The sequence below is a fragment of the Spermophilus citellus genome (assembly GCF_964194105.1).
Source record: "Spermophilus citellus genome assembly, chromosome: 5".
Taxonomy (NCBI): Eukaryota; Metazoa; Chordata; class Mammalia; order Rodentia; family Sciuridae; genus Spermophilus; species Spermophilus citellus.
In genome coordinates, this window is record NC_138186.1 from 160,717,053 (window position 1) to 160,861,231 (window position 144,179).

Sequence of the window (144,179 nt, forward strand, 5' to 3'; positions counted from 1 at the left end):
GACCGGGACAGGGCTGCCCGCGAGGGCCGGCACCTGGTTCTATCCCTGGGTCGGAAAGGCCTCCTCGCGGGGTGGGTGGGAATAAATTGCTCTTCTGAGACAAGAACCAAATGAGTTCACAAAACGTGCTGTCTAGTCTTGTGTCTGCTACGTAATTTACTTGGTTTCAAGTGACTTCTCTCAGTTGCTTGTCTATCCTCACTGAGCCATGTTTTTCTTTTAACGCAGTTGTGTGAATTCTGTGTGATGACCACACAACAGCCCTGAGGGACGGTCTCTTGGGTCGGGTGTGCTGCTCCGCAGAAGAGCACTCACTGGCCTCTCCCCAGGTGGCATCCCCAGCACTGCGCACAGGAAGAACTGCCTCTGGCAGCCCGATGCTTATCACTTCCAAAAAATTTACAGATAGGTGCCAAGAATACTGAAGTTTATTGGCAGTTTTTAAAAACACTTATTCACAGGCCACCGGAGAAATAAATACAACCAAGACAGTCCTGGGAATGCAAAGGTTAAATGTTAAATGTTCAATCTGGGATTCCCTGCGACCTGTGTTAACCAGTGTCCCGATGGTGTGTTTTTGGTTTTGAGATAACTTATTTGAAATAGCTTTTCATTTTTCTAAAAAAAAAAAAAAACAAAAAAAAAAACATGAAAACATAAAAAAAAGAAAGAAGAAATGGTAACTCATAGGAGCGTTTAACAAAGTTAAAATATCCTTCAGTCATCTAACCAAAACTGTTAAGTATAATATTCTTTCAAAAAAATTAATTTGGGGGCTGGGGATGTAGCTCACTGGTAGAGCTCTTGGCTAGTGTGCTCAGCGACTGGGCTCATCCTCAGTATTGGGGAAAAAAAGAATATGCATTTTTGCATTGCTTCTCTCTCTTAGCACTACATAAAAAAGGAAGTGAAATGAAAGAATGAAATGATCCTTGACATAATGGAAATAGTTTTGCTACTTAAAAGCTCCAATTATTACAATTCTTTCACTTTGTATGTTCAAGGTCCACTACTTTACAAAATTGTCTTGCTGTAAGATAGTGTTTGAAATCTATTTTATTTTAATGTTGATCCAAGAATAGAATGGGACAGTAGGTCTGTTTATACCCATTAGGAGCAGTTATTTCCTAACTCTAAACTCAACTTTGATTTTTTTTTTTTTTTACTACAGAAATAAATGGCTGGAGTAATTTGAACTCAACATGATAAATCTCTCAGCTGAATTCTCAAAACATGTTATTTCAAGAATATATTTCATTATAACAGGTGCAAAATTCTAATAAGCAATCACCTTATAGAACAATGTAATGAATCCAGCCAGAATTTATTTTTCCTCAGATGCATAAGCAACTTAAGCAACACATGTAAGTGTACCCTTTATTCCTGTAGTGTTATACCAAGGAGGAAACAATAACTTGTCTAAGGATACATTGGTGAATTCTTTATTAATTCAAAAACATTATAAGAAAGTGAAGAAAGTCTAATGCATTTTACAATGGTGTCCATAGGTTTCCACAACATAGTTAAATGAAAACAGCTGTTGTTTGATTTACTTTGAAAATTCAAACATACTTAGTATGAGACTTCTGGATTTTCTTACACTGTTGACATGCTCAAATTCTATTACATGGTAAAAATGTAGCATTTTGGGAAGTCTACTGTTGTACATAGGTAAAATCATGAAGTAGAGTCAAGGAAAGGGGAATAAAAATCCAGAATAATTTAAACTGGAGGAAAAATAATCTTGATTATCTATGCAATTGATGAGTAACTACAGTTATTTTGGCATTGCAAAATAACCAAGTGTGGTGCCTCTTAAGATGTATTCATGCACTTAAAACTTCTTTGTAGTCCACTAATAAATGTTGGTGGAGTCCAAAATATGGATATAAATTACTAAATATAATGAACATGGTAGTAAGAAATTATACACATTCAATATGATAAAGTATATAGAATCAAACACATTAAAATTTTTAGTATTAGTAAAACATCTTAAAATCATATACAAGAAACATTGTATTTATGACAAATAGTTAAAGCTGGGGTGAAAATATCAAGTCTTTTACATTATTTCAATATTGTGTACATTGTTCAGTGGAGGGCATATAGAAAAGCACTAAGCAAAATGATTACCAATTTAAATTACCACTTATTACAATTAATAAGATTAAGATCTTTATTATCCAAAGTGTGTGGAGGCTTAAAATAATTGCACAGGTAGTTCAAGGAAAAAAATTTACTTTCACCTCTATTAAGCAAATATTCAACGTAACACTGTTTTAGTTTTATTCTCCCATTTGATTTTCCAGCTCATTGTATTCATAGCATTTGTCATTAATCCTTTAATGAACCTAGTATTAGTATTGAAAATCTACTCAGAATTTTTTAAAACTCAGTGTAAATGTCCATTAAATTTTCCTCTAGTGTAACCTTATAAAAATTGATTACTTTATAGTGGAGAAGCCTAACAGGCAGTCCCTCATTCAGTTGATCAAGGTCAACATTAACAGCTAAGAGGATCCCAAAGTTTGAGAAATTCTCACAGCAAGAGGAGTCATGACCATGGCATGCACCTTTGATATCCTGTGACAAGAATGGCATGTTTCCTCTGGTATTCCTTCCCCAAATCAAAACTGGAAATGCATCAGACAAATCACAACAGAGGGAGGGTCTACAAAATGCCTGACCAATACTCTTCAAAACTGTCAAGGTCCTTGAAAACATGGAAAGGTATACAGACTCAGCTCAGAGGAGCGGGAGGTGACATGGCAACTAAATGGAATAGGGTATGGTGAATGAGACCCAGGAACAGAAAAAGGCCCTTAGATAAAAAACAAACAAAACACAAGAAATCTAAACATAGACTTAATTAATATTAGTTGATTAATGACCCCCATGGGTGTGAAGTATTTGAGGACAGTTTTTCTTTTTACTATCTGTGCAACTGAAATTTACAGAAATGTAAATATAAAACTATTTCAAAAAAGATTTAATGAAAAGTTTTCTGAAGACATAACTACTCTTACTTTTCACATGTTCATGGTAAAATTGTTAAAGAAAACCATACTACTCTAATATTAAAAAGTCTGTTATGATCAGTCTCTTATTAACTTAGCTTTAGCTCTATCATCCATTTACATATTTGGCAAATGACTTGATATTTATATTATCATTTAGAACATAGCTTTTATTTCCATTATGTATGTGTATGTGTGTATATATATAAACATATATTGTACGTGTATTATATATACACATATATATAACATTGTGTGTATATATGTATATGTATGTGTGTGTATATATACACACACACACACACACACACACATATCTGTGTATATGTGTGACTGAAGAAATTTTTCTAGATTACAGATAAGGTGAGAAATTGTTGAAATTAAAATAGTGGTTTTGAATCATATTATTGAACAAAACAATAGTGTTGTTATAATCTTCCATCTTAAATAAGCTTGGTTATATTTTTCTGGATAATTAATTAGTTAGATTTCCAAAGTATGTTTTGCAAATATTCAAGGTAACACTGTTTTAATTTTAAACAAACAAAAACCCACAGATATTCGTGAAAAGTAGCAATTACTATTGAGCTGAAAAACTTTGATAAAATATTACATGTAACACTATTCTTTTTATTTAATTTTATTTAATCATTGCCAACCTGTAAACTAATATTCTTCACTTGCAGATGAGAAAACAGATTCAGACAGAAAAAATGATTTGCTCACCATCACAGAAGTCAGAAATGTAATTTGAGCCAGGCTTGGTGGCACAAGCCTGTAATCCCAGCAACTCAGGAGGCTGAGGCAGGAGGATCCCAAGTTCAAAGCCAGCCTCAGCAACTTAGTGAGACCCTGTCTCAAAATAAAAAATGAAAAGGGCTGGAGCTATGGCTCAGTGGGTAAGTCCCCTGGGTTCAATTTCTGGTACCCCTCCCCTCCAAAAAGAAATTAACTTGAAATCAAATTTGTTATTCTAAGTTCTCGATCTTTCACACTGTATTCTAAATGTGAATCTGTGGACATACATTTCCATTTGTAAGCATTGTGTATCACATCATCTGAATACAGCAATAAGGGTTAGAGCTTTATGAGAAGGAAATGTATTCAAACCTAGGACAGAAACACAACATAACTATTTAAAAGCTAGAATGTTATGACAATGCATAGGTATAAATCAGCAGCTTTAAAATTCTTAAATTTCTGCCAACAGAAAAGAGAAATATATGATAAATTTTGAGTTTGCATATGTATTAAAAATGCTATATTTGGTTATTTTCTTTAGCACTTAATAACATCCTTTTTCCTTACATAGAGCTTTAGTCATAGTAATCAGATTAGTTGCACACTGAGATATGTTACCAGTTAGGAAGCACTTTGTCTTCCACCCTGGTTTCATTAGTCACAGTCTAGAGCATCTCCTTGAATGAATCTGCAGAGATGTCACTGGGAACTATAGGACTACAGCTGTAAGAACAATAATTTAAAAAAAAATTCTTATAAAGACTGAATAGTCTGATATTTGGAAATAATACTTATCACCCTGTACACTGTTATGTGATGCAAGGATATTGTTCAGTGTTTCAGAGAAGATCTGAAGCAAGTTTTCAGTTATCAGTTTGCAATTGTACCAGGTGAGATGTTACTAAAATTTTTACAGATTACATATTGTTTTCTCGGGAGGACATTATATATTGATCAGAAATTTATAAACTGAAAAAAACACTCTAAGTGTTGATAAAATATACTTTGAAGGTTAGGGTCATAAACTGTCAATGTAAAATAGATGGGCAAGAAAGTTTTCTGGAAATATCTTTACTATATTTCAAAATAACTTACTAATGAATCAAGCTCAAAGGGTTCAAAATACATGTTTGATATGGCTCTATACATAGACATTTTTAAAGTCTTTAAGAAATTTTGATGGTTTTCCAAAAGGCTCTTAATTCCCTATCTTCTGATTGTCTTTGACATTCCTTCCCTTTAGATTTCTTCACTAAAGCCTTTGATAATACGTATTTTTTTTATTAGCTACACATGACATTACAATGATCTTGGCAATTCATACATTTGAATCATTGGGGTATAGATAATATGTATTTATTGAAATTTAAATGGCTAAAATTATGATACTTTTAGTATTTCAAGTTAAAATGTATAGAAAAAATGAATAAACTCAAAATTAAGAATCCGGTATGATTTTAAATAAGTTTAATTGAGTGAAAATGTATATTTATTCCTCCAAAATAAACATTATTTACCTATTTCTGTAGTCCTTTTACAACACTGAGCTATCATGTAAGTATATAATACATACTTTATACTAGGTTCATTAAAGGATACTTATTTATAAACACCCCATGCATCATGACCAACTACCAGAACTGGTCACCCTATGTACATATTTTAAGATTTTTTTTTAAAGGACTACGTTCTGGTCTTGGCATTTGCGTTTCTTAATTTCAGTATCAAAACTGTTTTGCTCTTATTCACATGTGCCCTATAACACTGTCAGAACATCTATGCTAACTCTGAGTAACATAACAATTAGAATAAGGAAGTATCATCCATCCATTATTACTGTGATCTATGTACAAGAGCAATCTCTGAAGAAATCTGGGTCTCCAATTTATCTATATATACATAATCTATATCACGTACTTTTCTTTCCATTCTAGATACACCTGAAGTTAGGCAATTCAGAAAGTGCATTAACATCTTTCTGTGCGCATTAGCAGATTCTAACTGTACACAAAGATCATTTGGCAATCTAAAACACAAAGTGCTCCTTTTAAAGTGCTCATTTTTCCCCAGGGAGGAATTCACTCACTAGGAAAAATCAAACTCTAATAAAGCAAATATTGTGCTCTTGGAATGGTAGCATAGACACCAGTTGAGGGCTTTTTTGTTTATTATAGCTCTGTAACTTAAACAAAAGGAATTATATCATACTTAAAAAATTGATAGAGTTGCAAATACACAGACATATTCTTAGATACTTCAAACATTTTGAAATTAAATGAGAAACCGTCCCATCCCCTGAAAATAGAAGTTTAGCACAGGAATGCTCACGAAGCATGGTTACCAACATCTGATGCATAAATCTGCTCTAGAGTCCTTGTCAACCCAACCTCATTATCAGGTTTCAAAAAGACATACCAAGTTCAAAAATCTGTATTCTACAGACACCCAGGTTAGACATTAGGGCTCTTCATAAGGGCCCGTATCTTTCCCATTTGGTAAAATATTAAACATATTGTCAAACAGACAATTCATCTAATAGTCCAAAGTATCTTATAAAGATAACTTACAACTAGCAGGTCACCATCATATATAGTAACAACAAGAATATAAAGTCTACAATTAAAAGATCAATGCATGCGAGTATCATAGTATATTACATATCTAATCATGTGCACCAGTTTATTGTGCCTCAAACACAGAAACAAGTATGATAGTATACCATATATGTGTACACATCATAGTAGCATAATAAACCCAGTTCCAATCAAGAAAAAAAGTAAATAACTTAGGAACAATAGAACTTCGAAATGGAGGTGATGATGTTTTTAGGTCTTTCTTTACTCTTTAGGAAAAAATATGACTTTTTGTAAACATCTTCATAGCTCTTTTTTCAACACATTACCAAAAACTATTATTAAATAGTAAATATCTAAGTGACATGGATAAACTATGTCTTAACACACAACACTTTCATAAAGAAAACAAGCATTTGTTAAAAGAAATGATTATAAATATTTTCTATCTTGCATTTTAACTATATTTTCATAAATAATGTCTTTAAAAGTGCTGAATATGGTAGGATAGTCAGCAACGCCAGTGTAAACAGAACATTTTGTTTTCTACTCTGCAAATTTTTTTTTAAAATCCCATTTTGTCAAACACTGCAACAGTTAAAATATTTGCATAGGGAATAGATAATAGCCCTTTTAATCATGTCTCCTGAATTCTATATAAATTAGAAAATCATATTCACTTAAAAAAACAATTCTTGAAATGTTTTAAGTTTATGGAAAAAGAAACTTACAATGCTAACCTTTCAAGTAAAATAAATTTAAAAAGAAAACCCCAAACTTGTTTTTTAAAAATATGTTTAATAAATTAAAAAATGAGAGGTAGTTAAAAATGACAAAGAAAACCTATAATTTTAATATCATCCTTAATATAAGGCCAGTGTTCTCAGTGGATATAAATCTTTTTAAAACTTTCATTTTAGGTTACTCGGTATTATAGTCATTCAGTTCAAGATTAAAAAAATAGTCTCCAGGGGATATTAATATTCAAATGTAACACGCTAATATAAATATGACAATGATTATTATTATTATTATTATTATTATCATTTTTGTGCACAATAGGATATTGTTTTCTTGAATGTCAGACGCACATGCCAATGTTGGACAAGAGTTTTGTCTTAAATAGTGTATTTATAAAAAATAATATGGCAGCTAAAATATTTGAGCACGGTACTGCCTTTTCATTATGGATGAGAATTAACAGTTTGATTTTGACATTTTTAAATAAGTCATTCGTAACGATAGTACATGAAAACAGTTAAGGTCTGAAGTAGAGAATTATCTCTTCATAACCCTTATAAAACTTTTCCTAGTATGAACAGCTCTTCACTGGATTTCACTTTCAAGGAACATATGCCACAGGACAGATGCTAGTCATCAAAATGTTTTACAGTGCTACATGTAGGCATTCTTTTATTAAGTACTTTTCTACATATTCCAAAACTAATTATCAAGCTTTTCTTTTTTTCTTGTTGAAGTACATAACTTTACACAGCCATTGTAGAACTGGAGAGCCAGTCTTTAATAAATTAATTACAGTATTGGACATCTTATATATACATAGATTCATTTTCATCTATTACAATTAAAAACAATATCACTCTTTGATTTGTCACTGAGAGAAGATATCTTCAAATTGTTTTGTGCTTTGTTTACTTTTCTTCTTCTTCTTTTTTTTTAACATAGCAAATGCTTCTGTAATGAAAATGCCACATTTTTGGCAGTGAACAATCAGAGGGATCCTCCCCTACGATTTGCCAACAAACATAGATAAATAGCTCTTTTTTTTCATGTACAGAAATATTGGCTTCAAAATTAGTGTACTGAGCACAGTATTATAGCATGTTGAATACCACTGTTACATTTTAAAAATTGCCTTTTTCTGTCTCAGATTATATTAAAAAAATGCAAACCACAGCCATGTTTTGGCAATTATTTCTATAAGACCATATTGCACAAAAGTCTTTAAATACAGATATGTTATGCTATTTGATTAAATAGTACAACAACTACGTGGCAAATGAAGCAGCTTTACTTTGCACATGCAGTCTCTGGAAATACACTAGGAGACTGTTCATAGGACTACGAATACAGTTTGCTTGCAAGTAGGATGGGTGTTGAATAAAACAAACATAATTTGGCAATTCATTGTTTTGTGTGGTATTTTCTCCAAACGTCATCATGGATAACCTTTATAAAAAATGGAGACCAAAGACCGTATGGTGGTATGTTCACAGTAGCCTGAGGAGTGCTATACTGCAGTTCTCCAGGGACTCAATTTCTGTATTATTTAACTATTTTTATTCCCCATCCCAGCCCTCCAAAATTGATGTTTTTTTAAATGAAAATTAAGATTCAGAAGAAGAGCCGGCAGTACTTTCAACAAATGACTTATAGATCTGAGAGTTCAAAAACCTTGGGAAAGAATCTCTGTGCATTAAGGTATATATCTGAAGTTGGGCATCTTCATACATGTGAGGATTAGGATCCAACAGATTTCTATTGATCACCTCTCTAACTCGAGAATCGAGACTGACCTAAAAAGAAAATAGAGCAGATCCATTAAATCATATATTTTTTCAAAAGACCTCAATTAAATAAATGCAGGTTTTTGACATTTCAGACAAACATCAAAGAGTAAATTCAACTATTGAAAATCTTGAGGTCATCTTTTCAAAGGCCACATAACCTTGTATAATTTTCTCCCTCCAATCTTTGATTTAAACAGACAAAAAACAAAAAATTAGTCTTTCTGCCAGAAATCTGGTTCACAAACATCTTGACTAACTTGGATTTATTTTTTCTATGCATTCATTCAGGAGCTATTGAGAGTTTCATTCACCAATGAGGTACCAGAGAATAACCAGAATATAAATTCACTTCCTCCTTTTCTTTAACTGTTGGGGAGTTATTCGATAATAGGGTAAAACTCTATTGGCAGAGAAGAGTTCTCCGATCAAAATTAACATGCATATCAAGGCTGATTCTCAACCGATTCTTATCCCAACAGATCCTATGGCATCACAGTAGGAAAAGAAGAATGTGGAAAAGCAGAGTGAAGCAGAAGCACAGGAGGCATTCTTAATGATGTATCTACTTGGCAAGACCCAGGAAACATCCTTGCATTGCAATGCATCCAAAGATCTCTGTACTCAACATAAAGCAGACAAATTGCTTGAAATGGAATCTTTGAGAAAACTATAAATAGGAACTAAGAATATGTATTAAAATAATCAATGCAGTGTTATTTGAAAAGTGCATAGAAGCCAGGCATGGTGGCACATGCCTGTAATCCCAGCATCTTGGAGGCTGAGATAGGAGGATTTCAAGTTCAAAGCCAGCCTCAGCAACTGCAAGGCACTAAGCAACTCAGTGAGACCGTGTCTCTAAATAAAAAACAAAATAGGGCTGGGGATGTACTTCAATCCCTGGTACCCCCCCCCAAAAAAAGAAAAGTACATAGAAATGATATTCTGTTGTGATATAGCACCCTCCTCCCATTCCAGGCTGATCCACCTGGAACAGGTAAGGACACACTGGGAAGGGAAGAGTGGAAAATAAGTAGCAATGAGGGCATGCTTGGGGAACAGGATTGATGCTCTGTCTTGAATGCCTTGTTTAAGAAACACTCTAAGAGCCCTGACTGATTTCTTCAACTTTACTACAGAGCAAGGAATAGGAAATTGTGACCCATGTTTACTTGTCTAATAATATACACAACATACATATTTATACCTACACAGCCTGTTACAAGCATTTATCAACAGTTTCTTTGGTTCTGGTTTCTTTTCCCATCACTGTCTGGGGCCCAAGACAGTCTCTGGATGAAGCCACTCACATTCCATTGAGTGTTCCCAGATTCCTGAGCTCTACAGATAATGTGGAATTGGGTTGACTGATACACTCCAGGGACAGCTGCTAGGTTTGTCAGGAAAGGGTGATCCAGACTAAATTTCGGTGGTTTAGTTAGACCAATTTATAGATAGAAAAATTATAAGTTTCTGGCTGAACTGTGTATTTTTCTTTGTAGGAAATTCCTTAAAAAATAATGTTATGGAAGTGTATCATTTAGTTTTTCATTTCTGTAGCATTCGAAGTCATCATCAATTACCAAACCATAAAAATAGATAATCCCCCCCACACGCCATTTTCTCATTTCATCTAAAGGTATCTTTTGCATTTCTACTCAGTGGCACAATATTGACATTAGAGTTTAAACTGATTCATTTTATTTTGAAATGGGTTGTTCTGGTAGGGTGAAGTCTTACCAAACACATGCCACTGTTTTTGTAAATGGTGGTTTTATTTTTAAACTTGAGATAACTCTCTGTTTCAATGGAGAAGAACATTTTAGATTAGTGAAATAGAAAAAAATAGGATCATTTACTTCATAAATAATAGCATCATTAAGTTTATATAATAGTCCCTTATCAGTAGCTAGAATCAATAGCTTAAAGTTATCTGAAGACAGAGAAATAAAATAACCTTAATTATTACTTGTTTTGAGTCATTCATTTTCTTTGCAAATTAAAAACTAGTAAAATAGCATAAAGTAGTACAGCTTAACATTTGCCAATCTGTAACAAAAGCGCATTTGTTATTTCTATTTGAAAAATAAAACATTTACCTTAATATCTTGTTTGTTTGAAAGGCTGTCAGTCAAAAGAAGTGTAGAGAAGTCAATAACAAGTTTAAGCCCATGGGAATAACAATCTACAGTCTCATCTTGTGGTGTCTTGTGCTTCAGAATGAGGATCATCTATAATACAAGGCAATGGGGTGGATCCAGGCTTGGGCCTGGGCCACAATCACCCTAGGATCAGGCATCTCTAGATGGCTTGTAAGCCATCTTAACTGGGGTCCACCTCATCATTCGGGGCTGAGGAGTTCCTGGGAAAATCTTATCCCAAGGAGAGATAAAGTTGAGCAGTACAAGAGCTATCTTTAGGCAAGGGAAGTTGTCTTTTTTCTCTGTCTGTATTACAGCAGTAACAGTTTACATACAAATACAGCTACCATGAGATCTGACGCATGAGATCTCTCTGACTCCTGAGAATTTGGGAGCATTTCATTGGCAGCATTTAGCTGCTGGTTTCAACAGTGCTGACCACTGTCAGTTTAGGGAGGTGGCAACTGCAGCTTCACAAAGATGGAAGTGATTTTATGGCAGCCTCTGTGGACTTGGAAATATTCAATCCCACAGGGAGGAGGCTGGAAGAAGAAATGAGAATGGCTTGGAAGCATAGCAAACATAGGAAACTGTCCCGTGGCCATTTCATACACTACTGGAGAGGAAAATTCAATGAGTGCTTAGGTTTCACAAGAGTATACAGGTAAAGTGGGGAGAATGAAGACAGAAATCTTGATAGTGTGGTTTGGGAAGATCTGGGCTAAACATTGGTGTACTCTGGTCAAACTTACTAGATTTCCTATGCATTGAAGGGGATTACTGTGCTAGGTGAATACTTCTGGGAGGGAGCACACATTCTGATCTTACCTTTATTTTGTTTTTTTGTTTGTTTGTTTGTTTTTGTTCTAGTCCTTAAGATATAATGAAAATTTTGACCCCATGGATATGGTTGTCAGAATTGTAGTGAAAATAATTTTCACTGAAAATCTTTTTTTTCCCATAAGACTTTCTTTATGTTGATTTTCTGAATAATTTTTTAATATAACCTGATTAAATACTTCCTCCCATTTTCCATCTTATTTTTAAGAAATTGTTTTATTTAGGATTCTTTTCCAAGTCAAATTCTGATCAATAATTTTGTTTTTTCATTTATAAGCACCTATCAGATTTTACCAGTTAGAACTTTTGCCGCTGGAGATTTTTTCTTAATTTTAACTAAATTTATTTTCCCCACATTAGTTTTAGAACCAAAGATATCTGATTCTCCTATCAATTTTAATAACTCTTGAGCATGTGCACATTACTTATGTATTATTTTATGCTTGTTATTTCTACTGAAAATAATTATAAATTACAAATAAGATGGATGATATGATTGCATCTATTGGAGCATTCTATGAAACAGCTTTACTTTGCACATGCAGTCTCTGGAAATACACTAGGAGACTGTTGATAGGACTACGAATACAGTTTGCTTGCAAGTAGGCAAAGATTATTAGTAAGATTAAATGAAGTGATTGTATTCTTGGGTGGACTCAGATGAGATAGCATATCTTGCTTGTTTTGAGAGTTCCAGCATGTGGTAGGGTGGTTGTTTCTCATTTTTATCTTTTTTTTATCTAAAGTTTTTCTAAAGTTTGGTTTATAAAGTTGGGTTTATACACGTCAGTCATGAAGAAGACACTGCACAATGGAGGAAGGACTCCACATGCTTCAGTAGGAAGAGCTCCTCGGTTGGAGTCACAGGTTCCTGGGCTTGTGTTCTATAGCCACCAGATTCAACTGCAATGTCTCCTGACATCCACTTTTCCTCTCCGAGGACCAGCTTCCTCTGCTGTGAAGTGTTGGCCTCTCTTCTCCTGGCTGAAGGACTTGGTGAGATGTAGATTGTGAAAATGTGTGTGAGACCCTCTTACCAACAGTGAACTTTGAGCCCAATGTCGAGAGATAAGAGGAAATGTAATAATTTATCATAACTATGAGGACAACGTTTTGATCAAACTCAGTCAGTGTCTCTGCTTTTGTGTCAACTGGAGTTTTACCTTCTCAGTTTCTTTTCTGAACACCCCTTTCTAGACTCTATCCTTCGGCCTTGCCCACTCCAACGTTGACCACAACTTTTAGTTACTTATTTCCAACATGTGTTTTCTGTCTTCATAGAATGTGAACTCCATAATGGATAGGCCAGTGTCTGTCTTGTTCACCATTATATACCCAAAACCCAGTCCAGAACCTGGCTCATGGGACTCCAATTATTAAAAATGCATAAAACCTGGTCTTGAAACAATTTGAAGAAATTTCCACCATATTGGCCTCAATAGTTTCATTAAGGAAAAAAGTCATATATATATACACACATGTATATACTTACATGTATAAATAACTATAAATGTAGGCTTTCTCTACGTATAACAAAATGAAACATAACTCAAATTAAGATAAAATAAACTTGAGTGAAGAAAATGTAGTCTAGTCAATAATAAATGCTTCACAACTTAGTTATTATCATTTTATAAATGATTCAAATTTTCATGTTTTTAAAAAATATCTGAGTAAGTAAGGCCAGATCATTTTGTTCCCATGTAAGAAATCAAGTTTGTAGTGCCTATGTTTTATTTTGATTTTTGGTTGTAGGTATTGAACCCAGGGGCACCTAACTACTGAGACACATCCCCAGCCCTTTTAATTATTATTGTTCTTTTATTTTGAGACAGGGTCTTGTTATGTTGTTTAGGGACTTGCTAAGTTGCTAAGGCTGACTGTGAACTTGAGATCCTCTTGCCTGAGCCTTCTAAGCCACTGGGATGTGGTAGGCATGCCCTACCACCCCCAGCATGTAGTGGCTGTCTTAAAAGCTGTGCTAAGATTCGAAGTTCAATCTGAGTAGGAGGACCATATTGATTAGCTCTATCATTTGGTGGGGGAGGTTATGGTTAGTCTCTATGCCCATTTTTATGGTTACTCTTGTAAATAAATGAACTGAATAATGAGGCTCAAAAAAGGTTAAGTGATTTATCCAAGTCACACAATTAGGATGTTTCAGAGCCAGGACTTGAATCCTATGCACCTGGACATTCATCCCATGCTCTGACTACTATATAATCAGGGATCTCCTGGATGTGACATGTGTTCTTACCAAGGAAAACAACATTTGAAGAACAATAATGCAATGTTGTCAGTAATGCGTGGTGCCTGATTAGAGACTGAGAAAAGTTTGCACAGGGTCATCACCAAGCTAAAATAGATTGGAAAGGGCTCTAATTTCCATGATGTTTTGTGAATCAAATCATTGAACATGGCTCAAGAGTAAATATATCCATTCCTTGGCTTAAAATACAGCTTTTCAATAATTATTTTGTATAAATGAAAAGACCTACCTTCATTTTACTTGGTTTTTGAGAGTAAACAATAATCAAATATAATTACTACTAACTTGAGAAGAGAAAAACCAGGTAGCTAAACAAAGGCACTTCATACAATTGTGTAACTTAGATTCTATATCAAAAGTTATTTATAATTTATTCACAAGTCAGCACATAAGTAGCAACATGTTAAAAATGTGAATTCTAACTCTTTCTCTTTTCGCTCTCCATTATATGATATTTTGAGATTTAGGGTAGGTAATGGATCAAATGTGGGTGTTAGGAAAAAATGGAAAAAATAAATATGGCTATTAAATTATATATTAGTCTTTGTGAAAAGTTAAAAAGGTCATGTTCCTGATTAGGAAATACTATCTTAAAGACTTTGTGGTGAAATTCATGTTCAAAATAAAGAAATTAGGCCAAAACATAACTTCATTATTTTAGCAAAAAACGTGAAAACCTAAGTTTATATTTCAATAGTCAGTATCTCTGGTAACTCTCAGCACATCACAAAGAAGAAGTAATTTTGTGAAAATCAAGTATTTTACAAAGCTCCATCAACCAGGACATCTGAGAACGAGGAGCTGTGAGAACAGTACAAGTGCCCCACATAAAAACTAAAGGCCAGGACATGGGGACCATAGAAATAAAGAAATGGTAAGTACTAAATATGGAGAACACATTTTTTTCCTAACAATTTTTAAAAAGTGGAACAATTTTTAAAGCGAACCGTATGTAGTACAAAGTACTGACCTAAGTAATCCAGACAACTATCACTTTTAAGACGACACACGTCACATACTCTGGGGAGAGAAATGGGCTAGATAATCTTCCCAGTGACTCTGTAATTTTGTGTAACTATAGGCAAGGACACAAATGGGGCACAACTGGATCATATGGCTTATTTGCTGTATAATGCAACTTTGAAATACAAATGAGAATAAAATCATTATGCTAATAAGATTCAAGAAGAGTTGATTAGATCCTGAGGTTCTAGACACAACAGAGAACTGAAGAATGTATTTTTTTTGGATGTAGAATTATTCTACTGTTAGAAATACAAAGTGATTTCAGTAATAAATGTAAAAGTTTCCTACTTAGTTTCTATGACTATTTCTATATTAATGCAGGAAATGAAAAATGAATCAATCTTTTGTGCCTCCGATTTAGGAAGTTTTCTCATTTTGTAGAGAGAATACTGCTGGAGTATCTGGAATTCCAGTGACACTTTAACCTAACAGATAAAAATAATTAAAGAATTTAAGTACACTTTATTGGAAGTGAGATAGTTTATGTAGCATTTCCAACTTAGAGATTGGTAAAGTAGATGAAAATGCATTTTTCAGGTCTCAAAGCAGGATTTGGGGGCTGGGGTTGTGGCTCAGTGCTGGAGCACTTACCTAGCATGTGGGAGACACTGGGTTCGATTCTCAGAAGTTTATATAAATAAGTAAATAACATAATCCATCAACAACTAAAAAAAAAAAAAAAAAAACAAAAAGCAGGACTGGGCCATCTCTAGCACTCAATGAAACACTGATGACAACAGCCCAGTCCTAGGGCACAAGAGGGCAGTGTGCAGGCCAAAGGGAACAGAAAGCACCAGGACCAGATATCTAACAGCGCAGGTAAAATCACAGTAGTGTAGTAGAGACAGAAAAGGCAACGGAGGGTAAGGACAAAGAAAGCCTCCCCAGGTCCCTGGGTTCTCTCAGGGCATGAAAGCAACTCTGAAGCTCTGACACCCGGGGGGCGGCTGGCCACACTGTTATCCCAGGGCTTCTAACTTTGTCAGCTGCAGCATTTCTCATGCACAAAATTAAATTAATTTTTTAAAAGTTAAGAGGAGCATGCTATTTGATGGCTGGAGGTGTTTCTTATTGATTAGGTATATCCTGGCAATGGGAAAACAAGCTTGCATTTTCTGTAACAGAATAGAATAAGTCAGATAATTTCTATTTCCCACCCTTGCCCTGAAAATATCAATGGTGATAAGAGCCCATTTTCAGTGCTGAAAAATCCAATCATAAGCATCAACAAATATGTTACTGTTTTTTTTTTTTTGAGCCCTTATGCCAGAAGTTTTCAAACTAGTACATGTATAAAAACAAAGTGCAGATTCCTAGGCTCTGTTTCCAAAACTTCAGATCTAGCATAGTCATGGGTAGGCCTCAAGAATTTGCTTTTTAGACCTGCTTTCATAGGAGTGACCTAGGGAGGATGTTTTGAGAAGCATCACCCTGAGGTAAATTCTTCTTTTCCATTTTACTTTAAGCCACAGCAAGTTGCTTAAACAGGTGTTAGTTCTGAGAAACAAGTAGACTACCACACACGGTTCAGCCAGAGATAAGTGATCAAAGAATAGTGGAGGAACCTGACCTTCAAACAGGGATATTCATGGTTTGGAAGTTCAGTAATCTGCTCAGAGAAGTCTTCTGACCTGTCCACATCGCATGCACTACCCAATTTGGATTGGATTGTGGTTCCTTTTAGGCTCTCCTTGGTCTTGGAGAGCCCACCTCAGTGTTTTCCAGATTTTTACCTCTTTTGGCGATAGTATGGAAATGTAATCTTCATATATCATTCTGGCCTTTTCTTCAATTACATTTTTGTTCTGCTCTTTCTTTAAGTCTTCACAGGCGAGCCAGAAAAGTAGATTCTCTTCACTGTATTCTGTTCGCAGGAACTCTCTGAACAGGTTCCTTCCTGCAGGGGCCTTCATCATCTTGTCGAAATTTTGAGACCAGGACAAGACTTCGTCTGCAGTGGGATTCTGGCTGCAGAGACAGAATGGGACCATTACCAAAAGCAGCCTTGACCTGAGAACACTAGACTGGGTGAAGGAGGGGAGGAGAGGAAGTCTACTCAATTGCTGCCGTCTAGTGGTCAGTATTTTGACATGCAGTTCAGTCTGATCTGGCAAATAACCTGCCAGGTCCAGATGAGTGTTCTCTGGGTCTTGACGAACAATCAGGTAGGCACAATAAGCCGGGAAAGGAGTCAGGTGATGAAATAATAAGGACCTATACACTATATAAAAATGGTCATGATAAATTCCTAATGAAGGGGAGGGGATTGTGACTCAGCCGGTAGAGCGCTTGCCTAGCAAGGGCGGGACCCGGGTTCGATCCTCAGTACATTGTGTTGTGTCCATCTACACCTAAAAAATAAATATTTAAAAATAAATAAATAAATAAATTCCTAATGAAGCTTGAAAATGTTTAAACCCTGACAATAGGTTGCGAGTGGATGGTACTCTGAAGCAAAAAATAGATTTTTTTCTTGACCCCATAATATAGATTTTTTAGCTATAAGGAAGGATTTATTTTTTTTCTCTATCTGCCATTTATTCACTAGTCACTGGATCTCAAATAAGATCATATAGTGTGCACTTGTTATGTTTTTCTAAAATGCCATTGTAAACCAGAGGGATTTTAGGAGGCATTGAGGAGTTTTAGATACCTATGTGCAGATTTTTTCATGACTATGAAGAAACTATCATTCATTGTTCCATCTGCATTTGGTCAAAGAGGTATCTATATTTTATTTTTCTTAACCTTTCTGACCAGGTATTTAAAATAAATCTGTTACTATTCCATAATGTCTGAACTTTCTCCTTGGCTTAGAAATATTAAGTTTTTAAAAGTTTTAAATTACAGTGAAGCATAATTATGAAAAACTCCTCATAAAAGAAAAAAAGAAAACACTTACATGAAGAGTCAACTTGCATTTTGATTTTTATGCCCTAGACATTGCAGTTCAACTTCTCATTTTGGATAAACTTGTCAGAGTCTGTTTATGGAAACAGAACCAGAAGCCAACTGGGTATCCTTCCCAATTGACCAAAGATGTTGGTAATCCAACATCTTTGTGTGTGTGTGAGTGTGTGTGTGTGTGTGTGTGTGTTTACAGTCTTTGCTCATAAAGAAAACAACTTTAAAAATACTCTCAGAAAATGGGAGTTAAATAGGCAGTTTGGGAGGCTAATTCATGCAATAATCTCTACCTCTTTGAAGAGAAAAGATAAACGTAGCTGATGTTCTGGCTGATAACAGAGCTAATAGAAAAACTGACAAAAAGCAATTGCAGTCACAAAACAAGATCTCAATGGACTATGTTAGCATTCACTTCACAAAGTCATAAAGATCACCCTGAAGCAAGACACAATGCTTAGGCACTCAGTAGACGTTAACAGCACAGAAAACAGTGTCCGCCTCACACTCACCACTCCTCTAGAACCTGGATGCTCTCCATTTTTGTGGTGTGTGTGGGTCTTCCTGCCGTCTCCCCTCTTTCTTCATTTCTGACGGTGAGGCTGCAATGTAGCATAACACATTATTTTGTTAAGACTCAATTAAAGAATGAATTTTGCAGGAGAAACATTTCATAAGAGATTTTATTGTCAATTATGTGAGAAGATTTAAAGCATAGAAAAAGAAACAACACTTTTAAATGGTGGGTAAGACTGTGCCGACTGAAAACAAGAGAATAATCTTCAAATAAAGTGAAAAAGCAATTTAGAATAATCCAAAGGGAGAGTGTTACTTATTCTAACCTCACAGTTACATAATTTGGATTACTAAAAAAATCTGAGATATTTATGTGATTATGTGCTTCAATATTTGATATATAGTTTTGTTTTGTTTTTGCAGTACTGGGGATAGAACCCAGGGGTGTTGGCCTTAAACTTTCAGTCCTCCAAAGTTGCTAGAATTACAGGTGTGTACCTTCAAACCTGGCTTAATACATACTTTTATGTAGTAATATATACTTTATATATATTTATGTATATATATATATATATATATATATATATATATATATATATACTTAATATATCCTTTTATATATTTTCTTTAAATGAAAAGTCATTTTGACTTTGGGTTAATTCTATTCAGTTTGTTTTCCATTTATTTTTCCCATAACAGCAAAGAAGATAAAATGTCTCAGAATCTAATACAGATTTTGTTAAATTCACAACATCCTTCCCACAGACCAGGTGTGCTGTCAACCAGTCATCTAAGTTTAAGTTACTGGATTTGTATTTGACTTTGTCTTTGACCTTTCCCCTGATGATCTCAGATGCTCTGAGAGGAGCAGGCCTGCAACTCTGAAGGTTTGGGACAGGAGAGCACTGGGCAGGAGGAATCTCTGTTTCTGAGGTGTAGAGTGGGAATTCTACAGGATTACAGGAGCAGGATAATCCCATTAGCTTTAGTGACCCAAAACAAGAATAAGTATTGTCTGACTCAGATAAACTGCAGCTGATCAGTGCCTGGGGTGGAACACCCAAAGTTCAACGTGTGGACTAGCAATGATGCAGGAGGGTGGGAAGGATAACTCTGGCCTTCTAAAACTTGAGCTCCTGAATTAGCAAACTAAAGCTTCTGTCTAGAAGCTGAGGAGTTTCACTAGAGCCTGTCAAGAGCAAAGCCAGGGCAGATAACACCTCTTTCATTTGTTCCTTCTTTCATGTATTTACTCTGCAAGAGGCAAGGGAAACTTTTTTTTTTTTTTAAGAGCCTTCCATGAGCCCATCATTACTCTCTTGGGAGTAATGTTATTCTGAGTATGAGCAAAGTAAAGTGTAGAGTGGATTGGCAGGTGGGGCAAAAACTCAATATTAAATGTGTGGTATGGCTGGAGTGGGTTGGAACTCTTAACAGCCTGCATTTCTTTTGAGTGCCTACAAACCTCAGTCTTCCATGTTGCTATCCATTTAGGTGACATATGTGTTTCATAAGAGAATCATTAATTTCTCAAAATTATCTGAGTGACAGTGCTTCTCTGGAATTTCAAAGTGGGTTGTTGCGGGAGATAAACCACTGGCAATACTCTCTGAAATTTCTTGCATATATAAAATATGTATATGTGCATATATATATGTGTATATATACACATAATTTTTGGTGAAATCTATAAAGATCTTTTTTTATTTTGTTTTAATTAGTTACACATAAGATCTTTTTTAAATAGGAAAATAATACTCATTCTACCAAGCATTATTGATCTTATATGTGTGGATATACAGACATATTAAGGTGCTGCAAGAAGACTGAAAAAGAGATCTTTCCCTGCTTAGATGGTAAGGTCCTTGAGAGCTTATTTCTGTTGCATTCCCACATGTCCCAGAGAATGTGCCCCACAAAATGTAGGCACGCCCCATGTCATGCAATATCTTTGAAAATTTGTTCTCCGTGTGCCTCTGCTGCAGAGTAACAAATCTGGAATTCACGTGCATGATTCACAAGTTTCCAAAAATGAGTTCTGGCTCTTAAATCTGTTTCTGCAATGTTTACAAACATCCCAAATGCTACCATATTAGAGTGATCGTGATGAAGTACTGGGTTGTGTTTACATCTTGCACTTCCACAGATGGTAAAATTTGGACACACATTTGGACTACAACTGCTTATAACAGATATTCAATAAAGGCTTAACTGCTCCCCATTTGTGCTCTTTCTCCATCTAATGTTGGACCCTGTACAAAGAGGCTAAACTTTAGCAACTGGAAATTTATTCTCTTAATAAACTTCTCTTTAATACCACTCTTCAAAATGGATTTCAGGACTGTAATGTTCAAGCACCACTGGAAATGCCATTTTAAGACAAAGTACAAATGGGAGTTTACAACCCACTTGAATCTAATGTATGAAATATGATATGTCAAGAGCTTTGTAATGTTTTGAACAACCAATAAAAAAAAAGAAAAAAATTTAGGCACTTGCAGGAAAATGGAGAAAACTTGAAAACATTATGTTAAGTGAAATAAGCTAAACTCAGAAAGTCAAGGGTTATATGTTTTCTGTCATAGGTGGAAGTAAAAAAGGAAAAGGGAAATGAAAGGTGAGGGGTATCATGAAAATCAAAGGGAGATCCATAGAGTAGAGGAAAATGGGGGAGGAAAAAAAAAAGACAAAGTACAGAAGATCAACAAGAAACTGGACTGTGTGTCTGCCCTAATACATACAAGTCTGTCACCTGTCCCCATTTTCACTTGGTCCTGATCTAAGGAAGCATAGTTTTTTGTTTGTTTGTTTGTTTATCTTATTAAGGTGATAAACTACTGGAAATATTTGCTATAAAGCAACATCCACATATAGTCTGTATTGGAGAAATTTCCAAAAGGAAAATATCAAATGTAAAAGTCGGAAAGTCTCAAGACTTTTTTTTTTTCATTGCATGCATGTAATATTTATAACTAACATTTCTATTTTTTAAACAATTAACTCCATCAAGAGAACAAAACACATTTGCAGTACCCACTATAGGATTCTTGATCAAAGTTTAAATACTTTATGGATGAAAAATGCCAACAACCTGGGCTAAGTATATTAAAATAAGCATCCAAGTTCCACTGGAGATTTTCTAGAATGGTGGCTTTGAAAAAGGAGGAAATATATATTGTCCATTTCAGAAAAATAAGAAAATATGCTCTGTTTCTTGGTGAATTGTTGGTTTATGGAGGATTGGATAGTGGCATGGGGAAAGGTTGCTGCCAATTAAACAGTTTACCTAGGGGTTTGTGATCAGGGATATGTGCATGGTCTATTATGGAAGATGGTCTACTAGTGCTAGAAGAACAATTGGCTTCAGGAAGAACCCTTGAAATGGTGCAGATAGGATGAAAACTTTACAGTAGCCATGGTAACTCTGGGAAAGAGCATGATCATAAAACCACGTATGTTTAAACAAAAACTCAACTGAGGAATCAAGATGCTCAAAGTTAATATGCTGTGCCACCAAGGCTCCAAGAAAGAAACACTGTCATTGGTAAAGGCAGACAGTTTCCAATATTTTAACCATCTCACCCTGTGATATCAATCTTTTTGTTGTATGTAACAGCTTCTAACTAAAATTTCCTAGTACATAAATGAAATCAACATCCATTACCTTCTGAAAAATAACTGGCAGATTATTCTTTAATATTTCATTTTCATCATTCAAAATATTCATAGCAAAATACTGTAGCTTTATTCAAGAGTTGACAATAACCTACAAATATGTATGAAACACCTGGCTTATGCCACCGTGGCTGGAAATTCCACCTGCACAGGACAAAAACATGCTGCCCCGGAGCTCAGACAGGTAAGTAAACATCATACGGCATGCTGTTAAGAAGTAAAAATAATGCATATGGTGTTTCCAAGACACAAGCATGGTATCTATACTTTTGCAAGAGGGAATTGAGACAGGCTTTGCAGAGGAGATAATGATTAAATTGGGTTGAAAATGAGCAGATGTTTGCCAGAGATATCTCCTGGATAAAAGGGATTCCAATCCAAGGAGTGATAAAGTTGTGTAGAGTCTGGGAGCAGTCAAAAGGCACCATCTAAATGGAGAAGAGTGGACAGATGAGATGGTTCAGGGCAGGAGCTGAAAACCAGGATAAGCAGTGAAGTATGTCCAAAGTGACCAGCCAGGATGACGGGGTGGACTGCACAGGCAGAGCACAACCCCCTTGGGATGATTCCAGCTCTGCTTGCTTTGTTTCCCCTTCAGGATGGTGACAATGAAGTGACCTATTTCACAAGAAGGTAAAGCAACAAATAAGAATTTGGGACCAAAAGGGAAATTATTTCAAATGCTTAATTGGATGTAAGGACCAATGAGCGGGATTCTAAAATGGGAATGTCAAATTTATCAGAGAGCTCTTAAATTTCAATGGAGGGAACAGACTTCTATTTTGCCATTACTATAAAACACTCCCTCACACATTGCCTTCTTTACTGCTTCCTCCCAACAGTCCTGTGAGGTAAGCAGGGTGTTTATTATTAACCATTCCATTTTATTTACCAGGAAACATCACGGGGTCTATTTACATAGCACAACTAAAACACAGCAGGACTAAGACAGCATCTCCCATCCCTGGACTTCTTATCTGTGCTCATTTTCACTTTGCAGGGACCACTCTGCACATAAATGAGCCGACTGTGATGTTTTACCTTTTTGGTTATTTACCAAAATTGATTTTTTCTTCAAGGTTTGGGAAAGACAAACCACCTATTCCAAGTGAGTGTAAATGCCCCTCAGTGGGCATCGTCCCACAGCCCATTCCAAAGGAGCTGTGCCCCAGGACTCAGCCTGCAATAGATATGGGTGGGTGGCCACTTGTCTTCAGTTTCCCAAACCTGAGACTACCAGAAAGGAGCTGGTACAGAAAGTTTGAAAGAGGAAGAAGTGATAGCACTTGCTGGGGACAAGCTGCTGTGGCTTCGAAGGCCTGCCTGGAAGCTCACCTTCCTCCCGTCAACAGGAAACAACTTTCAGAGAGGAAAATAAGAGAAGGAGAATAGAACTGAGACCTTGCTTACAAAATACTGCCAACCTCCCCCACCCACAACCAAACAAGTACAGAGGCACCAGGAGGGGACAGTAGCCATGTGACATCCGTAATTTCAGACACATAAGAGCTGAGTGCAAACCTATGACCTGAACCTCATCTCCTTCATTTCTCCATTTTTATAATGCAACTTGGTTTTGAGTGGGGTTTGTGAGATGGAAACAGTAGCTAGTAATCTGTGCCTGGAACTGTTACACAATACAAATGAATAATTTTAACATCGTTAATTTAATATTAAAAAACTGTAAAAACTCCCGCATTTCACAGTCATGTATTCTGTGTCAAAAAACAGTTTTTCATTTGGTTTAAGCTTTTGCTTCAGGTACTTCAATCTTTCAAGTAAAATATTAATCTATTAAAAACCTGTCCACTAGATGGCGGTGTTACCTTTATAAATACAATGTTTTAACCAAGTCAGAGTTAAAGAGTAACTAAAAAAGTTTCTGGGAGTAATTACCCATATTTGGAAGAAAAAAAAATCTATTCTTACAATAAGAAGTTTTGATAATTATGTCTTTTTCTAAACAATTTGAAAAGAGTCCTTCAATTTTTCTGTGAATGTAAACTCCAAAGGGATAAATTTAATATTGGGAGGTATGCCAAAGTGAAACCATTTTTTCTTTTTGTTATTTAGAAAATGTTCTGAATACTCCCTGGCCCAAAGTCATTGATTTGGGAATACTTTTGGTTTTCAAAGCAGGTAGTTATAATCTTATTCAATTATAAGTTAGTTTGCAGTCTACTGACTTGTGCTGGGGGATGTAGAACTTAGGACAAACATTCTTAGAACACATTAAATAGATAAGGTTTTCATTATCAACAGGTAGAGAATGCATTTATTTAAAATGTTTTATGAGAACTATTGTGAGAGGGGGATCTCCAAATTATTTCAATCCCAATTTTGAGTTGTCCATAAACATTACTTTCTTCTTTTGAAACATGGAAACCAAATCACTTCATTCTCCAAGTCTTTCTCTTTGCTACTAACTGTTCCTTCTACATGAATCTGCTTGAAATGATGAGTTTTAAAACATCCCTCTTTTTGTCTGTATTAAATTTCTATTTCGAACCTCAAGCCATGTATTTTAGGTTCATCAGTATGTTCATTTGATTTGGAATGCAAACTGCATCTAACAAGTAATTGCATGGTTAAAATCTGGGACCACTCTGTAAGCTTAGACAACCAGAGTTTCTTCTTTGGCATAAACAAAGTAATCTTTATTTTTTCTTAGAATTAACAGAATCAGAGGACTGAGTATTTAGGTGAACTATTATGATACACACCCCATGATTTGTTTCTGTTTGTTTGTTTGGACTGGGGATTCAACTCACTGACCCACATCCCCAGTCCTTTTTATTATTTATTTTGAGACAAGGTCTTGCTAAATTGGTCAGGGTCTCACTAAGTTCCTGAGGCTGGCCTCTAACTTGTGATCTTCCTTCCTCAGCCTTTGGAGCCACTGGGATTACAGGCGTGCACCACCATACCCAGCCACACCCTTGGGTCTGAATCACCTTGGTTTTCAGGTTGCCTAAAATCCTATGTGAAGCTGTTCCTTCCACCCACTGTGACCTTCTCTGAAATTTATAGGTTAGTGGATACTTTTGTAGAAAAGCAAAGGTCTGGGACGTGAGATCAAGTGGACATCTGTTTTATTAAGACATTATGGATAAAATGGCATGTGATCAACTGAGTCTTTAGATGCCTTAGTTAAGACGGAGCTTAAGCTTTTGATTTTAGTTAACTTGTGTCCCTGCCATAAAAAGCAGAATGAAAAAAACACAACTCCAGCAGCTGGTATTCAACGATACATCTGATAGCTGGCAGTCGCTTACCCACCACCCATTTGTTCCCCCTTCCCTGGTGCTTTCCAGTTACTGGATATATGACTTCGTCTAGGGTGCAGGTCGGGGGCATCCCTGGGCACAAATGCAACTGATGACAACAATCCAGACCTGTGGGGAAACTTAACTGCAGAATGCAGAACTCCTAACACGCCGGCAGTCCTGTGGCTGCTGGTTCTGCTCTAGGATATGCTGGGCAGCATGCAAGCGGGGGAGAAAGGGCCCAGTGTCAGGAACAGGGTCCATGACATTAACTGACAACGTACAAGGAACACTGGAGAACACACAGCGCTCAGACCTTACCATGTTGGGTAAATTCCTTTCAGCTTAGGGGCGTATAAGGGGGCTGGAAATACCTGTTAATAAAGGATTATTCAGGGGCCCTGAAGCATATACTGAACCACAAAATAAATGATTTATATATGTAGCTAATCACATCTCACCAAGAAAAAACTGAGGCTCAGAGAGATTAAGTGACTTGCCAAAGCCTTCAGGGTTGCATGTCACAAAACTGGGACATACCCAGATCTGCCTAATGACACAGTGTGGCAGTTCCTTCCCTACCTCATGCTGCCTCTTGAAAGCAGGTTCTATTTGAGGAAGATGTGACATGAGAATTTGTGTATGATGGTGTAATATGGCAACACCACCTCTATTTACAATGAAACTCATGGAGCTAATATTCCAGGAATATGCATGGAATTGGTTGACTGAAATAGTTCTTTAATTTTAAATAATCTAAATTTTGGGGGAGAGGCAGTAATGGTATAACTTTGCTTTCTCGTAGGAACAGATCCTCTAAGGCATCTGACATGCATTTATATGTGTAATCCTGATATCTGAAACAAAGATTTTATATCATTGGAATTTAAAATACTCATAATACCCAATTTTGTCGACTTATTATACAATAAGCTCCATTTTCCCTGAAAAGTAGGCTTCATGATCTTACCTAGGAAAGAGAGAATACAAAATTCTTGAATAATATTCTAAAATGGCAGGCAGATTGTAATAGGTCTACAATACCTAGACCATAAAAAAAAAAAGTAAACTAGGTCCAAAGGAAAGAATGAAGAATTTTAAAAAGATGGACAGAATCTGAGCCAATACTTATTTCAGTCAGATATGGCACAACTACTACCGCAGGGGAAGGAAGGAGTAGACATAATGTTAAAACCTCATCTTTGTATTACTGTTCAGGGGAGGCCGGGAAATTCCTGCAGGTGTCCAAATAGCAACCTCATTTGTCCTGGATTTAGAGAGGTTGAAATTCATATTGTCTTAGAAACTGAATAATCTGCTTTGGTTAACTCGAGAAGGGAACTTCGACTCCCTCAAACTTAACCTTTATCACGATGTCTCAGGACCTTTAAAGAGGTGCTCCCTCCTTTTCTCTGACAGCAGCCTGTCTCTCTCCAAGTTCCTTCCTGTGGCCTCAGGGAAAAGCAGGGCTCTGGCAAAGCTCACCAACACCTCCTGGTTGGCCACATCACAGGTGCTTTAGGATCCCCATCAGACGGGGACTTGCTGTCCTGCCGCAGTCTTGGCTGGGCACAGAATCACGAGCCAATCAAGCAGGAACAAAACTTTATTTTGAAAAAGCCGCTAACACTCTCAGCGCCAGCAAGTCAAAAACCGGTCCTCCCACGAGGGTGTCCGACCGGAACCGCGCGCCGACCGGAACCCCGGGGTCCCCCGTCTCCTCCCACCTCCTCCGGAATTCCCTCCTACTATCCTTCCCCAACCAATGGGAACTCTCCAGCAGTCCCGTAAAGTCCCGTAACTTGAGTCCGGTAGCAGGCCAAGGTGAACAGCGGGAGTCCAGTTTGCATATGAATGTAAATTTTAACATAATCATCTCAGTGGCTAGCTGGCGTCACTTTACAACCAAAGGTGCCATACATCGTATATATGCTTGTGGCTCCTAGCACTGTCCCATTTAATGCAGCCTCGCCCTGCAAGCTGCAGACTCAGGTACACACAGAACTCTTGGGCACGGCGAGCTGAAATCATCGTCTCACCTTTGGTCTAAACAATGTCCTATTTGCCCATTTAATGAATCAACATCAAGTTGGACATTCAAGCAAGTAGTTTAGGGTTTTCCTTATCTCTTCTCTAATCACTGTATCTTGACAGCACCTTTTAACGTTTTCTTGAATATCTAATTCCCTACATTCTTTTTACTGCCACTTTATTTTGGAGGCAGTAAAAAGGGTTTGGATCTGGAATGTCCCCCAAAGGCTCATGTGTTGAAAGCTTCTCCCCAATCTAGCAGTGTTCAGGGGTGGGGCTGCCGGGAAGGGACTGGATCATGAGGATCCTGACTTCATCAGGCAAGAGCCCACTGAGGGATTCAGAGTTGAATGGACTATTGGGAGGTGGTGGAACTGTCACAGGGGGGACCTAGTTTAGGGAGTGAATGCTTGGGGCGTGCTGTTGGGGACTGTATCTTGTCCCTGGTCCCTTCTTCTCCCTCTGCTCTCTGGCTGCCGTGAGGTGAAGGGCTTGCTCTAACACACCCCTGCACCATGATCTTCTGCCTCGTCTCAGGCCCAAACAGTAGAGCCAGCCAACCATGGAATAGAAACTTCTGAAATCGTGAGCCAAAATAAATCTTTCCTTCTTTAAGTTGTTTATGTTGGGTATTTTGGTCACAGTGACCAAAAAGCTGACTAACACTTTCACTGAGGGTTTTGCAAAAGTCTCCTAATATTTCCCTTGCTCTTTGTCTTGTCCTTTCACACAATTTCCATTCCCTTCAGAAGCTGAAACATAAAATAGACTTTTTCAGCTCCTTACTTACTCAACTTCAGTCATTTTTCATCTTTAAAAAAGTAAAAAAAGGTCCTAACTACCTCAATGGCATAAAGAACTTTTTTTTTTTTTTTTTTTTTTTTTGTACCAGGGATTGAACCCAGGGACACTTAACCACTGACCCACAACCTCAGCCCTTTTTAAAATTTTATTTAGAGTCAGATTCTCGCTGAGTTGCTTAGGGCCTCACTAAATTGCTGAGATTGGCTTTGAACTCATGGTCCTCCTGTCTCAGCCTCCTGAGCTGCTGGGATTACAGGCATGTGCCACTGTAACCGGCCATGAAGAACATTTTGTTATCCTCATTGCCAATCTCCCTGCAGATGTAGGTCCTTCCAGCAATGTTACATGGATTTGCTCTCTCCCCAAAACCTTGCCCTTCTTTGCAAAAGTCACTACTAGTAGTTCTACTGCTAACAACACTCACACAGAAGGATGAAGGAAAACGGTGCCTAAGAAAAACTCTCTGGTGCCGACCTGCTCAGCACCAGCTGCCACACAATCATACTATGTCCTGAGAGAATGTGCCTGTGATTTTTGATAAGAATTTCTGTGACACAAATTTTCATATTTTATACAACAAACTCAATTGGCAAACCCAAATCAATCATCCGTTCAGCACATGTTAAGGAAACACACACTGTAGGGCAAATACCATATTATGAGCCACAGTGTCTTCCTGGCTATTTGAAAACACGAAACCTGAGTATATGGCCATGAAAATACCTAGTGACAATGACTAACCAGTATGAACTTTTGGGAATTCAAGTACAAAATCCACATAATTTGACAGAAGGTATTGACCTGATAAAGAAAAGGGTCAAATGGAAGAATCACTGATATTGAAAAAAAAAATGGGATAGGGAGTTTTGAGTCAAACTCTGGCCCTCCCTCATGTGGTCAGCCTGGTCCAGGGCAGAGGGGGTGTGCCGAGAACTTCCCTGAATCTCTGGCACACCCTGGTCTCTGAGCCCAGATGGGGCTCACCACACTGCCACATGCTGTGAGTCAGCCACCATGCCGAGATCTCAGAGGTCCTTCCCAGGTCTGAGGTGGAAGGACTGGGAGCTGGCTGGAGTACTGGGCTGTGGACCCCACCCACGTCTCCATGCAGAGCCTATTCCCAAATGCACTGCCCCCGGCTGTCTCTCCACCTACAACATCTTTCAGCTGTCTGCTCAGGACGGGCTTCTGCACCAGGGGGAGGCTCCTCCTACTGTTGACTCTGATCCTTGGAGGACTCTGTTTTCCTCGGAACTCCCTTTCCACATGGAGTCCACCCCGTGCCTTCTCAACCTGCTGGGGCCCACTCTCTGCATGGACCCGCCTGTACCAGTCTCTGCAGGAACTGGCCTCTCAGGAGTCTCTCACAGAGGTCACTCTTCCTACTCGCCACAGGGCAAGGTGGGGCCTGGCATTTTTCTTTAAAATCCTTTGAGGCTAATGCTCTCTGACTTGCCCTGTCCCCCTCGTCTTATCCCTCATAACCCTGTGACCCCCCATGGCACCTCACAGGCAGACTCTTCCCTCTCCCTAGGCAGATTCCCCTGAACAGGGGAACCATGCCATAGGTGACCCCAAAGTGTCCCCATGGTAGCTACTAGGACACCTACTTGGTCCCTCACTGCATTAACCAGCAAGTGCCTTAGCTCTAAGTGCCTTCCTCTGGCCTGAATCCAGTAAACCTGCTGTCTCCCCCCTTGACTGGATCATTGTTCTCCCTTCTACTCTCCTGAATAAGACCACACAGAATATTTTCATCTACTATTTGTTTCTTTCCTGCTCATCTTTTAGTCAATAATCTACATGGCACAATGTGATACCTCAAAAAAAGAGTAAATGCAGAGAAAAGGTACACATGGCACACCCTTGAAGGAAAAGTGTCAATTCAGTTCCGACTCTGTCAGCTCTACAATCCATAGGACTCTGGGCACGAGTAACACGGACTTGGCAGAGGCAGCTTAAACATTAAACTCTTTTAGAAGGTGACCTGGGAATAACACCAAATATTCATATCTAGATGCAGCCGCTTAATGAGACTTTGCTCCCTGGCATAGCAGAGTGAGGGAGAACCCCAAGAGAGCTGACGAAACCCAACAGGACAGGGGGAAATGGGCAGTCAGTTAATTGCAAATGAGAGATTGAATGAATGAATGATTATCTACAAGTTCCATAGTCCTAATGTTGGACTGCTGGTGGTGTGTATTTGGCTTGTGAAACCTGGGTTCAATTTGGTAGATGTCTTTTGATGGTGTAGTTTATAGTTCATATAACTGATAAAAAATGTTGAGGAAATTCACCTATGTTCTTGTGAGATGGAGTTTTGAAACTGTTGGGTTCTTTGTAAGTTCTCTTTATCTGGTTACAAGTGCTTTGGAAATACTGTTAATCCAGGGGAATAACTTATGCTGCCTCATGGGCTGCATCTGCTCTCTGAGGGTGATGGGTACAGAGGAGGCTATTCACTGGTGCCTCAGATGGAAGGAGTCAGCTTACACGTGTGAGCAGTTTTAGTTCCAGAGAGTGGACTCTCTACCATGGTGCACACCATTTTTTTTCCTCTTTAAAAAAAAAAAAAACTTTGGCTTTGAAAGCATGCAACTTAGTATTTCCTTTGGCACAGAGCTAAAGTGTGACAGCATTAGAGGACAAAACACTGCATTACTTTTGCACTGTTTTCAATTACAGAGGCTGTAGTGCTTGTTAGAAATGGAGGGTGAGCTGCCAGGAGCTCTGATGAAGCGTTGAACATTCACCCAGAAAGATCTGTCCCACGGTCCAGGGACTCTGGGAAAGAATTTGTCCAAAACGGAGACTTGTTCGGTTTCAAAGGACTAATCAATTTGCTAAATTTATTCTGTGACTGATCTCTCCTGAGAAGAACCTGATGCCACGGGCCAAATCTTGTGGTACCTGAGATTTTGAATCTGCTGGGGAAGGTTGGATTTGAAAATAGTTCATAACAGACGGGGGAATGTAACGTCTGGAAGTATTAAAGTGGATCCACCTCTACCACCTCTACCACTAACACATTCGGTGACAGCCATCAAGGTCATCGATCCTGATCCGTGGAATTAGATGTGGCATTTTTCTTATTTATTTATTTATTTATTTTTATTGGTTGTTCACAACATTACAAAGCTCTTGACATATCATATTTCATACATTAGATTGAAGTGTGGCATTTTTCAAATGCTTTGTAGTCACTGTTGTTGGTTTTGTGTATGTTTTGTTTTGTTTGTGCATTTTTTCTCGAGCAAAAGCCTACACCTAAGTCCAACAGGTAAGACAACTAAAGACAGAACCATTCCATTGCACACTCCAGGGGGGAGCCAAGCTGTGGCCAGCAGTCCTCTGCTCCTCTCCCTGCAGCTGTCACAGCACCAAGCAGAGACCACACAAACACACGGGAAGGATGTAGCTGAGGTCTCCTAATTTTTATTCTAATAACTAAATACAGGGAAACCCATCTTGCTTGATGAAACACAGCTAGGACAGCCAGGTATTAAAAGAGTGATTAGCACTGAAAGACTGTTAGAAAAAACAGCCTGGGTTATTTCAGTGTAACCTCTGATGCTGTGAGAGCATTTAGATCTCAGCTCAAAATACAATTTTGAAAGCTCTACTTTTCTATCCCCTTTTTGATGCATGTTGTGTTTCTGAGCATTTCTGTTCTGCAGTGCAGCTGATGTGTTACCTCAGGTCCAAGATCTGAATAACCTGACGGTCTTCACAGTGGTTTGTGGGGAGCCCCCAGCATCTTTCAAACATTTCTTCCACGTGCAGAACAGAAAAGAAGGCTACCACCTGAAAAGGCAGTTATTCTATTTTCCAGTGTCTAGACAAGGGGTCTTGCTAACATTATCTGCTCAGCTGTTCAGGTTTGAGAGTCTCACATATGGAAGGCCAGAGTGTCCATCTCACAGCTGAGATGCAGACATCAGTCATTTATGTCAGACAGTTAAGTGGTCTAAACCTCTTTCTCGTGTCTTTTCGTTATGTGGATGTCTATGAGGAGAGCTGGGAGGCAGGAGAGAAACTTGTGTGGGGAAGAAGTGGTTCTTGACAGGATTGGAGAATGGGTCAGCTCAACAGCTACAAAGTCTACCCAGACTATTTAGATCTTGAAGGAAACTGTGGAAATATCCAGCGGTTACATACTTACTCCCTGTCTCCTTCCCCCAAATAAAATATAATGGTAAGTTTATAAAGATGGGAATAAATAAAAAAACGAGAGAACAGATGACAGTGAAATATGGAAGAGAAATGTAAATCCGAGAGAAATTTTAAATTGTTTAAAAAACCCATAATATGTGAAGCTAGGGTGAAGTATTTATATTTATTGCTAGATATAGAAACTTATTTTCCAAGCACTCTATTTCCTTAAAAGGAAGTAAAATCAGCCACATGACAACTGCTCCTATTTGCAAGTGACAGCTATTTCATATTTTGATTTCTAACTTTTTTAGTCCTTAAATTACATTTTTTCATGTCTCTTTTTGTTCTGCTCCTTTGACCTAGCCTGGAAAATTTGAAGAACATTTCTTTCTTTATTTCACTCCAAAAAGCCCTTATAAATTTATTTTCTTAAGCTCAAAGTACAAAAATAATGATATTTTCAAAATGAATGTGTAAAGGAATTTTCATTTGCAATCTGATAGGATAGCATAATTAAAATCCCTGATTCAAAGCAATCAAACTTATTCTTTTTTCAAAAAATCCAACTGTTTACATTAGAAATCCCCTACCATTTGTTTTATATAGGACTTGTCAACGTACAGACTGTACATTTTGCGGCTCAGACTCAGGCATCCATAACCCATTGCTAACAAGTGCAGTTCCTGACCACCACGCTCCCGTCTAGGACTAGCAGGGAATACCTCATGCTTGGGGATCTGAAGTATGTGTCACCCTAAAGGTGTAGAGAGTTGCAAGAACTCTTCTTTTTTTGTTTTGCTTTGTTCTTGGTATGTAGTTAGTGTTCGGCAACACTTTGCTTTCATGAGTTAATTTGAGTGTGTGTTAATAAGTGCATATTTCAAAAATTAATAAAAGTCAGTCTCACTATATATCTGTGTCAGTAAAAGCAGTTTCACTAAACAGAGTTATGTACCACATAAGAATGTTCCAGTCAGTGACAGACTATACACAGCAGGGGATGCATAGGGTCATAAAGCAGCTGAACATTTCCTATTTCCTAGTGACGTCACTGCCATTGTATCATTGTTTAACCCATCAATCAAGAATTAAGGTGGTGTGTAGACAAGTTTACTGTGCTGACAATTGTACAAAAGCATAGTGTGTACTATTATTAATGGTACTTACTACTGGGTAATAAACAACTGTTAATGATTTATGTATTTATATGTATCATATTTATATCATTAGCATGTAGTCCTACTTATGCAAAAATGTTGATTGTACAACCGGCTACAGTGTTATACCAGTGGCAACATCATCTAACTCAGGCTTACCCAGTCTCTTAATTACATCAAAAGGCCACAAGTGATAGACTTATCCCATCATGGTTCATTTAGGATTACACTCTGTGTTGCTTATATGGTGACAGAATTGTTTAGCAATGCAGTTTTCATAATATATCCTCATTGCTAATTGATGCAGGGCTGTATTTATTTGTCAGTTAACAAAGTGCCACCCAACTTCAGTATTCTATTTTGGTGCTTTAAATGTAAAGAAATTAAGAAACCAGTTTGGGCAGATAAATAAAATGATGTCTGAGCATAAGAACATGGTATAGTGCAAATGAGAAATAGAAGTATAATTCTGATCAGTGTATATCAATGCATTTGCAACATTTTACACAGAATTTAAAATGGCTTTCTTTTTCAAGGAAATTTCTGTGTTATATGTTAATTTTTAAAATTTTTATATTACTTTGAACTACCTCCTCCTTAAAGATTGTCTTTTTTTTTTCCTAATGTGAAATGTCCCACAGCCAATTCTTTTTTTTTTAATGCTTTTCTTTTTTGTTACTTATTTATTTTTATGTGGTGCTGAGGATCGAGCCTAGTGCCTCACACATGCTAGGCAAGTGTGCTACCACTGAGCGACATCTCTAGCCCCCCATAGCCAATTCTTTTTAAGTGCTCACTCTGTGTTGGATACTGTTCTCAGCTTGTTGTATGTACATGGTATCTCATTTAATTTCTATAATAACTTCATGAGGCATGAGTTCAGGTCTTATTATTATGTTATTTGGTATCTGAAGATTAGAGAGATTAATTTGCTAAAGGTCACCTAGTGAGTGACAGCTGAGGACAAAATTTGAACCCTGGAAGTTTGAGTTCAGAACCACCATATTAAGTCACTACAGTGTTTCATGGATTAAGACCAGAGCTGGATAATCTCTGTAAGAGTGTAAGAAAACAATTACACAATTATGACTGAAATACACCTCAACTAGAACTCTATTTCCTTCCTCTGAAATCACTAAGGCTTAAGAATGAAAGCAAATGAATCATCTATGACTTTCTCTAACAAAGAATCGTCATCACCCAGAAAGTAATTTTTGTATGAATACTGCAATATCAGACATTCTTCTGGGCCTGAGGGGTTTCTAGGTTGGGTAGGGCTTGTTCATCAAGGGCACCACTCAGAACACCAGTTTGACCACAATGATATACTGTCACATCAAAATACATCCTCTCTGGGCGTGGTTGCCCATGCCTGTACTCCCAGTGGCTTGGAAGGCTGAGGCAGGAGGATCACAAGTTCAAGGCCAGCCTCAGCAACTTATTGAGGCCCTAAGCAACTTAGTAAGATGCTGTCTCAAAATTAAAAAAAAAAAAAAATTAAGAAAGGGGCTGGAGGTTAAGTCTCCCTGGGTTCAATTCCTGGGTTTAATTCCTTGGAAGTTAAATGTCCCTGGGCTCAAACAACAACAACAACTCAGCCTCTGTGGATGCTGGGAAATTGTTGACTATGCTCAAGAAGGAGGCTCAACCATAACCACTTGAGCCTTTGAGTAAAGTATGAAGCGGTTACAGGAGAACCAGATGACCACTCCTAGTCCAGAAGTTCTAAATTGGATCTCAAAGGACCACAAAACTTAGGGTTTCAAGAAAAGTTTCATTAAGTCTAACATCCTCCTGAGGACTCTCATCTGCATAAATGTCAGGACTTGGAGTCCTACTGATTTTCTCACTGAAAGGAACTTCAGGATTTAGAACTGGGAAGATTCCAGAAGGTACCTAAGCACCTGGATGGGACCTGGCAAATCAGTTTGTCTATCTCATCCCCATTCTGTCAGTAAGGAAAACCAAGAACAAAAAGAAACCTCAGAGCCTGTCAGTGATAAACAGCAGGTTTTCTGTATCTACTTTCTGAGTTTTTGGTGAACTGACTTGGCCTTCATTCCAAGCATGGCCTTTCAGACTGGTGGTCAGGGTCTCTGCTCTTCCCTCTGTGCTAATGGGAGGGGTTCTACTCTGAAGTTGCCACCCTGACAGAATTACCTGCCATGCACCTTAATGGATCAACACCCCAGGAGGAAGCGCATAGTGGAAAACCACACTCAACACTACGTGGAACTCTGCCATGGATTGTCTCTACGTTCTTGTACCATCATGACTCTGATGAATACTGTTTATTGACAAGTAAATAACTACAATCTTACTTTTACCCATAAGGTTTAAGATTCACGGGGAAAAACTTGACATAGTTTTCCATTCTTTACCTATCGATTTAAGTGTAGATTCTGAGGAAATTAATATTTTGCTAATGAATGTTTGCATGAGACAAACAATGATCTTCAGTAATTCCTTCTTTCAAAGCAGTGTGTGTGTGTGGGGGGGGGAGACTGTTAAGGTCCAGCACGCATGCTCAGTGTGCACGGTACCGACAGCGCCACCTACCAGGAGCAGCTGCAACAGCAGCACCAGCAGAAGCAGCACGTGTTGTTGGGCCTCTGGTTTCCAGGTGCTTGAGCCACAGCGGGTGTTCCTTCATTCTGGGATTGCTGCCTTTTTCGCATTGCAGCTTCTTCAGTACTCAACTGGCTGAAAGAAGGGAGAAAACACAAGGTATGTAACACATTGTCATAAGGATAAGTTGCCTCTGCAGAAGGACGCATCGTGTCCTTAAGGGAGGAGGGAGGTAATTTACGAAAAAGTAAAACCAGTCAGGTAAGCTTTAGCAGTCAGACCAATGTTTTAGAATATTATATTCTGAAAACTTTGGGGACAAAATTCTACCATGATCTGCTGCATAAATTATAATAATTATGCTGCTGCAAAGTCAAAACCATTGGTCAGATGAATATGATAAGAATTGAAAATTTATTTTGAACTAATTTCTTTCCTCAAGAATGCCTAAATCTTCTTTCCTTAAAGTGATCACAGGGGTGAATGTAACTCGTTTCTCCACTGCTGTCTGCAGTAAGGCAAGTGGAGCTTTACAAATCACTGTTGCAAAGTTTCTAACTATGAGCATCATGGGGAAGATTAGGTTTGTGTTGGGTGCTCTCTCCCCTCCTTTTTAAACACATGATCTCCTTGACTGAATATCTGACTCATCCTCCAGGGGCCTAATCTTGAAAGCACTGTCAACAGGACCTCCATTTGGTTGGGTGGCCCTGTTGGAAAGGCATCACCTCCCTTCCGCCAGTCTTCAAATTTTAATTTCATTTAGGAGAGGATGGCGGAAGACAAAAAGCCATCAAAATGGGGGAAATTATTTTGGTGGAATTCATATGTCATAGCAGATTAAAAAAAATACTAGGATACAGAATGCTCTACTTGTGACTCTATGAATCAGGACAATGACTTGCCTCCTACTGATACAGTCTATCCTGATCTAGGACTACATTACGTTTTTTTTTTTTTTTTTTTTAATTTTAGTTCAGTAGAATAATGTCAAATTAGCATGAACTCTCAGGATAGAAATTAATTCTGTTGAATGATGCTTTTCACAAATATGCAATGTATGTAAATCATACACAATTATTGTCATATTTATGGCTAAAAATAATACTTATTAAGACTATAATGTGTAACAGGTGAGCTTTTAAAAATTATATTTTTAGTTCTGAATACAATGATAGATAATCTTTTTCTTGAAAATAAGACATCCTTTTAGACCACAGTGGTAGATAAATAGGGGCTAAAGCCACGGGTACCTTGTAGTTCACATGTGGAAACAAAAGGGCAAAGGTCCCACTCCAGTGGGGTATGAAATGCCACACCATGAACAGTGGGACACAAACTCTAGGCTACCTGCACGCAATCAAGGACTGTGGTTCTGTCACCCACATAAGACACTGTCTAACCATTCAATGGCACCTAACTGCAGGAGAGGGAAGTAGGGAAAGCCATCCAGATGGGACCTGTGCTGTTACGGTTTCCATCTAGGAAAGCCCCAAGAATTAGGCAGTGTAGCAGTGGTCAGAGGTGAAAAGATTGGATTATGAGAGCTTTAACATCATAAGTGGATTAATCCCTTTGATGGATTAATAATTTGGACTACTTGGTGGTAATTGTAGGCAGGTGGGGCATGGATGGCCTTGGGCTAGATCTGTCCCTGGCCCCTTCCTCTCTCTGTTTCCTGGTTGCCATGAGCTAAGCAGCTTTCTTCTGTCCTGCCTTCCTGCCACAGTGTTCAGCTTTACCTCACACACAGAGCTAGGGAGTCAGCAGCTAACCATTGACTGGGATGTCTGAAACCCTGAGCCACAAGAAAATTTCTTCCTCTAAATTGTTCTTGTCAGGTGTTTTGGTCACAGTGGCAAAAAGCTGACCACCACAGATGCGAAGCAGCCCACTGGTTCAGTGACCAGGCCAGGGCTGTTTCAAAAACCTTTGCTGGGTGGCAAGAATCCTGAAATACCAATGAAAGAGCTGCTTCAGGGCGGAGGGTGTTGAGACACTAGAAGAGACACCTGAAAAACCTTCTATTAGGAAGAGTGAGAATGCGAATGACACTTCTCACTCAGTGTGATGCCTGCTGTCAACAAAACAACTACCACAACAAAATCCAAATGAACACTAGAACACAGAAAGCCAACTCAATAATTTGGAGGTGACTATATCTTGACCAAATGCAAGTAAAAGAATCACCTATAATCAATTTAACAGAGATATATTTAGGTTAAACAATGTGTTCACGGAAAGACTAGTATTCATGAAGGAAACTTTAAAAATTATAAAAAACAGACAAATATTTAACGAGAATAAGTGGAAATGGAAAAAACAAAAAACATATAATCATTAAAAAGATTCAGATAGAATTGTCTCTCAAGAGCAGTACCAAAGAGAATCAGAATAGTGCCAAAGAATATGCACAGAATGCAGCAAAATACGAAACATAAGTGAATCCAGATAAATAGAGGAGTAACACTGAAAGGCTCCAGAACACCCAGCGAGACTTTCATCATAAGGAGAGAATTAACGGATTGTCAGGGAAGTGGTATTTTAAGGGAAGTTGGCTAAGAAGTTCTTAGCACTGAAAGAAAACAAACAGCACAAAACAAAGACACTCTTTGAAAGAGCACACCACATGCTGAGAAGGATGAATAAAATAAAAATCAATCTACATTTACACATAGGAGAGTAAAACTACAGATCTACAAGATAAAGTTGGATCCCTTCTGAATGGAATTAATGTTCTTATAAAAGGAATCCCAGAGAGCTTTCTTCCCCTCTTTCTGCAGTGTGAGAACAGGAGAAGCCAATGGTCTACAGTACAGGAAGGACCCTTCACCAGAACTCAACCATGTTGGCAACCTGACTTTAGACTCCCAGCTTCGAAAACCAGGAGAAAACAATTTCTGTTGTTTATAAACCACCCAGTCTCTGGCCCTTGGTTATGGCAGCCCAAACTGAGCAAGAAAGACACACTAATAACTCCATCCCCTTTGAAATACTTTCTGCCCTTACCTTCATGGCCCCCATTCCCCCTGGGTGCTTTCTATTTAACCAGTCACTTCTCACCTTACTTTGCTGTTTCCTTAGCTACAGTCATCTATCCTTAGAACTCTTCTCTGTCATTTCTTTGATAAACTCATTTAGACATTTACTGGATCTACTAGTTTGGTATACCAAGTCTCCAAACTAACATGTCCAATAAAGGTGCTTTTCCTAAATTCAGGACTCATGATCCAACCACCTACTGGACATCTTCTCTTGGCTTTCTCAACCTGGTGTCTCAAACTTCCTACATTCTAAGCTGACTCTATTATTTTCTCCAAAACTTATTTCTCTCCTAGTTTTTCCTACTTCAGAACGTAAAAAGTCTCACATTTCCAGTTATCCAGATGAAAGACTTGATATTTATTCTTAACTTCTCTATTCCATCCAGATTCCCCATCAGCAGATCAGCAAATGTGAGCCTTACCTGGTCCTCTCCACTTTCCTTTGGTTACTACCACTCCCCAGCTCTTCCCATTCTAATTCAATTCCATTCTGTTTTCAACACAGCAGTCAGAGTGTGTCTTTTAAAATATAAGTCAAATAATTTCAGCCAAGAATCTTCCTTTCAAATCTGTTCAAAATCTTCTGAAAGTTTCTCATCTTATTAAAAGCCAAATTTCTTGCAATGTAGTCCTTCATTACTTTTCTGACTGTATCTCATTTTGTGTCCTCCCAGTTCTCTTGTTTAAACCACAGTGGTCTCCTGGCTGCTTCTCAGTCACATCTGATACAATCATGTGTCAGGACCTTTGCACTTATCCCACACTTGGAGCTCAACTTGTTCAAGTCTTTACTCAAATATTACATTCATTTCATTGAAAGTTTCATTCCTTGGAACCTCCCATAACTATCTCATTTAAAACTACAACTCCTTCACTTCACCCCCAGCCTGACTTATCACCCTTCCCTTTCCTGTTTGATTTTTCTCCACATTATGGATCACAAACAATCATACTACAAGTATTACATATTTGTCCAACCAACTAGAAAGTAAACCCCATGAAGACAGAGATTCTTGTCTGTTTTCCATCGTTGTAACCATGTTTGGCATATAGGAAGTACACATCAATATTTGCTGAATGGCAAACTTTACAAGCATTCCCATTAATGACAAGAAAAAATACAGTGAAGTCTTTGCATTCAATATTCAAAGTTATTAATTTCCTATCCAATGCAATAAAACAAGAAAAGGTGAGTAAGAGTTGGAAAGGAAAACACAAATCTTAAAATTTATAATTGAACGGTTATCTACAAAGAATTCCAAGTGATTGAACAGACAAGTTATTAGAAACATTCACAAGAGATACTAGGTCAGTCTTCAAAAATCAGATGCCAGTTGTAATTAATATGAATATATAACATAAAAGCATATTCAAATAAGCACAATTTTAAACAATGTGTAATAACAAAAAATTCTAACAATTTCTAACAATGTGTGACAAAAAATATACAAGAACTTTACGGTGATATTATAAAACTCTACCAAAAAAAATAAGACCTAACAACTGAGTTATTTTCTCAAATGAGAGGACTAAGTATCATTAAAATGTTGATTGTCCCAATTTTATAAACTTGATATGAATGTAATAAAAGTACTAGTTGAATCATTCATGGAACTTAAAAGATGGAGTCTAAAAATGTATGTGAAAGAATAAAGAATGAAGTATATAAGCCAGGAATTTCTGGAAATAAGAATATCTGGGGTTACTTGTCCTATCAGTATAAATAATAGAAAACCATAATAATTAGGATACTGTAGCAACAGCATAGGAAAAAGATAAGTGGATCTATAGAATGGAATTCCCAGAGTGCTGAGAAATGGAGTCAGGGACATGTATAGTCATTACTTTAGACCAGAGAATGTTTCTATATCATTTGAAATGACAGACTATTCAAAAATGGTGTTAAGATGTTTAGATTTCTAAATAGAAATATTACATCTCTAAATGATAACCCACATACAAATTCCAAATGAATAAAACACAGGTGTTGTAAACAAATTATACAACTACAAAGTAGAATAATATCACCATAGCTTCAAGAGAGAAAAAAGACTTCTTAACGGAAGACCAAGTCAAAAGGGAAAATGTTATTTTTTATGCAGTCAAATTTGTCAAAAACTTTTGAACAAACAAGGAAACCTTTTGAATAAAGGAAGCCAAAAATAAAGTTTTAAAAGATGAGAACTGGACTACAACATTCAAAGGATTATCAACCACCACATATAAATACCACATCACAATTTTAAAATACAAATAAACTAATAGAAAAATGGGCAAAGGAAATATGCAGGCAATTTATAAAAAGAAAAAACATGAAATACTCCTAAATTATATGAATAGATGCTCCAAACTAGTCGTCAGAGAAATTAAAATTAAAAAAAAATTATTCCATATCCAAATTTTCCATAGTTAAAAAGTCACAAAATACCAATTTGGGGAGAGAACTTGAGTAAATGAAAAACTCTCAAACATGGATGGTGGGAATGTAAATTGATAAAAATCACTTTGAACAATTTTGAGGACATCTAGAAAAATTATATAACCTATGACAAATTCCACTTGCATGTTTATATGTCAGATAACAATTCACACCTGCACATGAAGATATTAAGTATGGTACATTTATTACCTTAAATTGGCAACAACCTGTTACAGATTGAATGTTTATATTCCCCCAAAATTCATATGTTGAAATATAATCCCCAATATGATGGTCTTTTTAGGTGGCCTCTGGCAGGTAATTGGGTGACTCCGGTGCCTTTATAGAAGAGGCCAGGGTGCTTTCTCTGTGAGTACACAGCAAGTACTCAGCACCTACAACCAAGAAACACTTCCTCATCAGTCACTGAACAGCGGGCATGCTGATTTTGGACTCAGCCTCCAGAACTGTGAGACACACATTTCTATTGCTGGAAAGTCATACTGTGGATGGTATCTTGTGATCCTAGTCCAAGCCGACTAAGACAGAACTCTTTATTGGGAATGGAGCATTGCTGTGACAACATGGAGGCGGCTTTGGAACTTGCTAATGGGTATAGGCCACTGGAGTTTTAAAGTGCCTGCTACAGAAACCATGATTGTCCTGAAGGGACCTTTACAGGTGCTTTTGGAGATGATTTTTGTGATGGAGGAGAGCTCTAGAAAAAGCTTCCTTCTTCTTAGAGAAGAAATAGATAAGTTTATACACAATGTGAGTAAAAACAGGGACAGTAAATGCCATTCTAATGAGGTGTCGGGTGGAATTGAGGAATACACTATTATCCTCACATTAATGTTGTTGACCTTTTCTCCATTTTGTCCAATGAAGAAAGGGCAATCCTCGTTGTAACTGTCAAAGAACTTGGCTGCATTGGGCTCATGTTCTAGTGTTTTGTGGAAGTTAGAGTTTCTAAGCAATGAAATTGGCCATTACTAAGTGTGAAGGAGTGGCTTGCTTCCTCCTGCCTGCTGCTAGTAAGATGTGAGAAGAGAGAAAAGACTTGACAGAAGAATTAAACAAAAAGAAACCAAAACTTAAAAGAGGTTTGGAAAATTCTCAGTTTACTCACATTGTAAAAAAAATGAAGTCATGTGCCTAAGAGAACACCAGGGTGTGGCTTGATGAGGAGGTGAGGAAAGGTGTGAACCATAAACTTAATCAGCCACCAGAGCTGGAAAAATGACACTTTAAACTGAAGAAGGAGCCGGGAAGAAATGAAGAAAGGATGTCAGGCTTCTTGGAGTTTCCAGGACAGACCATAGAACTCTTCAGCTGCAGACATGCTCTGGTCTTCAAGACAAGCCAAGAAGGACCCTAAGGTGATGTCAGCAATGGTGCCTTCCTGTTCAAAAGCAAACGTTTTCAGCAGATCATGTGGCTTTTGCCCAAAGCCACCCAGGGGGACTGCCTGGAGCTTTGGGACTGGACCCCTGCTCAGCAGAGTCTTAAAGTTGAGACCCTCTCTTCCCTACCAGCAGAGCTGCAGATCCACTCTAGTGGTCCCAAAGGTGGGATCTCTACCCAAGTGGTCCCAGAGGGGTGAGCACCAAGCCAAAGAGGGTCATGCTCCTGTCTTAAGATCTCATGCAGTTTGTCTCACTAGGTTTTGGACTTTCTTGGACCTGTCACTACTTCCTCTGTCCTATTTCTTCCCTTTTGGAAAGGGACTGCATAGTCTATACCTGCCCCACCATTATGTTTTGGAAGTGTATAACCTGTTTGGTTTTATGGGCTTATAGCTAGAGAGAAATTTTATCTCAGAATGAATTGTACTTTGAGATTCACTCCTGTCTGATTCTGATGTACTTCACTGAGACTTTCATCTTTGGCCTTTAGAATTGATGCTAGAACTAGTTAAGACTTTTGAGGATATAGGGGTGGAAGGAATATATTTTGCATGTGATAAAGACATGAAATGGGGGACAAAGGGCAGAATGTTATAGACTGAATATTTGTGTTTCCTCTAAATTCATATGATGAGATCTAATATTCAATGTGATGTTTGCAGATGGAGCCAATGGGAGCTAACTGGGCATGAGTGGGGAGCCCTCATCAATGGGATTAATGTCCTTATAAAAGACCTTGATCTCAGATATTCAGCCTTCAGGACTATGAGAAGTAAATTTATGTTATTGATTAAGCCACCAGTATCAGCTTGCTAAGAAAGGACCATATTATCATCTTTTAAGGAATAACTAAAAAGTGATATTACTATATGATGATCTGTGTAAACAACATTTAAAATAAGCAACTTAAAACTATAGAGATCAACTTGGGGAGATTGTAAAAACAATGTTGAGTGGAAAAATAGCTGTAAAATATTAAATATAGTATAATCCACAGAATTTGCAAAAATATACAAATTAATAGTGCATATGTCTTCTGGAAAATACATGTAGAAGTCCTAAAAGCATAAATTTTTATGGATCTATGACAGGGTCCTGGGAGAGGATAATAGAGGAAACATGATTGGAGAGGAGAATTTCAACTTTATCTGATTATTTGTTTAAAAGAGATTTGAAGCAAAAATGAAATATTAATATTATTGGAGTATGGGGGTATTTGCTTTATTATCTTTTGTACCTATCTGTATTTCATTTTTTCTTCAGACCCACACACATATACATGCTCACACAGCACAGAAGTCTTTATCTATATCCTAAAATATTGCAGAAAAATTCAGTAGTTTTCTTGAGAACTGAATATCTTAATGTTTTCACTGTTAAATACTCAATTTTGAAAAATTTGGAGGTGAATTCCATGTTGGGATGTCCAGTTGTTACGATGTAGTTCTTAAATGTTCCCCCAAATCCCTGTGTTGAAGGTTTAGTCCCAATGCACGATGCTCAGAGGTGGAGTTTTAGGAGGTGATTGGTTCAGAACTCTGACTTCATGAATGGATTAATCCATTCATGAATTTGTAACTTAATGGGCTATTGGGAAGCGGTAAAACCTTTGGAGGTGGGGCCTAGTAGGAAATAGTCATTGGGGGATGCACTGGAAAGGTATATTCTATCTGAGGCCCCTTTCTCTGTTTTCTGGCTGCCATGAGGTAAGCCATTTTGCTCCATGATGGTCTACCTCAGGTCTCAAAGCTGGAACCAGCTGACCATAAGCTGGAAACTCAGAAACCATGAACCAAAATAAATACTTCAAATTTTCAATTCTTTATCTCAGGTATTTTGTCACAGTGGTGGAAACCTAAGTAAAGCACCATTTATTCAAGGAATCTCGAAAGATGTTGGCTAAAATCATTTTAGAGGGAGCTAAATATTATCTATTAGATTTGCAAACTCTTCTATGTCTTTTGGCTGGCTAGAAAATCATCAAAAGCAATGCTTTCTTTGTGTTTCCTGAGGTAACTACATGTGTGGTGCCATAAATATCTCCCTTCTGGGAAAAAGTTCCTACTCACTGATATTTTTTTTTGAGTGTGTAGGTTCTCATACCATTTGGAGCAGATCGGTTCTGTTTTTCTGACTGATTTGTATGTTCCCGAATACCAGCATTTTAGCATCTCATCTGTGTTCCAAACTTCTGACCTTCCTGGCATATGCCTATGTTGAAGAAAAGCAGTGTCCTATCACATTTTGCTACTTAGCTGCATTGTCTAAGGAATTAGACACAGAAAGCTGGGGGAGGAAATACTGTCTGTGATTGCTGTAGGGACGGTGCCTAGGCAGCCTTTTCCTGAGACCTCATCTACAGGTGCATCAGCATGAAGACTGGCCCGTCCTCTGGTGCTGGATGGTCAGTCCTGGAACCTTTATTTGCACTTTCTTCTAGTGTGCAACTGTGAACTGTGGGGGTAAAGGGAATTGGCTGGGTTTACCAATAAACACAGAAGAGAAAATCTCTATGACTTATATTTTTCTTTTCCAAAGTTCATCAATTTCAGTTTTAAGCACTACAAAATTTCTTAATGTCATCAATAAAACATGAAAAAGTTATGCAAAATGAGCATAATAATGACCTGAAACTCAAACACTTTTGAACATGTGAAGACCAATTCTTTTTTCGCTCCTTTCCAACTCTCTATGGAGAAAGATTGTCAAAGTACCCTTTAGTTTTGCAGCATAGTGAAAAACAGGCAGAGGAAACTGGTTCCACTTTTTAAAAGTGCACAAAACAAAGACTTTAGTCAGTGAGCTGTGCAGTCCTTGAAGGGCCCTAGATCCAGAACAGAGCAGGACTAGTACAATGTGTAGCTGGTGTTCCAGAATGTTCCTCTCACACCAGCCTCCCTTAAAAACATTTCATTTGGTCCTTGTAGTGAAGTGCTAGGAACACTGTAATGGAATAGTTATTAGTGGGCCCAGCATAATCACCGCCCCCCATTCAAAGCTTAAGTTTATTAGTAAAGAAGCAATTGCTAGAAGAAAACATAGACTCAACACTCCAACATATTGGTGCAGGCACCAACTTCCTTACCGAGAGCCCTAAAGTGCAAGAACTAAAATCAAGAATCAATAAGTGGGATGATATCAAACTTAAAAACAGCAGAACAAAGGAAATGATTAAGAGTATAAAGCAAGAAGGTACAGAATGATAGGAGATCGATGCTGATTGGTCCTCCAGGAGGGGATTAATAAACAGAATACATAATCAACTCAAAAAACACCCAAATAACCCAATTAATGATGGTCAAAACAAACATACACTTCTCAAAGGAAGAAATAAATACAAATGATCAAAAAATGTTCAACATCAGTAGCAATCAGGGAACTACAAATCAAAACTACACTAAGATTTTACCTCACTCCAGTCAGAATGGCAATTATTAAGAATACAAATAATAGTCAATGCTGGTGAGGATGTGTGGGGGAGTACACTTATGCAATATTGGTAGGACTGCAAAGTAGTACAACCATTCTGGAAAGCAGTATGGATATTCCTCAAAAAATAAGGACTGGAACCACCATATGACTTAGCTATCCCACTCTGTGGTATTTATCCCAAAGAACCAAAATCAGCATTCTATAGTGATCTAGGCACATCAATGTTAATAGCAGCACAGTTCACAATGACCAAGTTAAGGAGCCAGCCCAGGTGCCAGTCAATAGATGAACAGATAAAGAAAATGTGTTATATATACACAATGGAGCTTTACTCAGACATAAAGAAGAGTGGAATTATGGAATTAGCCAGGAAATGGATGGAACTGGAGAACATCATGGTAAGTGAAATAAATCAAACTCAGAAGTCAAGGGTCTAATATTTTCTCTCATATGTGGAAGCAAGATCGAAATAAGGGAGCAGGAGGCATGGAAATAGAAGGGGGATCAGTGGATCAGAAGAAGGGGATGAAAGGGAAGGGACCGTAAAAGAGAGAAATGTTGGAATGAAATTGCCCAAACTATGCTATGCCCATATATGAATATATCACAGTGAACTTCACCTATATGTACATCTATAAAGCACTGATTAAAAGAAAACCATAAATCAATAGAAGACCAGTAGATTAGAGGAAGGGGAACAGGGAAGAAAGGAGGGGAGGAAAAGAGGAAGGACTGGAGACCGAAGCCAGTTATATTCCACGCACGTATGATTATGTCAAAATGAACCCCAATATCATGGATAACTATAATGCATTAATAAAAATTAGTTCTCATCTCACTCCTGATACCAAACTTACAAACACATGACTGGCAGTATCCCTCATCCCTGCCCCCATGGCACACCACAGTATGGTGAAGTAAACAAGTCCTAGAGTCATGTCTGTCTCCAAATCTTGCTTCTGCCATCAACTCGATGATTTTTGGTTACTGAACCTCTCTGTGTTCCACGTTCCTCACTGGCAGATAATAACTGGTGATAATAGAACACACGAGAACATCAAAACCACTGTAAGGGTTCAAGGAACTAACCACATAAAATACTTGGGCCAAAACTTCACCCTTACAGGGAGCATCCAAAAAATGACAAGCCTCTCATGGGAATATGGAGGGGAGTTGTTCATAATGTACCAAAAAGTGGGAGTGGTACAAACTTCTCAGGCTACAGATGTTGAAGATTTCCATCAGGATCATCTTGCTGAGAGATCATTTCGCTTCCTACATGGTGGGTTGAAAAGTTTTCGTATCCGTTGCTTAGAATTTTCCTATCTCAGGGTTCTACACAAAGGCTTACTCAGTGAAGAAAGAAGACTAATGGTTTGGGATTTTTTTTTTAATTTTTTATTTTTTATTTCACAACTAACACTGTAATTTCTGTCACATGTAAATGAACTGAGTCTCAAGTGACTCATAGCACCCACAATCAACTCGTTATCCAACAATCAAACTCCATTTTAATTGCAGCCATCTCGTCATGTTTAGTGAAAGCATTCCGTTCTGCCTCGTAGTTGTTGATTCAGTGTTGAGCCCCAAAAAGGTATTTGCTAAATAAGCCAAATTTTTGAGGCCCTCTTTAGCACCAGGGTGGACAAGGAAGCAATTCGCTAAATACAGACACTTATTCTGAGTTGTGCTGTGAAGAAAAGCAACTCATTTCTCAATTTAAAATTTCTGATCACTACCCTGCTTCAGCTAAGCTAGCACAAGTCTATATATCAGAGTAAGCGTTCAGTGCCCCTTCCTATTTCATGACTTGCTTATCTAAAAACAGTTGTTTCTAACCTACTTTTTGCTTTTTTGTGTGTGGAAGGGGTATTTTTAGTATTTTTTTTTCTTTTCAAAATCATCATTTTTGAGACTACATTAGAACTATCAGAAATACAAGAAGTCAATATCTTATGTTAAGAGTGAATTAACTGGACACAGTAGTGAACATCTACATTTCCAGTGACTTGGGAGGCTGAGGCAGGAGGCCAGACTTGGCAACTGAGGAAGACCCTGTCTCAAAATAAAAAAAATAAGAAAAGCAATTGGGGATTCAGCTCAGGGGTAGAACATCTGCATGGTAAGCCCAAAGCTTGGGCTTCAATCCCTAGTTCCGCCTTATCCATACTTCAGGTGACCAGAATCTGGCTTCATCAGTGAACAATATCCACAGAGTTCCCTTTCTCAGTTGATAAATAATACTTGCCAAAATGTCACATTCTGTTGAGTCAGCAATTCTCTCTTCATGTTCATATTTACATATATGTATATATATGAAAATCTATAAAATATATTAAAATGCTAAAAAAATAATTACTCCTGTGCTTTCCTCTGTCTTTAAGATGTGTAATCAGAGGAGCATTAGTACTTCCTCATGTTGGTTCATGTGCAGAATCTATTGGTCACATTTAAATGCATTGTTTGACAAGTCTATTGATAAGAGTACCTCGTACAGCTCAGCTGCTGGGTTTTGTCCCCAGAAGATTCAGTCATTCCTATTCAGCATAACAGCACAATTACATCTCCTAGTTCTGCATTCCTATTAACTTCTCTGACTGTGCTTGTGGAGTGCACTGCTTTAGAGTAGGAGATCTGGACTTGAATCACAGAGGTCTGCCTCCTATTGGCCATGTGGCACTGAGCAAGTTACGTCCGTGGCCTCTGCCTTTTTTTGTAAGATGAAGAAATGATATTTACTTCACTCATTAGTTATTAAGAAATGGAAGAAAATATATATTGCTATTATTACTACTAACTATAGCAGCGTGACAAAAAGCACTCCATAGTTTATAATCTCAATCATAATAAGCTCCTGAATAAACTTCTGTCTTCATATTCATCAGGCAAAAATGTCTGATGATTGTTCTTCAAAATTTCACAAAGCTTTTCAATATAACTACAAGAGTGACAGATGCACTTGGTATTTGCCCAAGTTCTCACTTAAATTTTGCCCTTTGCCCTTCGTGCAGCTGGTGGACCACCAATATCACATCAGTGGGAGGTGTTAGAAATAAGGACCTTAATCCCTGAAATTTCCTCCCTCTGAATCTGCATTTTAACAATATGAAATTATATGGAGCTGTAGGTGACTGATGTCCACACTGAGTCCAGTAAGCACTGCTTCAGGTCATGTGGAGCTGTGACCTTGAGACTCACTAGATATTGTAACTGGTGTACAGAGGAGAAATAAGAAGCATGCAGAGTATTCTAGCCCCATGAGGGAAGAATGATAATGAGGGGCTTGGTGAACAAGAAAAGTCACCCTTTATCCACAGGTTAGCATTCTGTGATCTCAGTTACCCACAACCAACTGCAGTTCAAAAATATTAAATGGAAAAATTTCCGGAAATAAACAGTTCATAAAATTTCAAATCCATGCCGTTCTTGCACCATCCTGCTGCACTCCCCCTTGGATGTGAATGAACCCCCTTTGTCCAGCACATGCATGTACATACTACCTGGCCGTTGGTCAGAGGTATGGCAGCACTTGTGTTCAGCTAACACTTAGATTGCTTCATAATGACCCAAAAGCCATTATACTGGTGTACAATGTACTGTGCTCAGTACTGTGCCCATCCAGGAGGTCTTCCATCCCCTCTCTGTAGGTAAAGGGCCCATCTCACTTATCATCCCCTCTCTGTCCTCTTTCATTCCATTTGGGAATGAATAGGTTCCCTGAGCAGTAATTTATAACAGGCCAGCTTCTCTAGCTGGACTCTGGCTTTCTAAAGTCTCTCCCCTGCCTCAATCTCCCTGGCACCTGGCAGAGGTCCCCTCTCCAGGAAATCCTGGCACAGGCTCCAGCCTTGGGAAGACACCTGGCACTGCTCCAATGCGCCTGTTATTCCATGTTGACTTAGAGATTTGGCATTTGTGAGTTTTTCCTCTAATAAGAGTCTGAGCTCTTTGAGCGCAATAACCCTATGAACTAGTGAGCCCAGTCGGTGTGCAGTGTATGTTATACAAGTGAAACAAGAGAGAAACTGCTGTCTTACTCCTGTGGGCAGACACGGTCTCTAGCAGGCCAGGTCTCGGCAGCGGACATGAAGGGGAAGGTCATTAGATTACTTAGAAATTTAAGCAACACGTTAATGTAGTGCTTTTAAAAATCCAAATTTTACCTGACTTGTTGAAGCTTTACTTTCTTTTAAAATGGCATCATTAGCTTCGGGTGAATGTTTTGGAAATGAGGACAAAAATACAGTAAGAGCAACTTCTGTCAGAAATACTACACAGTGACAAGAATCCCTTGCACGGCCTATACTTTTATTGTGCCATTCTAAAAAAAAAGAAAAAAGTGTTTACTATAGAGTCATAGTGTATTTAACTTGGGGAAGCAAGTTATGTACATTTTTTAACACTTTCATCTCTGACACTTCCTGATTCATAAGCTGTTCTGCAGAGCAAACATGCTCATTATTTCAGTCCCACATAAAGAAGAAAAGAAAGGTTTTCAAAAGGCAAAAATTGGCCGGGCATGGTGGCGCATGCCTGTAATCCCAGCGGCTCAGGAGGCTGAAACAGGAGAATTCTAAATTCAAAGCCAACCTCAGCAAAAGTGAGGCACTGAGCAACTCAGTGAGACCCTGTCTCTAAATAAAATACAAAATAGGGCTGGGGGTGTGGCTCAGTGGCTGAGTGCTCCTGATTTCAATCCCCAGTACCAAAAAAAAAAAAAAAAAAAAAAAGGCAAAAAGACTTAAAGTATGAAAAGGGAAAAATTCAGTAGACAAACCAAAAACTACATTTGGGTCTGCAGCAGGAGGATTTTGAGTTCAAAACCAGCCTCAGCAACTTAGTGAGGCCCTCAGCAACTCAGCAAGATCCTGTCTCTAAATAAAATATATAAAAGGGCTGGGGATGCAGCTCAGTGGTTAAGTACTCCTGGGTTCAATCCCCTATAGGACAAAATAAAAACAAAAACATATTTGGATAAGGGTATGAGAGATTGTTTCCCCAATAGTAATTATTCATAATTATTAATGATATTATACAAACAGGAAAAATTGCTATGGGAATTTAATACGGACCAATGGTTAAATACATTAAGTGTGAATAAAGATATTAATATAATGTAGAAATATTCACAGAAGAAGAATAAACACACTAAATATGTTTTGTTGATGTTGTGTCTAATATAACATACCTATATGCTCTTCTGTTCTTTTTTCTACAACAATTCAGGTTACCTGTGATCTCTTGTACCTCCTAACACCTCCTATACTGAAGAACAGTTTTACATATGCAGCATATGAGGGAGTATATTATCTAGTCTGTCCAAAGTCAACATTTATTTTGTCTTATAGTAACAGACATCTAAAAAAAGCATTGAAAGGTACAGTCAAATAATGAGTAATCTTTTGCAAAAGTCTTTATACTATTCAAGGTAAAAATTTATTGGGAGGATTTATGGTCACCTTTCCTACAGTATATTACTTACTATCTGTTTAATCAAGACATTATCTTGATTAAACAGATGACTGAGCCTTTAGCATAATGTATTTTTGGCAAACTCATCCTGGGCCTGTTATAAAGTTTATACCAAGTCAATATTTTTTGTAAATAAACATATCAACTTCCAGGAAGTAAAAAAGTGATGGAATCAATTCAGCCAGCACTCTTCACTCCTGCGGCAAAACATTTACTCATCCCGGGACGAGCAGGCAGCAGCTGTCAGAAAGGCTATGCGTGGTGATGAAGATGACAGGGGAGGATAGGCCAGACCCCAAGCCTCAGCACAGCGCTCCCCAGCCTCCCACTACAGCTACTCTCTGAAATCTCGAAAAAAGACAAGAAATAAAATGACAGGCTTTTTTTTTTTTTTTTTTTGCTTTTCCTTTTCTTGGGTCAGCAGAATGATACGATGATTCTCTATCCTCAGGCATCCAAGGAAGAGCACTAGTCATGAAAGAACTCCAGCCATTTAGCTAGCAAAGAGAGAAGCTGGGAGAGAAGTGGATATTGAGAGCAATATTCAGAACCTAGTCAGAGAAAGTAGACATAGTGAATGTCTATTTCATACAGTTCTAGGGATGTTGTGAGAATATTAAATAATTTTATGTATGTGTATATGTGTGCTAAAAACTAAAAGTTTAAGGAACTAAGCATGATCATGGGCACACAGTAAGTGCTCAGTTACACTAGCTATTCATACTCTGTCATAATCCTCACTTGACCACCTTACGGATCTTTCACCACTTTTGATGAAAGACAAGGATGTTTTTTGCTTTTTTTTCTCTGTCTCTCAAATTTCCAATCAGCCATGGAGAAATAATTTGTCAAATACTATAAAAATTTTATTAATAGATTTAATAATTGTACTATTAGGTTTAATAGACAAAAATTACTGCCATATTGCCATAAAAGTGTCTAAATGCTTACTCTCACTTTCATTACTAGTGATCAGCTGCAGACCAATAATGAGGGTTTTGCAACTGAACAGAGACCCACACATCACACTGAACAGTTGCATTCTCACACCTACAAAACATCAGAACTAGCATTGTTCTGGGAGAATACACTCTCTCATAGTCCCTTACTCTTTGGCCAAGTGGCTTAAATGTCTTCAGCCTGGACTATGCAATTACAAAATCAAGAGAATAACTCTACCTAATTCGTGATATTGTAAAGATAAAATAAAAGATCCCTCTAATGAACAATGGGCACAGGATGAATCTTCAATTTATGTCAATTACCTATATTTCTAAGCTTTTGTACTTTCCCCTCTATGAGGGTTTTAGGATAAAGAACCTATCAAATTATTATCTGTATTCTCAGCACCTAAGGCAGTGCCCAACTGTCACAGGTTGCACAGTTAATGTGGATGATCTGTCACATAGAAACATAAATATTACTAAGGAGTATGAAAAAATATAAGCAATTCATACCCTCTTGGAAAAATGCCAGTGTGTTACTCCATTCCACACAATCACAAGCCATTAGAACATTAACCTCTCACACACACACTGCAGTTGTCAGAGGTCTCAGCAAAAGTCAGCCTCATGAAACAAGGGCTTGCAGTGACACACGATGGGGTCGGATGCAAATGGATCATGTGTGGGAAAGAGGGAAACCCGTTACTGAGGGCTTTCCACCTACAATATGCAACCCTAAGAACAAACCTGTGAAGTCTATTATTGTCATTTTATCTTATTTGATTTTTAATTGGTCCTGGGGCACTCAACCATGGAACCAGATCCCTAGCCCTATTTTTGTACGGGGTCTCACCAAGTTGCTGAAGCTGGCTTTGAACTCAAGATCCTCCTGATTCAACCCCCAGAAAGATTACTTAGTCACTGGATATCCAGATAATATCCAGTATGGGTCTAAACTTAAACTACCTCCACAGTCTATGGTGCTTCTTTCTGTGTGGATAATTCCTAAACAGTATGGTCTAGCACAGATCCTTAGGGCAAGCCCCTTAGAGGATCCAATCAGCCATCATAACTGGAAGCCCGCATGTAAACTTCTCTGCTAGGCAATGGGCGTATTCCAGAGGTCTCTGAGAACTGGTTGGCTTATTTCATTAATGATTCCATCAATCTCTCTTGATCATCTAGGCTTCTATACTTTTCCATAACAACCCAGAATCACTAGAGTTATCTTATTCATTGAGGAAGACTATAAAAGTCAGCCCTATCTGGAATACCCAATGGTGGTTCATCCTAAACATAAACTTCAAGTACTTGGTTTCCATTTCATATGAGCTATAAAATGTTTAATCCAAAATTGAAAATACAAAGATCATGGCTTATAATAAAAGATTAACAAAATTCAGAAAAATCAGTGAACTTGCATAAATTGAGTTCCTACTCTGTATATCTCATGGTCAGATCAAAAGAAAGTATCTTGTTTCTTCATATTAATCACCCAACCGTTTTTACTAATTAGTTTGCAATGAGAGTTTGTAAGTTGGTTTGCAATAAAGGGGCATCCTTTGTTTAAAAGCTTTGTTTAAAAACAGGTGTGGGCAAATATAGGGCAACCCCAAGAGATGGTCCTGCCTGCTGAGGTTAGGAAATAAGTCACAGGTGATGTGGTCATTGGAGACAAGGGGGCACCCAAAGAGAGAACAGTTAACAGAAGGGACAGAAGATCTGTGTGCAGAGAGGCCTTCCAGCCCAAGCTGTGGCCTTAACTAGGTCAAGAACAGCTGTCAGCCCAGGTGACAATAAAGGGAAATAAATGCTGGGACACTCCTTGGGCCTTCCCTTTGATCTGCTGCCAGTGTTCACTTTTGGTCAAACCACCAACAGGTTTTTCAGTTAGGCAGCCCTTGTATGCCAGTTTCCTGTGATGCATGCGTGTAGAGAAGTGAGAAGAACATTCTGGAGGGATACATGGGTGACGCTGTGTCATGAGGGCTGCCCTGTTGGTCCATTTTCCTGTATGTCCTGCATCTTCCTGAGCCCACTGATGACAACATGTACGGAGAGGGGCTCAATTTTCTTACTATTTGTTACTCACTGTGTCAAGTAGACCCCCCAAGAAGAGGAAAACAAGACTCAGATCTACCTAAAGATGGGTGTTAGAACTCAGACATGTTTTAGGAATACTAAGGTAGCTCATAGGATTCTTGAAATATAAAAGCATGAAATGTTTTTCAGCATTTAAAAAATTCTTGAGGAGAAAATACATCCCACTATCCCAAGGAAACTGCTGTTCCCACTTGTGACACAAGTGCACACAATTTCTTACATCTCCCAGGCTGTGGCTTGTTGAACAACTGACTTCTGGCTGTTCATCTGCATATAATCAGTCCAAAGTCAGCAGCTATGGATGCCAAGGCAGCCTTTGCAGAGTTTTAGCAAGAGGGTAAAATCCATGCAACATGAGTCTATGTCTCTTAATAATGCATGCCCTGAATTTTGTTTGAGTCTACATCTCTTCTTTTTAATGAGTCACATAAAATAGTTATTAAGAACACTATTCAACAGCTTCCTCATTACAGAACTCCATGTTAATGTGGAATGGGTGTCAAACACACCTGGGACTCTCAAGCTACCATTATGATATGACTGTGAAGTAGAATGAAAAGAAAATGTTTCTTTAATTCTGTAATTGGTAGGAAAAAGGCTGTCATCACAATTGCCAGGCATGAAGAAGTTATAAACATGAGACAGTACATTACAAAGCCCTACTTAGCCTTGGTAAATTGGATGTCGTCAGCAGTGTTTACTATCATCTTTGGGTTGATAATATTTTTAAAAGGATTTCTGTATAGAGAGCAGTCTGTGGTTAATATCAAAGAAGGTCTCTTGATTGATTGATTGATTGATTATTTACCATCTGTATGGAAACCTGAGGATGGAAAGGAACTAAAATCCATTTTTCCAGCTCTTCTTTTGAAGTACACTGTTGAGAGAGAAGAAGCTTGGCAAGACAGAGGCCATCATCTGTGCAATTCAGTGTGGAGCCAGGAGTCACTTCCCCTGATACCCATCACAAGAGACCACGAAATCAGGCTGATTATTTCAGGTGGATGAATTCATAAAACCATGAGTACAAAGCAACATAAATAAATAAGTTCATACACATTGCTATATTTAAAAGTTTACATAGACCAAATTAGGTAACTGGGCTTTAAATGAACTGAAAATAATTTGACATTGTTATTGAAGTCATTCACAGGGGAACACTATTTACCCCCCCCCCAAAAGAAATTTAATACGAAATGAAAGTGAAAAGGAATTCTTTAAATACTGTAAGAAATGTTTAGCCATTTAGAAATAGATAAAATCAGTTAAAACCTTAAACTCTGCCCCAGAATATACTCTAGTTACACTCTAGACACAATATCAAAATTTGGAAATATACAAGAAAATATGAACCAATTCCTTTATAACATGGGCAAAAGCCCAAATCTTCAAATCATGCTCAATTTATGAAAAAAAAATAACTCTGCATGGCAGAAACAAAGCAAGCAACTATCATCAACATAATTAATAGACAGATGACAAACTGAGAGAAGTTAAATTACAACTCTTGTAATTTACAGTACAGAAGGTTAATTTTTAGATAATAGAAAACTCTTTTAAAAAGAAGAAAAAGACCAAAACCGTAATTTAAAAAAAAATAAGGAAGAACACGTACAGATGATTCACTGAGAAGAAACAATTACATTTTAACATAATAAAACAAAGTTTAACCTTATATATAAAATAAATACAAATTATAATACAACTAGGTACTATTTTTCAAGTACCATATTTCTGGGTCAAAAGCTCTGTCACTTTTATGCACTACAAGGGAGGAGACAAAACTTCGGCCCTCATGGAGGGGATTCTGGAAATATCTAGAAAAGATCGTGTGCATTATTTACCCTCTGATTCAGCAAATCCCACCTCCAGGAGTCTACTGTGAAGATTCTTCTCTACCAATGAAACAACGCATGCACACAATCAGACCTTATATTATTTGCAGTAATAAAAGATAGGAAATAACCAAAGTGTTCATCAATGTGGGGGCTAGTTGAATAAACTCTGATGGGTTCTCTTCATCATGAGGATTTACCTTTGGGTGGACTGTCCAACACTACTCCTGGATTGATAAAGGTAGAATGTCAACTATGTCCTATTAACATTGCCTCTGGTAAAATCTCTCCACTTATAAATTGCATCTGGCCCAGTAGAAAATTTGAATGAACCATAAATACCTTCACTTGGGACAGTGACTTTTCTTTTTTTTTCCAGTACTAAGGATTGAACCCATGGTCACTCAACCACTGAGCCACATCCCCAGCCCTTTTTTGTATTTTACTTAAGACAGGGTCTCACTGAGTTGCTTAGTACCTTGCTGTTGTTGAGGCTGGCTGTGAATTTGCAATCCTCCTGCCTCAGCCTCCCGAGCCACTGGGATTATAGGTATATGTCACTGTGCTTGGCCCCTAGAACAGTGACTTTTATAACTGGGCATAGGCCTCCTGAACACTCCTAAACTATGGTTCTGGAATTGTTACAAGAGATACGGGCTTCTGTGGAAGCCAGAGCACCTGACCCAGCCCTGTGTCCACCCTGACTGCCGAGGAACTCATCCTGTAACTAAGATGTGCCAACCAAGGACTGAGCTCTGTAAGTCCCCTGTGGGCTGTGACTAGCTCCTACTGGGCTGCTGTGGGATTCCTGCTGAAAGCAATAACTGATGCTATTCTGCAGGTTCCCATCTTTTATACTTCCAAGTGGACTAACAATCTTTTGAGTCTGAATGGTGAGCAGAGCCTGAGAAAACTCCCTGGAGGGACTGCACATCTATGAAGTACAGGGTGGTGCACCTGTGAGAAACATGAGGGCGCGAGCTCCACAAAGTGGTGTGAAGTAATTTGAGGCATATGCGTTCAATGAGGAAAAGAAGAGGGTGATGCGTTCTTGTGTGTGTGTGTGTGTGTGTGTGTGTGTGTGTGTGTAAAAAGGTAAATAGAATACACGCGTGTCTTTGTGAGTGCATACACACATACACATGTATTTGCTTACTTTTACAAAAAATGACCCAGGATAAAATAGGCAATAAAAGTAACTTGTACAGTGGTCCAGTAGAACGAGAGTCAACGGTGACAATTAGAAGCAGATTTCTCACAAAATAACTTTTTGTGGTTTTGATTTTGAACCAGGCCTTTCATGTTCCAAAAAAACAAAACCAAATTTAAAAATTCTGAAATCAAACATAAACATAAGCAAATCAACACAATGCATATTCAATTCATACTATAACTATACACAGAAGAATCCACTCAGGTAATTTCTTAACAGAACACTGTGATTGTATATCCTTGGTGGGATATAAGCAAAGAAAGCTTGAACTTTACTCAGTAAGGTTTTCTGTTAGTAGTAATACTGGTGTTTTCATTATGAAACCAACATCACATGTACAATAACACAACTATGTAAAAACTAAGTAAATGGAGTAAAGAACCACTGTTTTTTAATATAAAACAGATATGAAAGTTAATAAAAAGTGTAATATTACAAATGAACTAGAATTATTCACATGAGTTTTACAATCTATTTGCTTGATCTTTCCATCGGAACAGTTAAGAAGCAATGGCATCTCCGTAATAATGAGCACACACAGCATCTAGATTCTGAGTCCTAATTTTTATTCCCCACCAAAAGGAATTAGAGCTTCATAGAATTAAAGCATTTGTGCCAGATAGCTGGGCCATGCTTAAAGACTAATGGTTCACTTAAAAAGAAATAGAAGCCAGTTTGAAGAGGCTCCCATTGGCCCAAATTAGAGTACGCCTCTAAAAATTAAGGTATAATAATTTTATACACTAAAAAATTAAAGTTCCATGGTCTGTAATAACACTAAAAATGTGGACATAAATCTTCCTATGGAAAAATGCCAGGTAACAAACATAAGATGGATGATAGAATTAGGAAATCATCATCTGATTACAAAATCTATGAGGTGAAAAGCTGGGAATAATACCTCTATGTGGGGTCAAGATAGTACAGATTCTTTACTAACTGCAAAGGGGAAAAAATGTACTTTCATAATGCAGCGATGTTTCAGTGCCCATTTTTAGCAAACATTACTAAAGAGGACCACCTGACACTGTAATTGACACACTATGGGGTAGAACAGAAGTAACTCACTACCACCCTTCCCCCAAAGAACTTAACTTGAATATCATCAAGGCTCTGGACCTGATTTCACATTACAGAAATGAGGAAAACAGAGGAGCAAGTTGAGTGACATTCGAAAAACAGTCAGATGAATCCACAATTTGGGAAATTCTCAAATCCAACTCTCCTGTTCTCCCTACAAAATAAACATGATGGACGTGTGGTGGGAGAACAGGGGTATTATTTTAGATCAAAAGGGACTACAGATATATGACCAAATGTGATGGATGAGTTTGCGTTAGATCCTGTGTAAAATAAATGAATAACTGACTGTAAATACTTGGGACAACTAGGGAAACTTCACTATGCTCTGGATATGAGATGATAATTTGAAATTACTGCTCATTTGACTAGGTGTGATATGGTATTGTGATTTAGTAGGAGACAGTCTTGTTTCTTTTGTGACATATGCTTATGTATGTCAGAAGTAAAGTTTAAAGCCTTCTGTAGCTTCACAAATGGCATAGCTTTTTGTATGCTTTAGAAGTCATAATCAATATGTTATTATAAAAATATCATTAGAAATAAAAAAATAAATTGTAGCTATTTGCAAGTAAAATTATTCTTCAAATGAGTAACAGGAAGAATAAGTGGGGAGTTTTTATGCCATTATAGAGTCAAACTACCATTTTGGAAGAAAGAAGAAAATAGTTGTGTGGGTGTGCATTTCACATTATCTAAAAAATTATCTAAAATAATTGGTATTCAATAGCATATAATGTATCCAGTATTGAGAAGTTTTAAATATTCTTTACCATAATCTTACAATTATATAAAAGTTTGTTGATATGCAAGGTGGGGCTCATGAGAAAAATATTCAATCATGTTTTGAAAAATCATTTACTCTTTGGAGCAATATTGTTAATAAAAATTGTATTGTTTATTAATAATGATCACCTATAGACGTTTCAGAAGTGTCCAGTAAAGTATTATCTCTACTACCAGTTTATAACAATTTAACATTCTATTTAAAGGACCAAGAGCCGAGAGAGAGAGAGAGAGAGAGAGAGAGAGAGAGAGAGAGAGAGAGAGAATTTTTTTTAATATTTAATTTTTAGTTTTCGGCGGACACAACATCTTTGTTTGTATGTGGTGCTGAGGATCGAACCCGGGCCACACACATGACAGGCAAGTGCGCTACTGCTTGAGCCACATCCCCAGCCCCAACAATTTAACATTTTTAAAATACCAGCTTGTATAGGCCGTATACACTGACTGACTTCTTTCTTTCCAAAGTATACCAGATGGAGAAACCTTATTTTCCTTTTAATAAAAGTATAATTATATTGTTTTATGATTTTAATATTTATTTCTTTTCAAAAATTTTAGGAACTATAGATAAATACCTATTTTTCTTTCTTGATTTTAAGTTTCTAGAAGTATATTTTACCCCCCCAAAATGGTATTAATTATAGAACATACAGTACAGAGTACAGTGGTTAAGAACATGGACACTGGAGACAGACTGCTATCATGTTGAGTAAGATACTTAACCTCTGCAAAATGAGGATGACATCATGAATTTCATTTTCTTGAATATTAAATGATATAAGCAACTTTTCCTATGTTTATTTGCCAGACTTATATTTTGTAAAAACTCCATTCAAATATTGGGCCTATTTCTTTCTTTAATTTTTTCTTTTTAATTGTCAAAAGACCTTTTACTTTCATTTATTTATATGCAGTGCTCAGAATTGAACCTACTGCCTTGCACATTGCTAGTAGAGCACTCTACCCCCGAGCCACACTCCAGCCCCACGGGCCAATTTCTTAAATTGGGTTGTCTTCCTATTACACTGAAAGAACACTTTATATATTCTAAAAACAATTCCTTTGCCAATACATGTACTTCATTTTCTTTCAGTCTGTGATTTACCTCTTCATTTCATTTAATGGTTTCTTTCAAAGAGTAAAACATTTAATTGTGATGAAGCTCAATATACCCATATTTGTATTTTTGTATTCTAAGAAATCTTTGCCTATGATATCAGGCAATTTTTTTCTGTGAGTTTTATTATTTAAAATTTTTCATGTAAATCTATGATACATTTTGAGTTAATGCATAGAATAAGGTTGTTATGGTTTGGATATGAGGTGTTCCCCCAAAGTTCCAGTGTTTCTGCAAAAAAAAAAAATATTCAAAGTAACATAATTGAATTCTGAGATCTGGAATGTAGCTTAACATAATGTAGCTTAATCAGTCCATCTTAGTTTTACGGGGTTATAACTGTAGGGAGGTAGAATATGGCTGGAGGTTTTTGGTCTCTGGGGCTATGCCCTGGGATGATTGTTCTTCCTGCTGCCCCTTCCCCTGTCCTCTCTCTCTGCTTCCTGACCCCACAAAGAGTTGAGCAGCTTTCCTTGGCTGTGCCCTTCCCCCATGATGTCCAGCCGCACTTTGGGCACACAGTACTAGAGTCTATTATCAGTGGATTGAGACCTCTGAAACCATGAGCCCCATATAATACTTCCTCCCCCCTCTACATTGTTCTTGTTGGGTATTTTTGTCACAGCAACCCCAAAGCTGACAAAAGCAGAGGTAAAAGTCAAGATTCATTGTTTTCAATATAAGTATCCACTGTTTCAACATTGGGTCAACTTCTATCCTATAACCATTGTTATTCCTATTTCTGTGGGTTCAATTTGAAGTCTCTAATGTACACAAATGATTTTCAGTGCCTTTATAGGAAGTCTATAATCAGCTGATGTTACTCCTCTACTTTTACTTCTGTTTTGCAATTGACCTGATCACTCTAGATCTTTGCAGTTCTGTATTTATTTTTAGAATCACTTTGTTAATTTCGACAAAAAGTCTCTTTGGATTTTGATTGAGATTAAAATTATTAAACATGGGGAAAATTTACATCCAAAAAATACTAACTCTAATGGTTCATTAACATGGCATATCTTCATATATTTATATCTTCTTAAACTTCTCAGTGCTGTTAAGTAGTTTTGCAGGATTCCAGTCTTGCATATTTTTAAAAATCTACATATAAATTTATATGTAGATTTTAAATAATTATTGTAAATGGTAATAATTTATTTTCAATATTTCATTTTCTAATTGTGCACTGCCAGCACAAAGAAATACAATAGTTCTTGCATATTAATTTTGCATTTTAACTTGCTAAATTTTCATCTTAGTTCTAGTAGGTTTTTGGGTTTTTGTTTGTTTGTTGTTGTTGTTGCTTGTTTTTTGGCAAATTCCTTAGGATATTCTACAAAAGCTATTTCTTATAAATATAAAGACAGATTTTTTTCTTCCTTTCTAATTTGTATTTCTTTTTCATGCCATATTGCACCAGCTGGGGCATCTCATACAATGTTGCAAAGAAGCAACAACAGACATTCATTCATTTGTTCCTACGCATAAAAGGAAAGCATTCAGATGACACCATGCATCACGGTGTCAAGTGTTGATCTGTCACAGACATTATCCATCAAATTCAAGGAATTCCCTTCTATTCCTACTTTTTCTAATTTATTTTTAATCACAAATGGGCAAATGGGTGATGAATTTTGTTGTTGCTGCTGTTTCACAGATACTAGTGTGATCGTATAATTTTTCATTTTAGTCCATTAATATGGTTAAGTTTCATTCATTGAATTTCGTATATCAAATCAAGATTGTATTCCTGGAATAAGCCCCACTTTATCAGGATGTATTACCCTTTTTATATGTTGCTGAATTTGGATACTAACATATTCTAAAGAATTTTTTATATTTATATAGAGAATATTGATCTGTAGTTTACATTTGTTGATTTAGTTTTTCTTAAAAAAAAATAAGGGCAGTAATGGTTTTATAACAGGAGTTGATAGGCTTGTTTCCTGAAAGACTGTATTATTTCTTTAAATATTTGAGGGATTTAATCAGATATTTGGATCTTATAGGAAATTTTAAGATTATGAATTTAGAGTTGCATAATAAAATTATGTTAAATTTGTTTTTCTCTTTATTGTTCTGTTTCTTTGAAGGAATTTGCCCATTTATGTAAGCTACTCAATGCTGCCATAAAATTGTTAATAGCATCCACTATCCCTTCCATATTCCTAATATCTAGTGACACCTCTCTCTTTCCATTTCTAATAATTCCTATTTTTTCCTTCTCTTTCTCTCTCTCTCTCCCCCTCTCTCAATTCTATTGCTTTTGCTTTCATAAATTCACTTTTTGCCTGTTTTCTATTTTCATGATTCCTGCTATCTTTATTATTTCCTCCTTTCTGTTAATTTTGAATCAAAATTTCTCTTTCTTTTAGTATATTATTCTGGAATTTTTGTTGAGTACAGATATTTCTTGAATGCTATAAAATTTTCCTTAAGCCATTATAAAAGTTGTGTTTCATCTTAGTTCAAAACATTTTCTAAATTCTCTCTTTTTAAAACTTGACCCATGGTTTATTTAATAGAGTATTGTTTGATTACTAATTGTGTACTTTTCAGATATATTTCCTTCTAATTTAATTCAGTTTTGGACTTAGAATAAGTTAAATTATGTTTTTCATTTAATAATTGATTTGTGATTGAACATATGTTCTAACTCAATAAACATTACATGATACTTAAAAAAGAAAGTATATTCTCCCATGTTTGAGTGCAACATTTATGAATTTCAGTTAGTTTAAATTGGTTGATGGTGTTATTTTATTCTCTCTGATTTTTTGTCTAATTGTTCAGAAAAGAACGTTAACAATCTCCAGTGTTTATTGCCATTTTGAGGTTTTTTTTTCCTGTTAGTTCTTTCTGTTTCTGCTTTGGGTATCTTGAAGCTATTTATCATTGTGAAGTCTTATTCAGGGAATTTCCCTCTTTCTTCCCTGGATATAATCTTAATTTTGAAGTCATAATGATTCTAAAGGATTCTTATGACTACTGATTTGACAGTATGTTTTTAATCCTTTTTTTTTTCAGAGTAGAAATTAGAAGTTTATTAAAGGACAGCAGAAAAGACTTCTCCCGAGGAAGAAGGGGACCCAAGAGGTGGAATCCCTGTTTTTAATCCTTTTAATCTTTATGTGCTGTACCTTGGGTATAGAGTTTTCCCTTATCCCTTTGTAGCCTAGTATTCAGTAAAGATTCAAAATGACCTTAATCAGATTTTTGGAGATTTTTAATCTACAAAGATACTGTGTCTCTCTCCCCCACAAATTCCTGTCTCCATCTCCTTCAAGATTGTATCTCTAAATGTTTACCTGAATCCCAATGGTGAGAAAACATTTGTGTCTTGTTTACAAATACTCTGTCATGAGATTAAGAAAATTTCCTTCATTGGTTTTAGAAAGAGATTAAAGAATATTGTCACCATAAATTTCCGGGTTTTTTTTCCTCTCTTTTGGGTAAATGCTGAAATGGAATAAGGTCCATTCCATAGCCAGATTTATGGAAGACAAACATTTTCTAATTCCTTTTTTATTTTTTAACTAATGGATCATTTCCTATGGGCTAGCCTGCAGAAGGAAAAGCTGGCAGAGTAGTGAGTCTGTTTTTATGAAAATAAGGTCATTAGCACTAATTTTGATGGACACGATTCATTAACTTTTGGACAATATTGATAGGGGAGAAGAGAGAAAGAAACAAACAAGAAAAGAAACAGTAAATACTACTTTATGGCTGAAACCTTGGAATTAAAATGCAAGAGCTACTACAGCAAGCATTAAATTTAAACCCCCTTATTTTAACAAAGGAAAGTCTAAGATGACAAACTAAATGTTCCCGAACTATAAAATAGTATTTTTATCTTGAACAGACAATGCTAGTTTTGGCATATTAAAAGCTTTCCAGATAAAGGGTTTATTTTTAAAGATACACACATATATCTACCTATTAAAATATACACAATTATTGAAAAAAATTGTAAACCTCATTATCATGAAATAACAATGTTGAGAGTACTGGTATAGAATATCCAGATGTGAGCTTGGTTTGTTAGAATGTTGTGATGAATAACTGGCTGGAATTGGATTAATCCCTTTATTTATCAGACAGAAGAGGTGGCCACATGAGGAGGACTGGTCATCTGGAATGCAGGGTGGCGGAAGAGTTTGGAGCAGGGCTTCTATCGCTAGCTGGAAACTTAATGAAAGCCAAGCAGGGAGCAGCCACAGGGTCCTCTCTGCAGTGCCTGCACCTGGCTCTTGCTCTAGTCTATCTGCCTGGCCCCCTCAGAGATCCAGGAGCAACCTAACATCCTTTAACAACTGTACTTCTGCTTTATTCTAGAATGGACTCTAAAGCTGACATGGAGATGATAAAATATATTAGATTCAACTACAGAGGGGTCAGTGACACCAAAGGACAGACTGGGCTGTTTTAATATGGTCACAGGATGGCAGTCTGATTGGGGGTGAGAAACAAAGATGTGAGGAAACAGCCAGCTCAGCGACTCTCTTGCAAGGAATGATGGAGAACAGCTGCTAAGGCTGAAGGGGCAGGGAAGGAATTTTTATTTTTCAGGAGGGAAGGGGACTGAAGGTTCCTGAGAAGACTAGAATACAATCCAAAGGACGGGAGGAGAGACTGCCTTGCCTACAAGGAGCTGTGCCTCTTCAGCCTATTAGGTTTCCTAAGTACTATCCAGTGAAATGATTTGATGACTCCAGAAATAAACAAATATTTACTCTGGAAGAGCCTGACCTGGTGTACCAACAAGAAACTGACAGATGCCATGGGAAATTCCAAATGATGAAAAGCAATCCATTCCATCCATTAATGTATGTGCAAAACAACTGAAATCTGTTGTTTCATTGAATGTGTTCATAAGCTATTTCTTCGTTTATATTTGTGAATAATATAATCATGTTACAAAAATTGAGATAGTAGATTTATCTAATACTAAAAGAAACAAAGTCAGTTTTCAGATACCATTGTTTCACAATTCTTTTAAAATATGTTTTTAAATTTATGTTCAGGCTTTTTTTGTATGGATACTCACTCTTTATAATAGGGTATATGTGCACATAGTACATGGAATATTATGTTTCATTTATCATAATTAAGCTTCTATCTTAAACGATACTCACAGTCATCACTTTAATAACATAATACCTAACTGCCATAGTTCACTTATCTTTTTCTCTGTTGCTGGCCATGGCTAAATCTACACTCAATCATGGCATAAATTTGAATTAGAGCTCTGGAAAGGACCTTGGTGATTATCAGGTGCCACATCCTCTTTATAAAGAGAAGGAGATCAAAATACAAAGCACTTAAACTAATTCCATCAGTATCCTATGGCAGATGAGATGCACAGTGAACATCAGACCCTGAGCTACGACAGGCGAGTGCAGCTCGGAAACCTGATTTCACTTGCTAGTCTAGTTCAGTGCTTCTCAAAGTTCTGCTCTAGAAAATGTTTATTACCAGTCCACATTGAGATAAGGGCTTGCAGAAGAATGAGGGAAGCAGTGCTGTGATCACAGTCAGTTGCTGATCAGAAACTATCAGTTTACGTGCCATATCAGTTGGAGGACTATTTTTATGAGTAGCATAAGATTAACTGAATGAAAAACCACTCATGGAATATCTGGTTCTCCCTGTCCTTATGAATGGCATTAGAAAATATTATCTTGTATTTTCATAAGCACATTTAATGTATTACTCTTATATTTTTTTCGTAAACAAAATCTAGTAAGTGCCCAAGAGATTGAGCTTTGAAAAATAATGCACATGTACCCACTCTGCAAGCATGAGCATAATGTGCTAACCCTGTGGGTTCAAATGACTTTACATAAAGGGATTCTCATAGGAAACTGCAGGTAGAAGAGGCAGGCTGTCCTTTTACCCTTGGCTCTTTTATCATTGGATAATTCAGCACAGTTCTTGGGATGCATATTTGTCAGTGTGTGTCAGAAAAACAGTCCCTTGCAGGATAAATAATCTATTCTGGTTTATTTTTTTCTAAACAGTAGAATATGACTAGAGGAGGAAGGAGGATAAGAATAAAGAGGAGAAGGAGGAGGAGGAAGAAGAGGAGAGGAGGAGATGAAGAAGAAGAAGAGGAGGAGGAGAAAAGGAGGAGGAGAAGAAATAATAAACATAAAAGATGACACAATGCCATGATTTGCTGTATTCAATGTGAACTGATTTTCAGAACTAATGATAAATTTGGATACAATGGTTTAAAAAATATATTCTATAGCTCACAGGCTATCTGAAAGTTAATTCCAAGCACGAGCAAAATTACTATTGTGTCACTTGGGGAAAACAGAAGACCAGCGGTCGCTGATTTCATTTCTCACCTTATAAACTAGCCTGCACACTAGTTATGCTCAAGAGAAATTATGTGCCCTGTTTTCCTATCTTTAAAAATTTCTGGAGGAAGAAATGATGCCACAATCCCTGTGGTGGATAACATACTCAAGGCCACCCCGAAGGAAGCCTCAACTGTCTTCCAGAATACGTTATCATCTTTTGGTTCTTAATGCAATTGTATTAAAAAAAACCACTGAAATCTAAACTATTAAATTGTATCCTGTGAGGAAAAGTGTGATAGCTGAAGAGAGATGGCCTTTTTACACAGAAAGAATAGATTTGGAATGCAAGACCAGCCCAGCTCAAGTGAATGTCTGGCTTGTCAAGGTGTCTCAGCACTCATCTTTCCACAATGGAAACATTTTTCAAGTTAGAGCAGGAGAACTCTAGTTTTTTGTTTTTTTTAATCTCTCACTTTAAATCAGTGTTCACCCAGCAATATTCCCATGATGACTTAATGTTCCCATAATTATTCATACAGGGAAGGCATGCTAGCAGTAATATTTCTTAATATGTATTAGTAAATTGGCAGTGTGATTTGCACTATTTTCTGTTCTATGATCTGGAAGTGTAAATTCATTACGTCACCATCTGGGATGTGGATTAAGTGCATTTCCCTCCATTCTTAAAAAAAGTTTTGTATGTGGGGGGACTATGTGTTACAAAAACTGAAAATGTTTACTTGGGAAAATTTAGAAAACATAGACAATGATGGAAAACATTCCATAGTCTAGGAATAATGCTTAACTTTCACATGTGAGCTCTAGCTCATGCATCTGTATCTCCTTTAATTCTTTCTTTTCTTTTGCAATACTGGAGATTGAACTATGAGGAGCTCTACTACTGAACTACATCCTAACCCTTTTTAATTTTTGAAACAGGGTCTCACCAAGTTGCCCAGGCTGACCTTAAACTTGTGATCCTCCCTCCTCAGTCTCCAGGCACCATGCAGGGCCCCTCTGATTGCTTATAAGCACAAGCCCACATACCAGTCAGCTGAAGCACAGGGTACCTTTCAAAAGGAAGGAATGGTGACAGGCCAAACTGGAGCCCTCAGAGAATCATTCCTGGACCTAGAGACCCCACCAAGAACTTCCAGCATTTGCCCAGTTACATCCAGAATTTCTACTGACCAGTGATTTTTTCTTTAACTTTTACATTCTTGATAAGAAATGCTCACTTTATGGTCAATATGTAGCAGGCAGTAAACTTGTCTCTTCAGTTTACAGATGAAGATAGAAAGTACTCTATAAATCAAATTAAAGAACTAAATCCAAGAAGCCTCTTTCACATCTGATTTAAAGAACAATATTCTGGGCTTTATATCCACTTTCAAAAGAATGAAACTGGGACTCTCTCTCTCTCTCTCTCACCAGTTACAAAAAATAAAAATAAAAAAAATCAACTCAAAATGGATTAAAAACTTAACTGTAAAACCTGAAACTACTAGAAGAAAACTTAGGAGGAAAGCTCCAGTACCTTGGAGTAGGCAAGGATTTTCAGGACAAGACCCCCAAGGCACAGGGAAACAAAACCAAAAGTAGATAACAGGAATTATTAAAACCTAACAAGCTTCTGCAGAGCAAATAGGCAGTCAACAGAGGAAAGAAATAACCTACAGAATGGGAGAAAATACCTACAGACATTTGACAAGGGGCTGATAATTAGAATATATTGAGAACTCAAAAAACTAAATGGCAAAACAAAAATAACTTGGTCAAATAATAGGCAACAGTCTTAAATAAATCATTCTCAAAAGAATGCATACAAGTATGTGCACATACACACAAGAATCACTGCTCAACATCACAGATCATCAGCGCAGTGCACATCAAAACTGCAATGAGCTACCACCTCAACCCAGTAAGAACGGCTAGTATCAAAATGCCTGAAGACAGCAAGTGTTGGCAAGGGTGTGGAGAAAGGGGAACCCTCGCACACCCTTGGTGGAATTGTAATTAGTAGAGCTATTGTGGGAAACAGCACGGAGGTTCCTCAAAAAAATAAAAACAGAATTACCATGTGATCCAGCAATTCCCCTACTAAGTGCGTTACCACAAGAGATGAAGTCAGTCTGTCAAGGAGGCATCTGTACTGCATGTTCCCTGCAGTACTAGTCCTAACAGCCACACGGAAATAACCCAAGTGTCCATCAACTGATGAATTTTAAAAATGTGGTACATACACACAGCGGAACACTGTTCAGGCACAGAAGATGAACTTCTATCATTGGAGACAACATGACACAGTTATTATGTATGTTTATATATATATATATATATATATATATATATATATATATATATGGTTACAGAAACACAATTTCTGCCTCATCTCACTCATGGGTGGAATCCAAAAATAATGAGGGTCTCATAAAAGTAGAGAGTAAAATAGTGTTTACTACAGGCTGGGAAATGTATGGAGATGGAAGGTTGATCAAGAGATATGGGAGTTACAGTTAGGCAGATCAAGAAGTTCGGGTGTGCGGTTGTATATAGGAGGACTCTAAATAAGAATAATGTTCTGTACATCTCAAACACCTAGAAAAATGGAGGTTGTTTTCACCTTAAAGAAATGATAAATGAGGAGACAGTCATGTTCAAACTAACATTACTCAATATGCACACGTGAGAACATCACACATATAACCCCATTAAAATGTACAATTTTTATGTTATCGTAAATAAATCTAAGAAAATTCTAGGCCTTGAGCTGATTAAAGGAAGGAGTCTTCTGAGGACTTTGAGATGGCCAAATGATCCCTGCCTCTGGGTACTCACACAGAGTGCATATCCTGAGTAGAGATAGGAATTATCAACTAACTTGGCAAAAGTGACAAAATGTTATTTCTGAGATAACGTCATAAGAGACTGTAGCTTCTGTCTGGTCTCTCTCTCATTCCTCACTATGCCATTTTTTGCCAGAGCTCATGTGACAAGGAAATGATGTCTCTAGCCAACAACCAGGGCATTTCAGAGATCTCTTGGCCATGTCCACATGATCAGTTTAGAGGTGGATTTGCCTCCAGTTGAGTCTTGAGATGACAGCTTCTTTCAACAAATACCTGAACCACAGCCTTGGAGACACTCAAAGCCTCAAGCACTCAGATAGATTTTGAGAGAAATTCTGCGGGTTTCACCGCTATATTTTTACTTATGTAAAAATAAACAATCAGCCAGGCATGAATTCACACACCTGTAATCCCAGTGGCTTAGGAGTCTGAGGCATGAAGATTACAAGTTCAAAGCCAGCCTCAGCAACTTCATGAGGCCTTAAGCAACTTAGCAAAACCCTGTCTCAAAATAAAAAATAGAAAAGGCTGGAGATGTGGTCAGTGGCTAAACACCACTGCATTCAATCTCTGGTACAAAAAAAAAATCAATATAGATGTTGAGTTTGATATAGAACTGATCCCTTCTTTTATTACCTTGATTAATGATTTCATGTGCATTGAAACCTGACATTATTTGTAAATTTACAAGTGCCTGAACAATAAATAAATAAGCTATATTTTCCTTAAAATATATATTTTTTTATTTCTACTGTTTAATTATTACCTTTCATAAGTCTTTCTGATTTTATGAGTGGGATATTTTATACCTTATATAAACTCTGAGGGAATCATCATCTTATTTTGAAGTTTTCTGTCTTTTTTCCTCAAGTGTTGGCTCTTCATGAGATTGGTTGTCTACTCACCTGATTTCAGAGATCCCTGTTTCCCCATCTGCAGATGCTCTGGTGACTGTGGGATGCAGAGTGTGGCACACTGGGAGTAACATGTACAGGTAGCTAATTTTAGGTGTTTGCGGCTTACCTACTTATACTTCAAATTTTAAGCTAGTACCATGTCTTCCTAGCCATATCCAGTACTTTGGCATGGCAGCTTCCCACAGACTATTATTATAAAGGAAAATGGAATGGATTACAACTCAGCTGTTCAAAAACATGGTTCTTAAATCTCACCAAAAGATTGTCCCAGAAACATATCCTATCTTCTGTTTCTTGTAATCATGAGTTTGTAGAATCTCAAGAATTGCTTCCACCTATAAAATAATGTCCTCAGTGTTTGGACTATGGTTTCCATTCATCTTATTTCTTTTAGGAATGTTTCAAAGTCTCTGATCTGACAATGGTCCTCCCATCCTTCTTTCATTATTGTTAAGCATGCATCATAAAATGCATACTTATGTCTTATACATGTACATGTATGCATGTGTGTATACATGTATGTCTATATGTTTATTTTTTATTAAGTGATTTGAGAATGGGTAAGGACACATATGCAACTATTTTTCCAGTTGAATTCAATTAGTAATATTCTTGAAATCAGAATCCTAAGTAAGACTTAGGATAAGTCAGTTTTTGATAAAACTGAATATATGGGTCTAGGAGAATTGTGACACTGGGGATTAAGAAGTAGAAACGAGGGCTGGGATGTGGCTCAAGCCGTAGCACGCTCGCCTGGCATGCGTGCGGCCCGGGTTCGATCCTCAGCACCACATACCAACAAAGATGTTGTGTCCGCCGAGAACTAAAAAATAAATATTAAAAAAAAATTCTCTCTCTCTCTCTCTCTCTCTCTCTCTCTCTTTAAAAAAAAAAAAAAGAAGTAGAAACGAACACTCAGAAAGTGGCCTAGTCATTTAGTGAACGCTGCCTCTGCCATCAACACATTAATGAGGTGTAGTACTTTAATCTGTGTATAAAAAGTGATATTTAAAATACAAAAAAAATTCACTCTAAGATTGACACAGAGAGTTATACACATTTTACTCCCTGGTAGCTCATGTCTTTAGTAACATCATTTAACAAAATAAGACCATTGTGCAACAACAAAATGAAAAGTAATAAATCAATGATTTAGCCAAGCATGAAAGTATTCAATAAACAGTTATATAGAATTTAAAGAAAGTTTTAATATTAGAAATTTTCTAATTCTATAGTCCAGAAAGTTAAGAGAAAAAAATATGAGTTTGGTTTTACAACTAGCATGAATCTGGCATAGATTCCTACTAATTAATCTCATGGTAATAATTACTCTTACTATAAAATGATACTTGTACACTGTATTCCTAGGAATACATCATAAAAACACACGAGATCCTAAAATGCATTCCACTCGTATGCTGAGATATTGTAGTAATACTGAATGTGAAATATAACACTATTGGATGTGAAATAATAGTTAATTTGGAGAAATGTCTTGTGGTTTTGTCAAGTGTGAACACTAAAATATTTGTAAGAAGACATCTTTATTAGTGGTGATCAAGCTAATAGTCCCATAGCAACATATTATTCAGAGATATGATGCTTAAGACCCATAATTTACATATAAAGATTCTAATACAATTGCCTAATTTTCAAAATGCTATCTCCATTAAACTGTATTCTGGAAATTTGGAGAAATTTTTTTAAAACTAATATCTGTTTTAAATTGGTATTTGACCACAGACATCTTTAAATAAAGCCTAAGCTTTTTTACTGAAAAAGAAAAATTTCTCACCTTTGGGAATACTGGTAGAAATATGATATCCAGATTCAGTTGGAAATCCCAAGACTGATATTTACTATGTGAAAATTTTAATTTAAACCAATCATTAAAAAGTTTTCAAAAACGTATTCAACTTTTTTGCTTTTTCTTTTTAAAAATATGGACATCATGCACCTTCTTTAAATCCACCTAGATAAGTCACAATTTTGAAAGGTGTATGACTGTTTACTCTGCGTATCTCCTTGTGCAAATAGATTACATCACATTTATATATTTAGATGCTAAGGCACCATTTTAACTTTATGAATTTCATGGCAGTTGTTAAAGACTCAGGTAGCCCTTCCTGAGGACAGTCAAAAGAGTTTGCTGTGTGGCTTTTGACACTGTAACTTTTATCAATACCTGTTCTATTATTGTCTCTCTAGGAAATGAGTGTTTGAGTGTTAGTATTCAAGTAACTTCCTATTAATCTGGCTGTTTTATCATCTTTCGTCTTCATCTACCTCTAACCTCTCTTTATTCATTCTGCCTTTTGAATAAAGATGTATAATTACACACAATTTGGTACAGAAGGGGCTTGGGATATCACAAAATGAAAGTGGCACCAATACACTTAAAAAGACCTCTAAGTGAAATTTGGACATACAAGAAGTCAGAACATTACTTACAAATTATCCCAGTTCAATTTAGCTTATAAATGTTTTGGAATCTTACAAACACTGTCTGTTAGACTCATATTACTTGTACCTTAAGTGACTTTTGCAGTTGGGCATTCCTTTTAGTCCAGGTACCTCCTGAGAAGCACAATGTTACAGAATAGTTGTAGTTTCAATTTCCCTTCATGCTTTGCTTTCATTCAAAAACCAGTAATAGTGGGTGGAGGGTGGACTGCCCTAACTCTCAATGTTTTGGGGACCTAAGAGTACTAAATTTCCATTCTCCTCATTCTCCTGGTAACAAAGAGAGAGTCCTGACAATGGCTACAGATAACTGAAGATACCAAAAAATATGAAGATGTTACTTAGGAAATATTATCATCAATACTAATTAGTCTTATAACCAAGTACTACATCCCTGAAGCATTTTTTAAATTTTCTAAAATACTGCATATCTAGTGTCTTATTTGATTCAGAATTTTGAGTTAGTGTCACTCAACTATGGATAGTTTTAGGGTATGCGTCTTCTCTCTATAGGCATAGAGACTGCAGCTTAGAGTATCAGAGTCATCTGATCTAACTAGTTCTGCTCACTTTCTCCAGAGTTGACCTCTCAATGGTACCTAGCAGGGTCAACCTTTCTATAAGTCAACACAGCATGCACTGGTTTGGTTCATCTTTCCTTTTTCCACTAGGAGAAAGTTCACTTTATATTCCACAAGCTCCTTGACTCCCAGGAAAGAGACCCAACTCCTAACTATGATCCTTCCTTGTCTTTCTCAAAGGAGGAGTAAGACACGGGAGACAACTAGTAAGGGCACTGAGACACATCTGAGGAAGGTCATGAATGGGTAGGACATATTGTACACACTTCACCAAGTCCACACACAGAAGAGCACCTAATCAACACAATCCTGACCTGGTAGATTAGTGAATAAATATACAATGAATACCAGTTTTCAACTTCCTGGAGTTGCAAAGTGAACTATTGAAAAGATCACTGATCCTGAGTTAGAAGACTCAACTTCAGTCCTCCCTAAGGACTAAATCACCAGTTAATATGTAACAAGTAACTTAAATTTAACTAACAAACTAAGCCTTGGTTTCCCCATCTGTGAAATAGGGATAAAATATTCTGGTACCTCACCTGACTGTTTTCAAGCACTAAATCTGGAAGTGCATTAGATAAATACAATTATGAAACATCTGGCATGATCAAGGAATAAGTTTTTCTGCATGTACTCTTCCAAAACTAGCACAGACATCCAGGACTTAAGGCAGGTAGATTGAGCTATTTAAGTAATATGCATTTAAAGCTGACAATAAGAAATTTTTTTCCATTGTACTAATAATTTCTAGTCGTGATGTCTTTGCTTTTCTCTGCTTAATTCCCATGCCCTCATCATTAATTTCCAAGCTTTTGGAACTTCCGGACCTGGGAGCTTAAACATGGACGTGCACCTGAGGAACCTCCGGATCCGTGGGCCTAAATATGGATGCCTGAGGAACTTCTGGATCCAGGGGCCTAAACATAGACACCTGAGGAACTTCCTGATCCTAGAGCCTAAACATGGACATGCACCTGAGGCACTTTTGGATGCTATGGCCTAAACATGGATGTGCGCCTGAGGAACTTCCGGATACGGGCACCTAAACATGGACGTGCACCTTTAAAACTTCTGGATCCGGAGTCCGGGGGCCTAAATGTGGATGTCTGAGGAACTTCCATATCTGGGGGCCTAAACATGGATGTGTGCCTGAGGAACTTCCGGTTGCTACCGCCTAAACATGGAGGACTGATGAACTTCCGGATCCAGGGGCTTAAACATGGACATGCACCTGAGGAACTTCCGGTTTCAAGGGCCTAAACATGGACGCCTCAGGCACTTCCAGATCCTAGAGCCTAAACATGGATGCAGAGGAACTTCTGGACCCAGGGGCTTAAACATGGACATGCACCTGACAAACTTCTGGATTCAGGGGCTTAAACATGGACATGCGCCTGAGGAACTTCCGGCTGCTGAGGCCTAAACGTGGACGCTTGAGGCACTTCCAGATCCTAGAGCATAAACATGGATACTGAGGAACTTCCGGACCTGGAGGCTTAAACATGGACGTGCACCTGAGGAACCTCCGGATCCGTGGGCCTAAATATGGACGACTGAGGAACTTCCAGATCTGGGCACCTAAACATGGACGTGCACCTTTGAAACTTATGGATTCGAATCCGAGGGCCTAAACATGGATGTGTGCCTGAGGAACTTCCAGATCTGAGGGCCTAAACATGGACGTGTCCCTGGAACTTCTGGGTCCTTATGCCTATAAAAGGCAGGGCGTGACTCTCAGAAGGGACATGGCCCATGAAGGGGAGCTGAGTATGGGGCCTGTTGGGGGGCAGACTGAGCTGTGGCACCCTGAACTTGAATGTGACGGTGGCCTCACTTCCTGGCCTTCCCCTGGGTGTCACTTCCTCCCCTTCCAGGTGGTGCCAGGGAGGAAGTGAGACCAGGCGCAGGGGCCAGGCCCTGAGGAGGGACACCGTCTTTCTCCTCGCTTAGCCAGGCACCCAGCCTGGCTGGGGATGGGGACGTCTTACGACACTAGCTACCTCCTACATCCCTGCCCCAGGACCTCAGGGACCACAGGCGGGGAGTCGTTGACATGATTCTCCCCTGGCCGTTGACCCTCAGCCCCGGGATCTGCCCAGGGAGAGCTCTGTCTCCCAGAGGGTCAGGGGGCCCCTGTGACCTTCTGCTCCTTACCCACTGTCATCCTGGGCGAGCAAAGTTTAGGACACCAGACGCTACTGAGAGTGACATCCCCTGTATGGGCGGCTGGGGACTTTGCCTCTGTCCCCAGGCCTCAGACACTGGATGATCCCTGCCAGAGTACAGAAAATAACCCCACACTGCCCAAGACTTATTTTTAAGCTTTGGATTCTGAAATTTTCCTGCTGCCACCTTCTTTGTGAAGCCAGTTTTTCAACAGAGACAATGTTCCAGGGGGAGAAAAAAAAAAAAAAAAAACAACATGGAGTCAATCAAACCAAGCTGACACATCTGGTCCTCCCAGAAAAATTGAGATTGGGGGGAGAACAGCCATTCTCAACTGGCGAAATAGTGAAGTTCCCTTGTCCTTATTTTGTGTAAGCAAAATAAATAATCTGATGTTAACTCATCAAATTATTTTTGAGGAGTGCTTGGCTCATAGGAAAACTGATTCTGTTTTATGGAATGAAGTGTTACCTGATTTTAAAATTTAAAATGAAGCCAAGTAGGATTGTTAAATTATACTGTCATAATTCTGTTCTTTGATAGCAGAAATAAATAAACCTTTAAAAAAAAGTCCAAGCTTTTAAAAAATCAAATACAGAAAACTCAGAGCACTAAACACTTTCAAAATGTTCTCCCCAGTTTTGTTATCAACAAAAGCTTTTGAACTATCTTCTTAATGTTATTTACATCTCTAATTACTTCTTTATAATTATCACATTCAAATATTAATATAACTTGGGAATTGACATAATCTTCACAAATAAAGGAAACAAGGTATTTGTCTCTGAAATAACAACATTAATAATAATGCAAAATCTCAGATGTATTAAATTCATTAAGAATTTAATATTTGTTTGGTATGTATTTATGGGAATGTCTGAGTTAGTTGTATTTTTTAAAAAAATAATTAAAATAATTTGAAGAAAATAGAAATTTAAGTGTAATACTCTGTGGGTAGATAATATTGATGAAATCCAGTTTCTCTAATTCTTGGCAAGTGATTTAGACACACTGAGTAAGAGGGAGAACCACAAGGTTTCATCATGACAAATTCTTTTATTTTGAAGACAGTACATCAAAAGAAATATATTGGCCACCCCATAATAGATTTTTTTTTAAAAAGAAAAAACAGAAATAGCAAAAAGAGTACAGCATGAAACATAAAGCACGAGAGACATTTCTGAAATAGTATTGCTATGTTCACAATTTTAATTATGTCTGGTTTGGTTTCTGGAAAAACATTGCAATTAAAAGAAAGATTTTGAAATCAAATACCAAGTGTATTTACTTCAGGGAGAGTGACCCACTTAATGACTGAATCTGTGGTATAACAGGCATTTGAATATTATCTACATACACTATTCTGTATAGAATTCAATTTCTAAAACTATTCTGAGCAATTCTCCAAAATAAGTATTTTAAGAGGAAAGATCTCAAACTGGTTACCAGAATGCTATTTCCTAATTTATTGTCAGATGATGAAAAACGATCTAATTATATCTATTATTCACATTTGCTGAGTCACTTCAGGGATACATAACTATGGGAAGGCCCTTGATTTAATCGAGTCTGTAAGAAATATTTATATCTGGATTTTCAAATACACTTAATCCAAACAATACTTAGGATCCAAACAATACTTAAAATTTGAATAAAGCAACTACAGGTCTCTAAAACACATAGTTGACTGGAAGTGTCCTTGTGACCATCCAGCTAACATTTGCTAGACATCTTCTATGTCCTATATATGTGTTAGGTTCAAAAAAAATGAAAGGAAAACAGGAAGACTAAGACAGTCTTCAAGGAGCCAACAGCTGTGTGGATAGAAGAGAAAAGGTGTGGCTGGGACCCGAGGAAGGCTAGAATGGGTAGAGAGAGTCATGGGATTCTGCCTGGATGGTAAGAATGGGTTCAACAGGATGGCTGGGCTCTGTCCTTGGGGCTGGCTGTTCCCTCATTTGAAAAAACCAGGATGGTAACCCTACCTACCTCACTATCTCATTGTGAAGATCTTATGAGGCATGTAAAACGCTTGGCAAAGTGCTTCTCACTCCCTATTGAAATGCTTAATAACATCGGCTCCTGCAGATTGGAGACTGCACATGTCCACATGGCTTCATTTCCTTATCACATTAAGCCAGCCATCTAATCTCGTTGGGTTTTTATTTTTCTTTCCTTTTCTGTCACAGGGGGTGGAGCAAACAGATGTTGACTTCAAGTCCCCTCCAGCTCCCAGGTTATTACAGCTGGATAACCGCTGCTTCATACACAGCAGTTTGCACTAATTTCTAAAATGAAGGGTTTTTTTCCCCCCATAAAATTTTCCATCACATAATTTTAAAGTCAAGTTTGATGAGTAATAGATTGCCCTTCACTTCTACAGGTCTGATGATTCATGCCAAACCAAATACCTCTAACTTTCATGTTTATTTCAAGTAAATTAGATTTGTGTGTGTGAGTGTGTGTGTGTGTGTGTGTGTGTGTGTGTGTGAGAATTTTGGCAGATTTCAGAAAGATGATAGCATATCTGACTAAAGTAAAGACTGCCCCTTTTTATACCAGTGCTCCTTCCAGCTTATAACATGAGCTGTACAGGAACCATTTAGAACCTGTTTTGTTTGGAGGCTGTTTCACTCAGTGTCTGGTTGGACTGCAACTTAAAGAGTGAGAAGTAATAGCTTTAACAGGCTCTTTGACTTCTTTGTTCCTTAACAAAATGCAAAAAGCAGTGAACTAGTCAACAGTTATTTGTGGCTTTTGGTGAAACATGTATCATAATTACATAAAATAAAGAACAAATATTTCTTGACAGCAAAAGCAGGGAAAAATTCCCTGTGGGTTTAAACATTCATTCCATATGTTTTGTTTTATTTTGTTTTAATGCAATCAGTGTTCATTGAACAAGTGTTACACGCCTAGTAGGGTTTAGACAATGGCAATCCAGAGCCCAATATTAAAAAATCTCTAGCACCCAGGAGAGAGAGGGCATCAAGGAGTTAAGGAAGGATGGATCCTTAAGTGGATCCGTGGTCTCTGTGCAAAGAATTTGGGAATGTGGGAACAGGATGTACACAGGGCAGTCGAGTCAAAGAACTGGACAATATGGAGTTGCAGAGGTGCTGCATGAATTTGTCAGGCCTTGGTCTCAGGACATGTGGAATAGGAAAGGGGTCAGGCAGAGGGTGGAACACCACATCACCACTAAAGAAGAGGTCAGGGAACTCTAGGAGGGGGTCCCAACAAGTATTAATAAGGGAGGGAGGATATGAGAGCCCCATTGCCCCAGCAGCAAATATTGGTGGGAAATGAAGGAGAGGGACGGACCCAAGGGTGGTAGGTGACAGAAGTGATGAGTGGTGCAAGACAGAGTCTAATTCCCCAGGGGCGTATCTGGAGGTTTTGGGGAAGGAGAAAGACTGGCCTGGGAGGGACAATGGTGAGCAAGGATCATCTATTCCACCTGGTGGCCAGTGGTGGGAAGGGGTAAAAAGCCACCAATGGCAAGGTGACATCATGAAGAGTCAGGCTCTGGGATCAAGAAGGTAAGAGGCAGATGCGAGAAGAATGTCTAGTAAACGCTGCTGACAGTGAAGGACATAGTGGAATGGGGGACGGGAACAAAATGGGATATAGTCTCTCAGGGACAGGAGCAAGGAGGAGGAAGTGTCCTTGAAGGACAGGGTTTCCTAGAATGACTTAAATGAAGAGAAAGAAAGTAAAAACCCCTAAGATGATTGCTTAACATCTTTAATGAAGATATCAGGATCCAATGCTTCTAGATAATATAATTTACATTTATTTTTGAAAAAAGTATTCCAGATATTTAACACATTCTATTCCTAAAAACAAATGCACAGTGTGTGTGTGTGTGTGTGTGTGTGTGTGTTCTGAAATGTTATAAAGTACCTATATTTTGGGCACATTGCTTTTTCCCTTTGTATATTCTGTCTTTGGTGCAGTGATTCTTATGGTCTCATCCTCCTGCCCCAGTATGATGGTCAGCCCCCCACCCCCGGGGAAGTCCTCAGCCTCTTTGCTTCTCCAGATGAGTTTTGAATCTAAGGGACAGGCACTTGAGAGAATCATCAAGTATTCAAAGTAGACAGGGCTTAACATCCCTTCAGATGATCCGCGGACAGCTCTGTTTTAAAAGTTATGTCATTCGTAGAAAAATGGAAGAACCAGAGAGCATCATGTGAAGCAAAGTAAGACAGACTCAGAAAGACAGTCTTATATCTTATCTCTCTTATGCAGCAGCTTGAGGGAAAAATCAGGGGGTGATGTTATGAATGTAACAGGGAGACCATTAGTGTGGGGAAAGGTGGGAGAGTAAGGAGAGGTACTGGTCAGTGAAATTTATCAAATTATGTTATGTATATGCATGAATATGTCACAATTAATCCCTCTATTTTGTATAGTTAATATGCACCAAATTAAATAAATTTTAAAAGTTAAATACTTAAAAATGTGTGTATATAAAGTCAAGTCAAAGTATAGGGTTATCTACCAGAAAAGGAGAATTTGAAGTAAGATTTTTAATAAAGTCTTTTCCATTAAAAATACTATCATTTTATGGCTTAAGATTGAACTTGAACTTGGAATTGACTTGATAAATCAGAAAATCAGCCAGAACTACACATGCTACTTGAGGAATCATGATGAAGAGATGTACTGATGAAGTAAAAGAGAAACATGGGAGCAGATTCTTGGGGTCAACTGAAGTGATCATGTACTTTGGTCTGGAATTATCCATACTCACATCTCATGATCCAACATAAAGGTTCCTAGCATTGCTTTTCACTTTCTAAAATGAAACTGACTTGGATGATAAAGATCACTCTAGATATGGCAGATTGATAAATAAAATAAACAAGACCAATGAGCTCCACATACATCTGACAAGCAGTTAAAAGAAAATCCACTCATTGCCTTGCACACACTTTAAAATGAAGGTGGATCTTTCTACCTTTCCTTCTCTTTCTCTCCTAGCAAAGACAGAATTTAGAGAAAAGTGATGCCGTCTCTTTCTATTTATTGTGCTTAATAATTTACACTGATATATTTTCAGGACTTTGAACTGATTATTGTTTAAGGATTTAGTGGAAAAGAATTGAGCTAAAATTTAAAATCCCTTACGGGGTAAAATGAAGTTCAAGTAAATATAACCTTGACTTAATTTAAATTATTTCCCCCCTTCCTTTTATTAGAGGATAACTGAGCTAAACTCTTTTCTAAAACTTAGGGGGAGAGGGGAGGAAAGAAAAGAGCTGTATCAGTTTTAGAGGAAGGATGCTTTCTGCCATACGTTTCCCTCTTGCTGGAACTGAAGTGACTTTGTACCTCACAAATGGCTTTGTGAAGAACAATTAAAGAGTTTGGGTGGGAAAAAAAAGGTTAGGATTCCTAACTAGTAGTCCTGTGTCCATTTCTGATTGCGACACTCATTAGCCTAATAACTAAGGGTACGCATATTTCCTAAATCCCTACACTTCAACTTTCTTATCTGTACTGTTATTATCCCACAGGGACACACTTCTTCTCAGAGAGTTTGAAGATTAAATGAGAATGTGTGTGTGTGTGTGTGTGTGTGTGTGTGTGTGTGTGTGTGAGAGAGAGAGAGAGAGAGAGAAAGGACTTGTCACAGTTCCTGGCATTCAGTCCTTCAAATATCACCTGCCTACTCTACTTCCAGTTTCTGATTAATCTACAGCCCTTCAAAAGAGAACTAGCTTCAATAATGACATCTTTAAGATGCCACAAGTTCCCATATCAAAGACTATATTCAGGATATTCTCCTTGAAAAGGAAATTAATACATCTTCAAAGAACTTTCCCCAAGTCATTCAAGACTGTTTAAGCTTTAATACCTAGATAATCCATTCTGAGAATTCTGATAAATCAAAATTTTATGTGAAGATATTATCTGGCAATACATATTTTTAAAGACGAATATATTTCCATTTATTTCCATAGATTGCCATATTTTTCTTGTCTATGATTTTTTTTGTTTGTAAGAAACAATAATGAACCCCTATTTATGAGTTTATCTGCTCTTTTTTCTAGAAACTTACTTCTCCTAGATACTTGTTTATATCCTGACATAGTTCTTCATGTCAAAATTTGACTAGGTACAAGTATCTGAACTGGAATTAGAATTTACACAGCAAAAGGAAAAGAAATCAATAGTTTAAATACTAATATATATTGGTCATTATTGCTAGAAGTTTTACTTGGACCCAATTTATTCTTTACAATTCTATCAGGTAAATATTTTCTTCTCTTTAGAAATAAAACCTGAGTTTTAAACATTCTAAGCAATTTGCCCATGTTCTAATCAATGGAATTAACTTTTGAACCTAGTGCATTAGATTTCAAAGTGTACACCCATTCTACCATATATTCTACCAGCAACCATATTGTACGCTATCGATTTAAAATCATGGGGGATGTCTTTTCTGTATACCAAAGAATTCTTTCCTAAAACATAACTGGAGAAAGGTAGGATTGTCCTTAGCAGCTCACAACACATAACCACATTGTTGACTACCCATGGTCATGGGCTTCTCATCAGCAAGATATCAGATCCTCTGTCTGGCGTTCATGCCATTCCTGGAGCCATCTCTCTGGGTACTCCAGAGGAGGTATTTTGCTCTTTTGCAGACTTCTATCAAGGGAAGTGATAAGCCATATCACCTCACCTCACGCGGTCAGTAAGTCGTAACAGCCAGACACCAGAAGTGCAGGGAGAGGGACTAAAGGGACACAACAGGAAGGATCTGAAATGCAGCATGCCAGAGACATTTTATCCCTGGTTTCTCTCTAGGGGTAAAATGGGCAAAACGAACTTTCCTTCCAAGTCAAGCAAAGTTCCAAATATAATGGACATGCATGTACACAAACACAAGAACACACAGACTCATTTTAGAATTGTCACACTCCTCAAGATGTGGTGTGGTCCATGAAGGAGTAATCAGCGGCTCTGGAGCTTTTTGATGTAAATCTTTAGTTTTCACTTAGTGTCTTTTAAGTTCCATTCTAAGTCATATCCACATCATTCTGTAACCTATTTTCATTTTTTTTTAATTTTGGATGGAAATAAATCCAAATAGAAGCTCACACTCACTTTTTAATGTTCAGATCAAAGGAAAAAGAATCAAAGAATAAAATGGCATAGACCCACAAGTTAGAAGAGTTTCCTGTCAATCTGGTTAATCAATTTTTCAGAGAAAAGAAAATTAAAGGTAGCTTACTTTTATAAATCTTGCAACTGGATGAACTGAAATACGCTCTCAAGAATGCAGATACAGAATGCAAAAGATAAGCCTGAGTCACAGACTTGGTAGAACTCATCAGCGTTTAAAGAAAAAAGGGAAGAGAAAATCTATCTTGAGCTCTTTTAAAGTTATCCAGAGATAGTTTGCTGATCTGTAGCCCAGCTCACTCCACTGGCTGTCACGCCGGCGATGTCACAGATGGAGATGGTCCCTTAGTGCTCCCCAGGCCCCACTATGTATGTGGAAGAATCTAATCACCATTGCCAACGGACAGCTGGCCTATGTGGATGAATCCTAAAATATTTTTTTTCTCCAGAATATTACTTTCTTTCAAATGCTAATAAGGGCTGAGCCCAAAGCATTTTGGTGCCCTCTTGAAATAAAGGAAAACTACAATACAAACATTAAGCATTCTGTTTTCATTGTGCGTGTGTCTTGTTTTATACATTCTATCTTAAAATATTTATTTATAGCCACTGCCCTGATACTCAGTGGCTGGCACTCAGTAGGCACTGAGCCACAACTGCTGAATGAATAAAATGAATTGTACAGTGAGCTTCCGCCATTGAAAATCATTATGGCAGCCTATTACATCCATCTCAGAACTTTATAGTTCAGATAACAAAGACTGTGGCTGACAGGTGTAGCCTTTCTCTAGAACCCACCTTGCACTCTTTAGCTATTCTTTTCCAGTTTTGTGAACTGAAAACCAGGGATATTACAACAAACCATAAGATATACAGGAGGGTATAACCTCTGAGTAATGATCTCCTGCTAGATTGTTAGTAGTTTCTGTTTAACAGAGGAGTGTTTAAGGAATAATGGGCTGAAGTGGCATGTATTTTTATGATGACATCTTTAGTAATAATATTTTTTACCATCTGTGCCTGTAATTTATTTAAAATAGGCCATAAAATATTACCACCAGTTGACGAGGGCGTGATGGGATAGTGATGTTCCCGTGCCCTTCAGCAGAAGGCAGGGTGGAGAATGCTGCTCTGAGGTCTTGGCTTCTGCCACAACCTGCTGGCTTCTCCAGGACAGCAGAGCCACATGTCCTCACACGTGCTGTGCCTACCCTTTTCTCCTAGCAACGGTATTATGCTAAAGTGCAGTTGCTGGGGTTGCCAGGATATTCTTCTATTCTTGTCCACCATGCCCGAACCAAAGGCAAGAGGAAGCGTAAACCAAACCAGAGGTGGAGCCACAGGTAGAGGGACCCAGAAAAACAAAGTGCCTCTTAGGAAGAGGAAATAAATTGAGCAAATTGCTTTGTTGTTAATGCTTTAAAGCTTTATCATTTCTCTTCTTTTGGGTAAAATCAGAAAAGCAAGTTTTAAAGACAACTTAGAAAATAATCGCTATTAAGCATTTTAAGACAAAATTCACCACTTTACTCATTAGAAACCACATTTTCCTGCTAGAGAAAGAGAAGCAAACATCTTAAAATTGTCAGAGCAACCTGAAGTATTCTGAACCATAATTACCATCCAGTTTTACACATAAAAGCGCTGAAGTAGATACCACATATCATTGAACAGAAGAGACTATTGATTGTAAAGTGCAAACTTATTTGTGAAATGTTATGATGCTGAAGAAAAATGTGCAGGTTAGAATTATTGAATCAGTATATTACTTCATTTGATATCTCAATCAATTCTGTGATAAAATGTCTTCCTTAAGGAGCCAAACTAAGTTTCTCAGTTATACAGCTAAGAAGGGATGGAGACAGAACTCAAATCCTGTTTCATTCCTTTGTCCTTGCTTAGGCGACACTGCTTCTTCAATCCCTTGCAAAGATAATAGATAAAATTAGCCAACTAACATGCTTATAGCACTTTATAGCTGTTGATGTGTTTCTTAAACTCCTCAAGATTTGCTAGGTATCATTAACCCTGTTTTTACCAATGGGAAAACCTGGGCCTAGAAAGACAGAATGACTCACTCAAGGTCACATAATTAGCAAGTGACAGAGCCAGAAATGAGAAAAAAAAAAAAAAAAAAAGATAAATGACTCTTAATCCAGAACATGTTTGACTAAGGTCAGACATTAACCAAGGACCAGATCTGAAACTGGATCGTGGACAGAAAGATAATTCAAAGAGAAAGCTCTCAGTTGGACTGCAAGAGGAGCGTGTGCACATGCCATTGATTTATTCAACAAATATTTATCGAATGGCTGCCATCATCTAGGCTCTGTTTTAATACCCAGGATACAGTGATGAATACAAGGCATAAAAATCACACAGAGCTTCTAAGAGCTCTGGAAAGAAACAGGGTGTGGGGGAGGGGCATAGCAACTTTAAATGGTGTTTAAGGAGGCATCGCTGAAAAGTTGACCTTTGAACAATAAAAGGAGATAAGGCGTGAGCGACATGGACATTTGTGGAAAGAACATTCATGAAAGAAGAAAGAAAATGGCTGAGTTGGGGATGTCCTTGCTTAAGGCTGAGAAAGAAAGGACAGAGGGGAAGGTATGTTCAGAAAGGCATGGGGGCCGGAAAGACCACTAGAACTTTTGAGGTCAATATAAAGCCTTTGGGATTTTACTCAATATAAAGACTTTGGGGATTTACTCATAACCTTAGGCTGAGCAGCCTCGTGAAATCTGAAATCTGTTCTGTGCCAATGAATCTGTCCTGAGATCACAAATATGTCTATATAATCAGTCCAGTTTGATCTCGGGCTACCTAGCAAACAGATGCTACTTTTTCTGTCTTGTTATTGTATTATAAAAGCAAGGCCTCTTCTAGAAAGTGACGGGAAAGTTTCCAGCTCTGTGGATAGCTAATAAAAATGCTGGGCATTTTAAGAAAATCCCCTACACCCCCACACACAATAAAAAAGACTTAGTGCCCACTCTCAATGATCTGTGAAATCATAAAGTGTTTGTGGAGGAGTAAGTATGGAATTATTAGTCAAAGATAACCAGAGATAATTTTGTTTAAAATAATATTTCAGGTGAAGTCTGACAGCAATATGTAACATGAGGTTTTCCAAGTGGACAGAGGCAGCTAAAACATTCTGCCTAGAGGTAACAGTACAGACAAAAACAAGCATGCCTGAATAGCCTTGGCTCCCTGGTTACAGATCCATCCATCCCTCCATTCAGTGTGGCTGGGGCATCACAGGCCTGAGAGGTAGGGGGACAGACAGCAGGGAGAGAACAGGGAAGGCCCTTGTAAAGTATCTGGATTTATCCTGCAGGCTGTGGGGAGTCCCTGCCTGCTTCCGCAGTCCAGCATGGCATTGGGACTCACATTTGATTGCTGTGATGAGGGCATGGAAGACAAAGGATGGAATGACAGGGGAGGCAAGAGAGGTGTTGCAATGGTCCAACAGAGATGGTGATGGTGAACTGAGAAGACAGAGATGGAGAAATGAAACAGACATAGGAAGCCCTCAGGTAGAGCCGCCTAGGTTAGGGATATAGCGCAAAGGAGCAGAGCAGAGAAAGAAGGGATTGAGGTCGCCACCGGCGTTACCATGTGAGATTATGGAGATGTCATTCTTTGATGAGCACAGAGAAAGGAAAAGCTTTCCTACTGGAGAAGACAAGGACACCAGTGTCACAGATGCCAGCAGGAGAGGTCACTCTGAGGTGGCCAGTCAGGGGTTCATGAAGCTCTCAGGACTTTTATCTTAGACGCTGAAAGATGGTCAGGATTTTTAAAAGGGTAGGGAAACACATACAGCATTCCAGGCTTAAAGAGAAAGAGCAAAGGCCCCCAGAAGTGGCAAATTAGAGACCTTTTTCCAGGGGTGAGTTGACTCCTGCAAGTAGCAGAGGGAGGAAGGGGCTGAAGAAGGTTGGTCTTTGAATAATACACAGTATTTGCCATTTTCCTTTCGGGAAATAATTCATTTTTTGTAAGACATTTAGGTGCACCACTAATCAGCTATCCTTGATGATTATGAAAGTGATCATAATTGCCCTGATTATGTTAATTGATAATGATCTTGGTATGAATATTATAATTCTTTGTCATGTTAGGCTTTATAAATTACCCAAGCAAATCTATAGCTGTAGCTAGACTCAGTTCTTGTGATCTCCTCTAAAAATGAAATAAACATTTTAGCAATTTGGTAGTCAAACAGTGGCGCCATGTTTTTTTTCTCCAAGCACCAAATGCTGTAGTTATATATGAAGTATCAAAAAACAAGTTTAAAAGTTTTTATTTAAATTCATTTTAATCTTACCTTGAAGTCCATACGTGTTCTTATGAGTTAAACTAAATGAATTCCGTAGCAGGTGTTTCATGCTGTTTTTAAAAAACTAATTTCACATATTAAAAAATTGCAGTCAATATTATACTTTCTGTTGCAACAGGTATTATAATCATCAAATTTTAATTCCATCTAAACAACATAACTTTTTGAGAAATTAACATTTAAAAGTCTTGGCTATAAAGACATCACTTGCTCTATTTAGCCTTAAATTATTCTCAGTGGTGGCAGAATATGCCTTCTCCAAGGCCAGCATTTCCAAGCAAATAAATACCAACTGGAGCATTAGCTGCCATTACCTATTTTCCTGGAATACATTTGGATTCTTTTCCTTCCTTTCCCCTTGGCAACAATCAAATCCCTAACAGCTCTTGATAATTCATCATTTCTTGCTTCAGTGCCATCCTTGAAAATTTGAAAACAAAGCCATTTGGTTATTCTGTATATGAAGTTATGAACTAAAAAAAAAGAAGAAGGAAATATCACAGGTAAAAGCAGACTCAGATTGCTCCAAGTGAGTCCTTTAAGTAAATGCTGCCTCTCCTGTAATATAACCGGAAACTTGGAGTACATTTCAGTCACAGGACAATCCACAAAATACCTGCCTCCCACACCCAGGAAAGAAAATACCACATTTTCCCTCATTATTTTAGGCTGCCTCTGTCTCTTCATTGATTTCACCGCACTGTGGCTCTGCATATGACATGGCTTCCATACATAATTTTCCCAAGAATTTGGATGAAATAACACTGAATTCTTATTACATAAATATGCATTTCAGGACCATACTATTTTTGGTCTTTTATGTCTGTTAAATGTGATCTTAATTTTTTGATGCATCTTAGAATTCTTCTGCTTCAGTTAATTATGTTCTAAATTCTCTGAAATGTACCTCCATGCCTAGAACACTTGAAAGCAGGTTTGGCAGGAAATGCAAGAAATAGCTAAGGGATGGAAGGCAAAACAGGCAGCTCATTCCTGGGGAATACCTAGAGGGAAGTCCAATTTCTAGCCTGAGAAAAATGAGCTCACTTCTCCCCCTTGTGCCCAGAACTTTGGATGCCCTGAGCCATATATTTCCTTGACTGATGGAAGGCAAAGCAGTGGAATCTCCTTCCTCTGAGAGCTCATCCCAGTATTTCTCAAACTGCATTTAATAGATTTGTATAGTACAATATAGGTTTGAAAGTACTAATACCAAATTATATCAATTTTTAAATTATTATTATTATTATTATTATTATTGTATTCCAATTTGACACAATCAGCATGTCTTTGATACTCCATCGTTTGATCTCATTTATTTGCACCTAATGTAAGAGTGAAAGAAAAGAATATATGTAAAAAAAATACAGAGATATAGCTATCCATAGACATAAGTCTATATCTGCATCTATACATACGCATACAAATGTATATGTCAATTTGTTAGCCCTGCATCACAAAGGACTGCAAATACTGCTCTTTGCAGCAAATAATCAACTCAAGCATTAAGCACAGAATCCTCCGTCATGCAGGCATTCTGGTCTGTTTTGTTCTCTAGCAAATCAGAATCTCCTAGAACAGTGCCTGGTAGAGAGTAAGCATTCCATAAGTATTTGTTAAAAAGAGAAAATCTCTTGATGAACCAACCATACACAAAATTCAGCACAAATCTCTTTTACTTACACCTTGTTTTTTCCAAAATAACTTCCTCTTTATTATCTGAACCTCAATGTGCTGCTCATCCCTCTACTGTTGGACAATACTGCACCATCACAGAAGAGAATATGTATAGATGAGAGTGGACTTTATTTCAAATACACCTTCCAAAGAGCACTTTCTCAGTGAGTTCTTGCCCTGAGTATTTTTCTTTTCAACTCATTTCCATTTTTTAAGAATATATTCTTGCCCAATGGAAATGTGATAATTTACTTCTGCTCACTGCATGAAAACAACATTCATTAGCTTGGACATCCTCTTTTGAAACAATTTAACAAATTCTAATGAGGAAAACATTTGTTTACTTGTATCACAGTCAAACATGTGGTAAACTGACTAATGCAGTTAATATTATCATCAGACTCCCCCAGCACACAAGAAATACTAGATTGAAGATTTTATGTTCTTTTTGTAAGTTGAAAACACTCTTTGTTACTTCACATGCCTCAAGTAAAGCCACTGGAGAAAGACCAATTTGCAGTAGTTGCCTCACATCTTTATTCTGGCTGTGAGTTAAAATATTAAAGGGGAAAAAAAGAACCCGTTATTTTGTAGACTTAGATGATTTCAAGGTGCCTTTTTAACTCATTATGCTCCATGATTCTAAAATCCCCTGCCTGTCCATAACCTGGGGGAAATTTCTCTCTCTTAATAGCAAATGTGTACCCTAGACCCTAGAGGCAAAGCCCAATGTGATGCCTAAATAATCAAAACCGCATATTCCCCACCTACCAAGTCTAAGCCAGAAAACAAATAATTAATAAGCAAACCAAACAGACCTTCCCTTAAGCATCATATACTATTCCTTAACACTTATTTTTGTTTTAATATGGAAACATTTTAAATTGCTCAAGAATGAATAAAATTGATGTTCCAGGAAATCCCCTGACATTTCCCCTGACCCTTCTCCATTGATAAATTTGCTTCTCACTGCCACCAACTTTAGTTCTCTCCAAAATCTTTAATAATAAATATTAAAAGTTTTCTTCGGCTCTGCCACTGACCTCAGTCTGCTGCTTCCTCTCCCCTGGTTGATCCTAACTGGACCACACACCCAGTGTTCTCTGGCTCACCCCCTGGTCTGTCTCCAGTGTGTCATTTTCTGATTCCAGATTCCTCTTCAGTTCCAGTGAGCTTCCCCCTACAGGCCTTGCTCTTTTGTGTGTAGATGAGCAAATTGATGTATCTTTTAGGCAAGTTGTGAAAGAAAGTCTTCAAAATGAAATGGGTAACATGAAACAATCTTAGCCAACAGGAGAGAAAAGAGTTGCCACAATGTAGGGCTCTTTATATACTCTTCCCATTTAGCCTCTTATACAATGATCAATGAATATTCATGAACTTACCAGTCGTATCAGTACCCCTGCTCCTTGTGAGTGGACAGGGAACTATAAAGGGAACGTGTGCTTTTTCCCAAAACCCCAAGTTCTTGAAATTTCCAGGACACAGCTATATCATATCATATTCTTTATTATCTTCTTAGCTAACACACTAGGAAGAATTCATTCCATTCCTGATACCATCCCATGTAGTTCTTGCATCAATACCAAGGTGTGTTCTTTAACATATGCACAACCTCAATTCCTCCAACATTGTGCACATTCTGTTCCCTATACTTATGGGAGGAGAGACACTGATACCAAATAAAGCAAATGCTATTAGAAAAAAAAACAGCATTTTTATCCTACTGTGGATGAAGGGTCCATAGTAGGCTGAGTCCAATAACAGGTATTGTAAAGAGTGACATCCGAACTGAATGTGAATGATGAGAAGTTTCAGCTCTGGGGGCAGAAGTGGTGATGAGGTGGCAGGGTGTTCAGTGTGCCCTCTCCCCACATTCCTGGAATCACCTTAAGGCTATCTCCTATGCTGATTCTTCTGAAGTATATGAACGTCCAGCTAGCCTTGGCTCATAAGAACCATCACTGCTGTACTTAGATCTCACTTTAAACTGCACACCTGACCTTCAAGGGTTTAAGGAAGAAACAGCAATTCAACAAATGCCTGTGACGTGGCAGTCACTGTTGATCCCACCGTCTAACATATCACTTTCCTTTAAGTAGGAATCCATGGCATATATGCTTCATAGAATTGGGTCCAGGAAAGAAAATTCCTCTGAAAAACTGATTAACTAATTGATTAACTAATGAGTTCCAGATACCCAGGAGTGGTGGGTCTGGACTGCTGCTGTCCTGTCACACTCCCAACCTTTAATCAGGGTTTGTTTCATTGACCCCCCCTCTCCATTTATTTATCTTGGTGGTTTCTTTATTTTGTCTCGTTTTCACTGCCCTTTGTGAAAGTGTTTTTATTTAACCTGCCTAAAACCTTTTGGAAATGGATGATGTATAAAGCATTAATCACAAGTGCTTTCTAGACAATCACAAGTAACTTCCGCATTGCAAAATCTAATGGGTCATCTTAGTCCCTGGTCTTAACTCAACCTTTCTGCGAAATGACATAACTCAGCTGCTTTTTTATCTTAAAACTTTTTACCAACCCTTTTTTATTTTTTTGTGGAAGATTATTATACATATGAATACAAATGGCAAAAAAAGAAAAGAAAAGCATCTCTACTTTCTTGGTTTCAAGGCATATTACAATAGTTCCCTTTTAAATACTTTTTTCCATTCTGACCAGCTTATGTATGAACATACATGTGTATGTATGTATGCATGTGCATATATGTGTATGTATTTTTAGTTTCCTTCTTTTTCCATATATCCACCCATTCAATGCAGATATACTCTGGAATTTTATTTAAGCTCCCATTCACTCTTCTTCTTCTTTTTTTTTTCTTTTTCTACTATTGACACCTATAAGTAAAAGATTTCCAAGTTTTATTTTTAGCCTCAACTTCTCTCTTCGATTTTCATTCCAAATTCCCTGGAGCTATGTGAACCTCCAAGTTAGAAAGAGGTCTTATATCTCCTTCACGTTCCCAATCCTTAAATTTCCTCCATAACATCTCTACCAAGTATTTACCATATAATCTCCAGGGACAGCAAACCTACTACCTTTCAAGGCAGTGTACCTGACCAATTCACTGTGACTACTGGAAAGTTGTTTCCAGGGTGTGGTGGCACCTGTCTATAATCTCAGCAACTTGAGAGGCTGAGGCTGGAGGATTTAAGGCCAACCTGGGCAATGTAGTAAGAACCTGTCTCAAAATAAAATAAAATAAAATTACTTTCAATAGAATGGCAAATTCTCTATGGTGTGTGTCCATTGCTTCTAATGCTATTCCTAAGAGAGTAAGGGCTCAGGTGCATTGAAGGCCAACTGTATACCAGGGCATTACACACATCACATTATCTCTTTTCAACTCTGTCCTGCAGTGTTACTGTTTCCATTATACACTGGGTAATTTAGGTCTAAGTATTTCCCATGGCTCTTGTCCAAATGGTTCTCCAGGGGAACCACTCCATTCCAGGTTAACACGGTACAACCTCCTTCCATCCCTCTTCACGTGAATTAGTTCTGTTTTGCAAGCTTATTTCACCATCTGTATCCCATTCCCATGTGACTCAAAAAGGCAGAACAGAAGAGAACTGTCACCAACTTTGTTCTGTGAACTTCATATATTATGTGGCCCTCCTGCCATATCCTAAGATCATACTTTTGCTTCTACTTAAATCAACTTATATCCCTGAGGCTTTTTAATTGACAACACGTTGAACATCTGTGAGCATTCTGATGGACATGCCAAACTGTTTCCAAATTGAACAGAGCTTATTTCCTCCTTGTGACTTTGGCTTCCCATGCCTTGGTGGCATCTTTATAACTCAGACTCCCAGGCTCACATGTTCTGTGCCAGCTTTAAGCCTCCTGTGGGATCTTCTAAAATTCCCGCTGACCAAGTCCTAAAGGCCCCCGGGAGTTTTTTCTCACAATGTCATCATCCCACAGGCTGGCCTCTTGGCTCTTCCCAGTTCAGGCCTCACCTTCTCTTACCTGGACAACTGAAATCACATTCTGATTCCCTTTCCCCTCCTCACTGATAGCTTGATGAAGTTCCCCTTCCAAAGCCTGACCCTAACCCTGTAATCCCTCCTTTGATGAAGCTGCATGGATTCTTTGCTTATCAAGGAAAATTTCAACCTTTTACTTCAAGAGTATCACACTTTAGCATATATCTCCTTTCCAGCCTGATCTTGTGATTTCCTGGGTAGGATTTGGAAAATTGGGCCACACTGTATTTTCTGAATTTTCCTAGTCCTGTGCCTTCTTGTATTTATATTGTCCTTGAGTCTAGAAGGTCTTTCTTTTTACCTATCAAAATTCTACCTTTCAATTTTGAAAGATTGTCACAATCTCTATGAAACTTACATCTGGCTTCTAAAGCAGAATGAATTGGTCCCACACTCCCACTGTGAATTAAGAATAATTTCCTCATGGTCAAAGGGTGGCCTCTAACCCCCACTGTCCCTCCCCCACCACCCCATCCCCATCCAACAGGACACCAAGTAAGCTCAAAGTGGAGGCTGCCTCCTGCCCTGGCCTGTCTACCACATGCTAACTAAATCTGCATATGTGTATTTCCTGCCTTTTGTCCCATTTTGCCCCCCCTTCTGGAAAACTAAATCTACATACGTGTATCACCTGACTTTTGATTCTGTAAATTTTAAGTGTTTCCATGGGACCAGTGGAAGAAGAGATCCAGCAGCTTTTCTCCAGATTGAGCAAACTGCATAAAATTCACTTTTCCTTTTACAAAACATCTTTTGCCTGTTTTTATGTGGAATCCAGGCAGGGTCCCGAGGAAAGGCTCCTAATAATACCATATAACATTTCTCTCAAGTTCCTGAATTCTCCCAGCATTTTCTTTCTCTCTTAGAGCACAATGATAATAGAAAATCACGTACACATATTTTTCCTCTAACTCATCTTTAGGCTCCTTGAGACTTGGCTATGTCTTATTTAATTTTACTATTCCCAGATACAGAGGAGGGTACCAATTACATAGTATGTTAATTAAGACTGAGGAAGCAGGAAACAGAAGAGGTGAAACTGATGAGCAGCTGAACCTGAAGCAAGCTTGGAAATCTAAAGCAAACACTCAAATTCTGAACCACACAGGCCACATTAGCCAGCACACCAAAGGAGCTCTCTCTCTCTTCCATTATTTCTGCTTGTCCCTAGTTTAACTTTTTAGTTAGTATCCTCTGAGCTCTACTTCAGGGATATGACCTCCTTTCCCCCCCTGAAATCTAACCAGACAAGAACTCTCTTGGGCCTAAGTGGTCAGAGGCCAGCACACCAAGTGCCAGAGTTGATTTTGGTTATAATAAGCAGCTTCACTGAGTAACCACTCTGAGTGACCCTACTAAGCCATAGATTCACATTCTCTTAAAAACCATCTCAGTGGCAATGAGCAGACAAGCTTCTCTAGGCACCCTTGTCATCCCCCCATCCCAAGTCTTAATAAACACTGCAGATATTAAGCCACTACACTGCCCAGTTGTTCCATAAAACCAAACTTAGCATGTGTATTTATTCATTGTGGCTCTTTAGAAATAATATACAAAGGACTGTACCTCATAAATAGAACTGACTTTATATAAAATAGATTTAGGAATAGTTGCATTTCAATAGAAAATTGTGGTTTAGATTTTTTTTTTTTAATCAATGTGACTGAATCTCGGTATCACCTACAAGAATTTTTAACTATGAAACATAACCTATGGTCAGGTCAAGAAGTGTTCCACATTTTTTTCTTTCCTGGAATTAACATTTATTGAATGGAATTCTACCTCTTGAAATCCCACTCGCATTACTCAGATGTTTAGTCAATGAAATTACTGAATTAATGGGGGAAAAAATTATCTTCTTAAGATTAGGTCATGTGAATTCACCAAACTGGAAGTAGTTACATAACGTGGCCGAGTTATATAATAATATATGAATGATATTATACTAGACGATATAATGAGTTTTAGCTGAGAGTCTTGTTTCCTGAGCACAGCCTTCCTGGTTTTTATGTGACTTTCCTTCTCATCTCACTGATGCCTGCTCCTATATTTCCAAGCCTGTATCCTTTTTCCCAGTCCCTGGACTATGATGACATAGGCATGGTGGTAGTCATTTTCCTTTCCATTTATGACTACAAAGAGAAAACACACACAACATGAGCCCTATACTGATACGCCAATCATTTGTTTCAAAATTAAACTTTGGAGACAATTCCATTCTATAAAAGGTTTTTCTATCTCTTGCTTTTCAATATTAAAAATGATATATAAATAAATATATATATGATATATAAATAAATCAGTAATTTATGTAAATATATGTGGATCATTAGACATTTAATTTATAACAATAATTTTGTCAAAATAATTCTTCAACAGTGAAAATAGAGATTACTGGACGTAATGAGCAGATTGAAAAAAGTCTCAGCAGAAATTGCCAACATTATTTATTCATAAACTAGCAACAGGACAAGCAGACCCTTTATCCTTAACCACCAGGAGATGGTAAAACAGCAGGTTTTTTTTTTTTTTGTCTTTGCCCTGATAGATTAAACATTTGAGTTCTTGATATGTTTTAAATTTCAGACAAATGCTTACATTTAAAAATCCCAATTATATAAAATGACAACAATAAGCATCAATTTTTCTTTGAAGTGTTAGAAAAGGAATTTACTCTTTCTCAACTTATTTAGAATACTGCTACTACTTACATCTAATAATATTAATAAAGGGAGGACAAAATATCAAACTTTACCAAAACTGTAGGTAGGGAAAATGTTCATATTGCAATTCACACTAGAGGATTTAATATTCGGACTCTCGGCACCACAGTCAGTCACATCAGTTTGTAAATTACACAGGCAATTGTATTGCTTTATACCACGTGTATGCTTCAGTATCCTCATGAAAGATTGGTTTTTCCTTTTCTTTTATCTAGTGAATCTTGATCTTTCTAAACTCACAGGTCACAAGTAAAATGCTGCATGGTTATGCTAAGTAAAAATAAATAGAAAAAGAAATAGGCTTAAACCTTACAGTAGCACACATGGTTATTTATTAACAGCTCAGTCAAAGGTTTAATGACAAGTGTGTTAAATTTAGTGGCTGGCACCAGGTTTAGCTTACCTTCAAACTCATTCGTTCCTAATGTCAGTATCTTTCTTTACCATAAATAGGCCAGTTAGCTGTATACTCATAACATATTGCTAGGAAGGACTTGATTCATTCTTTTTTTTTTCTTCTTTTTCTTTTTGGTACTGGGGATTGAACTCAGGTGCATTCAACCACTGAGTCACAACCCCAGTCCCAAAATCAAACATATATTTTTCTCAAAGATTATTATAATTTTGTTCTGCCATCGTACTATATTACAAAAAGATCCCTATTGAAGATGGAACTATGATGATATCAGGAGAGGGTGTTGTAACATTGTCATTGTATGGAAAATGTGGTCCTAAGGTAGGGCAGGGGTAGCCAGTCTCCCTTTGCTCATCTGTCATAGAAACATTTCATTATATGAGGAAGATCACCCAAGGTGGTGGGGGTGAATGCAGATATTTCCTTTAATGAGGGAGAACTGGGGATTCTTTCTATGGGTAGCCTCACAAAGAGGCTTAAGTCTCCTGCCTTTGATGCTGCAGCAGAGGTTGTTAATCTACTATAGGAGCCTTTTCCAGCTTCTCTTCTCCTTATCTCCAAAACTCTGCTTGGCAGCTTGTTTGCACTTTGGGAGTAGAAGTTCCTAAATTTTGAGATGGAATTAACCTAACTTCTAAACCCTAAGAAAATCCTCACCTGGTATTTCCACCGGGTATTTAGGTGATTCCTAAGTTTACAATGACTAGTGCCCACCAGGAGAAAGCAAAATAGTAAGTTGAAGCAACTTACAAGTGCATGCCTTATGGGAAAGGGACATGTGTAATTCATCTTTGTATGTAAAAGTCATATCACAGAGCTTGAAACACAGCAGGCACTCAAGAATGCTTATGAATGAATGAATGTTCACTTAACGGGTTGTTTAAAGGAGCCAGTCAGGAAAGGATCAGAAGGAAAAATTGGAGAGCAACTTAACTTATTAACATTAATTAAGACAAGTACTAGCAAGAAAGTAAAATCTCTTCTATGCAACAGTTTCTTATATTTAGTTATTTATTTAACTCTAGTATACTAACACTTGCAGAGTGGTTGCCAATATGTGGAGCATTTTAGTAGACATTCTTGCGTTTAATCCTTCAACAATTTTGAGGTACATGCAATCATCATTTTTACTTTTGTAGTTAACAATAATAAGGTTCAAAGAGACTAAGGCTAAATTCCTTATTTGAATCCCAAGCTTGGGTACATTCTATCAAATTACACGCTCTGCTTTTAAAACCTCTTTCTGACTCAGGAGGTTGAGGCAGGAGGATAGCAAGTTTGAGGCCAGCCTTTGCAACTTGGCAAGACTCTATCTCAAAATAAAAAAATAAAAGGGCTCAGGATGTAGCTCAGTGCTAGAGCACCCTTGGGTTCAAATCCCAGTACTGAAACAGAAACAAACAAACCCCCAAAACTCTTCCTTTTGAGGGCAATATTCCATATTTTCCTACAGATATCATCTATACTAATTAATATAGACCGCTGCTTGTGATATAACAGAATTTGATTTTGGCAAATCGAAAGCTTAAAAAGTTGAAGAGTTGGGGAAATAGGACAGGTTTTGATAACCTTTCATAATAACATTAAAAAAAATGGCTCCACACTCAACTTTGTGAAAGCCTGAGTGTTTTCAACTTTACAGAACTGTTTTTACCAGGTTGAATTCATGAAGAACAGAGAAGATCTGAGGTAACTGAAGAAATGAAATAAACACCTGTTCATTTTCATTTAGGTCATAATTTCCCCTGGGCTGTGTCTGTTTTATTGTAACGCCACAGCCCTTGAATTATAACCTGTGTATTTCAACAGCCAATCAGCAGTACTATGAAAAGCCTATGGCCCACAGGAAGTAAATATTTGCTTTGTGAACCACATTCATTGTCTATAATAAAATTATATTTATTGACACAGGGATTTAAAAGAAAATCTCACATACACAGTTTAAGAAATTCAGAGAGATTCTAGATGTTAATTACTCATGCTAGAATTCCAATAACAAAATACTCATATAATTTTATAAAGATGTCTGGGCATCTAATAAATAGTGAAAATGCAAATCCAGTTCTGTTTGAAATGAGAATGTATTTTCCACCATAACTTATTGTTTCTCTTATAGAGATTTCCCAATTATTACACATTTTGGTTCTCCAATGACTAAGGTTTTTTTTTTGTGTTTTTTTTTTTTTTTTAGACAGAAAGAAGAGAGAGAGAGAGAATTTTTTAATATTTATTTTTCAGTTTTCGGTGGACACAACATCTTTATTTGCTGAGGATCGAACCCAGTGTCCCGTGCATGCCAGGCAAGCATCCCAGCCCCAAACCAGGAGTTTTTGAGACCACTGACTCATGTGGAACATTAAGGAGACAAAACTTATTAAGGTAACAGATTAGATTCTTACCTTTTAATTATTGAAATTTTACCTACAACTGAAAATTCAAGATAGGGCATGTTAACCCGATAATGATTTCATAATTGAACTTAATTATTTCATTCTGATGAGAAATGTCAGTTAGCGTGCCATGGGACCTCCACCCACTGCCATCTTTCCTTTCCATCCCATTTATCTCAGGAAAACTCCAAAGTTCTCCCATAACACTAAGAACTGACAGAAACAATCCATGAAAACCTAGGTGCTCTTTATGTACAAGCCTCTCAGCAGGGTGTTTGGCAAACCAATGAGTGACCCTGGGCTTCTCAAAGGAACTGGGCAAACTGGCAATCCCAGACACCATAATGGTATCCTGTGAACACCGAGGTAGACCCACTCCAGACTAACCTACCTCCAGCCCTTCTGCGGTAGCCACAGTAATCTCTGTAGTCTTTGCCACAGGCAGTCTTTACATCTGAGCATTTCCTTCCCTTGTTTGCTTTTCCCTTTTTAAAGAGGTTAATATTAGCAGTTAAATAAATAAGAAAAGTGCATCCAAACACCAAAGTACACGTGGGCAAGAGACTTTTTTTTTCTCAAAGAAAAAATAAAAATTTGTTCAAGAGCAAGCTAAAAAGTAATCTGTTTTCTTAGTAACCAGTTTTCTTAGTTGGTGAAAAGTAGATGTTCTTACACATCAAGCTTGAAGGAAAAACTGCATTACAGATATGCATACAATTTAGGAATAAGGATGTACATCAGTTAAAACAGAAAATACTGGAAATAACATAAAGGCTCCAATATAAAAGAAATCCTAAATAAATTAATAAATTCATTTATAAGATGAATTTATTTTGTGGTGACTATTACATTAAAAATATGAAACAGTGATGAAGTAATATTTATTTTCAAATACGATATTCTATGACATGGTTCCAGTTTTTTAAACAATGGTGTAATCATGTACATGATGAACAGGTGTTAAAGTACTCTATATTGGCAATAGCAGTTCTTTAGACATTAGGATAATTTTAGGTACTTGGCACATACTAAGCACTATGTACTTTACATACACAGCACTATATTTAGGCTTAAAGCCATCCTAGAAGGTGGATCTTTATTCTGGTTGTATAGCAGAGGAATAATAACTGAGGCTAAGGGCAAGTGAGTAACCCAAGATCATAGCTAATAGAGGAGCCAGAACATAAGGTAAGGTCAAGTTGTGTTCATCATGTCCATTTCTGCCCACAGGACATTTATTTTCTATTTAATACATTGTTCTCTATTCTAGGGGATCTAAAATAAGCAAATATTCTTTTATAATTTAGAAACGAATCAATATTATATATGTTGTATTAAAAGCATGCATATTCATAATGTAACAGTTTAAAAAACTATTCCCTTCAAACATCTGTGACCATGGGCATGAACTTCATGGTCTCACACTAGTGTAACTGGTAAAGAACATGAGCATTCTTTTAAAAACTGTAAATTTTATCTTGGGAAACTTTTGTGAGCCATGTCAATTCCACAAAGTTTATTCATTTAAGAAGTGTTTGGCCTTTTGTTAAATGTTGTGCCATATACAATAGCAGGAATAAATGAATTTTTTGGAAATTAGAAAAATATCTTTGGGAGATAGTGGAAATGGAAAAAGAGAGGAAAAGTGGCAATATCTGTCTAACATCAAAAGTCCCATTTTCTGTGTTTTAAGTTTTCCCTAAAAACTTATATGTCTGAGAATCCAAGACACCCCCCAGTAATATTATATAATTTTAAACATCCACAATGAATTTTCACTTATACTCTCAATATAGAAATCAGATGAAACAAAATGCTTTCAGCATCACAAAGCATTATTAGTGCCATCCACTGGGTATAGCGTGGTGCTTGCCTTTCCTTTTCTGGATAATGCAATATCTTTGTTGTTAAGTAGGCAGATTTGGATTACTAGGACTCTTAGCAGAAATGCAGCTGAATTGATGCCGATCCCTCTTAGCTCTACCCCACAGTCCATGACCACCCTCTGCTTTTCCAGAAAAGTCCCTGTACTTTAGTGAATGGACTTCTAATATAAAGTCCATCATCTTTATAGCAGTAGATTTATGTATAAATTCTTTCTCACTTTTAGTCTGTGAGTCACTCAGGCATTTTTATCAATTAAGATGCAGATTATTCACTTTTACTTGGCTATTATAATAAGGTAGGCGGATAAGAATACATCTCTCTCTTTTTATTCAAAGCTTCTGATCTGTAAAGGAAGGTTATTTATTTATTTATTTATTTATTTATTTATTTATTTATTTATTTAGCAAAGAAGTCCACAGGAATAATGATGGACTTAGAAATTCAACATTATGAGTTCAAATATGCTTGGACCCCAGGGGATTATCCACAAAATCAAAGAAAAGCTATCTGATAAGAAAAAGCTGTTTGCCTTAAAACTGCACAGGGACTGCAAAGTAGCTCATTGCTAATTCTCTTCCTTGGAAACTAAGCACCAAAGAGTAGTTGAGGAACCAGAGAGGAAAGAGTGGATGTCGGCAAAATGGACACCCTATTGCTGTTCCCTGTAAATTGGGTAGTTTTATTAATCTTTTATATTACAATTTCAGTTGGAAAGACGAGTGTCCCGGCTGAGATCAGGTGTCATTGCTATGGAGATTCATCTTATTTAATAAATTATGCTACTTGATCTTTTTGTAATAATAAACACTGGTTTTCTCATTTAAAAAAAAACAACTGTAAATAAACTACTCTTCCATGGTTGCCCTAAATATAGTTTTGAAGAATATAAATATAGCAAATAAATCTATACTCCTATAAATGTGCTAATTACTATTTTAGTTCATGCTGAGTGAAGAAATAGCTTAATAACAGTAAGTTAACTGGAGAAGGACAGAATTCTCATTCATCTGAATTAATGAGTACAAATTACCTTGGATTAGTTATTAGTGCTATAACACACATTTAGTGGACAACCACTACTATTACTCCAGAAGACTTCAGAAATAATGTACTTGAAGTGTTTCACAGTGTGCAACATTATTTAATACATATGGCGCCTAGCACCTATGAACACAGGAGAAAAAAAAATACCACTGTCCATCAGAGGAGTGAAAAGTATTTCTCACTTCGCCAATTAAATCATTTTCTGAGGGGTTCCTCACCCGGAAAACCAGTCTGTGTGAACGCCGGAAATGCAGATGGCCTTCAGTCTCAGAAGTGCTTTCCTAGGTGGGAACCAAACTAAGATTTCTCTTTTATTTTGTGTGACAGCCATCCCACGAGGAAAAGAATCTCCCAGTAATACAATTTTCAAAAAAAAGGAAAAAAAGGGGGGGGGAGAACTAGGAAGCTTGCAAAGTTCTCCAGAGGAGACTCTGGAGAGAGCATTTCTTGGAGGTCGGCGGGAGAAGGAGTGGTTCGGGACTCCGCCTGGAGCCAGGGTCCGACTTCCCCGGGACCAGGATTCCCCAGGTGAGCCGGCGTCCCGGGCTCCCGCTGGAGGCGGAGGGCGCAGGGCGGGTCCCCGCGCGGCCCGAGGGCGTCCTTCTGACCAGGCGACCCCTGCTCGGCTTCCGGGAGCCCAGGGACTCCCGGGGCTGGCGCGGGCTGCCCCGGACGGACGCGCGGCTAGCAGCCTCCCGCTCCCGAGGAGCATCTCCCATCCGCGGCTCCGAGGCCAGCGCTGCCCCTCCACCATCCTCAAGTCCTCCGACATTTTCCACGGAGACAGGGAGGTAGGGAGAAGAGGAGAAAGCGGCGGAGTGTCTGCATCCAGCCTCTGCCGCAGCCCAGGAAGAGGGAGAGGAGGAGGGAGACTGGCGAGGAGGAAGCTCTCAAACTGTGATTCCATCGATAATAAAAAGAATCCTCATCACCCACGGCCAGGGAGTCTCGGACGCACACACCCGGCCGCGGCCAGGGCTTCGGTGGGCGTTCCTCGTCCTCGCCCCCTCGGTGGCCGCGAGCCCTACCCCACGCCGTGCACACCAGAACTCCCTTCCCCTTGACTGAGGGGCGGGGAAGGAACAAAAGAGACCCTCACCCCTACACACACACACACACACACACACAGACACCCAGATATTTTACCATTGCTCTAGGTACTGATTTTTGCAACGCCTTCTGCTTACACCTTCCCCACCTGAATAGCGCATTTCCCCAAAGGTACAAAGATAAGGGAGAAAAAATACCACCCGAGGTGATCGGGAGAGTAGACAATTTCACATTCGGTTCTCTTAACAATCAACCCCCCCCCAAAAAAAAAAAAAAAAATCCCTGCCGGACCGCGAGCCCCGCGGGGTCTCCCGCCATCCCGGCCCTCTCTAACCGGTTCTGCGAGGGTGCCCCGGGAGCGCGGAGACCCACCAAGGCTTCGCTGAGCGGCAGGACACTCGCCCGGTCCCTCCGCAGAGCTGGAGGGCTGCGAGCGGACCGAGCCCAGGCAGCGACGCGGGATTCAACTTCCCAAAGCTGCGGCGCCGCTGGCAGCGCCGAGACCCCACTGCCCAGCCACCTCCCCAGCCCGGGTATTAGCAGTCGTACTCTCCGCCCCCTCTTTCCTTCACCTCCCCCCCCCACCTTGAAAAAAAAAATCCATCCATCGGTGCAAAGCAGACATTTTGATGTCATTTACTTAGCACCGCTCGGCTTCAGTGGCAGCATCTTACCCGATCGCCTGGAGGTGTGGGCAGCGCACCAATGGTCCGAGGGCGCGAGGCTGGGCTGCCCGGTCCTCTTAGCAGAGCCGGTTTGCTGCCATCCGCCCAACTTCAGCACCCAGCGGGCGAGGAGAGAGGGAGAGAGGCGAGGATGGAGGGGAGGGGGGAGGGGGAGGAGGCGAGGGTGGGCGGGGAGGCAGCGGGAGCCGCTCGGCAGCGCGCATGCGTTCCGCGGGCGGGCGCAGCCCCTCGCCCCGCGCGGCCGGAGGTGCCGCTTCTTCCCCGGGCGCGCGGCCGCGTGAGTCACCGCCCCGCCCCTTGCTGGCGCCCGCGCCTGGCCGGGCCCAGCGCGCCCGCTTGAGGACCCAGTTCTCGGTGCAGAACCGCTCGGCCAGCGGTCTCGCTGTGGCCACTCAAGTCCCAGCTTGGTGGAAGCCCTGGAGACCTGAGAGCCTTCCTTGAGGAGAGGAACTCTTGGACCGAGGCTCGTTCAACTTCACGTTCACTCGCAGCCCACGCTCGGTTCTCCTGGTCTTCTGGTTTGCAACCCGAAGCTTGTGTGGAAGGCGCAATGCAGTGCTGCTACTGAGGGCTCCCAGCGGAAGCACTCTTGAGTGGGGGTTCAAGAAAGTGTAAAGTTAAATAAGTTTTGCTTACCAAAAGACTCCACTTAACGAAGACTACTTTATTGACTTTACTCAGAAATCTGACCCTTTCCCCTAAGTATTCTATCAGGTGCTATCTGGCCTAAGGCATTGGTGCTATCTCAGGCATCTGGACCACTGGAGCTGGAGTTTTTTTTTTTTTTAATTTTTTTTTATTTTTTTATTGTTGGTTGTTCAAAACATTACATAGTTCTTGATATATCATATTTCACACTTTGATTCAAGTGGGTTATGAACTCCCATTTTTACCCCGTATACAGATTGCAGAATCACATCGGTTACACTTCCATTGATTTACATATTGCCATACTAGTGTCTGTTGTATTCTGCTGCCTTTCCTATCCTCTACTATCCCCTCTCCCCTCCCCTCCCCTTCCCTCCCCTCCCCTCTCTCTACCCCCTCTACTGTAATTCATTTCTCCCCCTTGTATTATTTTTCCCTTTCCCCTCACTTCCTCTTGTATGTAATTTTGTATAACCCTGAGGGTCTCCTTCCATTTCCATGCAATTTCCCTTCTCTCTGGCTTTCCCTCCCACCTCTCATCCCTGTTTAATGTTATTCATCTTCTCATGCTCCTCGTCCCTACTCTGTTCTTAGTTACTCTCCTTATATCAAAGAAGACATTTGGCATTTGTTTTTTAGGGATTGGCTGGCTTCACTTAGCATAGTCTGCTCTACTGCCATCCATTTCCCTGCGAGGAGCTGGAGTTTTGAGTGAGAGAGAGGCTGATGAGAAGGCAGGAGTCATGGATCATTAAGTGATGCGATGATGCTTGGGGCCTAGAGCATCTTCACACACTTGGTGGCTACTCAGGTCCACTAATTGTTCTGTCCCCCAGTGTGGTGTTGAAGGAGCTTCAGATACTTACTACACGGTGAGCACTAGATTGCATCTCTGATGATTAGATAGAAGTGTTTGTGAGGGGGAGGTAGGGAAGAGGATTTCTTTCTCTTCAGATACCACATATGTGGGAAGAAGAGTGACTTCCTGCAGGAATGATTAGCTCTTTCCTTATACCTAATTACAACTGATTACTTGTAAATATACATGATTTCCGTTGCTTGTGTGTTCACGTATGCAAACACTGTTATCATCATTTCAGCGTGTTGAACACCCTTTCCTCTCCAGTTGAATTTAATATGTCTCAGGGCTTGTTCCAAGGCCTCTTTCCTGTAGCTACCTCCCTGACTTTAAGTATTAGTGCTCTTAACGTGCATTTCCTGGTGCAGGTCTGCAAACTCTTCTTTACTAGTTTGTAGTGAGAGGTAAGTACAGAAATTGAGAAGATTTAGAAACGTTTATAGCTATTTGACACTACCATAACATCCAAGCATATTAGTCAGTTGTACTTTGCATGTTTTATTTTTAAGGTAATTCGTTTTTGTTGGAGTTTACATAAGTATTTGTCTTAGTCCATTCAAGCTGCTATAACAAAATACCGTAGATGGGGTGATTTATAAGCAACAGAAACTTATTTCTCACAGTACTAAAGAGTGGGAAGTCTTCAGTCCAGATGTAGGCAGTTAATATCTGTGGAGGGCCAAATTTCTGGCTCACATATTGCTCTTCCCATTTGTTCTCACATGGTGGAAGGAAGCAGTGGGATTCAAGACTGTCCCTTATAAAGGCACTAGTCCCATTGGTAAGGGCTCCACCTTTTTTACCTAATCACCTTCCAAGGACCCACCTCTTTCGACCATTACTTTGGAAGTTAGGATATTAGTACATGAATTTTGGGGGCAGGATATCAACCTATGAATTTGGGGAATGGGGACAAAAACATTCAGCTCATTGTAATATTGATTGGTCCATGATGGATAAAAAATAATGTCCTTCTCCAAGAACAATTTGAGCAGCAGTGAACCCTATATAACTCTCAGATTTATATCTTCATTCTTAGCCTATAACAGAACTCTTTTCAGTCCTTTACTTGAAGAAGAATTAGAGTAGTAATACTTATTGAACAATTACTTCCTGCTTGGGATTGACCTGATTTTTTTTCGTGGTTCTTATTCTCTGTTCACAAGAACCCTACCAGGTAGATACTATTATTATCATGTTTAACAGGCATCTCAGAAGCATAACTCCGGATATACACCCCCTCCAAACCTGTTCCTTTTCAAATTGTTCTACCCAGTTACTCAATCCAAAAATGTAGAAGTCATCCTTATTTTCTCTCTTTTATTTCATCCTCACATCCAACTAATTAGCAAATTATGTTTTCTCCACCTCCAAAACATACCTCACTTTGTACACTTCGCTTCCTTTCCATTGGTACAACCTGGATCCAAACCGCTATCATCTCTCACCTGAACAACTCAAAAGTCTCCTACTTTGCCTCCTTGTTTCTGTCCCCCATAAACCCTGAAATATATACTCCAAACAACAGCTGAATGATCTAAAAACATAACCAGGTCTAGTCATGTGTTTGCTTCAAACTCTCCAGTGAGTTTGCCTTGCACTTTAAATACAACACATAATGCTTACTGGAGACTAAAATATTCCACATAAAACTGTTCCAGCCTCATTTGCTTCTACCATGCTCCCATAGACCGTAGCTATGACACATCAGCCTGCTTCTTTCACTCTCTTGATTGAATCTGGTTCATAATACTTGCATTTCTTTTTTCCTGGTATTCCATGCTGTCAATTTTTTAAAAGCAGGTTTTTAATATCATGCAGATATCTGCTCATATATCACCAACTCATAAAAGCATAATATGACCCACTCCATCAATCTACACCATCAAGGCAAAGAGTTCTAGTCTGTTAGACTGCCTTGTTTTATTTTCTTTAAAACACTTTTCACTCTCTGAATAAATTTGTTTATTTCTTGTGTCCTCATCCCCCACTCTAACAAAGTATCTTAAGAATTTTGCCCTTACTTTTCACTGTTTCACCTGTAGGACCCGGAACATAATTTGGCACATAGCACATACTTGGTAAATGAATGAATGAATTACAAACTAAAAATTGTGTTCTTTATCTTATGCTGATGGCTTCTCTTCTTGGATCCTAATTGCTACCTGTCAGAATCTATTGTTTTCCAAAAGTGTACAGATAGACTACATTGTTTCCTCTGCCCAAACTATCAAAGATGACTCCATGCAGTGGCATACAATCAAACAAGATACCAAGCATACAGGATAAAAAGGTATTCTTCCCTCCATGATAGTCCCTAAAGCACTTGGCTCTTTGTGCAACATTTTACAGATATGATAATTTGACTATTCTACCATTCATTTGCTTGCAAAAGACTTGGAGACTTTCATGGTTGTAGTTTTTTGGTAATCCCTTATGCATTAGCCATAATCTTCAGTGTTAATCTTCTAGGAACTGGACATGTTACCTACCATCTGAAAGAAATAGATGGGCGTTATTGTTTAATTGTGGTGTCCTCCAAAAGTACATGTATGAGTCAATGCAAGAAGATTTGGATGAGAAACGGTTGGGTTATAGCCTTAACCTAACCAGTAAATTAATCTCTGATGGGATTAACTGAGTAGCAACTGGAGACAAGTGAGATGTGGCTGGAGGAAGTGGTTCACTGCAGGCATGGCTATTGGGTATATATTTTGTATCTAAAGAGTATATTCTCTGTCTCTGTGCTTTCTGATCACCATGTGAGCTGCTTCCTTCTGCCACACTCTTCTGCCGTGATGTCCTGCTTCACCTTGAGCCCAGAGGAATGGGGCCAGCAGTCCATGGACTAAAACCTCTGAAATGTAAGCCCCTAAATAAACTTTTCCTCCTCTACAATTGTTCTGGTTCCTGTCCTTTAGTCACAGCAGTGAAATAGTCGACTAAAAAAAATGGGTGTAGCCAACCACGGCCTTAATGACCTTGTAGAGTTGATCATTTGTTCTCTCTATGTATATCTAGATCTTAGGCAATATCTCCAACAAACTCGACATCATTATGACTCCATCAATAATTCAAGCCAATAATGTTTATTAATGTCAAATATATGTCTGTCATTATACTTTCTAGCTTTATTGCAAAAATATAAATGTTATATAAAATTATTAGTATGTGTGACTCAGAAATGAATTTCAGTTCTGTACTCTTTTTATAGAATTAGGAACTCACTAGATTTATCATTATCAAATAGCCATGTGGTGACCTTGAAAAGCAGCTTTCAGTCACATGCATTCCCTGGGTCATAATGTGTTTTTCAAGTAGAGAGAATCTAAGTACAGTAGCGGTTTGGGTATAATGCCTTCATAGTAAGGCAGACAGGAGACTTACTGACAAAATTTTAGCAGAAAGAGACATTAGAAAAGAACAGAACATCAAAATACTTATAAATATATTTACTTATAACTGAGGTATTTGTCGTTAGGAAGCTGGAATCTATCTCAATGAGTTTAGTACCCTTCAAAGGTTATTTCAGGAAGAAAGTATATAGTACTGAATATTGTTCTCTTTCAGCACATTCTCATTCATTTAGAAGCAACCATTTACCCTTGAAAAGGAGAGGGAAAACAAAGAAGTTGGTTGAACTGACTGCACCAGCCAGGTAAATGTCTGCAGTCTGGAGTGTGGATGGCTGGATAGAATGTAGCTGTTTATGCACACTTTTTCTATACTTTCAGTAAATGGAGCTCATCATGCTTTTTCAACTGGTTTTAATCAAACCTTTGAGACAGGCTTTTCTCAGGGAACCTATTTAGATGGAAAATACTTGTGTTTCTTCCTCAATATATGAAGAAAATGAGAGAAATGAAAGAAAGAAAAGGTTGTCTGCCCCCCAAATATATAAAATTGAATACACAGCTTCACATTTTATATGAACCATATTTTTATAACTTACAAATATTCCCTTGTTTAACATAATAGCATGAACTTGAAATGGTTGATGTTAACTTTCAGAGTAGCATTTATGAATTCACATTTCCAGGTAATTGGATGAGTCCATGGAAGTAGATATAAACACATCATGTGATTTTATCAGTTTTGTCCAATTTTGCTTATCATAAACTCCCACAGTAGCTCAGAAATGTAGAGTTGTTTTTGAATCATCCCAACTAGTTTAGAAAATTCTCATTAGATGAATCTGTCGTATTCACATCCTATTTGGTCCAACAGATCTACCATGTAATGTTGGACAACAATCCTCCACTCTTCCTTAGAAAAACAGCAAAATTTTTGCCTTACCAAGAGAACATGATGGTATTTAATTATTACAGTCAGATTCTTGATGGAGCAAAATTCCAGAAGTTAATGTTCAATGTTATATTATCTTGAGATTTGTGGAAGTTCCTCTTTGCTAGGTTGTAGAACAGGTTTCTGATTTATCAGACCTCCTTCCAGGGCATGATGAAAGCAAAGATAGAGACAGTGGATGATTTTGCAAGTTTCTGGTATTATTACTATATTTTGGTTCATGGAAAAGCAAATTCAGAGATATGTAAAGTTAATGGAAATCTTTGATTGTGTGTCTGTAGAGAGGAACAGTTTGCTTGAGATGTTCAGTATCTAGAAGGCCCCAGATGATTAATTTTCAAGTTTCATATTGAAATAAACTGAAGTTGTAAATCAGAAGATGTGTGCTCCCACGGTAAAAGTTTTGACAAGGACTCCCTGGTTATTGATTTCCTGTGGACTAGTGTCACAGTATGATATATGTTGAAGACATGTATTAAAATACTTTACATAGCCTAGCCTAAATTTTAAATATTAGAATTTACTATGTACCATGTATTGATTGAGTGCTCAAGTTCCATCCACTCATTTATTCACTCACCCATTCACTTAAAAAGTTCTCAGAAAACATTTATATTGACATTTGGGGAAATAAAAATATAATGGAAAACATAATTCCTAACCTTAAATATTTATGATTTTTATGGTTTATATACTTTATGACTTAGATACTTTACATGTATGATGCAATCCCTCCAAAGAATCCATGAGTACACCTGATATAATATGGAATTATTTTTTTCTTTCTGAGACTTGGGCCAGAAAATTATGAAACAAAATTGTGTGTTTTGTAATCAGAAACTGCACAACACAAAATCACAAATGATCAAAGTGGCCTGCTGAAGGAACAACACTGCAAACTTTGTCTTAAATGGAACTAGTTTTGAATGGCTTTGAATATCTACAATAAGAATTCAAGAAAGGAGATATTGAGAATATAACATATAAATATGAAGTTACTGCTCTGCTTCTAATTGACAGCCACATAGAAAATATTTATTATGCACCATAATATGCAAGGCATTGAGCAGAGCTTTGTGAAGTTTGCCAAAATAGATCAGAATATAAGGAGTTACCTGGTCAATAGCATCTAGTCTAGAGAGATTATAATGAACTTAGTGGTAATGGACGATCAACCCTTCTAGTGATCTGCAAAGAATAGGGGCCATTTGTATAGTCTGAGATATATGGAAAGGCATTTGGTTTGGAAGTTACAATATGGTACCATAATTGGTTCAGTGAGAATTATGAGCTATGCATAGGAAAACTTGATTATTATGGTTTGGTAATATAAAGATTTCAGAAATATAAAGTTTAAAAGTTTTAAATAGAGATCAAGGCTGCATTGTAGTGAGGAAGGTGTTAAAGCCTCAAGTATGGCAAATTTACATCATTTACATACTAATTCTAATCAATTACTAGTAGTATTGTGTGGAATAGGATTCTTAGGTCGCCTCTGGGATCAAGCAAGAAAAATTCTTGTGATTATTAGCAATGTCTGATATAGTGTTAGTGCTTTTACCTAGGATTTAAAGTTTCTGTTCTAGCATATTGGAGAGTCAAATGATTTGAAAAGGGAGTCATATATATCAGGACAATAGTTCTCGAAGAATTCTCAAGCTGTTCTCTTTCTTCCAAAATTGATACTCTGAGAACAATGCGTTCAATTGGTAAATAAGCTTGAATAATGAAAGTTGATCTCTAAATTTGTTTCTTAGGATTTGATAAATCGGCATGTTAAAAACTCTTAAAACTCCTTGCTTAAAAAAAAAAGAAAAGAAAAGAATCCACAATGGCTTTTAAATACATGAGGAAGTTCTCCCTCCCTCTCCCTCTCTGTTTCTTTTTTCTCTTTCTCTGTCTCTGTCTCCCTTTCACACATGCACACACAGTATATGATATACAAATATACATACACGTGTGTTTTATCAGGAATCTCAATTTTATTGATTCTGTATCTAAGGTCAAAATAAAATTGACCTTTTAACCTCCATTTTTCTTATTCCATTCATTCAATTTATATTAAGTATCTGTTATGTGGCTGTGGCAAGCAGTGTTCTAAGCTCTGGTACCATATACCAAGGAAAAAAAATAAAACCTCTTCCCATGGGGCTCATAGACTTAATATTAGAGACAGACAGAAATCAAAGTCATTAAGAAAATTAAATTGATAGTGAGTTACACAATTGTAAATGTTAAGGGGAAAAATGTAAATCAGAAAAAGAGGAGAGGAAATATGTGTGCATGTGATTTGGGATTCTGGTATACACAAAGTCACAAAGAAGACTTCACTGAAAAGGTAATATTTGAGTCAAGAACTGAAGAAAGCAAGAGATGACACTGACAAATGTCTAGGGAAAATGAATCACAGCAAAAGGTACACTCAGAGCAAAGACCCTGAGTGTGTCAGTCACAGATATAGAACACCAGTGAATGAGGAGTGTCGGTCCATTTTCCATTACTATAACTCTATACTTGAGAATGGGTAATTCATATTGAATAGAATTTTGTTTGGTCCATGGTTCTGGAGGCTGGGAAATTCAAAAGCATGGTGTTGGCATCTGTTCAGCATCTAGTGAGGGCTTTCTTGCTGCATCATAACATGACAGAGGCATCACATGACCAGAAGTAGCAAGCATGCTGACGTGTGTCTCTCTTCCTCTTATAATGCCACTAATGCCATCAGGGGGGTCCCACCTTTATCACTTTATTCAATACTAATTACATTTCAGAGACCCAACCTCCAAATGCCATCAAAATATAAATTTGGAGATTAAGTTTCCAACACATGAACTTTTGTGACCACATTCACACCGTAGCAGGAAGAGCGGCAAAGGATGAGGTTATAACAGAAGAAAGAAGGCAATCGTGAACTGCCTTGTAGTGTATATGTTGACTTGCACTCTAGGCACCTTGGAGATCTATTGGAAGATTTTGAAAGAGGCTGGCATAAAGACAAGCCATACTTTGTAATTTTGGTGATGGAAACAGACAAAAATGAATATAAATAAATAAAATGAGAAAGAATAGATTTGCAAAAGCATATGTAAGGCAAATGTGTAAAGACTTACTACATATTAATAAGAATGAAGCAACCAAACAGAAAAGGAGGCAAAATGAAAGTAGGACCACTCTAGCTACTGAACTGAGGATGGACAGAGTGGGGAGGAACAGATGGCAGAAAGATGTTTTGGGGGCTATTGCAATTAACTAGGGGATGCTGGACATATTTTCAAGGTCGAGTTTGTAAGATTCACTGTGTGGATGCATGGTGTAAAAGAATTTGAGGAATCAAGAATGACTTACTCTGCACTAGTTTTCCTTTCACAACAATGTGCTTGACTTCCTACTCCCAGAGCTCTCTGATCCCCACAGCTAAGACCAATAAGTTACCATAAATAGGCTTAACCACTGTCCCTGCAGGGCCCCCTTGTGCAAAGAGCGAGGGGGATTCCAGACAGAGGAAATACAGAGAGGCCTGTCTGCACAGTGAGGCACCTCAGTATCTATCAGCCTCATACATGTACAACTCTGGTCTTACATCCTGGCTCCAGATACTCTCCTTTTATCTTAATCCCCATGCCTCTGAATGTCCACTTCTACTGTCTCTGTTAGGAGTGCCACTATTAACCCAAGTCCTTCCATGGAATGAGGTCCAACTATATTGCAGCTCTACCTACTTACTGTTCCCAGGAACCTGGTGGCCAGCCACCTCTGGGCTGTTAAAACATCTGTCTGTTGCATGTGGTTGGATTTGTATGCTGTGGACAACTTGCCATATGGCCTGAACCTTTGCCTGTTACCATCTGTACCATCCTTTTAAGTTCTGAGGCTCTTCCCATGCGTTCAGTTGTTACCACTTCTTAAGTTAATTCATTCATTTGAGAACTCATTCATTCATGGCTGCATTTATACTTTGAACCCAACCTTTACTGAGTACTATCAATGGGTCACATATACATGTTGGGGACTGCAGATAAAAGATTATTCAATCTATGGGCTCTGTTTACAAGGTCCCAAAGAATCTTCTCAAGTCTAGAAAACATGAGTAAATGAGATGGAATCCTGGCCTTTCAATGTGTCCTGTTATAATATCAGTCATACTATTGCTTGGTAATTGCCTGTCTATTGGGATTTCTCTCCCATAAGACTTTTGCCTCTTGTGGTCAAGAAATTTGCTTGCTCAGGTTTTCCAGCATTGGGCACAGTGTCATGTATGAAGTACCCAATAGGTATTATTGAATAATAAGCCAATAAAAGAAAGACTAGGCTTCCTGGTGTTGATGTCAGTTGAATTCCAGTTTTTAAAAAACGATTCATTGGATGCAAAAGGAGTAAGACTATTTCAAACATGAAAGATAATTTTAGCACAGTGAAATGGCATGGGATCTTCCAGTGGGTTCAAGAAATATCAGGCTGGAGTCCAGGATGTATGTCCACATAGTGCCTGAGAGTTTGCAACTATGAAAGGTGGGCAGGAGTCAGATCTACATGGCTATTGTTTCATGCTAAACAAACATTTTGGATCATTTTCAGGAAGGATATGAAGTAGGGCACATGAGACTTTTCACAATCCCATCCTTACTTCCCCTTTCCAGACTTCTGTCCCTGGTTTTATGTTCCTGAAACACCAACATGTCTCACACTACCCCTGTCCTTCCTGTAACACCCCACGATGCATTCTTTGTTAGGTTGTTCCACTGTCCGGAGCGCCCCACCCTCATTGCCAGCATCCCCTTCTCCTGACTAGGTGTACTCACACTTCAGCTCAAGGGTGATCATCCCCACAAGTCTTTTCGGAGCTCCATAACTCTCAGCAGTTCCTAAATTTCACATTCAACCAGTGCTCAGTATGCGACAAGCTTTGTGATGAGTTCTTTGTATGTATGATTTAATCCTCACAGCAACACTATAAAATAGGTACTATTGTTATCATTTTTAAGTGGAGAAAACTGGCATTTTTAAAGTTTATTGTAAATTTTGTAGATGAACCAACTAAAGCACAGACAAATTATCTAAGGGTCAAGTGTGGCTGAGCTATCATACTTGAGGTAGGAGCTAAAAGCCCCACCATCTTCAAGCTTGAACATTGCGTTGTGCTGCTTGCGTGGGATCATGTGACCCTTGCTGGGTATCCATACAAGCATCTATGTAACAGTTTATTTTAGCAATCTCAATTTGGCAGAAGATTAAGTTGACACAATTTTCTTTTCTCCAATTACAATTCAAAAACTTTCTGTGTCACATCCCTTTTTCCCACTCCTTGATATCTTGGGAAGATTCCTTAATTATCTGATCACCTTTCTTATTAAACTCACTCCAGTGTAGTCTAAATTTTTAATTTATCTTTGTCAAAACTTTCATTCTTTCCATTGCCGGGCAGGCTTTTGGCTCAAGGGACTTGTAATGAAGGAAGGCTGGGCAAGACAGTTAGCATTCCCTCCCCCGCCTCTCTTAGCTAGGATCCAGCTCCCACTGGGTCAGAGGGGGCCAGGGAGGAGAGATGTAGAGAAAAGGGCAAATCTCTCTTTATTTAACTGGTCTTGGTCACAAGTCTCTGGTTGGCTGTCTGTGCTTTGGACACAGGCATGGCATTTTCATGGTGTGGCAAAGATCCAGATGCTAGCTGGCTGTGGGCACCTGTGGGACACTCAGAGGGCAGCAGACTTGCACAGCAGAGACCTCATCTATCACCTTTGTCTTTGAAAAAAGTTTTATATAGCATTCATAATAAATAATGTATGCACAGTTTTAAGTATATTAATAAAAACACTGCCTTATATTTAACTTTACAATAATTAAAACATTTATCTCAGGACTCCCTGAGCACACACTCTGATTCTAGATTTTGTGTTATTTCATTCCTGTACGTTGAAAAATATGAATACATTACAAAAATGTAATATAATAACGTTTGAAGTGTTTTGTTCCTTTTCACCCAAATAACAGTTGAATGGATCATGAAAGTCATTTCTTTGTACATAGTGTAAAGTATGAAAGGATACCCCATTTGCCCAATGCACCATGTATAGGATTGCTTATATACATAAAAGATACTACGTTCCCAAAGACCCTATTTATACATAACCTGTATTTTCATTTTTAACAATAATAAAGGATATGTAAGTTCTAGATGACAATTTCTAACCTAAAAAAAATGACTATGTGTACATTGTATTTATCTTCTATTGCTGCTGTAACCAATTACACAAACTTGGTGGCTTAACACAATACCACTATGTTATCTTATAGTTCTGCGTGCTTGGAATCTGGTATGGATATCACTGGGGGAGTTTCCAATTCCTTTCCTTTCCCAGTTTCCAGAGGCCACCTGAATTCCTCCGTTCCTGGTTCTTTTGCATCTTTGAAATCAGCAGCAGGACTTTTCTTCCCCTTCTTTGGCTCACAACTCTCTGGCTACAGCAGGAAGAGATTCTCTGCCTTTGAGGACACAAGTGGTTGTACTGGGCCCACCTGCATGACCTCCCCTCCTCAAACTCCTTAATTTAGTCACAGCTGCTAAGACTCTTGTGCCCTGTAAGCTACATATTCCCAGGTTCCAAGGACTGAATGTGGATATTTCGTTGGGGGAGGGCATTATTCTACTATCACAAGTATATATGTCTGAAAGATATTTTTAAGTTTAGTCTTTTTCCACATTTTATATGCATATAGTCATATATGCATATAATTAAATAGTATGTGTTCTTTTTCGCTTGATTTTGCTTTATAAACTTAATATTGTGTTTTGGGTTTAGCAATATTTGTACATGAGCTGTAGTTTATTTTCATTACTACAAAGTATTCTGTTATATGAATATGGCAATATTTATATGTCCATTACAGAGTTAATATACATTTCTATAGCTTTTAGTTTGGAGCTATTAAAAACATGGCTATTATAAATCTCCTTATAAATATCCCCTAATTCATACGAGCCCATATTTCTTTAGGATCATATTTAGGTATGAAATTGAAGATATTTAAAGCATTTTAGTATCCACTTATTCACTGTTGTCCCTAAGAAATCAGGTGTCAACCCATTTTGCACTTTTTTTAAACCTATTTATCTTTTCACTCTGGGTTCTTTTATGATCTTCTCTGTCTTTATTCTTCCACAGTTTCACCTCATCTTGGCGTGAATTTCCTTGTATTTACATGCTTGGAATTATTGGATCTCTGGAACTGAGAATAACTGAAAACAAATCCAGTTGTTCACACTTTTCTACAGGTACATGTTTTCAGATTCATAGTAGATTCTTAAAACCATGGATATAATACTAAACTCTACATGTACTATGTTTTTCCTATACAGATATACCTATCACACAGTTTAACTTATAAATTAGATACAGTAAAAGACTAGTCATAATAAGTAACAATAAAATAGAATAAGTTTAGCAATATAATATAATAAAATTATGACTATATTCTCTTTCCCTTTCAAAATCTTATTGTTATAAACTTACTTTATTTATTGCAATGGTGTTAGTTGGTACAGTACCTATGTGATGAGATGAAATGAGGTGAATGATGTAGGCATTTTCACATATGCATGTGACTACTATATAAGAATTACTTGAACAAAGCGCTACAAGTACCTTGATTATGAACCTATAACCAAGGTGTCTACTAAGTGACCAATAGGCAGGCAATACATACAATGTGGGTACCTTGAACAAAAGGGTGATTCATATCCCAGTCAAGATGGAGTGGGAGGGCAAGAGATTTCTTCATGCTTCTCAGAACAGTGCACAATTTAAAACTTAGGAAACATTTATGCCTGGAGTTTTCAATTGAATATTTTTTAGGCTGCAGTTGAAAGTGGGTAGCTACAAGTATGGAAAGTGAAACCACAGATAAAGAGGAACTACTGTACGTTAATTACCTTATTAGGGGGAAAAACAACCGAATAATTTAAGTGGAAAAGAAATTATTAAAGATGTAAGCAGCAATACTTGAGCCAGAATAACTAAAACCAATAAATAAGAAAACTATACTTAATAAAAATCCATGAGATAAATAAACTATCACTAAAATTAATAAATAAAATAGAGAAAGTACAAAGATGCACAACGAGAAAAGACTAGGAGAAAACAGACATCAAAATAGAAGAAAGTTCTACAAATTTCAAAATATTTCTTCATGTACCTTTTTGCAAATAAATTTGAAATTCTAGTCAATCTTGAAATGATTGAAGAGATAGTAGCAAACTCATGGGTGGGAAATATTGCTTTTTATATTTTGTTGTACCTATAAGCATTTAAAGAACATAGTGTTAAGCCAGGTGTGTTTGCACAGATGGGTAGTTCCTGCTATTGGGGAGTCTGAGGCAGGAGCTTCATTTGAGCACAGGAGTTCACGACTAGTCTGGGAAACATAGTGAGTCCCTGTGTCAAAAATAAGAACAACAATGATAGAGTGGCAAATGTGATTATATACATGCACACCTGTCTGTATGTATATACGCATATATGTAATATGTAAATCTTGCTTTGACAATATGGCAATAAATTAGTTAACAAAAATTCATAGGATAATGGTGAGGAGAATTGAAAGAGGAGTGAAATCACAAACTTCTTCCTATATAATAGAATAGAGTCAAAAGATATCATTTAAAGTGATAAATCAAGTAGTACAAATTTAATATTTTAATGCAAAGGTAAACACTGAGAATGGTAGTCGTACTGAATATATTGGGTTGGTGAAGGAGAAGTAGGGGACAGGCTAGAGCCTTGTTTTATTATTGTTAATTTTATTAAAGCTTGCACACATAAATATAGTCAGTAAAAAACATAGTATTATATGGTAGAAGTCTGTACAGGACTATCATATTAATACATTGAAATAGGGTTATCACACTTATCATGGGAGACTTTCAGGTTAGATCACAGAAAGTCAAAGTTATATACATACAATGTCACTCTGGAAACAAGTGGTACAGAAAAGTTAAGAAAATGGGAAATGGATAACAGTGAATTTATTGAAAGGGAAAAAAAAGGCAGAGATTCCAAACTTGGCATTGAGTTAAGCTAAAATTCATCAAATGAAAGAAAGAAGGGCACTTCCTGAAGCTGAAGAACAAAATTCAATGTGATAATGAGTTAAAATAAGATAGTATGAATCTCAATGATGCAGAAATTACTAAAAATGTAGGTAGAAGCACATTAATAAAAGAAAATTTTAATTAGCCTCTCTTAGCCCAAGGTTATATCAATTAAAAGTAAGCAATGATATAGAGGAACTGAACAATGTAGTTTTTCATGTTTATTTTTGTAAAGTCTCTTTTTCCTAGTGGTATAGTATTCTCCACTGTGCTTTTGCGGGTCTCTACATGGTGGATGTTTTTCCCCACTCTATTACTTTCAACATATTGCAACTTTAAGCTTAAAATTTGTCTCTTGTGTCTACAAATAGATGAATAATTCTAAAATATTTTTTATCTTCTATATTTTTATTGGAGAGTTTAATTCATCTACATTTAATGTAATTACTGATAAAGTAGAATTTACATTTGCCATTTTTATTTTTTCTACTTAAGTCTTTTTGTTTTTTAGTATTTTCATTACTGTCTTCAGATTGTGTTAAATACTTACTTTTTATGATTTTCATTAACTTTAAAAATTTTTTTACTGTAGAGATTTGAATTATTTTCCTATCAATTACGATTAACATCATAATTTGCAATAGTCTAGTGCACAGTAATATCTTATTTTAATCTAGTTCAGATTCAAATCAGTCTAGTTCACATTAATATCTTAATTTAATCTAGTTCAGGTTCAAGTGAAGATCAACTTAGTTACAAAACTATACAAATTTTTTGCCCCAATGTAACTTATTTTCTTTTATGCTGCTATGGTCATAAATATCACCATTATAAATTGATATTCATTACTATTGCTTTATGTCTTTTAAATTTTATAAGGAAAAAGGCATTGAAGAGAAAAATGTAATTTATACTATTTTGTGTTCATCATAGTGGTTACCTATATGAGTGTCATTACTTATTCATGTTGATCTACTTATTCATGTTAGTCTAGTAATTTTCCATTTCAGCCTGAAGGACTTTGCTATTTCTTGAAGGACTGACTGGTCAACTGATAACTGAATTTTTCAGTTTCTCTTCATCTTGGAATGTCTTTATCCTTTAATTTTTTTTTCAGTTGTTGATGGATTTTTATTTTGTTCCTATTTATTGAGGTGCTGAGAATTGAACCCAGTGTCTCACATATAAGAGGTAAGCACTGAATCACTGAGCCACAATCCCAGCCCTGTCCTTTATTTTTAAGGAGTAATTCTGCCAGAATTTTTCATCAATGGATTTGTTTCCAATCCAGAAACACTTTGAAAATCTCCTTCCTCTGTCTTTCAGCTTCCATTGTTTCTGAAAAGAAATTAGCTGTCAGTCTTACTGAAGATCCCTTTTTCTCTTGCTGCTTTCAAGATACTGTTTCTTTTGATAGTTTGAACATTATTTGTCTCGTTGTTTATCTCTTTGAGGGTTTCCTACTGAGAGATCCTGAGTTTCTTGATGATATAAATTGTTTTTCTTCAAATTTGAAATCTTTTTGGCATAGTTTATTCAGATTTTTTTCTTTTCCTTTCATCTCTTTCTTTTTTTGCATTTTATTATGTATATGTTGCTGTGTTTGATGATGTCCCATGAACCTCTGATGCTTTATCAATTTTTAAAATCCCTTTTCTTTCTCTTCCTCAGACTGGATAACTTCAATTTTTCTAGTTTCAAGTTTGCAAATCTTTCTTCTGTAATTTGTTGTGGAGCTTACCATGGTTTCTTTCAACTCATTTAATATTTGCTTCCTTTTATAATATGTAACTCTTTATTGACATTTTCTATTTGGTGAGACAGAAAAATAAAAACTAAACAAATATTCAGAGTTGGTTTTACAGGAAGCCACGAGGAAATTCAGGTTATGACAATTCTTTAGGAATGAGACCTTGAAAAAGATCAAGATCCATCCTGCTTCCACTCTTGCCAGGAAGATAGGCTGTTTTTGTTTTTGTTTTTCAATATTCCTGTTGAACTGACATCTTAGTTCACTTGTGCTGCTATAACAGATAATTTATAAAGAGCAGAAATTTATTTTCTCACCATTTCTCTCCCTCCCCCTGCCCCTCTCAGCACACACACATATACTCACACGCAAAAGAGATTGAACCCACCACTCCTGCAAGCCCTTTGTATAGTGACCTCAGTCCTTTCAAGAGAACAAAGTCTTATGACCTAAACACCTCTCATCAGTTCCCACTTCCCAACACTGTTGCATTGGGGATTAAAATTCTAACACATGAATTTTGGAGGGCTCATTCCAAACTATAGCAACTAATAAAATTAAGGTAAATTAAAATGCCAGAATATTACCAAGATCTCTGTGATCTTACCAAGATTTAGTCATTTACTGAAAATAACTGCTCCTAGGCTTTCTGCAAACCTTGTGTTAATCTCTACTGTTCTAAATATGTTAATTCTAACAATTTTTGTTGCTTTTTTTGAAGTGGAAAAATTTCGGACAAATCAAGAACCAATAGAGAAACTATTTTCCTCTATTGGTTTATATATATATATATATATATATTTTTTTTTTCCCCTGTGCTTACTCTTGGAACTACAATACATATTCTTCAGTTTTTAGATCTTATACAAATTAATAAATCCATGTTATATAATATTTTATGTATAATGTAATGAATTTAAAATAATATAATTCCTTTTACCTCCATCCTACTTGTAGCTATTATTATCATATATCTTGCTAGTACCTATGTTATAAACCTCATAATACAAGGTTTTCTTTTGTGTTTAGATAACCAAATATCCTTCAAATAAATTGGAATAATTTTTAAAAATGGCTGTCCTATTCACTGGCAAGTTTACCATTGTTCCAGCTATTGAATTTTTCAATCCCAGTTTTTCTGAGAAACAGAAGAAACACTGAGTAGGAAGCATATCTTGTAGTGCAGCTTTCTAATAGCAAATTCTATCAGCATTCATTTATCTGAAGAAGTTTTAATTTCATTCTCATTGTTTGAAGGCTCTTTCTTCATAAAGAATTTTAAGTTGGTAATTTTTTCTCCTAGCTTTAAAAATGTCATTTGTCTTCTGACTTACTTTGCTCATGATGACTAGCCAGGAAGGTCATTTTCTTTATTATTGTTTTGAATGAAGTGTGTTTTTGTTCTGTGGTGACTTTCAGACATTCTTTTTAGCTTTTGTAGTCAATAATGTGCCTAGGTAGGACTTTCGTTGTATTTATCTTATTTGAATTTCACCGAGCTTGTATCTGTGGGCTGTTGTTAAAAAAAAAAAATCACATTTTTTTCTAGAGTGCTATTATTTTTAACACTTTTTTCACTCTCACAGTTCCCCAAGTGTCCTGGAAATCCAATTTTACATGTGTAAAACTAATAGACAGTGACTTACATTGCCAATTTAGTTTCTTCAATCCATTTTCCCTCTGTTTCTTTTTTTTTTTTTTATAATATTTTATTGTTGGTTGTTCAAAACATTACATAGTTCTTAATATACCATATTTCACAGATTGATTCAAGTGGGTTATGAACTCCCATTTTTTACCCCGTATACAGATTGCTGTGTCACATCAGTTACATTTCCATTGATTTATAAATTGCCTTTCTAGTGACTGATGTATTCTGCTGTCTATCCCATTCTCCACTATCTCCCCTCCCCTCCCCTCCCCTCCCCTCCCCTTCTCTCTCTCCACCCCCTCTACTACAAATCGTTTCTTCCACTTATATAATTTTTATCCTACTCCTCCTTTCCTCTTATATGTAATTGTGTATAACCCTGAGGCTCACCTTCCAATTCCATGCAATTTCCCTTAACTCTCCCTTTCCCTCCCGCCTATCATCCCTGTTTAATGTTAATCTTCTTCTCCAGCTCTTCCTCTCTACCCTGTCCTTGGTTACTCCCCTTATATCAAAGAAGACATTTGGCATTTGTTTTTTAAGGATTGGCTAGCTTCACTTAGCATAATCTGCTCTAATGCCATCCATTTCCCTCCAAATTCTATGATTTTGTCATTTCTTAATGCAGAGTAATACTCCATTGTGTATAGATGCCACATTTTTTTAATCCATTCATCTATTGAAGGGCTTCTAGGGCGAGTGGACCAATGGTACAGAATAGAAGACACAGTAACCAATCCACAAAACTACAACTATCTTATATTTGATAAAGGGGCTAAAAGCATGCAATGGAGGAAGGATAGCATCCTCAACAAATGGTGCTGGGAAAACTGGAAATCCATTTGCATCAAAATGAAACTGAATCCCTTTCTCTCGCCATGCACAAAAGTTAACTCAAAATGGATTAAGGAGCTCGATATTAAATCAGAGACACGGCGTCTGATAGAAGAGAAAGTCGGCTATGATCTACATACTGTGGGGTCAGGCTCCAAATTCCTCAATAGGACACCCATAGCGCAAGAGTTAACAACCAGAATCAACAAATGGGACTTACTCAAACTAAAAAGTTTTTTCTCAACAAAAGAAACAATAAGAGAGATAAACAGGGAGCCTACATCCTGGGAACAAATCTTTACCCCACACACTTCAGATAGAGCCCTAATATCCAGAGTATACAAAGAACTCAAAAAATTAGATAATAAGATAACAAATAACCCAATCAACAAATGGGCCAAGGACCTGAACAGACACTTCTCAGAGGAGGACATACAATCAATCAACAAGTACATGAAAAAATGCTCACCATCGCTAGCAGTCAGAGAAATGCAAATCAAAACCACCCTAAGATACCATCTCACTCCAGTAAGATTGGCAGCCATTAAGAAGTCCAACAACAACAAGTGCTGGCGAGGATGCGGGGAAATGGGTACACTTGTTCATTGTTGGTGGGACTGCAAAATGGTGCAGCCAATTTGGAAAGCAGTGTGGAGATTTCTTGGAAAGCTGGGAATGGAACCACCATTTGACCCAGCTATTCCCCTTCTCGGTCTATTCCCTAAAGACTTAACAAGAGCATGCTACAGGGATACTGCTACATCGATGTTCATAGCAGCACAATTCACGATAGCAAGATTGTGGAACCCTCTGTTTCTTTATGTTGAATAATTTGTGTCAATCACCACATCTCCAAGCTCACTGCTATTTTTTTCTGCAGTGTTCAGGAGGCTGTTAGGCCTATGTAATGCATTATTTTAAATAAAATTCAGATATTTATCAGTGATCTTGTCAGAGTCAGTTTCACTTTTGCTGCTGTGCCCGAAGAACTAGACATTCACAACCTGCCCAAAAGTACAAATATGCCTTTTGATTTTCCTGTTTTTTTTTCCCTTTTCTCCATAAAGTTAGTAGCTGTGGTCAGGGAGAATCATCAGGCCAAGGAAATTTTTAGCAAATAAAAATAATGTGAAAACAATGAAATAAACATATCTTAAGAAGCTAGCAAGAGAAGAGTAAAATAAACCAAAAATAAGGAGGAAAGAATTAGTAGAGTTTAGAGAGGAATCGAAGAAAGAGAAAACAAACAATAGAGATGACTATCAAAGCCAAAAGCAAGTTTTTAAAAAACATTAATAATAATATTAATAAACCTCAATCATGCCTTAACAAAGAATGAGAGAAAACCCAATAATCAAAATGAAAAGGGATTGCAGAGATGGCATCTCAGATCTATAGCAATTGAAAGGATAATGAAGGAATAGAGTCCATGGCTCTTCCAATTAAACTCCAACAGCTTAGGTAAAACTGACAATGCTTGAAAGACACAAAATATTTAATGTGGCACGAGAAGAAATTTAGAAAATCTGCATCTTCTGATAGTTTATGAAAAAATTTAATTGTAATTTAGATTTTTCTTAAAAAGAAAACTGTTTGCTCAGATGGCATCATTGGTAAATTCTACAAAAACTTAAGAAAGAAAGATATAATTTCAAACTTGTACCAGTGCAGTCAAAAAATAGAAGAAGGTAGTACACTACCCAGCTCATTTTATGAGGCAAGGATAACACTGCTTTTCACCCAAAGAGACAATCTATTTTAAACACACACACACACACACACACACACACACACACACACACACAATTATAAGCCACCAGCACTCATTTAAACATAGACAAAAATCCATGACATTATTAGCATATCTAATCCATCAGTAAATAGAAGGGAGGCATATATCATAAAAATCAGGTTGTCTCAGGATGCAAGGTTGTTTTAACATTAGAAAATTGATCGGTATAATCCATCATGTTATCAGAATAAAAGAGATAAATGATCATCTATATAAATTGGGAAATGTGTTTGAAAAACTTATCATGTATTTATGATAAAAATTCTCAGCAAATGAGAAAGAAATAAAGAACATATTCAATTTAATAAGCAGATTCTGCTACAAACTTACAGAAAGTATTATATTTAAAGGTGAAATAGGAAATGTTTTCCCCCTAAGATCAAGAACAGGCAAGAAAGTTGACTCCTACCAGTTCTACTCAGTATTATACTAGAGGTTTTATTTAGTGCAATAATTGATGAAAAAGAAACACAAGGCATAAATATTAGAAAAAAGAAAGAATATTGTATAATTTACAGATAACATGATTGTGAACATGGCAAATTTTAAGAAATCAAAACGAAAAGACAAAACAAAAACTCCAAGTAAAAGAATTAATAAGTGTATTTGGTGAGATCCAAGAACATAAAGTCAATTTTAGAAAAGTTATTGTATCTAATGAAATTTTTAGTAAGTTTCATATGAAAATCTAAAGAACCTAGAATAGACAAACCAATCTTGAAAAAGAAGAAAAAAATGAAAGGCTTAAGAATATATGATTCAACATTTCTTATCTTATTTCTTATCAACAATTCAATATCTGAGACATTTTGGTATCTGCTGAAGAATAGTCAATAGTTAATGACAAGAATAGAGACAGTCCAGAAACAGATCCACTCTTTTACAGTTCAGTTTCAACAGAGTGGCCACTGTGAATCCAGGGAGGAAAGGAATGTCTTTTCAACCCTGCATTGCCAGGTATTCATGTAGGAGAAAACATTTTTAAAAAGAACCATACCACCTTGACCTCCACTTTACTTCATGTTAAAAAATTGAAATAAATAAATTATATTTGTAATAAAATATGTACATGATATTGATACCTACAACATAAACATGGACAAATTAAAAAATATTATATTGAGAAAAGGCAGCCTGAACCAACTGATTTCATTTTATATGAATTTCAAGAATAAGTAAATCTCATCTAGGATGATGAAACTCATCAGAGCATTTACCTCTAGGGTACTTTGAGGGGTTTTGACTGTTGTGTTTTTTGGTAGATAGGTATTAATGTGCCATGCATTTTTTAAAAATATAGCTTTCAATATTAAAAGTGACCTTTATTTGATTTGTTAAGAATTTTTTGGCCTTATTCTACCTCTAGATGTTGAGATTACTTCATTTTTATTGCTTTTCATATCTTTGTATGCTTTAATATCTGATAAAGAATAGTGTTTTGCAGTATTAACAATTTAAATATTTTAGAAATTTAAACAAGTTTGCATTTTCTTAGTGGCTGATATTTTTGATCTGTTCATTGTACTGTTTTATAGTATATTTCCAATATCATTTAGTGTTTCAAGTTCAGTTCTTTAAGTTGCATGTTTGTCTTTTCCATATGTATTTCTTTTGGTGTTTAGTGAATTTGACTTTTAGATCTTATAGTTTAATTTGCACCATTTTAGGGGAAAAAAAATCCATAGTCACCTCTTTTGTTTGGATACTGTTTGTTGGTATCCTGTTACAAACAAGACTGCAGTGGATTCCTCACTTTTCCCTCACTACTCAAGTTGAATATCTAGCATTGTGTTATTGTTGATCTTTACATCAGAAATTATGTATGCTTCTATTACCTCATTCACTAATTTCAAATAATTAAATCTTAAATATACTTTAATCCTTAAATATATTTAGGCTTCTATTACTTTATTTGCTAGCTTTCAGCAATATTGTTCTACTTCCTGTTAATTCATATGTGAAAAGTATATCCCACCTGCCATTATTTCTGCCTTGTAGTTTTTGCTAATGTTAGTGTTTGAATATCTGAAAGTTGCATATTATTTTTTCACCATCATTTCCATCTTTTAGTCTTAGTCCCACTAAGTTAATACTTGCTACACCTTCTACAAACATTGTGTGTATAAAACTCATTTTTTTCATAGGTTTTCCAGGAAGTGAGTATAAGATTGATATTCTTCAATATTTATAGATGGCTGTGGATTTTATTTTGAAAATAAAAAGAAAGCTTGCCTGGGCATAAACCTCTTATCTCACATTCTCTTCCCATTAAACTCTTTTTAAAAAGTTGCTGCATTCTTTTCCTAACATAAATGTTGCTTTGAGAATTCTCATATTATTCTGATAATTATTCCCTTATAAGTAATTTTTGCTTCTTGGCTGGATACCAAAGGGAATTTTTAAATTCATCTTAAAAATACAATAATTTTTCCTTAGGATGTGGCTCGATGTTCATAGTTTTTGGTCATTTTCCCCAGGTACACACTATGCTATTTTAATAGTTTATTTCAGGAAACATTTTTCAAATACAGTTTTAAATATTTGTTCTTTTCTGTTCTTTGACTTTCTTCCTTGAAGACTTTCATTATGTGTGTATTTGTTCTCTATACCCTATCTTCTGACACATTTTTAAAAATTTCCTATTGCTGCTGTATGTAATAAATTACTATGACCTACTGTGGAATCAACCTAAATGCCCTTCAGTAGATGAATGGATAAAGAAACTGTGATGTGTGTGTGTGAATGTATATATATATATATATATATATACATTCACACACACACACATACACATAATGGACTATTACTCAGCAATAAAAGAAAATAAAGTAAATGGATGGAATGCAGGTAAATGGATGGAATTGGAGAATATCATGCTTAGTGAAGTAAGCTAATCCCCCAAAAGCAAAGATGGAATGTTCTCTCTGATAAGTGGATGCTAATCCATAATGCGGAGGGGGGGCATAGGATGAGTGGAAGAACTTTAGATTGGGAGGAGGGATGAGGGTAGAAAAAAAGATGGTGGAATGAGATGGACATCATACCCTAGGTACATATGTGATTGCACAAATGGTATGACCCTACTCCATGTACAACCAGAGAAGTGAAAAATTGTGCTCCATTTGTATACAATGAATCAAAGAGCATTCTGTTCTCATGTATAACTGATTAGAACCAATAAATAAAAATTTTTAAAAGATTTAAAAATAACTATGAACTTAGTGGCTTTAAACAACACAAATTTGTTATCCTACGATTTTGGAAGTCAATCTCAAATGGGTTGGCTGAGCTGTGTGAGAGTCAGTTTCTCAGTCCTTTATAGCCTCTAGTATCTGTCTGCATTAGGTGGCTTAGGACCTCCACATCTGTTGCTGTAGTCTCCCATCCTGACTCTGACTCCACTGCCTGTAGGTAACCCTGGGATTATATTGCACCTACCCAGATGATACAGGGCAACCTCCTCATCTGAACAACAATCATGTTTGTGAAGTCCTTTTGCCAAGCAAGGCAGCATATTGATGGGTTTTGGGGATTAGAATGTAGACAGCTTTGGGGGGACCATTATTCTGACCACCATACACATATTTCCTAAATCATCTAAGCCATTTTTAGAAATTTCTGTTTGATTTTTTTTTCCAATTCTCTTCTTTCTTATTCCTATTTGCCTCCCCGTGTCTTTTCTGGTGTCTCTTTGCTCTTCTGTCTTGCTTAGTCTTTTATAAAATATTGCTTGCTTTCTACTTAGTTGTAACTGGTATCTATTAATTTGTTCTGAGTTTTTCTGGTTTTTGTGCTGTTTTATCAAAGCTTTAATTCTTCTCTAATACATAAATATTACATTGTAGTTTTCATCTGTTCCATGACCTCATTCTTCTGGTGAATTCTCATTGTTTGTCTTAATGTCATTAAGGCCTCATTCATGATTTCCTTGTAATAATTTCCCATGGTGTTAGAAAGTCTATTTTTATTTTAGTTTAGTTTTTGCTCCTTTTGTTTTAATGAAGAACAAAGTAAGGCAGACTTTCTTGGATTATTCAGAAACGGGCAGGCCAAGGTAGATTTTTTTTCCCCAAAAGCATGGTGTAAGAATTCCTTTTTGTTTTTACAGAGACAGATTCACAATGTGTCCTCTCCCTCCTGGACACTTGTTCATTTCTCTGGGCCACTTGTTCATCTTTCTGGGCTGCATGGCTGAGAAGGATTTCCTGCCTCCTGTTCCTGGGGTCCACAGCCCTTCTCCCAGAGCTGTGCTCTCAGCATCAGGCTTTCTATTTATTGCTTTGTTTGTCCTGTTTTCATTTCCCCATTAATAGTAAAGGATGCTTTCCTTTATGTGCTGAAGTCTTTTATGAAAGTATAATTTTGCTGTGGATAGTTAAGACTTACAGCATAATGCCATGGGCTACATTTGGACGGTAAACTGGGGGCCATGTGGAGCAAATGTGCATATCCATCCTCACATAGAGCTACATTTTTGCAGGACAAGAGCTGTCATAAAGCATTTTATTTTGAAGGACTTTCTGGGATTTCTCTCTGAGCATCTCAAACACCACTTCTTTTCATGCTCAGTTCTGTTTTTCCTGGTGGCAGGAGGCACTAGCCTTCTGAGCAGTAGGATTCTACTGACAGCTAGGACCAGCCCATTCATTTCTGCCTTCTCCAGATCTGTGTGACTCTGGCCTTTACCTACAACTCTGAGCCTGTGAGCATGTTCTCCCAGTTTCACTGATTGTGCTCAGATTTTCTTCCCAAGTCTCCTCTCAGGGCCAGTTCCTTCTTGGGGTGCACATTTACTGGTAACTTGTGCTTGCTATTGGGTTATTTTCACTTCACACTGTTTTGTCACACAAATGTTGTTCTTGTGCATGTCCCATGGCTGTTGCTGGTCTGTCACCAACATCCACCCATACTCTGTGGTCTGTGTTCCTTGCTGTGTTTAGCTATCATGATTTTGTATTTGGTTTTCAGGAGAAGTTTGGAGGATGTAAAACAACTACTCCACTGACAATACCGTGTCACAGAAATTCTAACATATATTTTGGGAGAATTACTGTAGCTTCTTCATTGAAATTAGGCTACAGGTGAATGACTAAGGAAGCATGGAAAATAATTTTTAGTCTACTGTAAGTAACAACCCAAATGGTTAATGGTGATCACTGGAAGATGAGGTTAGATTCTGGATATCTTCTGAACAGGCAGAGCCCCAAGATTCCTTGATGGTATGGATGTTGGATATGAAAGAAAAAAAGGAGGTAGAAATGGCATAACGTCTTGTTTTTTAACATGTCAAGGGATGGAGCTGTCACTAACTGGGAGGTGCAAACTGTGGCTAAACCAAACTGAGTGGCATGTGAGTCAGATTGGGGTTAGGCTCTGCTGTAGGAATAAGCCCTGAACTCTCAATCTTTGTATGATAAAGAGATAAGAAAGATGGGAAAAGTGGTTCTCCTTTAGCTTTTAGCTGTGCTGGGGCTGTGAATGTGTTACCTTTACTTTTTCTGTAGCAGGGGAAGGAGAGAACTGGAGGATCACAGATGGTGAAAACTCTTTTGGGTTCTCTTCATCCTTCTTTCCCCTTCCCTTTATCCTCCTTCCTCTTTGCCCTCCCTTTTTTCCCCCCTGTTACTCCTCCTCCTTCTCCTCCATTTAGTTTTTTTTTTCCCAGAACCAGAACCACAATGGCATTCAATACTTCTGTACTTCTGCCCACATCCCACTGGCCTAAAGCCAGTTACATGAACCCAGCCAGACTGCAGATGAGCTGGGAATTCCTTTGCTGCCCATTTGAATCCCTTGTCAGTGAGTTGCTGTTCAAACACCTTACATGTCTATTACTTTATGCAGAGAACTAGAGAGTGAACCCAGGGGCACTTTCCACTGAACCACAACACCAGGCCTTTTTATTTTGAGACAAGGTCCTTGCTAAGTTGCTGAGTCTGGCTTTGAACTCGTGATCCTCCTGCCTCAGCCTCCTGAGTCACTGAGTCTGCAGGTGTGTGCCACCGTGTGGGGCTATCTAGGAATTCTTAATATCCTCTGAAAAGCGGTTTCTCCTTACATGTGTTTCAAATGTCTCTCCCTGCCTATTGCTTGTTTTTTTTTTAACCTTATTTATAACTACACTTGTCATGTGGAACATGCTAATTTTGCAATATTCTATTTTGTGATCAAAGTTTCCTATATCTTATTTAAGACATTTCTTCTTATCCAGATGTCAAGATATTTTCCTATATTTTCTTTGAAGTGTTTTTAAGCTACTTGGCCTGTTTTTCTTACTTGTTTATTTAATCCACTGGGGATTATATTTTATTTTTCCATCTGACTTAGATGTGAAGCTGCCACTAGGATATATCAAGTTTTTATTTATGTGCAGCTTTATTTTTGGTCTTTGTTTCCATTATTTCCAAAATTATCTTCATTGAGATATTTGTCTATCCTTGTGGAATAATAAAAAGTTTTCCATTACTACAGTTTTAAAATCAGTCTTGACCCCTCCTTTTGTTATCATTTAACTTCTTCATTATTTTTATACATTTACTTTTTTTTGGAGGGTGGGTACCTGAGATTGAACTCAGGAGAACTTGACCACTGAGCCACATCCCCAGCCCTATTTTGTATTTTATTTAGAGACAGGGTCTCACTGTGTTGCTTAGTGCCTCACTTTTGTTGTAGCTGGCTTTGAACTTGCGATCCTCCTGTCTCAGCCTCCTGAGCTCCTGGGATTATAGGCATTTGCCACCGCACCCAGCTACACTTACTTTTTAATGTTCATTTTATAGTCAACTTGTCAATTTTTAGTAAAAATCTTATTGGTGTATTCATTTGAATTATATTGATTCATCTATAATCTTGCATAAAAACAGAATATAAATCATATTGAATTTTCCCTCCAGGAAAATTAACATTTTTGTTTCAATATTATTTTCTAATTTTCCCCATATGAGTTTATCCATCATTTTTTGTTGTTTCTAGGTTTTTATCCATTTATTTCCTTTGGTAACTTGTTTTTCTTTTTCTTTCACAATTTCCTTTTAGATTTCAACATTTACAGGAAAAGTATTTTAGTATACATTTATACCCATAGGCGACTACTTTCTGAACTTTAAAAAAATTACACATTTTATCCAATAAATTTTTTGGTAAAGAATGTAGCTTTTTTAAATGATCTATATTCATTGTTTAAAATAGATAAATCAACAACTAAAGCACTTGATTAGTAATGAAAGTGTTAACAAGTGCTATAGTTATTTTTATGATTATTATTTTCTTGGTAGACAAAAGTATCACTTTAAAGCAATGATGTATTTTTCTGGCTTATTTTTTATTTACATCTCATTTCTTCTCGTTTTTCTTTTTAGTGTGAGTTTGGAATATCATAAATGGTATAGGAGTACATCTGTATTTTGATATGTAGTATGATTCTTGCTGTGATAGTTGGTAAATTCTTTCATAAAGGTAGGGAACTTAAGTTCTACTTCTTCCTGGCTAAGAGTTTTTAAACAAAGATGAATATAAATTGGCTTTTAAAGGTTGGTATTTTTTTGCACCTATTGAAATAATGTTTTTTCTCCTTTGGTATGTTAATCCTATTTCCAGTCACTGAGATACAGGGAGGTCGACACTGAGCAGGAAGTGAGGTCTGGAACAGATATTGAGGGAATCAATACACAGTCTCTGCCCACTGCATTCATTTGCTTTACAACATTCACCCCACTCATCTTCCAATGTTTGAAGTTCCAGATAAACTCATTGTAACTCCAAGGTACCACTGTTTAATGCAATGAATCCTTTCCTAGTACCAACACAATCAAAACAGCTCTTTGAAAGTGATAGAACCAAGTCTCACCAGTTCTTGCATTCATTTTTATGGGATGTTCATTCTTTTTTTTTATTCCATAACTCAGCAGCATCTTGATATTCTGTAATCTTGGCACTCACAAATCATTATCTGCACATCCTAAGATTATGGGTAGGTCAAAGAGAGAATAGAAAATGAAAGGAATCACTTGAAAATAAGAACATAACAGAGTATGGAATACAATGTGAGCCACCATGACAATGCTCATATGTTCAGCTCATCATGAGGCCATATTGGATATACAAACATTTCTTCCCTAAATACTCATTTCATATTTCCTTGGCTTTCAGCCAGTATCTTTCCTGGACAGTTTCTTAAGTTCACAGGTTACTTGAACTTTATTCATGAGAGGTTTAAACCTTGATAATCCTGTCTGAAATAGGGGGGAGAATTATCATTTTCATTTGTACAATTGCATGTGCGCGTGCTAGGAGATATCCAGTATGACCTCCTGAGCAACAGACACTCCTCCTGAGCTCCAGTCATGTGTCTGCAATCCTTCCTCCCTTTCAGAGAATCATTTACTGTAGACTACACTCCAGTGAATATTGTGCTTGAAGTTCTTCCTCTTGAAGGTGTTCCTGATTGTCCTTCAGGACCACCATAAATGAAAAATATAGAGTCCTGACAATCCAGCTCTGTGTGGTGCCAGGATGTAACAGAAAATAGTATGTCAACCAGGCCTGAGATTCTTTTTCTTGTCAACTAGTCAGGGGGACTTCTGAACAAGCCCCAGACATCTGCTGAAGCTACACAATACGCAGCAGGAACAGGCATCCTGAGAATGTGGACCCCCCACCCATGTTACTGTGTATTCAAGACCTGCCTCAGAACTCTGCAGTGGGTGGGTCAGACATCATTCATTTGATGGTGTGTTACTTATCATTAGGTGTCTGATTGTCATGTGTTTGCTTTCTGTCAGAACTTAACAGCAAGCCAACAACTGTTTCTCAAACAGAGGACAGCTCCCTGTTGAGAGAGGGAGACAGGGCTTTGTCTTTAGCGTCTGCAATAATTTTGAATTTAAGGTGTATGGCAGGATTGTTAGAGAACTCTATTCCATAACGGTAAATCTGAGTGCTGTTGGAATCCATTGACTATCATAGCTAAAAAAATGGCATGTACTTTTTACTCTGCTCAAAGAAAAGTGTTCTAATTACTCTCCCCTTGAATTTGGGCTGGCTTTATTACTCACTTGACTAATAAAGTATGACAAAAGTGACACACAGTCAATTCTGAGCATGCCTTATTAAAGGGCTGGAGGATTCCACTGCTTCAAGTTCCAAGCATCCATGTAAGAAATTCAATTACTTCAATGCTGTGGAGAAGCTGAAGCTGCTTGTAGAGATCATATGAAGAAACCGCATGGAGGCATGCCAGTCCTGCTCAGACCCCACCCTGACATCTGACTTAACCAAGACCCAGACCTCGAGACGTTGTGGAAAAGAACTCAGCCCTGCCCGCATTTCAGATTTGTGAACTAAATCCATGATAATTGTGATTTTAAGTAATTATAGCTTGGGATGGATGGTTATGCTATAATAGATTATTGAACTGTATTTCATAAAGTCTAGTTAGCATTGTTCCTTACACCAAAGTCTGACCCAGATGAGCCCATTTTCCAGTCTTGAACCAATCTCGTGTTCTGTCAGTCTTACAAGGAAGGTAGCACAACCTTATTTTAACCATGTTCTGAAGAATTAAGACACTATGGTGAATAGAGATGCAAGAATCTGGAAAAATTATCATTGGAGAGTTGGACATGTGATAAAGTAACTATCTTAGGTGAAAACTAACCATGAACTGTTTCTTTTGAGTTCCAGTAAGGTTGTGGATTCCTAGGAAAACTATCAAATTTCCTGTCTTAATGTGAAAAAGTACTCTTGCATTTTTAATTTACATATTGAAGAGGAGGTTCTTTTCTCTTGGAAGCCGGAGATGATGGATTAAAATAAACTCTTTAACGTTAGGCCTAGGGTTATTTACATGAAATATAAAATTAAACAGGGTATAGTAAAAGACATAGGTTAGCATGCTCATTACCATATCTGTGGTTGTAACTAAAACAACTGCAAATACATGTAGGCACATTCCTGTTGGAGATATCTATGCCAAGAAAAGATGTTAGTATTTGTGTATGATTGGTGCTTAGAATCACTGAGGTTTAACTTTCTTTTTATAGCAAATGAGAACTCTTAGGTGATGTATGATAGAAAGTTCAAAGCTTTCCTCTTTGACAGAGGTTCCTTATCTCAGCCACGTGCTCTCAGATTTGTTTGTAAAGAGCATGTGTGTGCATGCCCATATATCCCTTTGGACTTCCCTGGATCCACCACTGTTAGCTAAGAGCAGAACCCTTTTGGTTACTTACATGTTCTTGTATTTGCAATTAAGAGGTAGTAAGCCGGTGAAGTGCTCATGCTTGAGAGTCATCTTATCTTGCTCCCTATGGCTTGCACTGGAATTTGATCATGTCTAAAAAAACATATGTAGTGATAGAGCTCCCTGAGTGCTATACTCCAATTTATAAGTTAGAGGTCAATTAAGTGTTACAGTTCTCCTGGGCACAGTGAGGTGACCTGCTGAGTACGTCAGGCACTGCACTCAGTCCTTGCAGTAACCTTACAACATTGCTGGATGGTGGCTTTGTGTTTCCACATTCTGTTGGGCGGGTTCAGTCCTCAGATTCAGATTAGATATCCATTTCTTCTAGGAACAAAAGCAAACATTGCTCTAAGTTTGTGTTTGCATTGTTTGCACTTGTTTGGTTTGTTATTGTGAATACGACTGTATATATCCTACTCGGAGTGTCAAGATGTATATATATATATATATATATATATATATATATATATATATATGGTCAAGACGAATTTTCTGGTGTGTTTTTGGAGTTTTTAGCTAGTTTCTATTATTACCTGAAGAATTGTTAGTAAAAAGCATTATTGGGGTTTGGGGACCAAAAATGTTTACAATCTATCCATAAATGTTTACATTTATAACTATTATCTTAGCAAAAAAAGATTAGTCTCACCTTCCAAAGCTTGGCTGAGACACAATTCTTTCACCTTGCTCATTACAACCACAACTTATGTGAGTGCTGATTGGGGAAGGCAGAATTCCTCTGTGTGTTTTTCAGGGTAAGTATCCTCCAGAAGGAGCTGGAAGAAGAGCGACCCCTCCTGAGATCATATCGCAGATCTCTCTATTTCCGGCTGCTCTATTTCAATGCTTTGAGTGGGAAAAAGGGCCTTGTTGGTAAGTGTGGCTGTTCAAAACAGATGAGATGAAAAACTTAAGAATAAATTGGCCATCCTTTTCCTAAGTGACTCTCATTTTAAAAAACAGAAAAGCTTCCATTACTCCTTATTTTAGAATTTTTAATGGAATGGGGTTACAAAAATGAGAAACAGGTGTTTAATAGTCTTTCCACTATTAAATATAATTTAGACATGGTATATTTATCCATTACTCATTTCTTTTTCTACAGTAGTACAAAATAGGAAATTATGAAATACCAAACTAATATAGTTTAATGGTGAATAAATTATAAAAACAAAAAAAAATTCTTTGGAGTGTGCTTTATCTTAAAACTGTATTAGGAATAGGTTATCTGCACATCTCTCTTTAGAGTACAGAATTTAATGTGTTCAAATCACTGGATGCCTAATTACAGGTTACTTCCAAAGAACTGCATATCATATTTTTAGAATTGCTTTACTTAGTTTTAAAGGATGACCACTAATTTTTGTGTTGTCTTGCACAGTAGCTCCCCAAAAATAAAGACCAACTTTTACACTTTGAAAAAAAAGGAAATGAGAATATGACAATGAATGTGGAGAGGGAATGAAGTCTTCAGACAGGCTTTTTTTTTTTTTAATTTGTGTTGTACAAACTCAAGCGGATCAGACAGCATCCTTAAGCTACTTGAAAAGTAAATCATTTAACCACAAAGAAGACAGTAAGAAAGTACAATAAAACTAGAAAACAGTTACAAAATGGCTGCAGTAAAACCTTACCTGAGAATAATTACTTTAGGTTTAAAATGCAGAAGGTGTTAAACTACCTGACTTCAAAACATTTTACAAAACTGTAGTCCTCAAGATGGCATGGTTTGGGCATAAAGACAGATACACAGACCATCGGAGCAGAACAGAGGCTGGAAGTGAAGTCTTGCATCTACAGCCAATGGAGTTTTGACAGAGTGATGAGAATTTGCCCTGGAGAAAAGACAGTCTTTTCAATAAAGGGTGCTGGGAGATTGGATATCCACTTGAGAAAGAATGAAATCTCTCAGCAGGTACAAAAATCAACTTAAAATAGATTAAGGACTTAAACTGTAAGACCCCAAATAATGAGCTCCTAGGAGAAGATGCAGGGAAATGCTTCAGGATACAGGGATAGCAAGGAGTTTTTGTACAAGTCTGAAACCACAGGAGGAAAAAAAAAACAAAAAAAAAAAACCCCACCACATTAACAAATGGGATGGGATTACATCACACCTTCTGCAAAGAAAGAAAGTGATCCACAGAGGAACCTGTTCCGTGGGAGAAATTGCTTGCAAACTATTCATAAAACAAGAATATATAAGGAACTAAAAACCTTCATAGAAAAAAACACAAATAACCTTATTAAAAAATAAGCCCTAGACTAAAGTAAACACGTCACAAAAGAGAACATACAAATGGCCACCAGGTGCATGAGAATGCTCAACCATCACTCATCACCAGGGAAATGAAAATCAAAACCACCATGAGAGAATATCTCAGCCTATGGAATGTGGTTAGTGGTGAAAAAGCTAAAGAATTAGGCAGAGGACGTGTCAAAAGGAGCTCCTGCACACTGTGGTGGAAATTAGTGCTGCCATTACAGGAAACAGAATCGAGGTGCCTCAAAAAATTATGACTCCAACAATCCCACGACTGGGAATACAGCTGAAGGAGGTGAAATCAGGATATTGAAGAAACACCTGTGCTCTTACAGTTATTGCAGCGCTATTCACAATATCCAGGAAATGGAAACAACTCGAGTGTCCATCAGCTGAAGAAGGAATGAGGGAGATGTGGTTCATACACAGGATGGAATACTATTTGGCCACAAAAAGCATTAAATCTTGTCACTTGTGACAACGTGGGTGAGATTATTATATTGAGTGAAAAAAGCCAGGCATAGAAAGATGGGTACCTGCACTCTCACTTATATGTGGAATAGGAAAAATCTTATCGCATTGTAGTTGAGAGTAGGATGGTGGTTTCTAGAGGGTGAGGAAGGTAGGGGAGAGGGAGGGACAGGGAAAAGCTGATCAGCAGACCTAAGTTCCAGTTAAATAGGGGAAAGAACTTTGTTCTGGTAATGTGACTACAGATTACAACAATATCAGTGTATGTCAAAAAGCTAAGAAAAAGGACTTTGAATGCTTTCACCATAAATAAATGGTACGTATATGGGGAGATAAATATTTAAATATTACACTATGGATAATATATCAAAACATAATATGAAATCCCACTAAGAGCTACACTTTTTTAATACTTTTTTTTACTTGTAGAAAAACATAATACTTTTATTTATTTATTTATTTATTTATTTATTTATTTATTTATGTGTTGCTGAGGATTGAACCAGTGCCTCACCCATGCTAGGCAAGTACTCCACCACTGAGCTACTCCCCCACCCAAGATCTACACTTTTTACATCTTTCTGTATCTTAAAAATAAAAACAGTTTAAAATGGCAAGTATTATGCTATATATCTATCTTACCCCAATAAAAATATTTAAAAATATATTTGCTACTAATGTTCTTACATTAGAATATGGAGACCTTTATAGGAAACATTCATAGTCTTGTTCTTTATAGTTTTTTTTAATATTTGCTTTTTAGTTGTAGTGAACACAATACCTTTATTTTTATTTATTTTTACGAGGTGCTGAGGATTGAACCCAGGGCCTCACACATGCTAGGCTCTACCACTGAGCCACAACCCCAGCCCCTTGTTCTTTATAATTTTTAGGACAGGAAAGAGCCTGAGAGAAAAGGTAAATAAGCATTGTCCCTGCCGAGATTTATTTTCTGTGTAGATCCTGGTCCCCGTTTCATGTGACAGTGCTCTCCTGTGCTGTTCTGTGTGGCACACAGTTCTCTGGAGTCCATTTTACTCTGCATCTGAGAGGCACATGGATCCTTCCCTCCCGCTGTGCTGGTGGTGTTCCCAGTCAGCGCCTCTCCAAGCGACTTTTACAACATCCAGAAGAAGTTGCCATGTGAACTGATGTCAAGAGTCTCATTTGGCAACTTTAACAATAAAGATTAGAAATATTTGTGTGGTAATGAAATCCTAAATGTTCAAGACATTGGGAGTGCTTGAAGATTAATAAAATGTGAAACCAGGAAAGAGAGGAGAGAGAGTCTTAGTGGATTCCCAATTATCTGCATAATTGGAGTAGGCAATGAAACAGATCAAGCTCATTAGACAATAATACAGAAACCAATTATCTTTGATATCAGTTGTGTTTTGTAATTTTCCTGTGAGTATGGGTGGGTCTGGTGGACTGAGATTATTCCCCATTTTGAGCCAAATAGATGTTTGGAAAAGGTTCCCAGTTCCCCCATCCCACACCTGCCTGTGGGATCATCATGATGCTGTGCTTTTTGCTGAATGCTGCATCAGTGACTCCCCTTTGCAGTTCCTCCTCCATTCCCACTTGCAGTGATTCTTCCTGTCCACTGCTTGTCTGGGATGTTGCTTTCCGCATTGGCTTCTTCTGCCCTCAGGTGCTTACCTTCTACCTACAGTTGCACTCGGGAGACCCTCACTGCCCCCATTTAAAAAGTGCTCACTGCTCAGTTCTAGCACTTCAGTTCTTTACCACCTACCTTTCTTCCCAAAATATTATTTTGGGCTCATCTGTCCTTTGTCCCTTGCTTCACCTTGTGCATGAGAGTGACTCTAACTGGTCACTCTGGATGTCTATATGAACCGCATGGATTATCTGTCTGCCTTCCACTGCAATTTGTATTGGGCATGGTGGGAGGGTGGTGGTGTGGAGGGTGAAGGCGTGGATGAAAAGGGAAGTCCTTTCTCTTTGCTTCAGTCCATTGAAATAGCCTTTTAATTGATCTTGTCATCTTCAAACTCAAAGCCACTCTCTCTATAGCCTTTGAAAGGATTTTTCCAAATTCAGATGTGAAAATGCCTTCTCTTTAAAAATGCTTTTTACAAATCTCTTTAATGGCATGTTTTCTTTGCATATTCTATTTGACAAAATAAAAAGATAATGGAGGAATAGGAATTACCTACCCAGGATGTGTCTAGCATTCTAAATAAAGCCACATTTTTTTTTTCAAAGATAAGCTTCCTGGTTCCAAGGTCTATTATTAAATAATCAGGTAGACATGCAGGTTACCATAAATCTGTTAGTGGTATTAAGTAGGCTAAAGCTTTCATGACTTTTGACTTGTACAGTCTCTCTCTTTACTGAACAATGAATGTAAATGAAAAAGGACAAAGGAAAGGAATATATATTTGAGGAGAACTCCCTGTTAGAATGCAGAAGAGTGAATTTTTTAAAATTAAAGATCAAGTGAGGGGTCTGGGGATGTAGCTCAGTGGTAGAGTGCTTGCCTGGAATACACAAATCCCTGGGTTCAATCCCCAGTACCATCACCATTAAAAAAATAAAAATAAAAAGCAAGTGAACTTACACATCCCAATACGCCTTCTAAAGGAGGCTCTTTACTAAGGCCATTGAAGTTTATACTGACTTTTTTATAATAATTTCTGAACTGTTCCTCTTGGTTTCTCTATCTTTACTGTTTTTCCTTCCTGAGTTTCATCAAGCCTTATCAATAATTGTGAACATCTGTAGTGAGACTAGGACTAGAGTTTCTTCAGTGTGACTTTCCAGAAAAGAGGCATTTCTTTTGGTTGTAAAAGTCTGTCAAAAGTCATGTGACCCAGCTTTGCCTAATATTTTGGATTTCCATAAATATTCAACACTGGCTATGTTCTGTATTTATTAGTTTCAATTCCCAAATGGGACTCTATTTGTTGCCTCAGTTTCTATTCTTTCTATCCTCACCCTTAGGAAACAGTGAGTCTTTATTCTCGAGCAACATTTAAGTTATAAGTTGTATTTAGAAGAGTATTTATGACTTATGTAGAGAAGGGTTATGATTTTTTTTCCAATGAGTCTGCTGTCTCTTGGTCGCATTGTTAGAACATACCACTATCCTTTGAAAAATCCCTCACCATCCTGACCCTGTCTTTGAATAAGATGCCTCGGAAAGGAAGCCTTTAGCCTAAAATGACGAGAAGGCTTTATCCCAAAGTCCACAGGGTGGCTAAGCATGCAGACAACTTGGGAAGCCCTTTCTGTTTCCTGACTTGTAGGATGAAGAGAAGAAAATATGTAAGGCTCTAAAATATACCAGTAGATTGACCCCAGTGACTGGTAACATAAAACTGTTCTTTTAAGCTGCAGGTGACTTGTAGTCCCTGCTGTGGAGGGGAGGTCTTTAGTTATTAGGGCTAAAAAACATAGTAATGGCTTTCATGGCTTTGTGGAGTGAATCTATACATATTTATAAAATATGGTTTAGAAATTATAGCAATTTGATACTTTGTTTATTTTCATAAACGTTTACAAATTAATATAAATATCTCATGCTGCATTGTTTGTTTTGCTGGAATGCACTTATTGAAAATTAAGTGCTTAGTCATAGAACATCTGGGCAGGAATGTGGGTGACTCAGAACAAACTCATGACCATTATCAAAACTCAGAGATAACAGCTTCCCGACAATAAGCCATGGATATCATACTCTTCTACCAAGAGCCGTGGTCCCAACCATTTCTCCTCCCCAATCCTCCCCATATTATTTGGATAGATTTGCTGGCTCCAATGATAGACTATTGGTAAAAGCAAGAAAGCATGTCATTATTATCTTAAGCTTTCTGTTTGCATTATTTAATGACTTTATACAGTAATAACCATGAAAACATAATTTTCTTTTTATGAATTATATTGATAAAGTCACATAATATGAGACTCATGAATAATAATGGGATAGTCTTTTTTTTTTTTTTTTTTTTGGTGGAGAGAGGGACTCTTGTTTCCAAATTCCAGCAGGGAAAAATTGAGAGGCAACTAGCCATTTTTTCTTGTATAAACTAAATCTTAATTATTAGCCTTCCTAGGCTTAATAGAAATTAATTTTAAAAAGTCATCACTGCCAGATCTAAACCATAATTCCTATGATGCTAGTTAATATTTAAATAAGATTACATATACTTTTAAAAGATAAAGATAGAGGATTGCTTACACATCCACGTTTATACATACTGCAAGCAATCTGTACACGTGGTAAAAATGGGAGTTCATAACCCACTTGATTCAAATGTATGAAATATGATATGTCAAGAGCATTGTAATGTTTTGAGCAACCAATAAAAAAAGATAGAGGATTGCCTATAAATCTGCCTTTTGGAAACCTTTGCTTTAAATATGTTTTCAATAATATGGTGTTACTGTGCCCACAGTTTTCCTATCACAGGTTTACATCAAAGATTCTTGGAAGGGCCTGGGGTTGTAGCTCAGTGATAGAGCACTTGCCTAGCATGTGTGAGGCACTGAGTTTGATTCTCAGCACCCTGTAAAAATAAAAATAAATAAAAATAAAGGTAATAAATGTTCATCCACAACTAATATATATATATATATATATATATATATATATTAGTTATATATATAATATATATGATATATCATGTATATTATAGGAAGGGATTAGAGCACTTTCATTCCAAAGAGTGCTGACTTTTTCTTTTCTTTGTTTTTAAACCTTGACACTATTTGAACCAGGCTGAACCTGTGATGTAGACATAAGATTTGGTTTTTACTTTAGTGCCTTAGTTTATGATCTATGATATAGATTGAGGATTATATTCTGGGGTTGAAAAATGGAGAAGTTCTTTCTGGAAAGAAAAGAAATATTATCCAGGCTGGAGCTGCCATTTGGAAATTATTGACTCACATTAAGAATAACCTTAAAAATATTAGGTTATTTTTCAAATGATATTCTCAGAGGTGGACAGCCAATTTCACAATAAGAATAATTTAATCTAGTATTGATATTGCTTCAGTATTCCCAAACACAAAATGCCACTGAGCCTTGACAGTTTCTGCTAGCCACTGGTTCTAGAGAAATCTGAATGGTTCTCCATGTGCTGTCTGGTGTTGGGTGGGTTGGCTGTTATGTCTGTAAAATTCAGATGGGTCCAAATTGAAATATAAGACAAATTAAACTGATTTAATATTTCCTCTGAATTCTAATAACTTAATGTATTGTTCTTTCTTTAAAAACATGAGAAGAGTGTTCCAGAAAGTTGGAACTTTGACAGGTACAGGGTTTGAAAGAAGGCTGGACTAAATGGCTAATGAGGACATCTTGGACGACATGAAGTTTGGGAGGTCAGGTTGGGTTTTGAAACATTGCAGTTTTTCATACACGAAGTTCAAGATTTTGTCTCAGTTTTTAAAATAATGAGTCTTAAAAATGGAAGAGTTTTAATTAGAAGTGTGTTTGTGGGGTGCTGACATGATTTGATATACTTTTTTTTTAAGATTATATTTGAGGGAGACCATTTTACAGTGGACAACCCTGAAAAGTGGTTTAGTACAGTGGTCTAGTTGAAAGAGGATAGTAGTTTTATATCTAATTTATTAAAGGCTTATACTTCATTGGCATAAATACTACAAAGAGAACACTCTTGTTTTCTCCTCTTACTTCTTCCAGATGGACTCTACCAGATCTTGTTTTCCCATCTCCCTGACCCCTCGACATGTAAATAGATTACTTACTACACACTTAAGACCCAGTGCAGTCCACGTTGGACCAGATCAAAACTCCAACCTCACGTTCACTTTCAGATTCTCCTCCTCCTCTCTACCAGGAACTCTCTGTTAATGGCAGGGTGCCCTGTGCTTTTCAGTACCTACTCTCCCTTCTGCTGTCCCTTCACCCTTTGGTATGCTGACATTGCCAAGAAGGGATTAAGGGAGAAGGGGTCAAATGCCTTTCCTTTTGGTTCATGATGATGTCGTCCTCTCCTGACCATCACTGTCTGTCTGGTTAATTCTAATGGGCTGAAGATATCCCTTTAGGGACTGCCTTCCAAATGTCTTCTTTATGAAGCACACGTGTGGGGTCTTTCTGTAGTGCTGTAGGGGCCTCCTCCTGGCCCAGGTACTTCCCTGTTCTTACTCCTACCTCTCCTGTCTCACTAGAACCTTCTTGTTGCTGGCTCTTCCTTGCTGAGAAGCCAGTTCTCCTTCACAAGGTCCTGGCTAGATGACTCACACCAGAATAACTGCCATGGTGTCTGCTGGACCCAAGGGACACTTACTCATATGGGCCCAAGCAAATGTGGGAAGTCAAGCTGTTTCTGGTATGCATCTCCAAATTGACATCTCTTTCCAGTTAGTTTTTCTCTTCACTTGAATGGTCTTAAGATGCTTATAAACAGGTCTATTAGGAAATAGTCAATAAGAAGACATTTTATAATCCCTACAAGGAATAAAATCTTGGAGTCCACTTCACCTGACTTTCTGGTGTAGTAATAGTGTCAGTGGGGCTGAATGCTGTGGTGCAGACACCTGTAATCCCAGTGACTCA

The 144,179-nt window shown here is 37.5% G+C and overlaps 1 protein-coding gene across 2 annotated transcripts; it reads right to left on the minus strand.

The window, feature by feature from the left end:
• Positions 1 to 7,649: 7,649 nt before the first annotated feature.
• RGS17 (regulator of G protein signaling 17) lies at positions 7,650 to 103,841 on the minus strand. 2 transcript variants are annotated; one of them, XM_081293740.1, is made up of 6 exons: positions 103,711 to 103,841; positions 36,206 to 36,349; positions 18,555 to 18,644; positions 16,872 to 17,106; positions 10,962 to 11,093; positions 7,650 to 8,871 (listed from the first exon to the last, which is right to left on the minus strand). In XM_081293740.1, the coding sequence occupies exons 2-6, from the start codon at positions 36,322 to 36,324 to the stop codon at positions 8,683 to 8,685; spliced, it is 765 nt and encodes a 254-aa protein (XP_081149866.1). In that variant the 5' UTR covers positions 36,325 to 36,349; positions 103,711 to 103,841; the 3' UTR covers positions 7,650 to 8,682. The 2 variants fall into 2 exon arrangements, with proteins under 2 accessions (XP_081149866.1, XP_081149867.1); XM_081293741.1 differs by lacking the exon at positions 10,962 to 11,093.
• Between the last annotated feature and the right edge of the window lie 40,338 nt (positions 103,842 to 144,179).

Excerpts from the sequence above, each read along its gene's own strand:
- RGS17 (XM_081293740.1), bottom strand. The coding sequence starts at position 36,324 with ATGCGAAAAAGGCAGCAATCCCAGAATGAAGGAACACCCGCTGTGGCT. Across the intron at positions 18,645-36,205 it reads TGCTGTTGCAGCTGCTCCTG|CCTCACCGTCAGAAATGAAG; the intron begins GTAGGTGGCGCT and ends GCTACATTGCAG. Across the intron at positions 8,872-10,961 it reads CAAACAAACAAGATATTAAG|GTCAGTCTCGATTCTCGAGT; the intron begins GTAAATGTTTTA and ends TTTTCTTTTTAG.